Source organism: Vidua macroura, chromosome 6, assembly GCF_024509145.1.
Source record: "Vidua macroura isolate BioBank_ID:100142 chromosome 6, ASM2450914v1, whole genome shotgun sequence".
NCBI classification, from domain to species: Eukaryota; Metazoa; Chordata; class Aves; order Passeriformes; family Viduidae; genus Vidua; species Vidua macroura.
In genome coordinates this window covers 49,027,113-49,144,393 of record NC_071576.1, presented here as the reverse complement: position 1 = coordinate 49,144,393, position 117,281 = coordinate 49,027,113, and the positions used below count along the sequence as shown (strand labels likewise).

General features: G+C 42.1%; 2 protein-coding genes across 7 annotated transcripts; one reads left to right on the top strand and one right to left on the bottom strand.

Annotated features, from left to right (window-relative positions):
- Positions 1–25,206: 25,206 nt before the first annotated feature.
- Positions 25,207–110,801, bottom strand: PTPN5 (protein tyrosine phosphatase non-receptor type 5). 6 transcript variants are annotated; one of them, XM_053980957.1, is made up of 16 exons: positions 110,720–110,773; positions 100,063–100,147; positions 99,164–99,281; positions 79,587–79,697; positions 58,280–58,461; positions 57,266–57,385; positions 55,336–55,419; positions 51,480–51,718; positions 48,630–48,819; positions 45,629–45,713; positions 43,219–43,298; positions 42,598–42,735; positions 39,178–39,288; positions 33,468–33,628; positions 30,693–30,806; positions 25,207–27,034 (listed from the first exon to the last, which is right to left on the bottom strand). In XM_053980957.1, the coding sequence occupies exons 4-16, from the start codon at positions 79,684–79,686 to the stop codon at positions 26,941–26,943; spliced, it is 1,698 nt and encodes a 565-aa protein (XP_053836932.1). In that variant the 5' UTR covers positions 79,687–79,697; positions 99,164–99,281; positions 100,063–100,147; positions 110,720–110,773; the 3' UTR covers positions 25,207–26,940. The 6 variants fall into 6 exon arrangements, with proteins under 6 accessions (XP_053836932.1, XP_053836931.1, XP_053836935.1 ...); XM_053980956.1 differs by lacking the exon at positions 99,164–99,281; XM_053980960.1 differs by lacking the exon at positions 99,164–99,281 and having other exon boundaries at positions 58,280–58,446.
- Positions 110,802–114,456: 3,655 nt separating this feature from the next.
- LOC128809202 (pre-mRNA-splicing factor SPF27-like) lies at positions 114,457–115,244 on the top strand. Its single transcript, XM_053980982.1, is given in 2 exon segments — positions 114,457–114,556; positions 114,559–115,244. Coding segments are annotated over 2 exon segments (642 nt in total). The 3' UTR covers positions 115,101–115,244.
- Positions 115,245–117,281: the final 2,037 nt, after the last annotated feature.

The window sequence follows — 117,281 nt, the reverse complement described above, 5'->3', positions numbered from 1 at the left end:
AGATCTCATTCTCAGAAAAGAGCTTATCTCCTCATTCTCCTTCAGAGGTTTTCTACCATCCCTCAGGTTTATGCAAATAACACTTGTGACTTGCCTTGTAACACTTGTCACTTGTCTTCATTTATAATGAAGACTAGGAAATCAGTTCACATCTGTGTCCTGGTGGTCCTGCCTGAGGACAGGTAGGCTGTTATCAAAGGAATGTAGTGCAAAGCACAGCCAACCTAACTTTCCTCCATTTGCAACTCTCCTACACTTGCCTACATGCACAGAAGTTACTGAAGTCGTTTCTGTAGAATCCAGGTCTAGAGCACTTCCACAGAAGAACACAACAACTGCAGCCACATAACTGGAAGTGATTTTTCTCAGCTGCACATGTAGCCAAAGTAACATACCTATAGTCTAATCCATCAGGAAAGGCTGATTGGTAAATACAAATACACACTTTATACCTCATTACTCCTTTTAGTGTACCACTCATTCTGTCAATTTAATGTGTTGCCTATTACTCTTAATGGGATTACAAGACTCATAGCAGCATATGGATAGGCTTGTGAAGAAATAGACGCCTAATCTAGTAATATGTATTAATTTATAATTTTTTATATTACTATATTGTTTATTGCACCAGGCACAGGCCAATCAAAAAAAAAATTGTCTTTGATCTCACCATTTAGAGTCCTTGCATTCTGCAATTCCCCAGACTGGGCAGAAGGATCACTTACCATTTTGCCTTGATAGCTGGGCCATGTTCAGTAATGTATGGGAGCTCTGCTGATTAGACATCCATGTTATCATTAGGCATGTGTAGGGAGCAACTGAACAAAGAAGGCGGCATTTACCTGACAGGATGACCTCTAAATGTTTAATTTAATGTGCTCTCAGGGACTTCTGGTCCAGAAAGACTTCACACAGTCTCCTACGTGTCACAGATTTCTTTGTTTCTCATTTAGGGAACAGATCCCAGTCAGACTGAAAATGTGCTACAAGAAAAATGACCTGTAACACCAGTCTTCTGTTATGTCAAGACATGATAATATCACCCTCTGAGCACACAGATGTCCTGAATTTTAATTTAAGCAGCATGTGTATGAAGTGCTATGTAATGGGCTACATACGCATCTAGTGAAAGGAAGCCTGGTCCTGAAGAGATTGCCAACAAATGGAAGGGATAGAAGAGGAGGTATTCTTGTATCTAATCCCCAGGTGAGATACAATACCTGAGGCACAAAGCAGGTTAGCGACATACCAAGGCCACAGAGGGAGCCTGAGCTTAACCCCGAGTCTTGTGCTTACCTCTGTGCCAGGAGATGTTCCATTGCTCCTGTGAATCCAGAGGGTCAGTGTCCCCACTGTCATTGCAGACAGTGACTCAGAGGAAGTATTTCCTCCCTAGGAGCAGGCCTGTGACAGGATATTTATTGCTGTAGACCTTCTCTGTGCCTGTGAACCACATGTCAGTACTGACATCACATTGCAGGACACCATAATACATCTCCTAGTTGTCTTCTGCATCTGAGCTGTGGTTTAGGGTCAGGGTGTCTGGGGCTCCTTCAGCCAGCTACAGATTACTGGGTGGTCAGAGAAAGCTAAGAATTAATGAGCCATTTAAGCACTAGTTTATTCTGTTTGGCTCCCTCCCTCTGTCCTTTTCTGGGGCAAAAATATTTCCCTTCCAAAGTCATTGTATTTCTAGAAAAGTACTTCCTTCCTTGATTTCTTCTACCCTGAGCAACCCAAGAGCCAATTTGTAGTGTAATTACCTTCTGATGAAAAAATAAGGCCGTTACTTTTGAAAAGCATTCTCTGAAAGGAAGACAAGTGCATAGGTCTGTAACCCCAGCAGATCATTACAATAATGGGAGTCTCTCTAAGGACCCAAGCCAGCCTGCCTCCACTTGGCTGGCACAGACCCACTGGCAGTGGAAATGATGTCACCAGACTGCTGAGGGGATACTGTTGTGTCAGTGCTGTTACAGAGATTTGCCTGTTGAAATAATGACATGAAAAAGAAGGTAGTATTGGGAGTGTCTGGAGCAGTAACTGCTTCATGCTTTCCCTCCACATTGAACAGAGTAAACAAAGCCCCAGCAGTACCATTCTTATTCTTTGGCTCTGAGCCATGCTACTTCTAGGCTTGGTTCAGCTAATGTGAAGGAGGGAGTTGGGAAACACAATGAAGGAGTGGGAAAGTCTTTTCTGACCAGGGAGTCTTGCTCCGCTTCAGTGGAAATATTTTGGATTGCTCCCATGGCCTTTTTTTGGATACAGGGTTGTATCATTGGAAGCATCTGTTTTTTTTTTTTTTTTTTTTTTTTTTTTTTTTTTTTTTTTAAAGAAAGAAACCCCAACCTTCCTAATCCTAGTACTGATGCAGAAATCGTGTGTAATTTCCATCAGCAGAAGAGTACCTCTTGTCTGTGCCCCAATGTGATGGCATTTTCTCTATACTGTACCTGCAGCCTGCATGTTAATGTTGTAAAGGACATCTCTGCAACTCCTTTTGAGGATAACGTGCAAACGGGTCAGAAACAAATCACTTGGTGCTGTGGATCAGGACTGGGAATGGTTCTTGTGCTCCCTCATTTTGCCACACCACTGGTGGTGGTGGTGGGGAGCACTGGCCAAGACAACTGCAACTATGAAGTTCTGCTTCCTGGCTTGGGCAGCAACAGAAACAATCCTCACCTCTGAGCACAACAGGGATGTCTGTGGCTATAGGAGCTACTTGTATGGAATCAGCCTGATAGAAAAACATTTCAAGGACACCAGTGCAGGTGATTTCTTCAGTCTGCAAAGGCAATGGCAGGCTTTGTCCCCAGCAAAGTGCACTGAGCTGGTGTGGTCTGTGAGTTTCCACATAACCTCACGCTACAGTTCATTAGTTTGATCATCTCCCCAGCAAAGTGCACTGAGCTGGTGTGGTCTGTGAGTTTCCACACAACCTCACACTACAGTTCATTAGTTTGATCATCTCGGGAGCTGAGAGAAAACAGCTGGTGCAATACAGATCAACTTGTACAATGTAAACTGAGAGGTACCTTCTTACACTGGGGCTTATTTTGCCAGGTCCTGTGGAGCCTGAGCTCATGTAGTATTCTAGGATTAAAAATAAAACAAAGGAAAGCATATAAATTGCTGATGGCATCTATAGAAATGAGCTCAACATCCACATCAATATAAATTGCACCTCAGACAGGACAGTGTTGAGACCTCAAACATTGTCTTTACAGCCCTAGGTCACTAAAGGTTTAATCTAGAATGATTTCTCTTCACCAAACATGAACTGTAGTTGCATGCTTGAAAATTCTGCTTCTCATGGTGAATCACAAAGCCCCCCACAATGTTTTATGGTTTGTTGAGCACTGATGCTCCACCTGTGAAGGGCTGGGTTGTGCAGCTGATAAACCTGTGTGCACAGAAGTCCCTCTATCACCACAGGGAGGCCTATAAAAAGGCTTGCCATAAAAACAGTGAGCAGTTATGCAGGACTTTGTGAACCTGAAGCTCTGCATGACTTTTCTCTAATAGTCAACTTTGAAACCAAAGTGACAGCTTGTGATAAAAGCTAAAGGACAGCTCCAGGCTCCCAAACCCTGCAGCTGTATTTCACCAGATGCCCAAGAAAACACTAATTGCAGGATTCCTGCTCTGACAGGACACAATACAGGTGCTTACAGATAAGACGTGAAAGGCATAGTGCAGTCCCAGCACAAACCACCATTAGAGCTGTGAGGCTCTTCAGCTTCACAGTCAGATCAAACCTAGGCCAGCAGGAATAAAAGAAAACACAGAGAGAAAAAAAATTAAAAAATAAGAGAGTGAGAGATTGCACAGAAAGATAAAGCCATTCTTCAGCCTGTTGAGTCACATCAGAGACTATAAGAACCACCCTTCAGACTGTTACAGCAGAAGGCACTCTATGTAAGGGTTAAAATGTTGTCAGCTCTTCTTTCAATAGTTATGCAACCACAAGAAAAACATCAATGTAATCAACTGCTTTCTGATGAGCAGCTGCTCAGGACAATTTCAGGTGAGGTGGGTGGAACAGAAATATTTTAAAATAATGTAAAAAATGTGCCAAAAAAGTGTAGCTTACATGTAATACATGAATGAGAACAAAAGAAAGGAAAAGGCAGCTTTAATGCCCCATTTGATGATTTTACTGTCCAAATTCTGCCACAAGCAGTTTTGTGTAATGTCTGTTTCTTACAGGACTTCCCACAGTCTTCAGCACAGTACTTCATGTTGCCATGCCACACCAGAGAAGTTTGCCTGGAGCCTACAGTCTCTCTGGGATTTTTTTATGTTTATTTGATGATACAGTAACAAAGCCATCCTGCATGGATGGGTTGTGTAGTTCCAAAGTGGAGACTGAGAAAATAAATGACCGTTTTCCATGTTGGCCACCTGGATGTTGCCATCTGAAACTTCCTCAGTGAAACCTGAAAGTCCTTCTGCTCTACTCATGAATCACATATTCCTGCTGGCCTCACTGCTACTGAGGACAGCCAGCACCATGCTTGGTCACATGGGAGTATCTTGGACAAAAAGCCTGAATTTTCTAATTAATAATTAAGCAAACAAGTTCTAAACAATAAAGATTTAGATGGTTTGCTCCCTCAATTAGTAAGGTAGCTAGGGATTTCATGGCAGGTCATTCTCTTTCATATCTTCATTCTCAAGACATAATTAGTGTACAAGAAGCATGACCTCTGCTAATAGTTACTTCAGCTTTTGGTGCCAGAAGGCTGAGTGCTCACTGAGAGCCTGAAAGGTTTATAATCCTGTCTCAGTAACACCACATATTTACAGCAACTGACTGTTTCAAACATGATGGTTTGTTTACTGTAGCATCAACTCTCCTAACCCATACTCAGACTACTGAATCCATGTCAGGAATCAGAGAATCTTCCAACAGTGACCTCTGTAACCATATGTGAGGTGTGATGTGAAGTCGTGGAGGAAAAAAACAACTATTACACCATTATACCAGACACACTCATTCAGGGGGCAGCTTAGCAAGAAGGATGGCAGAATTATTTAAATTTGGCTCAAGGATTGCACAACTTTGTGCTGCTCTCCATCTCCTCTCAGAACTTCTGAAAAGTGAACAAAACACAGCCAAGCTGTGATGATAAATGCTTTTTTTGGGTGGAAGATTAATCTGATAAAGCTTTACAAAATGTGAAATATGTTAAAAACAAAAGAAAGTAACAGCTTACAGATAGGAGTTCCAGCTAGATGGATACTGCAGGTCTTACCTGAAGGTGACATTGCTAGAACTCCTTCCTCTAACAATGCTGCTTCTCCCATACCAGCTTCACTTATGGCTTGGGTTCAGAAGTAGTATTTGTCTGTAAGTTGTACTAGAGATAGGGATCTTGGTGCATTTTTTCTGCTTTTTGGTGTCTTCAACTCATGTCTCTAATGTGTATCCTGCAGAGCATCTCCATGGTCTGGTTCCCTGCCAGGCTAAGCCAAGGCTGGAGTTGAAAAATCCACCACCTTCAGCAGCTCTGAAGGCTCTGTGACAGCAGGAGAGTCCACAGCTTGCAGATGTGAATACAGAGCTGGTCTCATTTCAGGATGTCAAACCTGCAGGGTTTCCCTTAAGAAACACAGAGCAAATTCTGTCCAGCAAAGCAATGTGGTTCCTAACATGGCACATAATGGAGACACTGTTTCAAGGTTGGTTAAGAAAAAAACTCAAACATTCTGGAACAGAATCATCTGGAATTTGCCGTGAACACTGCCCACCACTCATTTTCCACATGTGCTTAGAAGAGGTGTTTAGCATTAAAAGTTTGCTTCTGTCTCTTCCTAGCTGGCTGGTGAGCTCTGCAGTACATTTCCTACAACCTGTTTTCTATGACTCTGAGTCCCTTGTGTCCCTTCCTGTTTAATAAATCCCTCCTACAGTCCTGTGGGAAGTAGTCAGGTGCTAGGTGGACTGGGATTAGGGAATGTACTTACTGACTTGCAAGATCCTATTAATGTTATTCAAGTTTATTTGCCAAAGATTACAGTGCCCCTGATTATTAGTCATTTTAAAAAATACAGATCTTGCTTTTTGCTCTTTAGCCCACTTTGCAGCAGCCTCCATTATATATGAGAAGAGCAAAAGATGGACTATTAAAAAAAGCTGTATGTTTTCAATCAAAAGAATAGGGAGTTGTGTATCCGAATCCAAATCCTGCTCTGAAATTCTCAGCTAAAATGCAACAACCTTCCCCCTGGCACCAATAAAGTCATCCAGTGCAGCATGACATAACAATCTTGATGCTAATGGCTTTTATACAGGCTCTCACTTGAGCACAGGGGTCATAAGGAATACAGTGCATATGGACAGAGATTATTCTACTCTCCTAGGCCTAATGTGAGATAATGCAAGTCTTGAAATAGGAAAGGAATCATAGCTCCACGCTTTAAATTGGTTTTGTGTTGTCTTCTGATGTAAAGGAGCCTGAATGCTTTCCCATCTGAGTAACTATTTAACCTCAAGGCTTTCATCTACTACATAGAATTCTCAGGTTTTTTAGCTATGCTGGCTTCCACACTTGGTCATTTTTGTTCTGATTTAGGTGCAGCTACTAAGGTCCACTTCAGTATCTGTTACAGGATTCCATCAATAGTTTAGGCTATTTATTGATGGCATCTGACAGTCTTTTTTTTTTTTTTTTTTGCAAAATGCTTTAGTCATATAGAGAAAGAAGTCTCCATAACTGGCACAAAATAAAATCTGCCAATTTCAGCATTTCTGAGGCTACTGTAATCCTTTGGAGTTTGTCTGTGGTCTTGATTATTTCAGAACTAGGCACAGATTCTTTGCTACTAAAAATCCAGTATTAAAATAAAAGAATGCAAGCAACTTTCATGAATCTCACAGGAGTTTTCTCCTCTTTTAAAAGGGTTGATGGGGGGCTGACGAGCATAGTAACATGTATGACAAATTATATTCTTTATCATGCATTAGGGCATTTGGCAACATCTGTGTGAATCTTAAGTACCAAAGCTACCTACACCTCAGAACACCTTCACCATATTGACCTCTGCTGTTTGCAGATACTTAATTCTCTCCAGCTGGGAATCTATGTGTCCATTTTTTAATAGTTACATAGGAATCACTAATTTAATTTGTTATTGCTTCTGGACTGAGATAAGCCAAGAAGAGGAAAAGGAGAGAGAGAGACAGAGAAATAAGACCCAAGAGAGGGCTACAGTTACTTATCATCTTCTGACTGAGATTCAGCCTGTCCCTGAGCAGTGACTGGCAGCCCCCAGCCAATTCTCCCCAGTTTATATACTGAGCATGATAGTCTATAATATAAGAATATCCCTCTGGTCAGGTTGGGCCAGCTGTCCTGGCCATGCTCCCTCCCAGCTTCTTGTGCACCTGCTCACTGGCAGAGCATGGGAACCTGAGTAGTCCTTTAGTAAGAGAAAATACTACTTAGCTACAAATCCAAAACAGTGTTGTACTAGCTACTAAGAATAATATGAGCTTTATCCCAGCGGAAACCAGGAAAATACCATGAGTGATTTAATTAATGTGAATTAATTTAATTAATGTGAAATCCCAACATTTTGAATGAGACAGAGGAAATAATCCAAGAAAGAACCAAAATATTAACAGAAAAAGAAGAGCAACAGTCTCGTTAGTCAGATGCTGCTGCTGATAGGAGCACTCCCATGTGTTGCACAAGCTGTCTTAAGCATGGATCATATGGTTGCTATCTGATGGATACAACAAAATCAGCCACTTGTTCAAGTCAGTTCTGGTCTAATTAAGGAAAAACCCAAACCCATAGGTGTGACTTTCAGAGGTGCTGAATGGTTTGGCCTCTCAAGGTTGCTTGTAGGTAACAAGCCATTCAAGCAGCTTTTGTGAGACACCTCTCTCAGACGTTCTACACAGAGAAAAATCAAACTAGCACAGAACAATCACAATTTATTGACTCCAAATTGTGTGCATGTGTTATATTTGTATGTATAAAGAAATATATGTATGTATGGCAGGAAGTCAAGGAGGGGTAACTTATATGTTTAGATTTACTCATGATCACAATGCTTTTCTAAAGACAATTTCTTTGCCACCTACTTCTCTTGGTCACTTCAAATGTTTAAACATTTGAATTATTGCACTTATTCTGAAAATGAGCTCTTTCTGCAGTGCATTACAGAGTAGCTCAGAAATGTCTTCCCTAATCCATAGGAAGTTTGGACAAAAATGCAAAGCTTTAGGTGAAAAATTATATATATTGCTTGAAGTTGGTGATTTTCTTTCTTAAATGTTTCAGCCCAGACTTGCTGTTTGCCTTGTATTTCCTGTGATGCACTCTGGCCTTATGAATGGGGACTAGAAAATTGCTGTCATTGGGAATCAAAAATAGGAATAAGAGGTCTCACAGGATAGTTTGAGCTGGGACTTTTAAAGCTCATCTAGTTCAATCCCCCTGCAATAAGCAGGGACAGCTTCAACTAGATCAGGTACCTGAACTGTAACTCCCAGAAGCTAGTTCAGCAGTGTTTTCTAACTAAATTAGTTTTTCACAGAATGGTTTTGGTTGGAAGAAACCTTAAAGATCCTCTGCCATGAGCAGGGACATCTTCCACTAGACCAGGTTGCTCAGAGCCCCATCCAGCCTGTTCTGGAACACTCCCTGGAATGGAGCATCCACAGCTTCTCTGGACAACCTGTTCCAGTACCTCACAACCCTCACAGTATGGAATTTCTTCCTAATGTTAATCCAAAGGTACCCTTGAAGCCATTGCCCCTTTTCCTATCACTACATTCCTCTGCAAACACAGTGATTTTTCAGATTCAGCACAATGGCTCTGCTGTCTTTTCTCACCGAGGTTTTGGTTGTAATGCAGTCACCAGCTTTCTCCAACACCATGTTTTCTTCTTCTGTCTCCTCCATATTGTCCTTGATGTGACTTTGGGCCTTGGTTTTGCCAAGGGGACCTTGATGCTTGCAGTGTGCTTGGTTCTTCACTGTGTGTAGCAAAAATCTTGAGGACAAGTTCTTCAATATTGGAGAATCTGGAAAGAACAGAAGGCATTTGAAGGCTGCAGCTGCAAATATAACTTGACACCTATCCTGTACCTGCAAGTTCCCAGAAAAAATGGTCCAAAACTAGTCCCCTTCAGTCTTCAGGGACACTCAAAATTTTCTCTTATGCTTTGACTGATCATGGTTTTGATTCAGCTGATTTAGTTCTGTTTCTTATACAGTGAGTCACCTGTCCTCTTTTAGTTGTTCATCTCAGCAGAAAAAGAGGAAGCTCTGGGAAGTCGCAAATCCCAAAGCCCCTCACTTCCCCAGGACCTGGAGATTTGATTCCAGGCAGTTTCTTGGTTTTGTAAAGCATCTTTCTGCTGTTCTTCCCTAAAATCCCATGAGGATATATACCTAACATCATGATAAAAATAATAGAGCCAAAGTTAGTACAGAAAACGCTCCCTTATTTGCAGCAGAGTAACATGGGGCATGATAAGGATGTCTTGCACATGATAATAAAACCCAAAACAAAACCGACATGTTTCCAGTATCTGAAGGGAGCCTACAAGATAGATGGGAGAAATTATTTACTAGGGTGTGTAGTGTTAGGACAAGGGATAAAGGGTTCAAACTGAAAGAGAGTAGATTTAGATTAGGTATTATTGAGAAATTCTTTACTGGGAGGGTGGTGAGGCACTGGCACAGGTTGCCCAGACAAGCTGTGGATGTCCCATCCCTGACAGTGTTCAAGGCCACAGGAAGGATGGGGTTCTGAGCAACCTGGTCTAGTGAAAGACTGGAACTAGATGATTTTTAAGGTCCCTTCCAACCTGAGCCATTCTATGACTCTAAATATTTTTGTTGTTTTTTCTTCCTTTATTTATTTTCCCCACACAACGTGTAGTTTTAGAAATCAGGATTGTCTGCTGGTACTCAGGAAAACCAACTCTTCCTGTACCAAACCTTTGCTGTGGATGTATTTTCACTGCAGCACAGGTCTGATAACCATTCAGTGTGGCAGACACAGCACCCGTACTCCTGTTTGCCCTGCCAGTGGTTTTATCCGGGCGGCAGAAGAGGCTTTTTGCCCTGATCCAGGCGGCAGAAGAGGCTTTTTGCCACGCTGAGCGCACATCTGGCGCCATCTGCCTGCCGAGAGCCGAGCGATACTCAGAGTTTCCTTCTATTCATCATTTCAGAAAAGGTGCTTTGCCTGTTGCTCATGACATCAACGTTTGAAGCAAAAGCTCAGGCCGAAATTCTTGACTTAGCCACTTAAAAGCAGCACTGAAAAGACTTCCATTTTCTCCCCCTGGGGAACAAAGAAGCAGCAGGAAGAGGTTTTGCTTGTGCACACAGATAAGCCTGTAAAATGCTACTGGCCCAGGTGAGGAGACCTGGTGAAGCACTGATTCTGCAGGTGTTTGTGTACACCTGGTAAAGAATACGTCTGCCCCCCTGCTCCTCTTCCACCTGGTCAGTGATGAGTTTGTGGGTGGTTCCCTGCTTCACTATCCAAACCGTTTTCAAGCCCATCACCCAACAAAAAGACTGAGGCAGGAAACAACACAGACTGCAATGAACAGAATTTCCAGCTGTGTCCCTGAATCCTATGATCAGAGTTTCCTGCCCTAAGATGTCTAAGCTGTCAGGATTTCTGGCTCCTACTCAGGTAAAATGATGTGCAGACAAAATGAATTCAGTATTACGTGGATCTGTGCATCTGCCTAGATAAGCCACATGGTATGTGCTGAAGGGTGTGCATTCACATGCAGAGGATATATTTACTGATTACTCTGAAAATCAGAGACCAGAAGAGGGAGAAAGGTGGGTGGTGAGAAGCCAACCTTGTGGGAAAGAGTGTGAGCCTGCAGGCTGAGAAAATGGGTTAGCAATTGTGAAAGCATCTTCACAGGAGACTGCAATGGAAAAGTTTGACAAAGCCAAGATCCAAAGCCAAAACTTAGTAAGCCTGAAACAATAGTAGTGTGGGAAGGATATGATCTGTTCTCGTCTGATCTGTCCATCTGTTTGTCCTCAGTTAGAAGCTGAGGACACCATGCCAACACTTTATCAACACCATGCCAAGTCCCATTAGGGTTTTGCAGCTTTTCATTATACTGATCATCTCATGGGCATTTTACCTATTTGCCATCTTGAGCCACATTCCTCCCACCTTTGCATCATTCAGGACAACACAGCTTGTCAGGATCCCCAATTAAAAGTAGGAGCATCACACACTTTATGGTTGCAAATGTCAGAATCATAGAATAGCTCAAGTTGAAAGGGACCTATAAGGATCATCAATTTCAGTTATCTGCTCCTTGCAGGACCGCCCAAAAACTAAACCATATGACTAAACATCAACCAGACACTCCTTAAACTCTGATAGGTTTGGTACTGTGTCTCTGGAAAAAATAACAGTGGAAGCAAATGAATAAAAAACTGTTCAGAATTGTCAACTGAACACTTCAAACACCAAGAAAGTTTTGAACAGCAGGGAGAACTCCTAACAAAATGGGCAGATCACAGGATGAAAGTGGTTTAGTAAATTGGAAGAAATCCTGTGAAGAAAGGGGGATGGAAAAAGGTTGTTCCTAAGTAGATTTTCCTCTCCTTTCTGTGTGTTCACTGAAGGGAATGCAGCTATAGGAATCCATAAGCAGAAGCAGAAGAGTGCCCCTTGGCACTGCTCCATTCTCATAGCTGGTACAGAGGAGCTGACACACCATCCAAACACTCCCTCTACTGCCTACACAATATTTGTATCTGAACTCTGATGGGCAAAGATGAATCAGTAACTAAGACACCAGACTACAATTCCAGCATGCACAGGAGTCAGAGGCAGCTCAGACACAACTTCCAGGTTAGCTGTGCCACAGAAGTGGTTTCTGTCACACAGGAATGACCAGGGATGGCCCCCAACCTGCACTGTCCCTTCAGACCACCCTGACCATGGCCCACAGAAGGCACTCAGACACCAGGCCTGGTACCCATCCTGCAGGAGCCTGACACAGAAAATGCAGGACCAGCCTCACAGAGATATGTCAGGGGTGGCCACTAGGGCAGATCCATCCTCCATGTGAGAAAATCTGCCTGCCCTCACAGCTGAGCTTCTTTTGGCCCCTGAAGTTTCCTTCCTACCATACCACCAAGAGAATGTTCAGCAGTTACTAATCTTGTGAAGGATGCACTGCTATAATTTTATCCTCCTCCTATGTAGGTAGTTTCAAAATGGTCTTAAAATGCTTTTAATAGAAAGCATAGTTCAAAGCTGGTCCACTTCTAGCAGAAGTCATCTCAAAGACTAACAGCCAGTAAAATCCATAGCCTAACTTTGAAATTCTCCTCCAGCCTATGCTGAAAAAAATGAAGCTAAACTTTCCAACTTTTCTTCCTGGTTTTCTTAACAGCCGTGTGTATTACTGTAAAGATCATAGACTAAAATATACAGCATCAATAATGCTACTGCAAAATTAATTCACAAAACAAATGTGATATTAAACATTTACCAGCCTCCTATTGTGCTGCTGGTCCTCGGCAGACTGCAGTCAAGTCCAAGTCTCATGGGTCACTTTAAAGAATCAGGATAAGAATTCATCAGGGCAATCCTGACTAAAATAAAACATACAATACATTTTACTAGTCTGGTTTAGGTGAGAAGTGTAAAGACTTAAATGAAAGATTTACTGTTTTATGCTTCTACCACTTCATTCAGCAAAAATTCCTTCATTATTACCTTCATACTACCAACAGAAGGTACAGACTAACAGCTTATTCCATGTTAAACAATAAAAAGACTGCAGATCAGTGTTATTTTACAAGTTTCCTAAGTGTTCCAGCAAAGCAGCACTGCTCCATTGGAGAGTTTCACACTGAAAAACAGTGTAAAGACTAAATATTCCTCCTCCTCTTCCTCCCTTGAGTCATCCCCACTTACCTCCCATAGCTACACTGGCACTGCTGTACTGCTCATTAGGGTCACTGTCTCGTGTACCCTGTGACCACTGTGATCACAGTACTCAGCCCAGCTGCATGAAATGGTAAGCTTCTTCCCTTCTTGCCTCCTGGTGTACTTGGGAGACCTCTCTATCACTCATCCATTTTTCATCCCCTTCAGGGTGCCACCTTCAGGAGTTAGCACACACTCCAGGCAGGCTTTTCCTTTCCTCTTCACTTGGGTGTGCGGCTTTGCTTTGTTTTTCCCCGGTCCTGGGGGCTCTGGAGAGCCTGGCTAGGGCACTGCTTCTTGGCAGGACCGGGGCTGCTGCTATTCCCAGGCGCTTCTGCTTTCCATGCACCGGGGTGGGGCTGGCCACTTCTGCTGCCGTGCGTGAGGGGCGAGACAAAGAGGCGAAGGAATTGTCCGCTCGGTCCGCGTGGTCTGCTGGAGAGCTTTTATTGTTGCATAGAGCTGCAACGGAGAGACACGACTCGCTCCCAGCGCCACGTGGACAAAATGGTACCGGGACTGGGGGGGGGCGTGGGATTTTATGGGGGCGGGACGAGGAGGGCAGAAGCCCTCCCGCCCAATGGGGACAGGCACCGTGGTAGTGACATGGACCACGGCGACCAACGGGAATGCGACAGGGGCGGATATGGGGCTCTGGGATGAATGGGGATGTGGGGATGGGGTAACTGACAAGGAAGTTTCAGGAAGGAACAGAGGGTTGTTACTGGAGTGATGTGGGGAAGCTCCAATGGCAGGCAGCCTGGAGTGAACCATCGCGGAGGGAACAGCAGTGTACAAAGGGGTACACAGAACCAGCTAATTAACACATATCAGAACCCCTAATCTGAACGCAACATAGGATGCAACAGGTGTTTTTGAGATTGCTGACAAACTGAATTGGAATCCCTGGGAAATGGGAAGGGATGGGCAAGAAAAATACCAGCAAGTACATTATAAATCAAAACAGGTGTCATTGTCTTTGCAGGATATAACATGGGCTCCTGTGCAAGAGAGATTCCAGACTTGGGACTTTACTTCCAATGTGAAAAAGAGGTCTTGATTCTCCTCTGCTTGCCTGCCACACTAGCTTTACAAGACTGTGGATTCCAATTTTGTCAGCCCAAGGTCTGGGGTTTTGTGTTTCTGCTTTATGAATTTTGCAGCTCAAACCTTGCTGTCTCACATGTGATCCACCCACTGTGTAAAGATATTTACTTTCCATCACTTATGATCAATGAAGAACAGAGTGTTCTGTACTAGACCTCCAGTCTTAACACCCAAGCCTTTTAAATAACTGGGCTGAACACCCTTCATTTTCACAGTGTGGGCCAGTCCATCATCAATTGAATCATCATTCATACTTATCATCCCACTTTGACTCTTTCTCATTGAGCTTCTAAGTGAAGCTTTGCACTTTCTTTACCAGCGAGATCCCAAGCACTGCTCTCTGTTGTTCACTTTTAGTGGTTCCAGTTCTGTCAGGAGTTAGGGAGCACACCTGTTAAAATAACAAAAAGACAAACATTCAAAAAGACAAAAGACAGTCTTATTTTTTGTTCTTGATATCCAATTTCTTACACTAAACAGCAAAATGTCAGTGAATTACTTTTGATTTCTCGATTGGTAGCAGAATGATAAATTTCCCCCTTCCACTTCAGTAGAAATTAAGCTAATTATAGCTCATAATGCTCACTAAAAGTTGCACATAATCCTATAAAGCTGTTTACTAACAGGCACACTGCTTTTCTGTTCAGTTCTTCTGTCCCAGATCTGCTCTTTTTTCTCTCCTTGTCATTGTAAAGTAAATGGTTTCAGGCAACTGCAGATGACATCTACAAACATACCTGGAACCATTTCACAAGTTGAAGGATGACTGCCATATTACTGCTTTGCCTGCCAAGAATGCTGCAGTGCCTGGCACAGGATCACTATTCGTTTAAGTAAGGTAATCTACCACAGTACCAAACAGCCTGTGCCCAACCCTGCCTAGGACTTAATCAAAAAGATAAATATACTGAAAAGATGATGCTAATGGCAAAGCTCATCTTGAAGAGATGGTCCTGCTGCAATAAAAGGTAAGGCAGGCAGGCAGCATCACTGTTACTCAGCACTGATTAAAAGCTAGTTTGCTGCATAAAATGTGGTTGGTTTTCTTTAAAAAAGCAGGCACACATTTGTTTGGTGATATGAAACACATGCAGATGAAAAAAAAATATTATTCTCATTATGCCCAGGCCCATCCACTCATTCCAAAGTGCTGCAACAGTGTTTGGGCAAATTTCATTTGCACTAGAAGGACAGTGCCAAGGTGCATTTTATCATTCCCATCTTCTTGGCTAAAACTGGTCCAAATTCAGTGGTGACTCACTCCCCTTCCACACTGACGTCAGTGAAGAAGTTTGGCTTATTATGTGTAATAACCAGGCTTCAAACTGAAATCTGCTCTCTCTTGAAAGGTGTTTTCATATGGGTGTTGTGGTAATTGTAGGTTGGTTTATGACTTGTACAAGTTAGATTTCTGTTCAAGCCTAAAAAGACTAGTGAATCATGAATGTTGTGGTAACATGCAAGAAAAGATAGTTACAGTTTGGTCCACCAATTCTGACCTTCAAATGTTTGTTGCAGTTGATGTTGACATTGTACAAAGAACCTTGTGGGTCTGAGAGCAAACATTACCTATCACTCTGCACAACAGAGTTTCCTGTCAGCCAGAGAAGACTGTAGGTGCCTGGGTCTGCCCCATTCCCACTAGAGATGCACGGTGTATATTTCAAACCTATACGCTTTGTGTTATTTTTTTTCAGGGAACACAAAGGCTCTCCTCCATAATAAGCACAATGTTTGCACCTGTGAAAACACATTCTTCCTTTTGTGCAGTGGGCTCAGAGGGCAAGAGCCATAGAGCTCAAAGCCAGCAGGGGATAGATTCTTCCATCCTGCTTCACCTCCCTCTACTTGCAGCAAATCTGCCCTTTGCCTAACTTCAAAACTCTTACAAACTTGGCTGTTAGTGACTGGCCTAGCAATGCTGAAGCCAGACCTCTAGAGCTTATCTTTAGTCACGATCAAGGATGTTGTGCAGATGGCATCAGTGTAGGCACAGAATACTGCAGACTTGTAGTTATCTCTGTCATCTCAGGAGCAGCATTCAGATTGGAAAGAGAAAAAACCATAGAGAAACAGTAAGCAGAACCTCTCAGGCTGGGGTGGCAGGGAGTGTGTATGACAAATGTATTAGTGAACTCCTCTTTTTATTTGCCTTTATATCAGTGGGTTTTTTTTTTTTTTAATCACTAAAGAAATTGACCTGTTGAAAATCCAGAGTCTCCAAGGGCAGAAATTTTGAGGCCAAATCCAATTTTCCCTCACTCCCTCACCTTCCTAACACCCCAGAAACAGACAGAAATCTTTCCACTGCTAGTGATGTATTTTGGATCAGGTGCATTCTTTGGCCTATGGCAGAAAAATGGAAGCCAGTCTTCTTCTCAGAGACATCCTTTTATTCTGATGCTCTGCACTGGCAGTGAGTATTCCCCCTGCACTGCATGAGGAATACAGAGACCAGAGAAGGGGAATGGAAGCTATTGGATTTAAGACTCTGAAGTACTGTAGGAAGAGTTTGACTTGGCTTGGCAGATTTGCAAAGGACTGTCTGAGAGAAGAGGTGAATTAGGGTGAACTAAGAATTAAGGAAAGAGGAGAGAGAGGGACAGAACAAGGGAAGGAAAAGAACAGAGGAAGGGAAGTACTTTTGCAACCATGGGACATCACAAATTAAACAGGAATGAACTGGGATATATGTCCTGAATAATACTCTGTATTACTAAGATTTAACACTGGTTTTGCCTGAATGGCACTTGAAGGAAGGACATTTACCTGTTGAAGCAAGTTCAGAGAAGGCCACCAAGTTAATTAGAGGGATGGAGCACCTCTCCTGTGAGGAAAAGCTGAGAGAATTGGGATTGTTCAGCCTGGAGAAGGCTTTGGAGTGACCTAATTGTGGCCTTCCAGTACCTGAAGGAAGCCTACAAGAAAGATGAGGCAAGACTATTTACAAGGGCAGTAATATAGCAACACCACAAAGGGAATTGGCTTCACACTGAAAGAAAGCAGGTTTAGATCAGGTATTAGGGAAAAATCTTTACTGTAAGGTTGGTGAGGCACTGCTACAGGTTGCCTAGAGAAGTTGTGCATGCTCCATCCCTGGCAGTGTTCAGAGGCAGGTTGGATGGGGCTCTGAGCAGCCTGCTCTAGTGCAAGCTGTCCCTGCTCATGGCAGGGGGTTGGAACTGGATGATCTTTCATGTCCCTTCCAACCCAGGCCATTCTGTGATTCTATGACACACAAGAGGCATTAGGGCCTCACTATTCTAAAAAAAATAGGGTTTTTTTGGGGGGTTTTTTTGGGTTTTTTTTGTTACTTAGTTTTGTTACTTACAAAACTTAGTAACAAAAATAACCCACTCTCTCTTTCCTATGTTTCATTAGGGCTTGGTTTGCTTTTAAGTTTAGGTCAGAAAATTGCTTTGTCTCTTAAACTTCAAGAAGAAACATTGGAATTACGGAATGAATGAGTGAAATGGAATTGTGGCCTGTTACTTACTTTCTGTGCTTGAGTTTATTTGAAATCACAGGGGTTTGTTCCTGTCTACTTTATGGAAGAGATTGGATTAACCTTGCTTTATTTTACTTACTGTACTTCTTACAACTTTACATCCATCACAGATACTACTCTGGAATGAAATTCTTTCATTAGCAGCTCTCTGCACAGTGGCAGGAATGATTTGTGACTTTCTGTGATAATATGTCTCAAAAAATAAAGACTCATACAATCTTTCTGTCATGTTAGACAGTCACAGATCTGTCATATGGGAGAGATTATACATGATGGAAAGGCTTATTTACTTATGCATTAAAGGTCACATTCTTCCTAGCCAAATCACTCTATCATAGTTCTGCATAGCAAGAACTGCTGCATTTAAATCAATAAGGACAAGTTTCCAGCAGCTTTCCCACTGATCTGACTGAACCATGAAAAATCTCCAAAAACAGTGAGAATGGATATAGTTAACTGCAGTTTGCACCTCTTTTTGTTTACCTCTCTTCTGGTTATGGAAGATGACAGGCTGTATTTACTTGCATGGGGTAAGTGAATATACCTGAGAGCACCTGGAAATACAGTCAGTTATTAGCATATACTAGCTAAAGGTCTTCCAGAAAAAAATATTTTTTACTCACCCTTGTGGTTTTTTTTTTCCAGTGGACAAGGTTTTCCCACAAATTCAGGAAGGCTTTCTCCAGCAAGGATCTCAAAGGAGCACATCAGCATGCTACAAGGATCCAACAAGGCAGAAGACTTCCTGGAAAACACTTTTTTGGTTGGGGAAAAAGTATGTGAATTAAGTGAACAGCAAGGTACTGTTTGCAGGATTTATTTACCAGGAATGGCAAAGAGTGGATACAACAAGAAGCCCCAAAACACAAAGCTACATAGAGAACTGCTCATCACCTAAAACTCCTGAGAGAGAAAGGTTTGCACAGCAGGAAGAATTCTAGTTGTCTGTGGAGGCTGCTGATTATCTCTTGATTCTTTCCTGATTTTCTGCAGGATTCTGGACAAGTAATTTGCTCTCTCTGCAGATATCTTGTCACCTAGACAATGAGAAAATGTGGCTGCCTTGCTGTGCAGGAGTGCTGTAAGGTGCTCAATGTCAGATGCCATTCAAGAAGGCTTCACAGCTGGATGTATCAAAAAGGCCATTAGAACTTGGTTCAGCACAAGTTGCATTAGTCTCTTCAATGCTGCTCATGCCCTATGTCTAGGTAAATGCCCATAATTTAGGACAAATCCTTCTGCTTTGAACTGCTTAATTGCAGAGAGCTTCTAAGAGCTACATTTTTCTGTCAGAATGAAGCCATTTGGTTTATTTTAGTATTTACTAGTTGTTAAGTTCAAGTAAAACTGGTTTGGATTTTTCCCCAAAAACTGACCAGTAAGGAGCTGTCCTTGAAGACTAATTTCTAAAGCTCCCTGAGAACACCACTCTGAAGCAGAATTATTTTTCTGTGGTTAGCAGCAAAATGTCTCTATTTTACACCAGGAATATCAAAAGAAACTTGACTACCAGCTTGAGTTATTCCATCTTATTCATTTAGACTATTTCATTGCACTTCTTTCTAATCAAGGACCTCCCCAGCTCCAATCACATCCAGAGGGATTTGTGAATTCCACAAGAGCATGTGCACTACCTGCTCCCAGTGGATGTGGCTGGGAGCTGTGTCATTGTCCTCACTGCAGTGACAAGACAGTAAGAAGGCTGCTTTAAGCCAAGATAATCCAAGATTGGTCCATGTGTGAAGGGCAGTTTGGGGAAACTGGGCTATTTGATTGTTGTCCTTGAGGGGTGAGTATTAGTCATCTACAAACTGCAACTCTCTAGTTTTAAAAATTGTTCTGTGACAAGACAGATGCAGTAAGGAATTGTAACCTCTGACACAGTTGCTTATGCTGCTGAAATATCTTGGGGCAGAAGAAAATTAACCCAAAAGCCTTCCCAAAATTTGGGGGCAGAAATGATAAAGTTAGGATTATGCATGGCAACCTAAAAGATACAGCCCACAGGAAAGACAATGTTAAGACCATATGACCTTGAGAGTTTGCTTTGTTGCCAGCAGGAATTACAGAGTGCTCTGTTTTGGGCATCCCCCCCAAAGTGATCCTTTTCCTTAACAGAATATATATCTCCTGATCTCCATGCTGAGCTGGCTTTTGCCTCCAGGCTACCTGTATGATCCACAAGTGCTCTGTTTCCTTATGCCTGAAGGTGGTCTGCCCAAAGGTGTTCCCATCCCCTCTTCCTCCCTCTCTCACCCCTTCACTCCTGTGTACGTACCAGTGGTCATGGGTGTTGGTGACAGCACTGATTTGGGCTGGTTAGGAAGAGACAAGATATTACCCTACACCCAGAGGCCCTTGAAAAGAATGCTGTGGATTTGCCCCTCACCCATTGTGAGCCAAATCCACAGCAGCATCACCCAATGCTAAAATGAGAAGGTTTATAGGATGCTGCTTGGCTTACTGGTCCACTGCTCTGCATGCCTTCAGATTTGGATTTTCAAATCCTACAAAAGCTACAGTGACATGGCTTAAAAGTTATCCAATCACCTTTACAGTTCCTCCTTTCACCTCAAAAACGCAATTCCCTTTACTTAAATTTCTATTGCCTTTTATCCTTGGCCACAGATTTTTTTGAAGGTGAAAATTGGTTACACCTTGGAGTGATACTATACAAAGTTTCTTTCTTTGTAAGGGAAGGAAAAACAAAGCAGATATGAGTCTAAAGGTATTGGACTTACACAGCTAATTTTCACCCTGCCTGACCACAGCCACAGAACACAAAGAATTATGACATTCTTGAGAATATATGTAAATATATGTTTAATGTAATGTAAATTTTACCTTTTTATCCCAGCTGATAAGGTCCTCATCATTCATACCACATGAATTTTCATGACCATTACTAACCTTTCTGTGTCCCTCAGCTCACATGAGGTTGTGTAGCTTGTTGCATTCCTAGGAAGATGCCTGGGTCCTTTTACACTGGACAAATACAGCTCTGAATAGTTCAAAACTTAAATACATACTGGCTAATGGGCTGTGTTGTTACTTCCTTTACACTGGCTTCAGCACTTTCTCATTTTTGGAATAACAGGGTGATAAAACTTTAAGTATGATGCTAACAGGAATAAACCTTCTGTAGGTCAAAAAAAAAAACAACAAACCTTTTTAGTTAAAAATAAACATTACCTCCCCAATCCCAGATTTTCTTATGATTGATTTTGACACCATTTCAAAACTTTGATCAAAGGCAGTCTAATTTAAAATAATTTAACAAGGTTTTTTTTTCATGCTAAAACAAAAATATGTGAGTGCAGTTTTCAAATAGTTAAACATTCAAAAAATCCTTCTTTGATGTTTAAGTTGTTCCCCAGTGCAGCTTTCACACCTCCAGGTTTTGGCTTTGTTTATTTTAAAATGATATATGTAGCACTTTCTCTCATTTCCAAGTCCAGCCAGTTCATTCAGTTACTCGAGCAGGGACTCTGTGCTTTAGAAAATCAGTTCACAACTTCAACTTGGAGACCATTCTTTAATCACCTTTCATCTATTCTTTAATAAATCTAAGATTCTGACACACTTCTTCATATGGAGGACTGCATTCTCAATGGGAAGGGTACTTTATTTACACAGCTCAGTGTATTCAGCTTTTTTAAACTTCACTTGTGTTGACCACAGCATTGCTGACATAGTGCAGGAGATGGATAAGGTTTTAGGTGGATAAGACAAATCCATTCTGCAGGACACAACCTACCTATATCTTGCTTGCAACAAAAGCTTAACAAGGTATAGTGGCAATAAACTCCTTAATTGACCTCAATTGATTTCTGTTTGGAACAGAATTGTTGTCTTCTCCATATTTACGTTAAATTCAGTTTAAAAGGGAGTCTAGTGCAGGAGGCACTTGGGTTATGCTCTGCAAAACACAGGAGCTGAGAAAACCAAAGAACATAAAAATCTAGCCAACTTCCACAGGCTGATGGGAATAAATCTACAGGTAAACTCAGGAAAAAGCAATGGACACCCCAGCCTCCCATCCCCCTCCAGGAATATACCACTTTTTCCTGATGGTTTTTAGGTGATTTCTGCTAGTCTAGGAAAGAAAGAGGAAGGTTAAACAAAAACCAAGAAAAAACAGTGCAGAGGCTGAAACACTGTCAGCTTTTCCAGTGAGCAAAAAATACCACATTCAGACAGCCAAAACAAACATATGCTGGTTTACAGGCTAAAGAAGGAATCCAGCAAGGCAGACACTCTGTGCTCACTTGTCTGGAAGCTCGTGTTCTGTTAACACAGATCAAAATAGAAGTGTGTGGAAATGGGACTGACCACGTCATGAAGTAGATAAGGTGCTATTTATTGCTTGTTTAATAAATGAATGAAGAAACCAACCTTCACTTATGTCTTCAGTATTCTACTTCAGGAACAAGAGCCCAACTTAGCCACAGAGAAACCTGCTTTCTGAACTGAAAGTTGTGTTTTCCCCAACAAAAACCATAATACTGCCAACACAATCCAATTCCTTCCACCTATCCAAACTGACATCCTGGCCTTTGTGCTGCCTAAGTGTTTGCTTTCTGTATTCCTCACAAAATCCTAAAAACTGAGAAGACAATAGTGGATGTGGTTAAAACCAATTACACATGGCTTTCCTTCTTTTGAGATAGGAGGAGTCAAAGCTAATTTACAAGAGAAGGTTCCATTGTGCATTACCTGTTTTGACTTAATTCCTGACATGCTTCCTTGTGTCCATTTCAGAGGCAAACAAGCTAAACATGCAAAGGAGATCTATGCAGGATTTTCCCCATATGACTGATGGAAATGCTGCCTTTGGCTTTTCAGAGGAAAGTTGCACCTGGTACTGGAAATAGGGGAGTTAAGGTCAGACTAATAAGAAGCTTTAACTCAGGCAAACACAACCTTTTTCCTCAGTGGAGAAATGCCATTAGTAAGATGCACATAACTGCAGATTTATACCCCTAAAATTCTGGGATGAAGATCTATGCAGAAGAGGTTGAGCCCTCTGAACAGTGTCTAGTAAGACAGGCTCCAAGGAAAGAGATGATTTCTGGAAAACACTAGCTATCAACATAATGGATTAACAGTAGTGCAATAAAGTGACTTATTTAATTATATTTAAAGCATAAGCAGCAACAGGCAGATAAGAACCAAGAGGGAACACAAGTTGAGTAGCATGGTCCAGCAGAAAGGCCCAGGAATTGCAATACCCAAGTCTTTTGCCAGACTGTTTAAGCTTTATGTTCTCAAATGTTCAGAGCCGTATTGCCAGCATTGGTGCCAATATGGCTTTTAATTCTGAGTAATTCAGTCTCCCTCTTCATTCAGCTTTGCTATCATCTGAGTAAACCTGACACTGCTGCCCTGCTGGGTATTACATGGCCCAAAAGCTTGGGCAGGTCTAATCATAACCCCTTCTGTGATTTTCACACCATGCCACAAGAGTGTAGCATCATTTGTATTCAGGTGCTGGAGCCTGATCTCTATCAGTGCTCAAATGAGATTGGATTCTTCTCTTTCCTTGCATGTAATCAAAGAAATTAACTTCTTTGTGAATATGTGAAATTCATGTTGAGGCACTAGAAATCAATGCTTGTGCTGCCTGCAGATCTTTGACTGCCTGTACCTTATGCACAAAGCTGCAAATGCTGCTTTCATTCACATGTTTCTTCAGTGCTTTTGAATGGAGACTTGTTTTTTTTAACTTGCAGGGAAAAAAGCTTCTCTGAGCTGCCCTACTTTATCCTAAGGTGACAGTCACTCTTCCAGACACCAGGAAATACTCCTTTACAGACCTGGCAGAAGAAAAAAGGTTTTCTCCAGGGACTCCAGAAGAAGTGTTTGTTTTTTTCTCCACAGCAATTCTACAAGGCATGACCATCTATGTGCAAGCTGCATGATTCCTCTACTGAAGAGACAGCAGGAAAGTGACAGGAAATAAGGCCCTCTTTTGTCCTGTCTTCTTTCTCAAGTCCATTTTGCAACTGCAAATTCACATGTTAGGATTTTTCCATTGTAGACTAATTATAGAAGAAAAGTCCAGAATAAATAGATACTTTTGAAAGTCTTGGAAGAAATGCAGTTCTCTTCCCTACATGACTACTAGGTAGTTGACATTTAAGAATAATTTGACCAAGTCATCTTTATCTTGATCCTTCAGAGAGCGAGTTGTGCTTTATCTGGGGACAGCCCTTACACTTAAGTGCAATCTTAGTTTCTGTGCAATCTTCAGCATCTGCTGATCTCAGACTACCTGCATGAGAACAGAATGTGCCATTAGTCTGTTACTGTGACAGATAGAGAAACAGGATAAAACTGCTTAAGCGTGGTGACCAAATGACCATCAAACAACCAAGGCACTGAGCTAGGCTCTGCCCTGTTCAAAGTGTGAAAAAAGCTTATCAAACAGAAGATACTAGAGTTGGTTCTAAATAAAATAATCTCATGTTTGTTATATTCTTACCCACCTGGAGAGAGGAATTCAGTCCTCTAGGAAACAACTGTGTTGTAGGTACTAATGCTGTGGTCTCTGGTACAAAGAGTCCTGGGCACTGAGCAGGAGAGAGTGGATAAAGTATGCTTGGAATCTTCATTTAATAGAGAAAGAGTAAAAAGACTAGCCAGAGACATAGCTTAGCTTAGCTCCTATTGTCAGCTCAGTTTCAAACACACTGATTACAGAAGCAGCAGTCCCATTCATCTCAAGTGCTTGCACATGGCCAGAGCTCCTTTCTGCTAATCTTAAGCACTTCTTAAGACTACCTCTGCTGCCAGGAGAGATCAGAACAGCTGATAAAAGGTCCTTCAGATCTTAAATTCTATAAAAAAAAAGTAAAGGAGAAAAGAGACATAAATATGTTAATTATGATAAGGCTAGAGAGTAAATAGGAGGATTAGCTCCAAATCTGTTAGACAAAATGACACTTTAAGAGGCATTTGAATATTTTGATCCTGACCAAATGGTATTGCTCTTGCCTGGTATGAGGTGGCAGCAGCGCAGCCCTCATCACCAGATCATGCAATGAGGCTGATATGTGCTTTGTAGCAGTGAATTGATGCCAAACGACCTGATTTTATCAACAACCACACTCTCAGGACATTCCAATACACATGTAGAATAAAGAGTGGACAGCAGGCCAGATTTCCTTCATTGTTGTAAATCATTCACTTCTAGTCAAGTCAGTGAAGCACTGCCAACTAACACCTGCTAAGGATCTGTGCAAAGACCTCAAGGTCAGTATCTTAGAGCCCTTTTTACCTTGCTTGCCATAAAGTTATTCTCCTTGAGAAAATCTACTTGTGCAGGAGGCAACTTGTATGTTGATCTTACCTCCTATATGCACACTGCCCTCCAACCAACAAGCATTCTTTTGCAGATGCATGGGAAGCTGATGACAGAGCAAGTAGTTTTATTCATTGAGTCAGTTTTGACACAGAAGGGCACTGAAAAGCTGAAAAATATTTATAGGGAGTTCCATTTTCAATATTAACCAAAATATCAGTGGTTATTTTGTTATTTTTAAGGAGTGCTTAGATGGAATAGTGTTACCCCTTCGAAGAAGTTGGTAGCACAGAATATAGCTATCAAGATTTACATAAAACTAACAGTCATGTTATGCTTAAAAGCTTAAGTTTATTGCTCTCTTTAATGACTATCACCAGTATTTTAAAAAAGAGTGCCAGTTCTTTTTGCTAGCTTCTCACTGAAGGAAATATTTTAAATACAGCAATAAAATCAAGTGGTTTAAAGATAACACATTTTGCCACACATTCATGCAAACCCTGCAGAAAGGATTTTTACAGGTTCATGGATACAGAATAAACACAAAGATGTGTACTGAAATATTGGGAAACTTTTTCCCCACAGTGATGAAGTTGTAGGCATAACATTTCAGGCCTTACCCTGCACCTGCTGATGTCAATGGCAAAACATCAGTGGGAGCAGGATCACCTCTTATTGTTCTGAGAGCTGCTTTACCTTCTCCTGATTAGGAAGTACAGTTAATTCCCAGAATCTTCTGCACTAACAGAAGCAGTGGGTTTTGGTTACTGTTACAAATAAAGAAAAGCAAATCTATTTTTAGTAGGTCATCAGAGCTTCCAGTCACAAACCACTCATCTTTCATGTTAAGGATCCTGCATACCTCCATTTTTCTCTGCTCAGTGAAGCACTAAAATGTGTGCTCACCTCACAATCTTCCCAGCCTGATTGAAGTCTAAACCAAAAAGCACAGGCAGCAGTCTGTATTATTGGAAAGGAAACACTGCTGCCTGGACCAGTGGTAAGAATGGGCTAATTATTGTCTTAATTTGGTTTTAGGGCAAATTTATCACAAAACAGCAAACAAGTTCACACTGATTTTTTTTTAAGCTGCCTTTAGGATTTGCATTAATTTTAATAGGCAGTGGACACACAGTTACCCTCAAAGCTTTGAAACAAGCATAAATTCATAGAATAAAAGTGATTTTTATTACTAAATTTTTAATAAAGATTAACTAAAAAAAATCCTCACCTGATTTTGAATCTCAGATTTCAGGAGAAATTCTGTTCTATGTAAAAATAGAAACTATTTGCAGAAATACAATCTGTTTGCCAGATGCCCAAATATTGACAAAGAAAAGGTAAAGCAAGAAGCATTTATGTTCAGATTAATGTCTACTCAGATTCACCCCATTATGATGATACTGGGGTACACTGCTGGTAAGAATTCGAGGCAAGAATTTGACTCATGTCATTCAAATCTTGTTTCCCCCTTAGTTCTGATAACACTGGTAGTGGACTGCTTTAGAAAAAATAAACAAATAAACATGATGTGTGATACATCATTTCAAATGTAAATCTACTTGAGTCTTTCAATGCAGAGGCTCAGAAGGTTTACAATACACACAGTATTCGGTAATTTTATATGTAAAAACAATCAGAAAGAGGCAAAATTTACTTTCAAGCTTAGTCAACATACAGCACATTTCAGCATGACAATTCAAAAAGTTTCACAATGTATTCGGATATATTAGCAATGACCTTTTAAAAAAGAACAAACCGAAGACAGTGAATTTTTTTCTGGATTTTTTTCTTGCTTTTGTAACAAATGAAGCTACTGTTATTATTTACAGTATAAATAAGCCTTTTTTGGTGAAGATTACATCCTGTCACATAAGTTTAAGACAAGGCGTACCTTAGCTCTTTAATGTCAATGCAAACAAGAGCATAAAAGCAATATCAAAGTAAAATAATATCTTTCCAGCTAAGACAGCCAGGTTACCATGTGTCTCTTATCAGATCTGAAATATATCTGAGTGCAGTCAGAAGTTCTTCTGGCTTTAGCCTTTAAGAATATCATGAACACTTATTCTTCTGCTGCTCTAGAAAGCTGCTTTCCGTACAAGCTCATGACATGATGCACAAATTGATACTGTTCACAAGTCTGGATCATTCCTCCCCTGAAAGGCAAGAAGAAAAGGGGAGGGAAACAGCCATCTTATTACTTGCAAACACATGAGGAAATAGCACAGCTAACATTAATCTTGTGCTTCACACCAAAGGTCCATTCCAAAGCTTTCTGAAATGAGTGAGAGGTGCCCTTTGATTGTAATCAGCTTCAAGTCTGACCTCGAGTTCCATTTTGAAAGTGTCTGCTGAGCAAGGAACAGAAGGTAGTAAGACCAGGAACAGGTTTTACATTCATTTTCCTTGGCAGAGGCTCTCCTCCAGCATCACCATCATAATTTACTCTTATCTTACCTGAGCACCTGTATTCCAAAAACCCTTCTGTGAAAAGTAATTCCCACCCCAAAGCCCTAGAGAGATAGATGGGAGCAGGGGAATAAAGAGGGGAAGCAGTTTATCCAAGACTTCACAGCTGCACTAGGGACTGAATTTGGGACCAAAGAGGGCCAGGCCAGGCCAAGCCACACCAGCCCAGACAACTGATGCAATTTTCCCATTCTGCAATGAGGATTCTTTCCTCTGTGCCACTCCACATCAAGCTTTTGGCAAGTTAGCCAGAGAACTAGGGATGGCCATCAGGATTTTGGAGCACACAATGTTACTTTAGAAAGGACAACTCAGATTTGTAACTGAGTTGACTGCTATGCACACCCTGATAGCAAAATATCCCTCAGCACAGTAACCTGTTTTGGTTCAGCTTATTTTTCAGCTTTTACAGTTCTCTTTAAAACTGAAAACCTGAAAGGAAATGCAAGCAGAAGTAAAAGTAGTTTGATTTTCCATGTGTGTGTATTTCTGCAAGTAGCATATTAACCAACATATAAGCACTACAGGGGAAGATAGAAATGAACAAAACCAATCAGAATGAAGTTGCTCTTTTTAAGCAGATTCTACTAACATTTGAAATTTTGCTAAGAGTACTCCATCAAAAGTGATATGATCTCTTGACAATCCATTATGAAGACAATTAGAACTTGTGTCTGAAGCTCACAGAAAGTGTATGCAGAATTGTCCCAGCACTGATGCTGGTGCATGGATCCCGTCAGCGCGGTGCCAAAAGGAGGCTGAAATGACGAGTTGAGGAACATGGGAACCCACAGGTGAATGGAGCCAACCAAACTGTGTCAGTCTAAGGAAGAGCACATGTGGTGCATTCCCTTAGAAACCTCACCAGAGTACATTAATGAAAAGTTGCTTCCTCTAAGTCAAATGGGTAGCAGACTTCTAGCACTCTCCTTGGAGACAGCCCTTTTCTATGGGGTCCAACTTAACCATTATGGGTCACACAGCAGCCATACCAGTAAGGAGGAGATGAACAGGAAAGACAACCTTGTCCTTCAGCCCCTTACACTTATTTTGTCAAGCAGCTGCTTGAAATAACATTGAACAATGAGCAGGGATGGGCAGGGACCATAGATGATGACCTCTTATCATCTAGCAAAGGTGAGAAATACACACTGTGTTTCTAAAAAAAATACTTCCTAGCTGAGCATCTCCTCCCCATCTGCTCTCCTTAATACAAGCTCACAGTTGATTTGTTTCTGAGTCCCTCTGTGCTCCACACAGCACTGAAATATATCCATGTCAGACTGTGACACACAAGGAACATTAGTCATATCTGACAATTTCTCCCCAAGAAGTTCCATTAACAGTGGGGTTACACACTGAAGTTGTAGCAGCAGAAGCACCAGGGTGTCCATTGAGATTCAGACCACAGGAAATTATTTTTCTTTTTATCCAGTTTCCTGCTATGTGGTGGCTTCCTCCCTTGCCACACATATGCACACCATGACATGTGCTTGTTGTCCAGGCTCTGGCACAGAATTATGTTTTCACCCCTATTTGCCACAGAAACCTTTGAAATCCAAATTGCATTGTGGGCAATGGCAGCAAATGTCTCTCAGCACTGTGGGAAGGATGCAGGAATGATTACTTACTCTCCTTAGTCATACTAGGTTATTTTAGGACCATCTGTTGGCCATTGATGCAAAGCCCTGTGCACAGAACTTTTCCAAGGGATTTGTGAGGGAATGAAGGGAAAAAACCCTTTGTTCTCTCAAAGGTGGTTCTCAGGGCTAATGCCAACCTTTCTACTGTGTAAAGCAGAGAGGTGCATTCCTTCAGACATCTACTCTGGCCTGCATTCAGCCTTCTTTCCCTAAGTCCCTGGTGACTCCTTACCATCCTAGACAGAAATCATCAGGCAAGAGGAGGAGACACAGCCTTCCTTCTTATAGCTGCTTGGACACTGTCTCAACCTCTCATGCTACTTTTGAAGTCTCCTGGAGATTTTGGGGGGAGTTAGTGAAAATGAGAGTGGGTGGCAGCATGACTTCGAAGAGACTACAAGCCCTATTTTTCAGTCCTTGAAGAAATCATGCTTTTCTGTAGGAAGGATGGTGATCTGCTTTCCATTCTGAGTATTTTACCACATGACATTTAAATGGCTTTTATCTATTCCATCCCACTCCTGAGAGCTATGTGGCAGCTACAGAAGCTCCTGCAGTCTTCCTTTTCCCCTATGGTGTCCTTTAAGTATGATTTTCCCTCTTCAGAGTCTTAAAGAGACTGCCAGTTCCCCTCTCCCTTCAAAGCTAGTATTTGCAATTGGCCTGTTGTATCACATACATTTGTAAGCAGAAGCCTTCAGCCTGCATTTTTTGTGGCAATTTTCCTGTGTAACATTAGTCACAGAGACAAGATATTTCACATCCAGACAGATATTTAACTGGACCATGGATAATCAGCACTCACTATTCATAATCTGGTTTTCTTTTGCTCAAGAAGCCTTCCCTTGTCTGGGCTAAAATCCACTGAAACAGCCAAATCTCTAAGCCCCTGCAGGTCCCTGTCTATCAGAGCCTCAGCAGGGCAGCAAGCATTTAATTTTTTGCCTCCCACTGAGCATAATTTCTTCTCTGAAATAAAGTTCAGCGTGGGGTTGACGTTCTTTTTTTTTTCCCTCAGAAAAATCTTTGGTATGTTTTTCATGACATCTCTTCCCCCAACAACATTTATCATTATCATTAGAGAGAGCACTGAGACATATTTTGATGGCACTTGAAACCAGTGGGAGAGGAAAAATAACATCTCTGGTACAAAATTCAAGTCTGTTTACTTCATAATCAAACTCAAGGTAGTGTGTTAAGAAATGCTTAACTGAAAACCATTGAATTTGTGGAGATTTTCACAGCTCCTTTCATATATCTGCAAACACTCCAGGTTGTGCACTCTCCTTCCCCAGGCAATGTCTCTCTCACCATGGCTCACAGCTCTGGTATATGAGATAAATTTTCATTACTCCTTCTGGGAAGAGAGTGATGATCTGTGGCTCTGAACTTGAGTAGATCTTTGAGCCTTTGCATCTGTATGAACACATGGGGCCAACTCCTCAGCTGGTAGAAGGTCGCCCCTTGCTTCATGGAGATGGACAGCTGTGCAGACTTTGATGCCAGCTGTGAACTTAAATCAGCTCTAGGGCTGTTCATTAAGGTTTACTGCTCAGGCAAAGATTACAAGTCGGAGGAACGTTCTCTCTTGGCCTCCGCTTAGGTTTGTTCTTCCCCTCTCTTTATTTGCTTCTCCTTAAATAAGGGGAACTATTACCATTTTTGCTTTTTACTTTTCTCGAAAGGAAGCAGGCTTTCTTACCTGTCTAACCGTAACTGGCAGGCTGTTCGCAAAATGTCAACTATGCCCTCGTTCTTCAGCTGTTTACAGCAGACACTTGTGGCAATAAAGCAGCCAGTCCTCCCAATGCCTGCACTAAGGAAGGGAAGAGCAGAAAGAGGCAGTGGAGATGTCAGAAGGATTTTGGAACTTTCCCGTCAAACAACTGCCGCTAAACCAGCACAGACCCCATCATCCCTTTTGTCCCTCTGACCTTTGCCAGCTGGGTACTTCCAGATGGAAAGCCATAACTAGGAGAAGATACCAGCTTCACTGGATGACATGATTAAGTGTGAGACACTTACAGCAAAAGGGTGAACATTGCAGATACAGTGCTAAAAATGGACTATTGGAGACTCATTGACCGAATATGTTGTTGAACCTCTCACCGAACCATTGTAAAAAAGCTTCTGCATTTCTTAGTAAGATTTGGTTCGACAGCAAGCCTTGATTTGAAGGCAAACTTAATTTTGAAATTCTCAATTTTAACAGCTTCTTTGAAGCTATTTTCATTCACAGTAAAAAAAACCCAACTCTTGCTTAAATAATTAGAGCTAACAGCAGTATAGTAAGTGTGATGCCATTTTCTGATCAGATCTGCAATCTAGTAATTTGAATTAGAGCAGAATACAACAAATTCACTATCAAAAATTTTCTTTAAATTTTCCTGGACTCTTTTGTATCTGATACAGTCCTTAGTTAATGACCAGAACTGAGTTTATTTTCAAAGGCACAGTGCTATAGAAGCTGTGAATTCTTATCATCACCTAACAAACTACCAGCAAATGCTGGAAGCGCTTCTTATGCATGAAATAATTAAATGAGCATACTTAGGAATAATTACTTGACACAACTACAGGAAATCCTGCTTTCATTTCCATTGTGAGAAAATCGTAATGCAAAACCAGTGGCAAGAAACATTCAAGCAATACAGGAGTTCATGGCTCACAGCTTTGTCCTTTGTCTTCTGCTTGACCATAACCAAACAGACCACAGCACACAGCTCCTGATACTCTTGACTGTCCAGTCACTGCAGTGTTTTGCAAAGGGAGGGAAAAACACCCATTTTTAGATAAAGGAAGCAGCCCTTGTCCCAGGACAAGCTGCAGGTCTCTCAGTGGCTGAGACAGCATTGGGTGGCACATTATCCACATAGAACATGTCATATCCTTTCTCCTTGTCTCTTACTATTTTTTTTTTCCAAATAAAACCACCCAATTTCTCCCCAGATTATTACAGTGTCATGGGGATGACACCATACAAGCGGACAGAACAAATATGCAAGGCAAGAGTGGCATGGTAACCAGCAGCAGATACTATAGTTCTTCAAGGAGCTCTTAGAGAGTCACAAAATTCCATGGACAAAGAGGACCTCCTTACAAACCATTTCTTATTTTCATCTGAACTGTCCCAAATTCTTCCACATCTGTTTTAAAACACAGGCAGAAAAACTGGACATGTAGTATCACATGAGCCTTTTAATAGCGATTACTCCATATTAGCTTACAGTCGGATCTGTGATGACACCAGGCTACCAACCATTTCTGCCAAGAGGCTCTTTAAAAACATTCTCATTGTATAATACCCATTTACTATGGCTTTTGGAGAGCAACCATCTGCTGTTTCCTAGAAAACATTATGCAAAATTAAGCAACATCCTATACAGAAATAAATTTGGCAAAATGTATGTTATTGAAACGATGGAAGATTACCCTGGCAAGAAAGCCAAGCAGGCTTTCTGCTATTTACCTGGAACAACTGTTTTGAGAACAGACTGTAGTTTTCAAGTAATCACATTTAACCTTCCTAAACACTGGCAAAACAGGGCTTCCTTTTAGACCTCTGGAACTTCTCTGATTTTCCAAGAAGTGTAATTCATCTATACTAAACTTCAATGGTTTAGAGTGCATGAACCAACTTTTTAAAAACACTCTTGGATAAAAATCAACTAGCATATCTAATTTAGTAGTGGTTGCTGATGTTTAACATGCTCCCTAGATAGCAGTGCAAAAGAAAATAGTTATCACATCTACAAATGATAAGTACATCATCCCACTTCTTTCTGAGGACAGAAGAGAAGTATCTATCCTCATCTATTTTTATTCTGCTCTGATTGATAATTACAGTTTTTTCATCAGGCATTAAATCACTGTAAAGATTTTGCTCCTTCCATATAAGAAGTTTTCATCTTTGCCAGAGATTCTTAGTGATATTTCAGTTTTACTATAATTTGCATACATTTCCTGACTATTGATTAGTACTTGCTGTAACCAGCTTTGTCACTCTTTCATTGATGTGTTATATTTAAATTATTGTCTTTGGTCTAATAATGATTTATTAAAAAAAAAGCAAAGAAGGAATCTACAAAACAGGGGGGTTTGATGCTTAAAATTTAATGCTGTTACTTGTGTGCTTGCATATATTTTCCTACTCAATTTCACCTAACGCATGCTAATCTTTGCTAACCTGGCCCTTCAAAGATAATTAAAGGCATATATTACTGGTAAGGCAAATTAAAGGAAATTATTCTTACAAGGAACTGAGCTACTGCCAGCTTCTATGTTCAACCCAGCCTGTATCTTAATGCAACATTTGGTAATAGAAAACCATTGTCATTAAAGCTTTGAAGTTCCAAGCACATTTCAGAAGCAGTTGGGCAACATTTCACACATGTGACTTGATGGCCTTGTAGCAGTCTCTGCACTGTGTCACTGTATGTGAAGAAGCCCTTAGAATTCAGACACAACATTTATGTACCTGCAGTGAACAATCACAGGGGCATTCTTCTCCTCTGCACTCTGCATGGCCTCTTCCACTTCCAGTACTAGCTGTAACAGAGGAGGGGCCTGGTCTGGTGTCTTCTGGTCTGGCCAAGACGTGTACCAGTAATGTTTCAGGTTTCTGACTTCTTTTCCTTTCTGCAATCCAGTTAAGACAAACACCACAAAAGTTTTACAAGAACTTCTCATTGTAAAATTGATGCTGAAACATGCCCTTCCGTTTAAGACTGAGAAGATTAAATCAATCTGCTGGAAACACAAGATGTCTGGGCACACACAGTCCAGGAGACTGCTGCAGAGCACTGATGAGATCTTTTTGACACAGGTGTTGGAGGAGCTAACGAGAAGAGGTGACCTTGTAATAAGTACATAGTTGGGCATGTGAAGGGTGGGGGCAGCCTTGTCTGCAGTGACCAAGTGATGGTGGAGGATCCTACATGGAAGGAGCAAGGGCAGTAATTAGAATTACAAGCCTGAACTTTGGAAGACATAACTTTGAGTCCTTCAAGGACTTATTTGCAGGAATTCTTTGAGTTAGGGCCCTAGAAGACAGGGAATCCAAGACGGATTGTTAATATTCAAGCATCACTTCCTCTAAGCTCAATTTCAGTACATCCCTGTGGGTAAGAAATCATGCAAAGAAGGCAGGAGCCATGCATGGATGAGCAAGAAGCTTCTGGCAAAAAAAAAAAAAAAAAAAACCAAAAAAAAAAAAAAAACCACAAAAAATCAAAGAACAACACAAGAAGGAAATTTATGGAACATGGAAAAAGGGACATGGCACTTGGGAGGATTATAGGAATGTTGTCAAAGTATGCAGAGATGTGACAAGAAAGGTGAAGGCCCATTTGGAATTAAATCTGGCAAGGGATGTCAAGGACAACAAGAAGGTTTCTTCAGTTGCATCAGTAGCAAAAGGAAGAGCAGGGAAAATGTAGGCCCACTGCTGAATGAGGTAGGAGCCCTAGTTGTTAGATAGAGAGGATATCCTAGAGGATACAGAGAAGGCAGAGTTAGTGAATGCCTTCTTTGTTTCAGTCTTCATTGCCAGTGCTGGCCCTCAGGAATCCCAGACCTTGAAGGCAAGAAATTCTGGAGAAAAAGACAACTTTCCTTTGGTTGATGAGCACTGGGTTAGAAAGCATTTAGGTAAACCTGAAACCCAGAAATCCATGGGCCCCAATGGGATCTACCAATGAGTGCTGAGGGAGCAGGCAGATGTTACTGCTAAGTCACACTCCATCATCTTGGAAAGATCATGGAGAAAAGGAGAGGTGCCTGAAGACGGAAGGAAAGCCAACACCACTCCAGACTTCAAAAAGACGGCAAGAGGGAGGACCCAGAGGGCTACACACCAGTCAGCCTCAGTTCCATCCCTAAAAAGGCAATTAAATAGTTCACCCTGCATATCACCTCTAAACATGTGGAGGAAAATAAGGTTATCTGGAGTATTCGACATGGATTTTCCAGGGGTAAATCATGTTTGACCAATCTGAAAAGTTCCTGTGAAGGTGTGACTGGCTGGGTGGATGATGGGAGAGCAGGAATATTGTCTATCTTATCTTCAGCAGAGCTTTTGACCCTGTCTCCCATAAACTCCTCATGAGGTAAGCTCAGGAAGCATAGGTTAGATGAGTGGACAGTGATATGTATTGAGAACTGGCTGAATGGGTTCAAAGGGCTGTGATCTGCAGCAAAGAGTCCAGTTGAATGCCCATAGCCAGTGGCCTTCCCCTGAGATCAGTACTGGGTTCAGCACTGTTCTATTTACTCATCAATGACCTGAACGAAGAGTCAGAGCACTTCAGCACTTTTCTTGATGATGATACAAAACTAGGAGGAGTGTCTGACACACCAGAAAGCTGTGCTGCCCTTCCATGAGACCTGGGCACGCTGGAGAGCTGGACAGAGAGGAACTGATCAAGTTCAACACAGGCAAGTGCAGAGTCCTGCATGTGGAGAAGAATAACCCCAGGCACCAGTACAGTGTGGGGGCTGACAGCTGGAAAGCAGCCTTGTGGAGAAGGACCTGGTTGCTGGCTGCCCATGAGCCAGCAGTACCCTTGTGGCCAAAGAGGCCAAAGGTATCCCGTGGTGCATTAAGAAAAGCAGAGTCGTCAGGTTGCAAGCAGTGATCCTGCCTCTCTACTCAGCCCTAGAGAGCTCACCTGGAGTGCTGTGTCCAGTTCTGGACTCCTCAGCTCAAGAGAGACAAAGCACTACTGGAGAGGGTCCAGTGGAGAACCATGAAGATGATTAGGGCACTGGAGCACCTCACTTAGAGGGAGCAGGGCCTGTTTAGCTTGGAGGAGAGACAATTGAGAGGGGACCTTATCAAAATCTGTAAGTATCTGAAGGGCGGGTGTCAAGGCTCTTTTCAGTAGTGCTTGGCTACAGGACAAGGGGCACAAACTGAAACACAAAGTTCCATCTGAATACGAGGAAACATTTTTTGAGGGTGACAGAGCACTGAAACAGGCTGCCTAGAGAATTTGTGGAGTCTTTTTCTCTGGGATATTCAAGACTCACCTAGACACAAGCACATGCAACCTGCTTTAGGGGAACTTGCTGTAGCAGGCATCTAGTTGGACTAGATGATCTCCACTGGTCCCTTCAACCCCAACCATTATGTGAATGCTATACGGAACAGAAATCCAAATAGGAAGCCACACAACACAGAAATCTGGACTTCAAATATCATGACTGCACTTTAGTAAACTGCCTTACCAAAAAAAAAAAAACAAAACACAAAAAACCCAAAAAAAACACCCCCAAAAAACCCCCCAAAAAACCAACAAAAACAAACAAACACCAACAAAAACTTCCTCCCCCCACAAAGTATTCTGCTCTTTTAGTGCCAAGAGCTGTGTGCAAAACACTCCAGGCGGTCTGTTCCCTCTTGACAGATTCATTCAGCAAAGCCAGAGCTGTGCTTGTGATGTAATTGCTTTCATAATGTATTTGACAGAGAGAGAGCCAGGAGCCTTATCTCTGTCTCTGATAGCTAGATAAATAGATGAGAGAGAGAGATGGGAGCTTATTTTTCTGTCTCTTCTGACAGACTTATATCGGTCTCCTGTCAATTTTATTCTTCTCTTAGACATGGTGAGAAATTCAGAGGCAGTATGGGAGGTGGGAATTGTATCTAGCTGCAGTCCAGGTCTTTTTGAGAGACACAAATTCTGATTCTCTGTCTCAGCATGGTTATGAATATAGCAAATGTGCTGTTTCCTTTTTGGAGTGCCAAGTAGCACTGTGAGCTTCTGATTTTGTGTGTTCAAAGTGATATCTTTCTGTCTGATTTCTAAAGGGGCAAAATAGTAACATGGTACCCAGGGAACTGGCCTTACCCTTGCAGCCATTGCACAAGCCAGCTGGCACAGGGCAAAGTAAATGCTTCCAAAAGGTCCAAGAACAGAAGTGTTAGCTTCCACAACCCTCCCTTCAACCCATGGCTGGCTGAGTTGAAGAGAGAAAAAAAAAAAAAAAGACAAATATAACTCTTTCTGAAGAGCAAGGCACAAAAATCTGAAATGTCATGTATACTCCCAAGTCCCTCCCTATGCTTGGCAGTTACTGATGCTAAGAGTGCTCTGTGGCTGTGCATTTTCTACCCTTCTCTTTGGACGACAGAGCTTTTGCACAGCTTCACAGTGAACTAGATTGGAAAACCAATCACGTTAAATCGTTTTCCTTTCTTGAGATGGATTAATTTTCAGCTGAATCAATTAGTTTCTCCCTTTGGTGTGAGGGCACACAGGAGGGTTGGAACAAGAGAGCTGGACAAAGGGAGGCTCAGCTTAATTGAGATGTTGTTCCATCTTACACTGGGTTTAAGGGGCTCACTGAAGCATAGCCATAGGATCCTTAAGGCTGTGTCTAGCTCACTTCAGGAACGGAGAGTCTTACTATCAGAGCACAGAGTCTGGCTTTAGGTTATTTATCCTAGGGAGAAAATACTTTGTTTAAGAGAGCATAACTAGTTATCATGAATAACACTCAAGCTCACTACAGTAAGTATGTTCAACACTGCTCTGAAACACAGTTGCTTTTGAATGTGTGACTATGTGTGAGTCATAGAAGTTATGAACACCCAATTCCTAACTCAGTTGTGAAAAAAATGTAATAAAAATGTTGTCAATAACACTGAGAGAAAAGTAAAAGTCATCTGAAGAAAAACATGAATCAGTACATAAATCATTTAGCTGATAGCAACAGAAAACAAAGTTTTAGGGATGAACTCTGGATGCCTTTAGTTTTGTCTGCTGCATTTAAAGTTTTATGCTTCTGCTTGGAGCACCCTGACTTCTGTGGTTCTGTACACTTCTGCTTTGACTTGAACAAAATATTCTCTATTGATGGTTCCTTGAGACTGAGAAGACTTGGGAAGCTAGGAGGAAGCAGGTTTAACTGATGGTTTGAAGTCTACCATTGCGTATTCTGTAGCTGAAATCATGACTCCGTGGCTAGACACTGGCAGCTTTCTCTGAGAATGGAAAACAAGCCTTGCCTATAGCCGGAGCTTTTTCTGAATACCCAAAACCTGACAAATCTTGTCCCCTATACAGAAAGAAAAATGACAGTCCACTCTGTAAAGCATGCAGTAATCATGTATTTCTGAACACTCCTGTTTAAGGGCAAACTGAAGTCAATTCATGGCTTTTCCAGTTTTCACTACCAAGTCACTTAATCTATGCATGGTTCAGATCTGCTGCTCCACTATTGCCATTAAATGGCAAATGTACAGCTCTAGGGAAAGGTAACTTAAATGGAATCTTTATTTCAGCTCTAGAACTCAGCAGTTCACATCCTGACATTTAGGGATGGAGGGAAGAGACATTGACCCACTAGTACTGAAAACAAAACCATTGTCTAACTGAAAAGCAAAACCAGATGAGCTGCAAGTCTGCAACATGTAGATATTCTTCACTTCCCACTTGTCAGGGAGTGTGATTTTTTCGTTGCTGCCTTTGCCAAAAGCATGAGTGACAGACTTTCTACACTCTGAATCCAGACATGGGATGTTATATGCTGGCTTTTGCTCATTAGCATATGGCTGAAGAGACTTGAAACTGGTTGGATAAAAGGAGAGTTTTTCCAGCTTGGAAAGAAATTGTCATGTTATACGGAGGCTGGGGTAGATCTGCCAGATGAAAGATGTATGAAGTTTATGTAAACAGACTGTTACTAAAACATGTAGTTTGATATTCTAGAACCTAGCAATGAAAAGAGTTGTAAAATAGGACTCTGGTACTTTAGATTAAGTAGTATCTAAGTACCTAAAAAATTAAACTAAATTGCTAAAACTTTCTATCCACAAGATGATAAAATTACACTTGCCAAGTAAGAAGCTCTCTGTGAGCTGACATTTCATTCTAAATGATCAATGAATCTGGAGGACAAAGGCACAGAATGAGTCACTGGTTTCTCACCCAGTTAACCCCATACTACTGCAACTGGCCTGGTGGCTTTCAGACTGTACAGAGGCAGCCTAAACCTCTGACTGCTTATTTTCCTGTAACCTTCATGCTGGTGAACTGGGCAAAGCTACAATGTGACTTCAGTAATGAAAAGTGGTATTTGTCCAGCACTACACTGTGCAGAAGCTTTCTGCACAACTCCCCCTGAACATCTGCATTTATAGGTTTAGACAGCTACGCTACTGTCAGTACATTGGAATGATTTACCTTTAGGGTGATGAGCCTCAAACGGTAATCGTCTGCTTGTATGACTCTGTTAACTGTGATTTCTATTCCTTCATAAGTGACCTGTTCCTCTGGCCAATATTCTGTGCATTTCTGTGTGCAATATAAAACAAATCCAGTTAAGCAGATATCAAGGGAGGCTTGGTTTTTTTTCTGCTCTAAAATCAAACATAGCACATGCATAGATGAATATGAATAAATTTCATTTCTATAATAAGTACAAGCTTTCACTTACTAAATAGGGATCACATTTCAGATGATTTTTGCTGCATCCATAATAGCCTGATTGCTTGATTAAAAATGCACAAATCAAGTAACTTCTAGCCAATGCTTTTAAATACACACATCCTTATTTATCTTTATGCAACTGATATGCATTCTGAAGGTTCATTAGAGAGGCTGGTGGCAATGTGCTTGTGTTTTTAGATTAATCTTTTTCTTGAGATAATAATGATTAGTATAATATACACTAGTTACCAATATATCTGTGCTGCATATATACTGATGTAGAAACACAAAATACAACTTGTCTATTTTTTATAATGGCTCAATACTCTCTGACTATAAAATGATCATTTGCATACGTTTTTGCACAAAATAACATGACTGGGGATGCTTGGGAAAATAGATTATGTACCAAAATCCACTTAAAATTGTCAGTGAGAATCTTTCAAAGATGGGGAACTAAAAGGCAGCAGTAGCTGTAAGAGAGATTGGACTACTACATTTGATTTTGCCAAAAACCAGTAAGAGATGCAGCCAGCACAACCTGACACTTCAAAACACAGAAACTATAGTCCATTTGCAGGTCTGCTTTGTGATACTGATACAATAGAAATGAGGCAGTGCAAATTTGTAGGTGCTCTGATCCTGGAAGGAGGGCTAAAAAAGACTGTGGTTTTGTATTCAGTTTATCTAAATTAATCAATATGCAAAGGCAGAGACTGGCATTTCAATATAGTGCACAAATTAGTTCATGGACAAGGAATGACATGAATCAGACAGAGTCTGAGAAAAAGGCTCCCTTGTGATAATGCAAGAAGCTATTTCATTATCAGAGGGGAACAGGTATTTGCTATTCAACAAATCTCAGTAAAGATGATGCTTGTAAGATTCCTCTTTTACACAGCTGTACACAATCTTGAAGGAAACAAGTTGAATCATTTTTCTCTCCCCCGCCAAACGTAATTCCACTTGAGGAGAAAGACTAATAACAGCAAAGTACATTGCAAAGTTACTGAAACAAAATTTTTGTGTGGGAGAATCAGTGTTGTTCCATCTGCATAGTACATCAGTTAATAACCCACTGGGAGTGTGGCCCACTGTGTCTCTGTAAAGTTATTTATGCAGATTGTGTTTTTTCTTCCTCTACTCATAAACTGCAGAATCCACTGCAAGAATTGTCGAGAGCACTACCAGCTATCAATAGCACAGACATTGCTCTGCTTAAAGGAGTGGAGTAAGATTGCGCACTCATTTCTGGGGGCTATCAATTTAGATTAGAAATGACAGAGGGCTGAGGTGCAGAGCTTTTAATTCTCACTTTACTGAACCCATTGCACTGAGGAAGAACACAAAATCTCTCTTACGAGCATCATTGCCGAACAAAACTTTTGGGTTTGAATCTATGTACTTTGAGTCCTGTAATTCATCTATTAATATAAGTGTTGCAGATAAATGGAGTGAGTATGGAAGACTTTTACATGAAAGGATCCTGTATTTATGGCTGAGATTGCTGACACCGATACATTTTTGACACCAAATGTATCAGGAAAGACTCAACAGCTCTATAGTGATCTACAGGCTGCAGCAAGCTACAGTTCTGTAGTGCATCAGCACTGCAGTGCACTGCTTCCCAACACTGATAAGAGGGGTGAAATACTTGGTCAGTGCAGGTAAGAGGCAGCCCAGACATAAAGGTTATTTTGCCTTCCTGTTGTACAATCTTGTTATGAAAACTATAGTGGAAGAACATTTCAGATATGTCATTCAGGACCAGCATTTCCTCTGCATCTTCTTGAAACCTCAAAGTCCGCAAAAGATTTTGGTGCACTGATTATGTCATGACATTTTAATGTCGCACGTGCCAGAAAATGGCAACTTTGATTAATGAGCAAGTTATTGCTTCAGTGCTGCTGCTCAGATACAGGCAGGTGCAAGTTTACAACATGAGTGAAAACAAAGCATTCAGATCAGCAACATAATCTGCTGTGCATCAGCAATCCTTGACAGGACGTTTCCAATGAGCCAGCTGTAATAACTACTGTTTTAAACTTGCAAAACATCATAATTCTGTGTCATGTCTTTTTTTAAATGAAGTTGAAGGTTAAATTTATTTACTTTGTATCTCTGAAAAGCTAAAGGTTTGGGCACATGCATGATTATGGGCACTAAGCTTCCATCTAGCAGATAAGCCATTACAACTGTGTCTGTATGCTGGATGTATGCCCATATTCTTTGTCTTCGAAGCATCTAAAGCTTCTTCTCCTAACAAAGATCTCTAACCTAAATTACTAATCTGTTCTCAAAGACAAGCCTGACATACAATGATGCTGCAGCTTAAGAAACAACATTTGGATATCTCCACCCAGCCTTGCTGCTTAGTGGTGGGGGAGGATGCAGAGCCCAACACATGCCCAGACCATTTTCTCACATCTTACACTGCCAGTAAAGGCAGATGTGAGCTCAGCTACCTGTATGTGAGCTGAAGCCCAGGCACAAAGTTCTTGCAACTCTGCTATGGGGGAAAGATTTCAGCAGGTAAGTAATGAACAGCAGAAGGACTGCAGTATTATAAACTGCAAAAAAAAGAATTCACTTTAGGTGGATTAGCACCTAAATTTAATTTAATCAGTTTAATTTATGGAAGTAGGCAGCAAATAGAAAATTTCAGCATCTTAATTTCAGTATTTCATAAGCATTCCCTAGATGCATTCAGGGGAAGGTCCTCAATATCCAAGTCAGTTCTAGTTGTTGATTATCATACAGAAATCAGGTACTTCCTCAATGAAACATGCATGTAGACATCAAATCTTAACAAATGCAAGATAAAGCAGCAACAACTCTACTGATTAAAGATATTCAGCCTTAGCAGTTATGGGGTACTATTGCTTTTGATTCCTTCAAAGGTTGCCTGCAAATAAAGCTGGGTTAGGAGGGGTTTCAGGTCAACTGGGAGAGGAAAATGGCAAAACCAACAGTAGAACAAGTCAGACAGCAAAACAGGACTCACAGTAAAATGAACTGAAAGAGAAGCCCACGTCTTCTCTGAGCCTGAAGAATTTAATGCTGGCTCTGATTGCACAGGCCACTGAACTAACTTCTGTTCGCTGGCTTAGTGTCTATGCTGAAAATAACTGCTGGAATAGAGATAAAAATATAGACTGGATGTAACAGCATTACCTCATTCATCTCTTCTATATTGGTAATCATGACAATGATGGGAGAACGCTCCTGCCATACCATTCTCCAGAAGTCAGTGACAGTATTAACTATCGGTCCCTGAGTAGCAATATATACCTTTTCCTCTCCTCCATAGCCCTGCCAACAAAAGAACATGAGATCAGTTTAACAGGGATGTCTACCATAACCTTGAAGGTTCACTCTTAAAAAAACAGAGAGCTATCCTGGATGAAATGCTGACTCCATGGCACCAGCTCTCCTCTCCATCTCTCTCCTGCACACATGTACATGGAGCAAAGGCACAGTACAGACTCACATAATTCCAGCAAAGAGCGTCCAATAGCCTTGAGGTGCCTCTGGCTAGGTCATGAGCCTTATTCAGGCTGATTATCCAGTGCCTTGGTTAGGCTAGTTGACAAGGAATTTTGCATCAAGAACTGCAGAAGTATGTTTCTGTCTGGTCTGAATATGTACAGGTGCACTTTGAGATTTGGGTTTCAGCTAATGTAAGCAGGAGAGAAGAGCAATCAGATCAGCTAGGATGCCTTTAAAAGCCAGTGCGTGTTGCAATTCTGTTTATATTAACAGTGGCTGATAGAGACTGAGCTATGGAGCTCTTACCCTGATGTAGTTAGCATTGATGTAAGAGCTGAGGGAGTCATCCTGATCAGCTGAGGTAAGGCACACTCTGCTGTGAGGATCTGAAAGGTGTAAGAAGATAAGGAATAGTTTATCAGAGGAAGGAGACACACAAAATTATTTAGCAGAGCAAGACATTTACACACATTCATGGCCATCACAGCAGATGTAAGTGGCCTTAGAAAACCCCCTTGTTAAGACCATTAAAAAAGGGAAAGGATGGTTGCGGTCATTTGCAGCCTTCTGAGAGTTTCACCTACTCTCTGAAGCCTGCCTTAATTGGTCCTGAGTCAGTGTCTCAGCATGACTCTGGAAAAGCAGTTTTCTGCTACAGGAAATTATTTCTCAATCTGTTAGGTCAACAAACTCATTCTGGCTTCAAAGACATTAGAATATTGTTTGTGAAATGATAGCAAAGAGCTTTTCTACCAAAACATGAACATGCATTTCTTGCATCCAGGCAAGCCAGACGACAATAACTCCTTCCCAATTCATCTTGCAATGAACCACACTCCAAGATGTGCTATTAACAAATATAATGGTTATAGAGAAATTAAAGAATATTAACAGTCTCTTGCATTTTAAGTCTCTTCAGTACTTGAGTCTCCTTCACTGAGGCTGTTTATGAAGCATTATTCTTGTTCAAATAAAATGACAAGAGAAAACATTATTCCACTTAAGAAGTTCAGTCCAATTCCTACTGAAGTCAATGGCTGTTTCACTGATTTTAATGGGACATGACACAGGCCCACATTCATCCACTTTGACCAGTGCTACCCAGTTTGTTAACATTACAAGAAACATCCTCCTGACAGAGGCCTCAGCAAACAGCAACAGTGTATATAACCAAGATAATATTCAAAACAAACCACAGGTGCCTTTTTCATAAAAATCTTCAGCTGCCTTAGAAAGCAGAATAAAATAAAATTTATGCAAAAATTGTGCTTTACCCAATATCATATTAAGGACAAAGTACACCTTAATTTTTACAGTGCTACAAACACAGAGTCAGCATGAAATGCTGTCCTCACACAGACCAGATTCATGTTTCCTGGGATCTTTGGCTTTGAAGCATAAAGAGAATGCTTCGGTGTCCTTTCTATCCCTCTTTACTGCCAGCACCAAGCCCTGTGAAATGGAGGCAGTGGGATAAATGTGAGCACTCAGCCCTCTCCTTTCCTCAGCAATATCAAGCCATCCTGTGGCCACAGTCAGGGACAAAGTTGCTAAAAGTTCATTTGGGAAAAAAAAAAGCTCAGATCATAATAAGGCCAGAATAAAGTTGTTAACCTTTAGAGAGATGGCTGGGGAAAAGCAGTTATCTGAGATGAACAGGTCAAAGTGACAACAGTGGCTGCTGGCAGACACCCATATGGCTGAGATGAAGAGATACCAAATTCAGAATATACAGATTACTGGCACCTCGGGCATCTGAAATCAATATCCACTTTTGCAATGTTCCCACTGCAGCAAAATCAGTGAATTAATACTTGAACGAATCACCTCAACCATTAGCACAGCAACAGTGAAAGGCTGTTAAATGCTTTTGCACTTCTGGTCTGAGGTAGAGTACAAAGTCATCAAAAGAATTTCACACATCAGGCTGCAGTTGCTGGAGTTTGAAGACACTAAAATAACCTTTTTAAAAATCATTTGATTCATTGACTGTTAGGTATAGTTGACAACATTTTTTACTTTACTGCACTTATATTTATTAACTTGACATTGAACCTTTTGGATTTTGCAGAAGACTACTGTAGTGATGGTACCATCTTCCAAAAACAGCTTAGAGGAGAAAAAAAAAAAGGCATGGCATCCAATCGTATCACTTTTCAAAGTATCTTAAAGCATGAGAGAGGGGAAATGATAACGCTTGTAAAAATTTGTACAAAAATGTTTCTGAAAACTCCTACCCGTGCCTACAAGTAAAACTAGTGTAATAGAAAAGAAAAATACTTTTCTGTGTCATCTTAATGCCACCAGGCCAGTTCCCAATATTCCCAGTCTGCATTTGAAAAAAACATCAGTCAGGAAAATAACGCTGCTAGAATTTGGTCTTTCAAAAGAAATTTAATCAAAGGAATCACTAAGTAACATCTTAGTAAACCAAGTTCTTGGGTACAACTTTTAATCAGCACCAAATGATGCAATTCTAATAACAAAAAAAACTACATTTCCCTAAGGATCAGCAGCATTTTGGTTCTTCATGCTCTGTATCTCTTTGGAAATATGATTTATGCTTTGAAGTCATGCTGCTGCTCCATAAACATGGCTTTTGGACAATACATTGTGGTGACAGTACACTTCCTCCACTATGGAAAGGAAAATGCAAAGCCCTCCAGCATGTGGAATAAACCACCCTGCCTCAGCAACTTAAAAAGCAGAAACTTACTTGGGAGAATTGTTTTGTAGCGGTTCTTACGCACTAAGCCTGGAATATCATATTCCTTTGGATCAACAAAGTTCATTGGAATTTCCTGTTAAAAAAAAGAGAAGAACAAAAAATCCACGAAAACATAAGAGACAGTCTGTAGTATTATTAGATTCACAGGAGGCATAAAAACCCCAAGTCCATTATGTCCTGCCTGCGAGGGAGGCAAAGTGATGAAGTCAGCTGGGACACATTGTACAGTACCTCTAGCAACGTACCATCAAAGTATGAATGATGTTTCCTTTTTCTGTCACTGGCTTTCTTTTCTGAAATCTTTCATGTGAAAACGCTCCTAGTGACTAATTCATTGAGTAACATGCATGACATATTCACTCCTAATATTATTAGAACTGAATTGCAAGTGTAGGCACAGAGCAATGCAAGAGGTGGAATGCAAGACACTGCTCCAAGAGGATGGACCATCCTTTCTGACTCATATTGCTTCCTCACAGAGGGTGGAAGTTAGTAATTTGCTGGGGACTTGCACCAGCAACAAAGTATGACACACATGATGACAGGCTGGTGTGCTGACCTGACTCCATGGGGCTGCAGGAGAGTCACTGCTTAGCTCGTTGTGCTGCCAAGCTCCATGGAAAAGGACAGCAAAGGGGTATTTGGGAATTGCCTGCGCTCTCTATCTTTGCTGATGCAAAGAACTCATGAAGATGGAGAGGCTTCCTCTTCCCCACTGCTCATCCCCTGCAACAAGGGGCTAACGCCAGGTGGGAACAAACAGGAACCTTCCAGCAGCTGGAGTAGGAAGGCAGGTGAAGAGAAGGGGTATGTTAACCAGGCTCAGCAGAGATATGGGAGGCTAACAGGAACTGGGAGGCAGAGCTGGTCATCCCAGCTGCTGCACATTGGATTTGAGAGACCACTACAGGACAGACTGGAAACAGGAATCAGGGCTGAGTAAGGCAAGTAAGGGAAATATTTAAGATGAGCAGAGCTATGGACTACAGAAAAAATAGAAATAGAAAAATAGAATTATTAAGGCCTAGCACCTCCATGTTTACTGCTAAGCCATGTCCTTAAGTGCCACATCCACATGTTTACAAACACTTTCATGGATGGTGATTCTACCACTTCCTCAGGCAGCCTGTTCCAGTGCTTCATCCTTTCAGTGAATAATTTTTTCCTAATATCCAATCTAAACCTGCCCTGGAACAACTTGAGGTCAGTTCTGGAACATTAGAAGATTATCTGCACTCCACCTCTTACAAAGCACTGAGCACACTGCTGGCTTTAACCAGAGGCAAATAAGGACAAAAATGTTTTGTTGAAGTAATTTCCTATCAATTTTGAGAACTGCATAGGAACAAAATCTTCATATTTTTTTCCATTGTTCCTTGGTATTTAGTCAACCCAAACTCTTCCTGAGCCAAGCTCCATGAGCTGTTTTTGGATCTTAAGTCATTCACTGCACAAGCAAATTCTTGGCTTGTGAAATCAACAGGACTGCTGTCTGAGTAAAAACTCTAAATCTTGTATGAATTTCAGGACTTAGCCCTATTATTGTCCTCCCTGACTTTTCTTGCAAAATGAAACAACTGCTTGCTTCATCTGGGATCTGGACTTTGAAAACCAAGTAGGTTAGACAGAATGAAAAGACACGAAGAGCTAGCTGGTGGTAACTGTTTCATAAAAAAAGAACTAGTTCACAATTTTTAATTACAGAAATGATGTTTTGATTGCACAGCATTTTGTGCTTTTTCAGTTTTCATTAAAGAATTAAAATAGCTTGGGATGGCTTGGCTGCTGGATAATTCTATGAACACCAGGAAAACTAATTCAACATCTCTCAGACAAATGAAGTGTATTTTTTCCTATATCAAACATTATTTTCTTTGCTTGAAAGCTACAGAGTAGCTCAAAGACTGGTGAAACTGTATGTGGACTAGTCCAGCAGTCAGTTCAGTCACCAAGTGAACATTCCTTCCCTAAAAGAGCAATAAATACTTTACTTAAAAGAATCAAGGCTTTCCCTACACAAAAGTTGCTTTCCTTCAACTTGTACAGCACTAAAGGAATTAAGGTCCACAGATACCTTGTGTTCTATTTTAAAATAGAAGGCCCAAGTTCTCATAAAAGGAAAAAAAAACCTGAAACTGTGCAAGGAGGGAGGACAGCAAGTGATAATCAGAGTGGACTTTCCCTTTCAGACACTTAGAGGTCACGAAGAAGACAAGCTGAAAGGGCTGTAATGTTGCAAAACATGATCTTCCTCCTGCTCTGCTGAGATTTCATGCTAAAGATAATATTTGACATGGCAGTATTAACTTCAGTAGTTTACAACTAGTAAATTATTTTTGTGCAGAGAAAACCCCAGTAATGCATACTTTCTATAGTTCCTGCTGAATGACAGAGCCACACTGTGTTTCAGGTAACCAGAGAACATTTAGATTTGGGAAGTAGCTCCACATTAAGCATTCAACAGCAAAGAGGGTGGATTAGGACTAATTTCATCACTAGGGCAGCTCCAGACACCTTTCAAGAAGTTATGCTGATAGCAAATGTAGCTTTTCTTTTGAACTCTAGTGATTTTTTTCATTGCTGTTGTTAAAAAGGTAATATACATCAGCAAAAAAAACCCCCAAAAACAAAAAAAAACCCTACCCAACCCCCCCCAAAAAACCAAAAAAAAACCCCACCCAAAAAAAAAAACCAAAACCAAAAAAAACCCCCAAAATACAAAAAACACCAAAACAAACCAAAATCTTGTGAAACAAAGACTTCTTATTGCTGTTGTTGGTTTTGCCAGAATAAATTCTCTAGTTTTTAAGTGACAATAGTGTGAAAGCTTTCACACATTGTAATTTAAAGGAATGATAAATTTGGGAATTGCATTAAATGTTTCACTGACAGAAGTGGAGTTTGCATGTACTACTTTTAGACTGTCTTCTATGGAGAGACACCATCCCATTTTTATTGATGCTCCTAGAAGAGAGAGGCCAGAACTCACAAAGAACTCTGCCTGGAGTATGAAAGGATCCAGTGCCTTCTTGTGCAGTTCCTCTTCAGTCAGGATGTTTGATGCCGTCTGGAGGTATTCTCGGGCTGACTGTTCCCGTGGGGACATGACATAGCCAAAGCCTTGCTCAGAGCAGCCTGGGGTGCACATATCCAGGGTGAGTGAAACATTTGAACCTCTCCTGCAAAACAGATCAGTCGAAGTTTGCTCACAACAGACTCATCACTGCCAGCAATGACACATGAACAACTTCAGGAAATCACCCAGTTGGTGCTGGTGGGGACATTTCGGTCACTAACTGTAAGAAAATGAGTGATGCTTCTTGTGTGGACAAGACCAGAAGACAATTTTGTACACTGAAACATTATTGGGGTAATGTCCTACCAGTTCAACTTTACTACTTTAATAGAGACATAAAAAGCCTACCAACTGCAGTGAATAATTTTTCTATCTGAAAAATGTTCTTTCCACAACTGTACATCATAAGAAGGGTAAAATGAAGGTCCCAACACTTTAACAGTCACATTATAAACAGATACTGTTAAGTGTAGAATTTTTTGTGCTAGTTAGCCACACAACAAACCAAGGAAGTCAAAATGCCTACTATAAATAAAGTTTTAAAGCACTTCTGAGCTTCTGTTAGTCTCACATATGATAGACAAAAGTAAGATTCAAAAGCCGTCAGCGAATCTGTAAATATCTTTAACATAATAATAAAACCACATAATATGATGATTACTAGGTAAAGGTTCTAAACATTTACACAGTAAACCTATTTTTGATGAATCTCGACTCAAAAAATTTAGTTAGAGGGTGTGTGCAGGAGTGTGCAGGATCTATTAAAAACCATGTAGGCATGCAGGCATGACCAACTCACAGAGAGGACAGAAGTCATCACTTGGATCACAGGCCTTTCCTGGACTCAAGATTTTGCCCAAAAGAATTTGCAGCCAGCCTCCTGCTATGATTCACAGCCATGGGGAAATGCCACTAGTGGCAGACATGGAATCTTTAGTGACACCTTTCAGAGGATTTCACCTCACCCTCCTGTGTGCTGTTAGACAGCTACCACATTTCTCCCCCAAAACAGATGCATTCGAAAAGGATTGCTTTTGGTTCTTTCAAGGTAGAAGAGGCTACCTACATTAATAGTTCTTCAACATGAGGAAATAAGATGATTATTTCTTCTTCAGCAACATTCAATGGTGTTTGAATTTAGCTGCTGACCACCCTTTTAATTGCACAGGTGGTTAAAGAATGAGAGGGAAGGAAGATAAAAGCAGAACGGATGCCAAAGAGGCACAGGTAGGTAATTTAACACAATACCAAACAAAGGAAAAGTGACCAACGTGTAATGTAAATGAAGTTTGTCAGGGCACAGCTCAAACCTGAAATGATGTCTGTCTTCTCAAGGATGTGTATGTTGAAAACAAGTTTATATCTTAAGTGTTCACACTGTACCTAGTTTGAGAACTTCAAGCAATTGCTTCCATTGTCCCACTTCTAGTTATTTGACAGGTTTTTCACTGTAATTCATTACTTTAACCAATTGATTATTCTCCAAGCAATACTCCCCAATTCTCTTGATACAGTGAGTGTCTTTCATGTAGGCTAGCAGTCACCTGAGGAGAAATGTCATCTCTTTAAAGTGACAGAAATGGAATGAAATAGGGACAGTGATGAACACAAATGTTCGACTCACATATTTCAAGCCCAATTTTGCCTATAATTAAAAACCAACAAAGCAGCAGCTTCAGGGACAAGCCTCAGAGGTTACTGTGATCACATATAAAGGTAGAATAAAACAATAAAAGGTATAAAATTTTAGGACAATGTTATAACAAACCATAAAGCAATAAAAACATTCTAAACCCACAAGAGTACAAATTGAAAGCCTCTTCTGTAACACTCCTTTTTACTGTGTCCTGAGGAGCTTTGGAAAATTAGCATTGTATTCTTAAAATCTAAGTTCTGGCCTTTGTTTTAAGCTTTACAGATGGAAATTAACTAAGGTTAGCACTCTAATTAAGCTTGAAAACTGAGAAATAAAGAAAGGTAATACTTTGCTATGCTGGGCCCCCCAGTAACTTCATTCTTATTCATAACATCGTCACTTTAGCAGAATTTCTTCACAGGAATTCTATCATCAAGACCTTTGTTCTGTTTCACTAAGACAACTGAAAGGACACAAAACAGAAAAATATTTTCCTTTAATCTTGAAACTGCCCTTTCCCAGCTGTGAACTTCTCTGAGAAGCTCCTCACTTGCCCAAGAAACTCCTCTTTTCAAGTTGCCCTTAAGGTTCAGGCAGTGAACACCAGCTCACCTCGAAGTTTCATTACTGGGTTCATTTGAATAATTTATTTCCTTCTGGATTAACTCATTTATATAATGAATGCTAAAGACTATCCCTTTTTCTATAGTTTGCTTTTGAAGAAAAAACTAGTCCTCCAATATGAGTGACAGGGGAAAAAAAATATCAATGAGACCCCCCTCTTTCAAAGGTAAAAGCTTTTACTGCTCTATAGGGGATTTCATGCAATGCAATTGCTGTCTTGATGAATGGTGAAAGACTGATCAAACACAAATAGATGTATTCAATGGAAAGAAATTATGCTTTAGAACAGCACTTGTTGACAGCTATCCAGAAACTGTGTGCTGTTTAACTAACATGCTTGTACTTATGACTGGACTGAAAACAGGACAGGAAGTAAAGCAGACTTCACAACCACATTTGAAAGTGACATTCACAAAGGCAATAAAGCTTCCTACCAGGCACAGAACTCCTAAACCCACAAAATCTGGGAGCAGACTTTTCCCTATTAGTGACATCTACCCTACCTTTCTTGCAAGCCCATGGATTTAACCGTCAGAGTAGCTGGGTCTGTCTCTGGTTTAATGTCCATTACGCAGTCAAACACTGGAGTCTCTGGTACGGGATCCAGATCTAGGAAGTCATCTTCATTTTTATCCTCTGTCCACTCTGAGTATGTGAAGGAAGGCTGCCGGCTCACAGACTGGCGTCTGTCCTCTTGCAGCAGGAAGGGAGGGTCTGGTGGGGCTCTGAGGAGGTGCCAAAACTGGAAGAAACAAACATTTAAACAAGTTTCTGCTTGTAGCCAGCCCTTCCACATAGCCTAGGGCATGGGTCTTTAGGGCAGCATTCCAGCTGTCTGTATTAGAACTGGGGAGTACTGAAGAGAACAGGAATGTTCCATGCAGGAGCGGCTTTGTGGTGTGTGTTGCAAGGATTCACATCTACCCATTCAAACCTGCTTTCAGCCACAGAGGTGTCCACTGAGCTAGCCAGGCTTAACTCAGGGATACAGGGAAGTGGAATGTGCTTGTGACCATCATATGCAAGCCAACATGATACCACTGTCCTTTTGTTCAGTTTCTTACCCTTCCCAGGCTTGTTTACAAAACAAAAATCCACTATAGTATTCTACAAATTATACCTCTCCTTATTTTATGGCTTTCCATCTGAAATTTGCATACAGCTATCTTAAGTTAATATAATTGAGCTGAACATCTTTAATAACCAGGCACTGTACCCTGAATTTATACATAAACGCATCATTTTTTGAAGAAGCCTCAATTTTGATGTACCTGATCCTGGGTCTCAAAATGCCCATATGGATTATTGCCCAGAGCACAGACTGTGTTATAATCTAATTATCTGATTTGCATATGGTATAAACATTGAATAATGAATCCTGTGAAGTTTTAAGACACAACTGCAATATGAAAGTTTATATTATAAATTAACAAAAGGTTTGAAATTGCATGAATCTTAAAAATTTCCACATCATATCAGTTTGCACAGATGCTGTGATAGACTAGATGATTTGGAAATCACATCAGTAGACTTCAAATTCTCCACACAGATTTTAGTAAAAATTTCAAGCCCACCTCTGAATTCCAGGATCTGGAACCTTACACCAACTTCATCCATCTAGCATAGAACTAGGAGTAGCATCACTCAGGCTAATGCCATATAAACTATACTGAATTGTCATGCATCCTTTTGAGAATAAGAACACATTTTCCACAGTAAAAGCCTCTTCTGCCCTTTTCTTACATGGCTTTTAAATGACCAGTTGAATTTTTAAAACTGTCACTAAAAAGGTCAGATTTCTCTTCCTAGGCTACTAAAGTACATTAGGATGTCATGTAGGACAGTGTCAATTTTAACACTGGGAAAGAAGGGCTTGGTCATAAAGGCACTTCTTAAAGGAAAAAATTCCTTCAAGGTCTCTTCTAGGCAGCATGTGGCTCAAAATCAATTTTAAGTAGAGAGGGAGAGAGAGTCTCAACCAGCTGAAAAAAAGGGGAAAATAAAGAAAATTGTTTTCATGCAACAATCTGTTGTCCACCAGGCTGGGATTCTAGAAACCCTGCCTGGTTCAATCACCATTTTCAATATTCTGTCAGGGTCTATGTTATACCTTATTCTACAAATACTGATAAAAGCAGATATTTTCAAATCTGTACATTGCAAAGCAGCATGACCTCAGACATCTCAGAGGAAGGAAGGTGACAGGTAGGCAGGGAGGGACAAGGCTCATGTGCTCTCTCTAAACAGTCTCTCCTTCCTAATGTCCATGTTAGACGCAACATACTGGGCAAGATGGACCATAGGTCAGAACTCACAGGACACTTATACTCTGCAGCCCAGCAATTTATCTAGAGAGCATGGTGACACAGAGTGACATTTGTGCCTCTACTCTAGCTAGAAAAGTCTTAGCACAGACCACAGGAATACAAACCAGTGCAAACTCACCAACATGGAAACTGTTCAAAAATGTTTTTCTATACACAAATTTTAACCAACATAAAAATGGGCCAAGTATACTTTAATCTACAGCGGTATTCATGTTCACTTGCAAGGAGTTTACATTCAAAACTGTCAAAAGAGAGAGCAGAATTTTTGGTCATGGAGAGCTTTCACTTAACTTTATCTTCTGTGCTAAGAATGGGTCAGCAAGAAATGTTTTCATCCACCGAGAAATAGCTGAATATCCAAAAAATCACACTTCCGCTACTCAGACTTTCAGCCCAGAATGTTTTGCTGCAAATTTATCTGGAATTCATACAGTTCTTGACAATTCTTAGTTGACTTTTTTTTTAATATTTGCAATTACAGAATTACCAAAAGTTTATTTTTGATGACAAAATTAATCTGGATAAGGTACAGCAGCATCAAAAACCCAGAAAATTGCATAAATCTCACTAAGTTCCTTGCCTACATCAATGATCAGAATAACGGAGGCATTAACTATAATTTCTTTGCCTTGTGAATGGTTTTTAGAAAGTCCATTTTCCTGACACATTAAAAAGAAGATTTTGCCACTGTGCTGCCTCTGAGTGAACTTAAGCATGGCATATAATATGACATTACTTCCTAGCAGGGAGTGTGGCCAGCAAATCAAAGGAGGCATTCCCCTCTCCTTGACACTGAGGGAGCTGCACCTTCAATACTGTCTACAAATTTAGTTCCCCCAGTTTAAGACAGATATGGAAAAATTGGAGTCGTCCCAGCAGATGGTTTCAAAGGAGGTCAAGGGTCTAGAGTGCAGTAAAAAGGTGGAGGGAATTGGGCTTGTTCAGCCTGGCAAAGAGGAGGCTGGGGTGATCTAACAGTGACCTGCAACTACTTGAAGGGCAGCTCCAGAAATGCAGCCAGATATTTCTTGGTAGTATCAGCTGATCCCACAAGGAACAATGGCCACAAGCCTGCAGAAATTCAGCCTAGACATTTATGTTTGTGAAATTCAGGTGAGACATGAGGAAACATCTCTTCCCCAAAAGTGCTACATGGCTGTGGCACAGGCACACAGAGAGATGATAAACCTTCCTCTACTGAATGTTTTCAAAACCTGAGTGGAAAATTTCATGGCTGACTTTACCAGGTGCTGGCAACAGCCTGGCTCCAAGCAGGATGTTAGGTTAGCAGTCTCTGCCCACCTACAGTCCCATGATTCTGGGATGTATTTCATTATGCTGTCCATCACTCAAACAGCATGTACACAGCACAGCTTTGACTTCCTGAGCTACCTGGGGTGCACCTCTGGAAGGACAGGAGGTGATGGTCTGCCTGCACGTTCAGTAGCTGCATTCCCACTCTAAGAGAACAGCACAGAGGGGTTTGGAAAGCCACATTCAGTTAGAGCTCCCTGACAACACAGAGTCCTCTGTAGCTCTCCCATCTAGCACACAACTTTGTGCCAGTTACACAATCCATGGAGAAACACAACACACTGCTGCTCCCCAACAGCTGACAGCTAACTAGATTAATTGTAGTCGTGCCACTTCATCTTGTTCTGCAGCTGGGGCCTTGGCCTACATCTAACAGGACTTCAGAAGAACAGTGGCACTCTAGAACAGCTCCTTCTGCCATTGAAATCAATAGATGATGGTCCTGTTAATGGACACATCCCTTCTACTTCAGTGGAAATATATATATTATATACCATTATATACCATTCTACTTCAGTGCAATCCCCAATTCATGAAGAAATTGAGTAAGGCTAATTCCTCTACATAAAGCAAGCAGATAATTATACAGAAACAGCCCCAAAAATGATGCTTTACAACCAACTTGGGCATAACATCAACAACTTTTGTTAAATAAGACATCTTATAAAAACTCCCTGAAAAAGGGCATGAATATAGTTTGTGCTGTATTGTAACTTACCAGAGATCCTACAAATAGCAGTCCTAGAGAAGCCAAAGACAGCAGGATGTATGATACCACAACACTCTCAACTGTAGTCAGGTTCTGTGGAACAACAGAATAGACAATGATTCATTAAGAATTTAGGGGCACAGTACAGTGTCTGCATGCATGTTCTTGGCCAAGCATGTAGTATTTCCCATGAAGATTTACTGATATCATACTCACCTGTGGAAAAGCTGCCATCAGCACCAAAAAAAATGCCAGGCTTTGGAGAAGACTGAAACTGAAACCATCTCTAAGCTCCAGTATCTCAGAAGGTCTAAACCCCAGATTTCACTGTGAAGGCAAACAGGAGTTCTGCTTCCTATCCTCACACTTTGCCAAAGTTGAGATCTGAATCCACAATTCAATTTTGCAGACTGGACCAATACTTCATTGCTACAGTCAGGGTGATTTTTATACTGTGGTAAAGGGCTTTAAACAAAATTTAGTACTGTTCCTGGATTTGGGGATCCTTAAATAGAATCCAACCACAGAGGAGTTTGCTGTGCTTTCTACTCATTCAGTGAAACACCATCAGATTAACTCTTACCACTGGCAGTGGAACTAATTCTGATGTCTTAGTAATTTTATAGTAGTCTATAGTTCAGCCTGTTCTCTGTAGTAGGTGCAAAATTCAGTTCTAATGGGCTTCAGTGAGCAAGGAATTTTATTCTGTTTTTTCTCCTACTAGTACAGCTAATGAGAAATTTGGAGTTAAGAGCTTCCATTTGCTTATTTTAACATCAGAAAATTTATTTGCCTATACTGTTTTCAAGTGTAAATCTGCACAATACATAATGCTACAATAAACAGTCCTCAAACATATGCATGAACATCTGTACAGAGTCATACTTGGGATGTTCTTGTGGTGCATTCTAGGAATCACTTTCCTCTGTGAAGGACAATTATTGCAAGTCAAAATTATACAAATCAGTGTTTTTCTGTAAGGAGCAACAATTTGTTGTTGATTAAGCCCCTGCAAATAAGACCCAGGCAACAGTCTGCGAAGAGCTCTGTGTATAATAAAGCCAACTGCAAAAGAAAAAGTGCTTCTTTCAAAAAACCCAAAAGAGCAGGTGACATGCAGCTCATAATCACTGAGAAAACAGAAAACAGTCTCCACTGTACTTCAATCACAAGAAGCACTGAATCTGATTTTCTATTAGCACTGCAAAGCCTCTGCCTCAAAGATTATGTACAATGGATCTAAGCATTCTGAAAGCAAATATATTTAATCAGATTTTTGAAAGTAGCTGTTCACCACTTAATTAAGGTTCTGTCCACACTAGAAAAATCTGCACTGGCTATAATTACCAGTAATTTATCAGATGAATCATTCTGGTATACATGTCATCATATCATGGTGAGAAGCTAGGCAATTTTACTGGGGTAGCTCTGTAGATAGAATTGAATCTGTGCACTTAGTACACTTGAAATACATTTCCTGCACACAGATATGTTCTAAACATTCAACCAAAACAAAAAAAAACCAAAAAAAAACCAAAAAAAAAACCAAAAAAATTGAGACTATGGTGTGATTTGCACCTTTTATATGGGTTGATCCATTCTTCCAGAATTTAAGCTTCTATTCATCCTAAGAAATGAAGTTCCAGCTCTCCCTTTACTGTGGGCTTAACCTTAATGAGATGACTTCTTATTGCTTTGTTTCATTTGCAATAATTTGCACATAATGAAAAATCTGCTGTGCTGACCTAACATCATAGTCAAAAAATTCTGCCCAATATCTCAAAGATAAAATATTCATCTGCTTTCAGCAAACTCTTCTACCATTTCAGGATGTACACATGAAATACCCACATATTATACTTATCAGAAGAGCTGTTAGAAGCACCACCCAAGGCAATTGAAATCAACTATATAACCATAGAGGAGCACAGGGACTTACCTCCTCTTTATCTGAAAAAACCTGTTTAAATGGGGTGAGAAAGTAAGAGAGCAGGTCGAAGGCATTCTGAGCTGCTGGGGTGGTTCCGTAAGTGCTGTACCACAGCATCATGCAGAGAAGCTGTGCAATCAATCAGAAAAGACGTAATTAGCATCTCTCATTATACACACAATCATTTTAATTTCAAGACTGCATAATTAACTAATTTAGTTAGCATTGATTTAATGTTGATTATCACTTTTGCTTTAAGAAGTCAGGTATTTTCTAGGCTGTAGCTTAACAGAAATAAAAAGACTGAAGGCTCCAAGCTCAGCCACTATTAACTAGATGTGCATCACTGAGTTACACAGGCTCCCTCCAACCCTCACTAGCAAAAGGGCTGCCAGAAACACCAAGTAGAGCAACACTGAAAGAGCAACAGGTTCCTCTGGCTTCTAAACTTTCAGGATTAGTACTTTTAGATCAAAACTAGTAATTCCATGAACTTAGGATCTTATTGAAAGACTCTTAAGGCCTCTCTCAAAGCTCTCACAAACAGACATGTTTCACATAGGCATCACTATAAATACACATGTGGAAACATTTCATTTGAACTATTCAGGGTGCTGCACATGCCACAGTTAACATAAACTACAAAAGCAATGACTTTATATTTAACACACTCACAGAGAGATATAACCTCATCCCACACCAGAGCTTTAAAGAACTCACTTCCTGCTCCACTCGTTAACAACATGGGTCTTTACCCCCATACATATCAGCTACAGAAAATGGATTTGGTGAGATGTTGGTCATTTGGCAAAGGAGGCATTTACAGAGTGGCAGGAAACGGGATGGGATCTGAGACATCAAAAGGCAGGAGCGGCTCTCAAGGCAAAGCCATGAGAGGTGGCTGTAGAAATAAAGACTGCACCTATTCTCACTGCTACATCTACAGTGAATGAGGAAGCCTCCCAAGCCAGCACAGCCTAAAATAAGGGTCCCAGCATTCCAAAGCTATGCAAGCTGCCTTACCAGTATCTGTGAGAGGACAAACAGATACATGCTGTCGCCGGGTATTAATCCATTCCATGGGGGAGGCCAACCGAGCACTGCTGTTTTCTGGGAGGCTTTCAGGGACTGTTCCTTCCTGCTCAGCTCTCCTTGCCGTCCTTCATCTTCATCCACTGGCTCCATAACAGCTGGATGGGAACAACCTTCACGTAAAAACGACATGTGCAGGGGATGAATGGGATGTGACCCTGCAGGCACTGTGGGGGCTGCAGGGCTATTGTTTTCCTGCAGACGACAGTTACCTTTCAGGTCTGCCTCAGCAAGCACAGCTCATGATTGTGAGCGTCACACTCTATTAGTGCAGCTTTATTCACCTACTTTCATCAGGAAAAAGTTAGTGTGGGTGGATAAATCATTTTCCCTTTCTTTCCGGAGGTGCAGATTCTGGGCTTTGTTGTTAACAAATTCTCATTTACATTGCTGCACTTTTTCATTTTTACTTTTTAAAAAAAGCTACCTGTGTTATTGCCTAGCTACACACTTCCCAGCTACATGATGGCAGAGAACCCATTTTTGCCCCTTTCCGTCTCAATGTCTCCCTTTTATTTGTCTGCTTTGTCTAATCCAATTATAGATTTCTGAGGTAGAGACTGTTCCATGTTATGTGTCTAAATAGTATTCAGGGACCCTGGGTTTTGGCTAATCGTCCTAAGGCTCTAATAAAATAGACTTTATTTGAATAACCTACTTCTTGGATGAATTCATACTCAAGAGCTATTTAATAATGTTGCAATGCTGTTCTGTTCAGTGGAAATAACCACTGGTGTGCTATTCCCTCATTAACACTATTTTGAATAGAGTCTGTGTAGATATAAATTCATTTACAAGTGAGAAGGAGTGAAAGATCAGAATCATTGGGTCTAAGTATTACTGACTTACATCTTTGGACATGAGGAATGCCCCCAGGCTGCCTTGTGTACAACACTGTAAGCCTAAACTAGACTCCTGTGTCCCAGGGAAAGGCCACACCATTGGCCCTTACATGGTTTGTTGAGGCCAGGTTTGTACAAAACCTTCCTTTCCGCAAATGTTTCTCTAAATTTCTCACACTTGTAACTCTAAGTCAGATAAGCAACCATTAACTAGCCACAGCTCTAATCAGGCAAATGAAATATATCTTTGTATCAGCTGAGGATCTGGCCATAGTAAAAATTCATCTTTTAATGCTGTGTTGTTTTGTTGTTGTTGGATTTTTTTTGTTTGGTTGGGTTTTTTTTTAATGCTAGATATCACAGGAAGTCTACCTCTCAGTCCTTAAAGTTGAAAAGAAGTTTCAAGCTTCTAAACTGCTTCACATCATACTAGATTCAAACAAGAATTGAGAGGAAAATATTTGTTAATGATTGCAAATTTTTCCTGCTATTTTTGTGGGACATTTATGTTCTGTGTTTTGGAACAGGAATTTGAAATTTAGCAGGAACATAATCTTTGTGTCAAAAACTATTTTTGTTACCTTTGGAGAGAGACATGCACCTGTGGCTGAGATCTAAAGCTTCAAAAATATCTACTTTCTTATAGTTTATTATTGTTTGCTCCTAAAGTCTCTAACCTTCCATTTTCACTAAACATAGTTTAAGTTCTACTTTTCCTTTATCTTCATTAAATAATGCATCTCTGTCCCTTAGAAGGATTAATGAACATATTTACTGTTTTTCAAGTTCCTATGATTTCCTGTCTTGCACACTCCTCCCCAAATCTCAAGATAAAATATACACAGTGCAAAACTAAAACAACATTGGGAAGACAACCAGACCAAGCAATGCAAGGGGCCAAGGAATGCAGATTTCACACTCAGCTTTCAGCTGGTTTTTATAAGTCATAATATTTCATAGTTCAGAACTTTTTTTTTTTTAAACTGACCAAAGGTGCTATTTTTATGTAGCAGGTAAACAGCACTTTTTTTTTTTCTTTTTTTTTCATACTTGTAACAGCCTGAGATTTTACAAGGTCATTTCTGGTTGGAAACAAACCTCTGACTATAATACATTGATGTGAAGGCCACTTAACTGCATCTTCTGGAACAAAGATGTCAAAGTTAGGGCACTGCTCTGTAACCATGAGGATCTGTGCTTCTCCACAGCCTAGAAGTACAATTCCAGTGTTTTCTAATAACACCTGTACAACTGTAGGGGTCACATTCTCCTTCATACAACTACCCTATATGAAGGACAACAGACCACTCTTACTTTCAATTATTTTCACTGCATAAGGTAGAGAGAGACCTGGCCTGTGGACCTGGGAGCCCAAGACTCCAGCTCTGCTGAACTGACACTGTTATCAAGAGGTATTTTCACTGGCACAACAGAAGGCAAAAGGTGTAAGAACTACAATAATGCAGAACTGGTTGAATCCATACATACAAATAAAGAGGTACATGTCTTGGATATACACAGAGAAGGTCTAGTATTAACTAAAGTCCACTCAATTTTCTCCTGCAAATCCCAAAAGATTAGGTTCTAACAAATGTCCATCTTGGGTTTTGTATTGATTTAACTATGCCAGCTTTAAAGAATACTTCAATTAGCACTCACACATCATCTTGCAATCCTATATTGCTGTATTGTTTGCCCTAACAGGCCCAGGATTCTCTCAGTTGCAGATGAGGTAATGAGTGAAACACCAGTGAAGCTTTCTTGTGTCAAGGTGAATGTAAAGGTCTTGAGAGAGCTGGCAAGGATCACTGCCTGCAGGAATGAACAGAGCCTCTCCCCTGCTCATGGTTTGACTGACAGTGAAATGTAGCACCCATGTGATAGCTTCCTCATTTCCTGCATCACGGAGATGGGGATTCAAGTTCCATGAGTACTTCTGCTTTGGCAGAAGACTACACTTGCTAGGGAAAAAAAAGCCTTTGGCAGAAGAATTAAAAGGTCTCTGACATCTGTAGCAGCCATATGGCTTGTGAAAACAAGTTGAAATTTCAAAACAGTACCATAAACTTAAACTCATCCTTGCTGTTCAGGGAAAAAGCACTTTCTGGATCATGCCAGGGATCCATTCATCCTGTATTCTTTCCTTAAACAGTGCCACCAAAACAAGCTGCCAAAAATGCAAGGCACGTTATCATATTATGGAATAATATATATATAGGGAAACATCTTCCTTCACTCAGGACGTAAAAGCTGGCTTCTGTAACTCTGGCAATGCCCATTTTAACCCCTCTGTATCGCTCTTTTTTTTTTCTGACTTCATACATAACAGGCAGAAGAATGAAAAAATACCTATATAAACTCCCAGAAAAACAAGTGCTTAGAGCACTAGTCTTAGCTGAAATACTAAAAGGCACTGTAGCAAAAATAAGCAAGTCAACAAAGCCTTACAGTAACAAACATGCCAGGATCCCATCAAACCCTGCTGTGGGTGAAGCATTAGCAGCTCTGTAACTCGACTGATTCATACTTAAAGCCTTCAGAGAAAAGCAAAACAAAAAACAACCCCTCAGAACCTCACATCCTGGCTGTATTTCCTGATGAAGTTAACATTTTAAAAGGAACTTGTACATGGGTGCTAATGCTCAAGGAATTGGCACCACTCCATTGGCAGACTTAATATAACAATGTATTTTTGAAAGAAAGACTTGTTTCTCAACAAACCTGTTTTTATAACAGAAAGAAAATGCACCCCAGCAATGAAAAGACAGTACTCATACAGTTATTAGACATTTATGTACATCCATCACACTGTCCCTGTGGGAATTATGTTTCTGGGTTGGATAGTGCTGCCTCTTCACTAGGAAATACAAATTTTGTTAATGGTGAATTGTGGATTTTACCTTCCAGACATACAAGACAGGAGGGCAAAAGGGGCCTCACCTGTTCTGCCAAGTCTCAAGCTGCAGCAGCCAACACACCAACAGCAGGGGTGTGCTGACCCTAATTGTTTTAGGTGTATTGAGGTACATTTCCCTCTGAACCTGTCCACATCTTCATCATGGCCATGTGTGGTGAGAATTTGCAGGAATGGACCACAGAGTGGAAACACAACAAAGTATGAGGTATGCCAGCAATACTTCACATCCATCAAGATTACCAGCATTTCAGACCAAATTCATAAGTCCATTTATGGCTTCTGCAGCTTCAGATGTCCAAATGCAACTGCCTTCTGAAATCTCTGCCTCTAATTTCCATCTAACTGCTAGGGAGAACTGCTGTTGATGAAAGAACAGTAGATGAAAGTATGCTATTGAGATGGGTCTCAGTCCAATTCTGAAAACAATTTTAACATGCACCTCAACTGCACACACAGGACACAGCCCTTGGCACCATAGTTCACAGATCTGGTCAAGACCTTGTTAAATACACACATCATAAGACATCCTGATTGCAGGCAAGTCCAGGTGCTGGAAAGACACATCAAACCTGAATGAGCTACCTCAGAGTGCACATGAACAAGAGGCAGCTTGTGCTGGAGGGTAAAAACCTGTCTATCCAAAGAATGGAGCTTTAGGAGAAAGGTATTGGCTAAGAACAATCTCTTTTTTGGTTGCCACTGCAGCATGATAAAGATGGAAACTAATAATTAGCTCTCTTTTCCACTGCAGTGGTATGGGAAGAAGTGGTTAAGAGGAAGGGGACCTCTCATACTTGCATGGCAAACACAACTTGTGTACTTATGTTCTTTACTCTACAGGAAACCATCTAGGGGGTCACTATTTTTTAACTCTGAAACTCCTACTGAACTTCTTTATGAACAGCAACCTAATTTATTAAGTAGTAAACATGACAGAAGCTGCATCATTACTGTTTACAGACAGATAAAATTCACCACCAAGGAAAGTCTGTTTCTTCTTGATTCTGTTTGCACCCCTGACTCATCTGATAAGTTATGTTGAAAATTTGTGTTATGGTTTGACACTGGCGCAATGCTGGCGCCTCTATGAAAATACACTTTCTTAAATAAATGCTGTGAGATGTTATCAGGAACACAGCACAGCAGGCCCAAGCTTAATAACAAAGGAAAAAACTTTATTAAACTACTGCTACTATAAAAGACACACACACCAAATCTAGGATGAAGACCCTCTAAAACACCCTCTCTTTTCCCAATTTCTAAAATAACCACTATGAAACATCACCCAGGATTCTTGATTAAGTTGTCACCCTTTAGATGATCAATACTTAGTCTATCAAGGGAGAGAGGAGTCTCTCTTGTGCCATAGACCCCCTCCCCTAGGAAATACAGTTGCTACCTCTTGTGTTTCTATGTCACACATGCCAATCACCTGGAGAAAATTTGCTAGTGTGACACTCCCCTTTTTATGTCACAGTGCTCTCACCACCATGCATGGACAGACTGCTTAAAGGGCTCTTTTAAGGATGCTTTGCCATGGATCAAAAGAAACAGTTTAGCTTCTCATCTTGGGACCACAGTCCCTCTCATTTTTCCCTGGGGCCAAGGGTCCAGGAACAGAGATTATCTTCTTCTTGAAGACAGAGGGCATCACCATTCCCTCCTCAGTTTTTCTCTGTTCTTGCCATTCCTGTGCTGGTGGTTGCTGAAGCCGGTTTCCCTGGGTCACCACTGCACCCCCCTAAAATGCAGTCTCTATTGCAGGAGGATTTGGTTCAGTTTATGGCTAACAAGAAAAGTCCAGCTAAAGGCTACTCCATCATCTCTTCCCACCTAAAAATTTTTTCTTCTAACATCTCAGGTCCCGGACTGTCTTTCTTCCACTATAAATCAAGGAGGAGTAATATTTTACAAAGCTTTCATTTCTTAGGAAAGGGTGAAAAGTTCAGACTCCCTGGACAGCTGAAATCTCTGCTCAGAACTCTCAACTCCCACACTGGGCATCATCCCTCCCCCCCCCCCCCTTTTTCCTTCTCCTCTGCCAGCAAATTCTAGGCGCTGTCAGGCTCTCTGTCTCTTTCCCTCGGGGGGGGTGGGGGGGGGGGGGATAAAGGCATCTCTGTTTCTCTCCATCCTTCTGTCTGCAGGAGCTAGCTCGGTTCTAGACTTTCAGCCCCCTCGGCCTACCTGGACCAGGCTACGAGGCTTCCCCTCCCCCACCCAGCCCAATGCTGGGCAGGGGAGAGTCTGCACTCTCTGACGACCACAACTAAAGAGACAGTTCTCCTGGGAGTTCTTGCTTTTAACCCCCTGTGTTCTCAGAGGCATGTCTATGCCTTCAGTGGTCACTCCAGGTGCCAATATCCAAACTTGACTACTGATTGGTTTGACTCAACGTCCTGAAAAAAATTCACTTCCATGTCAAACCACGACAATTTGCACTAAAGATATAATAATCTGTGTTGAAAACTGGGGATGCTAGCTGGTGGAGTCTGGCTGCTGCTTATGACAAACTCTGATTACCAAAAGGGAAAGAGAGAGAGAGAAAGAAAGAAGGAAAGTTGTGCAGAAAATCTAAGAGCGAGTCATGCAGATAACCGAGGTCTAAATACTTTCAGCCTGATGCTTCTCCCCTTTCACTAGCAACATTTCTAACAAACTTGAAGAAGAAACTTTCCTCTCTACTTGAGATAAGTTCTGCTGAATACGCAGACACTTTGCCATGCTGGGGGAACTGCACATCTCCATCCATAAAGAGCCTCTTCTCAACCCTGAGGGAACAGCAACCTGATGCCAGAGTGTGCAAGGAGAATAGTTGCCTTTCCCCTCAGCAGCTCTCTGCTGAACTGCTGAGTCACAGGTTTTCTCTGCACTGAATTCGTATTGCTCCCACTCAGTCCACCTGCCACTTCATCTGGGATGGGTGGGAGGAGAGAAAGAGAGGTGAAGACAAAAAATGTTCATGTTCACCCAGGACAATTATTATGATACTGCGAGGTCACATATAAAAGCAAGCCTGCAAGCTGCTAGAGAGAGAAGGAGAAGAGAAATATCAGACTGCAAGAAAAACTGCCTCCCCCTCTTCTTCAACAGGAGGAGACTGGCCATTAAACAAGCTGCAAGCCTCATTTGATTCCAAATCAGTCACCCATGTTATGTGCTTGCTGATAAGTTCTGTGAATTTCAGGGTATGGACAAGGCTGTTTGCTGTGATTTAGAAGAGCTTTCAAGTTGCTGTGATTTTTTTCAACAGTCCAACAGCTACTGTGTCATAATTGTCTGGCTGCCATAGGGAAGTGCCACAATGATAAGTGAAAATACCATCTGGATAGATTCCAGTTCCTAAGGGCATCTTCAGCTGAGTTGCTGCAGTGGAAATGCCCAGCAGCTCCAACTTTCATCATCAAATAAGATGAAGAGAAAATCCTAACCATTGTATTGCAGGCTCTATAAAACTCAAGTGGAAGAGGAGCAAACTTTGCCTGGTACCTGATAAATTCTTGTACAGAAAAGAGCCTCTACTAGCAATGCTGGGAAACATGTTTATCATGACTACAGAGGGTCCAGATTACCCTTAGGTTGAGTTGTACATATGGAAATAAACATTTAATTAAATTACCAAGGCAGTTTTTTTATCTGATTAGAATTCTGGACATGATATAAGTCATGAAAAAAGAAAATACCCAGAAATTTCCAAACTTATAAATCCATTTCTGAAAAACCACTTCTGAAACTAACTTTCAGACTACAAGGACAACTGTGATTAATTTTCAGACTAATGGTCAAGCCACTGCTTCTGTTAGCAAAGAAACTGAGGTAAATAAAGGTTTTGTTTTATTTAACAGAATTAATGATTCTGAATAAGGTTAGTAAGCCTGTTTTTCCTTGTGAGAAAGAATCTGTTCTTAGTTAATGTTCAGTCATACTTTTTAGTGATTCTAGTGTAAATCTCTGCAAATGTGCTTGTGCTCTACAGATCTGAAATGCAAAGACAAAATCCAGTCTCAGAGAGTGAAGTGACATAGCAGTTAAATGCCTGTCTATATCAACTTCCACTGCCCATCCCACAGAGTAGTGTTGCTCAAGAAATAGTTAATGAAAAAATGATAACTGCAGAGGAAAAGAAATATAAGAAAGAGAAAAGTAAAACTCACGATCCTCTCCAAGTCCCCTGCTCCCATACAGTCATTTTTGTTCCAAATAATCAAAAGAATTTGCAAAACACAATTTTAAAAGACAGGATGCTGGCCTATGAAGTCATCCCTGGAGGGGGAAGGATGCAGCCTGACACTAAAGAATTTGTTTTACTAAAGGTTGAGTCTGGGGGACTTCATTTGATCTGTCACCAAATCCTTCCTTTCTGGAAGAAACCAAATGTTCCAGATATCACTCCTCATACCTGGAGTTGTACACACTGGTACTGACTGCTTTATAATACACCTAACCCACTTAGTAATAGAGAAGGTAATTTACCTAATCCTCTCACAAAGTCTCTAGTCCGTAACAGCTCATATGAAACAGAGCTCCAAGGAAAAAGCAGCTCAGGATACCTCAGCTGACACCACTCTGAATTAGGTGTGAGCCTCACTTAGATGGGAGCAAGAAGAAAAAAAATCCTTGGGCTTTCTGCTCTGGAAAGACAGCAAAGAGGAATTGCTAGGAGCCACAAGAAGCAGTAAAGGACTGTCAGATAAAGCAACCATATGGGAAGTATATGGGAGCTACTGTACCCTCTGTAGGGCCTGTACCATCTGCCAGGGGCCTACACTCATTACAAACTGCTATGTGCCTACTAATAATGGGGAAGTTGCTCTTAACTCCCAATGCAAGACTAGTTATGCCCTTGTCCACATCTAAATCATACTCCCACTACTAAGTCAAATACACAAGTGGTTTATTCTTAATGGCTCTCCTAATGCTCACAGGCCTTAACCACAAGATGTGTTGTTAGGTGGTGTTCTTTTTGCTTTTGTCCTGTGAAACATCAAGTTAAAAGATATGCCATTTCTCAAGGCAGCCAGGTCCCTTAGAGCAGTGTTTGCTTCAAAACAAAATATTACATATGGTGTGAAATTACAGCTCTTAAGTGAATGCAGGTGCTCAGAGGCAGAGACACTGAATATTAACTTGTAATTCACCTACACATAATTAGCAATTGCCATCTTTTAATCAGGGTTCAATTCAAAGCTTCTTAGGTTTGATTTTGTCTTTTCTCCTTTTCTCTTAACCCTCTTACAGAAGGTCCATCTGATTAGCACTGAATATTGGATACAATTAATTTTTTTTTTAAATAAAGGATAGATTTCTTTGTCATGCTGTTTTCTTCACTGAACATTTTCAAGTGCCTAGTGACAATTTTGGAGCTGCCTTGAGCTTTTGTAAACAGACTACAAGTTGACTTTCAATGGAGTTGGTTGTCCCAAATTAATCCCAGGGTGCAAGCTCCCTTTAACACTGAAAATGGAAACCCACAAAGCAGCTCTGTAATTCTACAGTTAAAGAGATAAAGGCTTAGATTGCTCATGAATCAGCCTTACACAAGCAACAGGGGCAGGGAGAACTGTCAATGGTGCAGTGATGCAGATCAAAATGTACAGGCTTGAACTCTGAAACAGGATAACCAATTGTCCCCTTTCAAACCCTAATTAAAATTTTTGTGCCTTTACACTTGAACTACAGGATATACTTAAATGTGCTTGAATGCATAATCAAACACTAGCAATAATTTAAGAACCAGACAAACATCCTCTTCAATAAAAGAGTGACTCTGACAATTAAAAGAAATAAGCATATTATGGTACCACACACTTTTGAAAGTATTTGCTATTCATATCACTATAATCTGAATTGGTGTTGCCACACTGCTATTGTTAAAAAAAAAAAAAAAGGATTTTTCTTAAATTAATAAATTCTAGAGTACTTCTACAGTCATTATGCTAAAACCACTGTGTGTTTCTAATGTCTCCTCACTGACTGGCCTGGCATTCTGTAGATATTAGATCTGCTTTCTACTCTGGTGAATGAGAGGGTTTGCACCTTGAAGCAGAGGGGTGATTTGCTGGCTTCCTGCCAGGTTCAAATGGGAAAGTTTTGATGTCATTCATATGGGGATAGCCTGCTTTACTAAGTGACTCAATCTTATGCCCTAGAGCCTTCACAAAAAAATCATTTAGGAAAGCCACTATCACATTCATTTCAAAGACATTCTCTTTCCTGAGCAAAGTAAATTATATCAAGACCAGTCTCAACAATCACCTTCAGCCACAAACCTGATACATGCCCCAAGGGTATTATGCCAAGTATAAGCATTTTGCTTTCTTTCATGAATTTAAAAAGGCTATACTTGCACTGCTTGGCTTCCTCAGAAAGCAACAGTATCACTCAGACCCTCTAATTAAGACTTGAAATAAATACTTTTAGAGATAAGGGTGTGGACATCCACAAACAGGACCAATTTTGTCTCTATATTAGAGACCTATTTCCATTCAGGGCTGCACCATTATGGGCCCTAATGGAAACTCGGGACAATTAAATATCATTGTTTCCAGTTCAGTACTCTGCTACCTCTGTAACTGCATGGTACAGGCATGCTTAGATTACTAAAATGCCACAAGAGCAACAGTTTCAAGCTCTCCTTCTCCCTAGCTATCCACGGGAGCACAAAAAGTGAATAATGAGGGTAGAAAGACTAGACCCAGGACTATTAACGCTGTCTGGGTTCCTATACTGTACTCATCAACACAGATACACAGCCTTAAATAGTAAACTAAAAAGATGCAACAGCTTGCCTTCTCATCCTCTTCCCAGGGAGGAAACATGCACTGAGCAATGTTTTATAAGCAGACATGCACAAGTTGTTACAGCTCTCTGTTGGAGAAGGTGACACGAAAAAAGCACATGCTGGTGATGAGCTTTGCAATTCTTCCGGGAGGATTTTGCACCACTTGTCTGCAATCATGAGCTGCATTCTACAAAACAACCCAGAGAAACACACCTCTCATGGACTCATGTTTCCCAAAGCTCCACTGCACCTCACATCACACAGCCTCATGCTGAGTTACTGTAGCAAGAGCTGACATTAATCAACAGGTCATCAAGCTGGCAAGCGAACACCATTTTGGGTCATGCATAAGCAGAACATTTCTACTTCTGCCTCCAGACTGGGATCACAGATAGCCTAGGGATCTTCATTCTGTATTCCAGCAAATGCTGCAGAAATGATGATGATCTGAGGTTGCATGGAAGCAGGTGGCAGGTACGCTGCATGTGTGGGAGGCACACCTGACAAGGAGGCACACTTAAAACCTCCCCTTGCTTCAGGTATAAAAGCCATCATAGTGTGTCCTATTCTGAGGATGAAAAGACAGGAATTTACCTCCTCAACTATGCAACACAAATCAGGACTATTAAAAACATTGTTTTGTCAGGTCTTGATTAGAGCATTTCTTTCTTTTCAGAAGTTCCTGATTTCATAACATTTATAATTCAGGTCACCACAAAGGCATCAAAACATATTCCTATGGACTCCTAGTTGTCCCACAGTTTTGTCTCCATGTTGAAATGTGTTGTGTATATTACATATTTCAGAATTTGAGTAGTCAATTGCTTCCCTTAGGATGCTCTTTCTGAAGTATGGGTGACAGTGTGTCAATGGGAAGCAGGATTTCATCCACAGAGCTGTATTTCTGCTATGCTATCCAGAACACTTCATCTGCACAAACAGGAGATGCCAAACACCTCATACCAAGTCTCCTCCCACACTTGACTTCAATATGAAGAATAAAGTACTGAGTAATCTTGTAAATCTCATTCATAGCTTCCAAAGACCAGTGCAGCATTTCCAAACCATCCCACCTCTGTCTTTCTCCACATTATTTCAAGATTCTACTAAAATTTTTTTTGTTTACATCTCACACCTCCCAGTGCCAATTACATACAACAAAACTGCTTGGTCCTTTCCTGAAGGGTTTGTGTAGCAATGTTTTGGTAGCAGGGTGTGGGGGGCTACAAGGATGGCTTTTTTGAGAAGCTTTCCCATGTCTGACAGCTCTAATGCAAGCCAGCTGGCCATGGCCAAGCACATCAGATGGTAGGAATGCTGCTGGGATAATCTGTTTAAGGAGAATAAAGTTATGGCACAGAAGTGCAACCATGGAAGAAAGGAGTAAGAATATATGAGAGGAACAGCCCTGCAGACACCCGGGTGAGTGCAGGAGGTGCCAGACCTGGGATTCCCCTGCAGCCCATGGAGGAGCAGAGATCCATATGCAGCCCATGGAGGAGCCCACAGCAGAGCAAGTAGATGCCCAAAAGAAGGTTGTGACTCCATGGTAAGCCCATACTGTAGCAGGATCCTGGCAGGGGGACCTGCAGACTCAGGGAGAGAGGAGCCCATGCTGGAGCACCCTGTTCCTGAGGGACCATAGCCATTGGCAGGAACCCACACTGGAGCAGCTCATGAAGGACTGCAGCCCATGGGAAGGACTTGCATTGGAGAAATTAATGGAGGACTGCCTCCCATGGGAGGAAGGGATCACATGCTGGAGAAGGGGAAGAACTCTTTTTCCTGAGGAGGAAGCAGAGGCAGAAACAATACATGATGAACTGAATGATAACCCCCATTCTCCATCTCCCTGAACCCCTAAGGGAGAGGAGATAGAGAATCAGGAATGAAGTTAAGACCAAGGAGGGAGGGGGAGGAGGAATGTGTTTTAAAGACTTGTTTTACTTCTCATTATCCCACTCTGATTTTGATTGGCAATAAATTCAACTAATTTCCCTGAGTTTTGCCTGTGACAAGTGGGGAGTGATCTCTCCCAGTCGTTATCTCAACTCATCAGCCACTTGCTATATTTTCTCTCCCTTATAAAGTTCAGAGGGGGGGGTGACAGAGTGCCTTTAGTGGGTACCTGGCCTCCAGCACAGGTCAAATCACCACAATAGCATTAATTATGCTAGAAAGATCATAAAAAGAATGGGCAACAGCAACATTTTATCCACGGCCCAGGTAGAAGCCCTGTGATCTATTTGAGATACGTTGAGCAGAGGCACAGAAGACAAAAGAGTAAGCAGGGCAGTATCAAGTCCTATTTTTGAGGGATAACTGTAATGTCATAGTTCATCCTTTCATCTCCACAGATCTTGAAATGATCTTATCAGCTGAACAGACAATAGCATCCCTAAATCCGTATGTGCCTCTAATAGGAGTAGCACTTCAGTAGTGTGTAAAAAAACCTCAAGAATAAAGGAAGCTTCACCTTAGAGCTGTTGCAAAAGCATTTTTCTGTACAGAAAAATAACACAGACTCTTCAATGTGCTGGCAAAGAACATTCAGAATCTATCAGTACCAGTGAGCACACAAGAAGCTAAAAGGGGCCATTTTGAGAACGCCTGCACAAACCTGACAGACAAAAATAACCTATTCTGAAAAACAGGTCTGTATTTATCTTTGTCTCCCACAGAAGGCATACAAAATGGAAGACATTTAGTGTCTTTCAGGAGTGCCATCCCTCTTATCAAAAGGCTGCAAAATTGGTCAGATGAAACTTTTACCTGTTTCAGTAGGAATGTTGCCTGTGCAAGGAAGTTGGGACCAAGTCTTACAGGTTCTCTTCAATTTCTCTAAGAGATCTTTTTGACATACACAGAGGGAAGGTAAAAGCATTCAAACTGCTAAAGACTGTGCAAAGCTGCAGCTTTGGACCGTCATTTGAAGGTCAGTCTTCAACACAGAGTATTTATTTTCCTATTGTCAAACAACCCGAGTAGAAAGGACTTTTAATAGGTTAGTTAATTGTATCTGGAACATTAACAGGTTTTTCATAACACTGTAGTATTTTTTCTATGAAAAGCAATGAAAAAATAGTTCTATTTAAAAGTGGTAATAGCTGTAGTTTTTGAACATATGCTTAATGAATAAATCTGTTAGGAAAAAGCCTTGTGTGTATTGGAGGGAGGTAGTATATTTGTTCTCACTTAAAGTGTGCCATGATGGCAGTCATCAAAAGCAAATGGCATCTGTTGTTGGGACTAAAAAAAATTTCATTTGGCCATTTACTTTCAGGTGAAATTACTCTTTTAAATAACACATTATTTTAGCTAAACAGCTGAGTTGAAAATAAAGCAATAGAAGATCCATGTCATTAAGGACAACTTTTAAACTCTTTGGTAGGTGCATAGAACCACAACATAGTAATATCCAGGCAGCTTGCTGCCACAGCATGGGGTGCAGCACACAGAAAGCCTATAGCCCACAGGGAAGAGGTATTCAGATCCCATGGGGAGAACAGCCTAACAACCCAGTGCTACCACATACTGCAGCAGTGGGTGCAATCCCAAGGCTGATATAATATAGGAAACAGCAAAACACAGAACCTGAGCAGAATAGACTTTGTAAAGCTTAAATGACAACAAAAAAAACTGTGATAAAAAACACATGAGAACAAACTCAGCCTACTGTATTGCCATTTGCATGAGCAGGTGGATGAATCTAATAAGCTGGTAGATATATTTGTGAAATTAAAATGCCAATTCCATACACTGGGAAGTGTGAAAAATATCCACAGTCAAGCCAGAGGTGGCTGGGTATTTTTAAAGGAAGTTTGACAGATGTTGTGAAAATGTACTGCAAAAGAGTCAAACCTGTTGGCATTTACTCAACTCTTCTGTTGAAGAACTCCATGTTCCTCTTGTGGAGTCCCTGAACCTCTCCTTTCTCCACTTAAGCTGAGAGTTTAAGCTCCTCAGTTCCACTCTGAATGCTCCAAAGGAAGCTTCACAGAGGCAGACTCCCCTTCCCGTTCTATTTTTCAATAACATGCTTGTCTATGACTCCCTTTCTGCAACACAGCCAGATCTCAGTTGGAAGGTTCATTTTGTGGTGAAATAGCCAAGGGGAGTTACTCCCAAGTTGCATTCAATCAAATCTCCTGGTGCAACACACTGCAGTTGGAAGCCTAACAAATCTAATGGGTGAGACCATACCATGATCACCTCTTTGACAACTCTTCTCAGGTAGCAGGGTTGGGAGACTGCTTCAACCAAGCATGAGCCAATGCCTGCTCTCCATCAGTGTTTTTAACTTGTCAATCCTTGCAGTCCCTCCTCTCTCATTTTAGAGTTTTCCTTGTGAAGATGCAGAGATGGCCCAGATGCTAACAAAGATCAGAGACCACGTGTAGGTAGAAAGAGATAAGATTCACAAACAAAGCAAGTCTTAGGTTCCCAAGATTTCTTTTCCAAGACAGAACAGTGATACGATGAAGAAAACATTCCACCATTAAAACCCCTAATTCTTGAGTTTGGTACTCCACAACTGCTCACCTCTTTATCCTATCCTTACTGAAAGTACTTTGTTTGTTGAGGCTTCTTTAATTTCCCCATGGTGATGTCAGCAGCAGGTATAAGGAAGCATGAAACCTCAGTCAACAAACTACTAAGGCAGAGGTGAAAAAACCATGATTTCAGGTTTGAGATATGGTGACAACATTAGACTTCCAAAGGGTGTCAAATTTATTTTCTGTGACAGTCCCTGTTGCTGAGGAACAAGTTTAAAAAATAAGTTTACAAAACTGTTGCATATAGACCACATGACACATCAACAAAGTTCTATTCTCAAAAATGACTAGTTGTTTTACCAGGCTGATTTTCAGCTTATTTCAGCTATGATATTGGTTTGTCCATTCAGTTAGTCCATCAAACCAAACCAGTGCCCATGAGGCATGCATATAATTTAGTATGTAACAACATGTGGAATTCAAAATACTGCATTGTTTTGGATCTCACATCCCTGAAACAGGGATACTCTGCAGTATTTTTGACTTACAAAATGTGTGTTCTATGGCATTAAATGGGGTCCCACAAAATCACTCTCCTCAGTTAAAGTAGACAATGGACTAACAGCAACAAGCAGAAAAAGGAGAAGATAAAATACAGATGGTAAAAGAAGGTGTATGTTTGGGAATAATGGAAAAGAGAATATCTGATAAGAGAGGAAAGAAGGAAAATAAATACAAGGCCATAGAAGAGAAGCCCACAGGAGGAGGAATGTGAAAAGCCTGACAGAAGGACTGAGTGGAGACTTAAAAACAGCATCTGGCAGTAGCTCAAATCAAACAAGGTAGTATATGCAAGAAGTACGGCATACTGAAAACTTCCTTCCTCTTGGGTATTAAATAGCCTCAGAATTAAGACAGAGAGTCTTCCTTCCCTCTTCTCTGAAATATCTTGCTCTAAACTCTGAAACAGAAAAAAAAATATGGTTAAACTTTTTGGTGATTGCCATTTCCCAATTACAACTGTGAGCTCTTACTGAAAATTTTCAGAGAAAGCCACAGAAATCAGGCATTTATTTTGATTCATTTTTCTAGTGGAAACCATGATAGTGGGTATCCCACACAAACAGAGCAATAAGAGGCCAGATTTTGGAAGGCCTAGGAAAATTTTCAAAAGCTCCAATGCCCCTAGATAAAGCCCTATTTCTGCTGAAACAATAATTGTTTTTCAAAAGATAGGCCTAAAAAAGTTTCATTTTCAAAAGCAGCTTAAAAATATGGATTACATTTCACACTGACAGTGAGAGAACACCACACAGTTGTTTTTGAAACTGAGACTGACATGGTTTTCAAACTGCTGCCTACTGCATGCTTTTGCTTCCTTTAATTGTGTCTGTGAATACAAACACAAATGTGTCTGCTGTCACTCACAATTAAGAAAACAGGTACAGTTGCGAGAACATCAAATACTACAAACTGGGCAGTGTGAGGATAGCCCAGCATTTCCAATCTTACACTGCAAGCAATGTTTATGATATCTGCACCCGCACAAAAGCTGAGAAAGTTCCACATGAGGAAGAGTTACAGTGCTGGCCAGGGACTAACAGAACTTCAGTTCTGTCAGCTCTCACAGGGGTGGAACATGGCCTTACAGGCAGACATGCCAAGGCAAGCAATTCAACTTCAGGGAATATCCCCCCATGTCCCACCTCTTTTCTGTCATGATGCACAGGACACCACATCTACATCTAATTGCACAGCAGGAACAAACTACAACCACAATCCTTCACCCCGTGACCATCTGGAGCAGGGCTGTAACTGGAGTTTGCTGTTGCTGTCCTCATATCCACATGCCCATATTTCCTTTACCAGAACACAGGAAAGCAAAAAACAAAAAGTAGATACCACCCAAACCTCACTCTAACAAAGCGCACCCGGTCAAATTTATATTCTGTGACAGTCTCTATTGCCAAAGAACAAGCTTAAAAAGTAGAACCTGCACACAGAGGCATGAGCAACGACAGGAGAACTGTCCTAATATGAATGATGAAAGGAGGATTGGCAGAACAGCCCTGAATAATCCTTGGAGGGGAGCGAAGGCCCAGAGATACTATTTTGCTGCCTGTGTAGCAGTGGAGACACAGTAGAATGTATCTTCACCTTGGATTTAGGATGCCAATCTCCATAGGGACTGACAGAAACAGTTTTAAAAACCCCAGACTCTGTGATCTACCTTTGAAATACAGCTGCCCGCCTGCTAGAGGTCCTGGATCTTACCATATTAAGTATGCCCCAATGTTCTGTCAGTATATGCTCATATATTCTCTGTACACTGTAAACCTTTTCAAATTACATTCTTATATTAAGGTTTGAAGAGTGAAACCCAGGAACATATCAGCAAATGATTCTGTTGTGTTTTCATGCAGTATGCCTGCATGAAAGGTATCAAAAAATTCCAGCTTTCACTGGAACTCCTCCAGAAAGCAAATAATCAGTTCCTGTAAATGGCATATGAAATCTCAGTGTGAATAACAAAGTAATACCCTGGGTATTCAACAGTAAGATATCCTTGATATTGTGACTGCTGTGCTGGGCTAATGGAGCTGGCAGAGGAGTAAACATACATCAGGGAACACCATCAACAGGGTCAAGCCTTTAAATTACAAAGGTCAGTTCACCAATTACCTTTACTTAGTGTGAAACAATATAATTTTATGCAGAGCACAGAAGGAGAAAGAAGATAATTAAATCAACTCACCACCTGTCTAGCTTGAGAAAGGATCAAGTGTAAGAAGGATTAACAGAAACAGAAACCCAAAACAGCAAGAACTTATGCAGCCCTTTTAATAAAGATATGATAATACTGAAAAAAGGGTATTAAAACTGTTCTAAATAATTAGAACTATCTAAATCAATATGACCATAGAACTAAAACTGGTACATGATAATTTATGATGCTTGTCAAAAACAATGGACTGACAAACAGACGCTTGTCATAAAGGATCGACTGATTTTTAATTTAACTCTTTATTGAAATCAGGGTCCCTGACCTGTAGGTAGTGTAACTTGGCACTGCAAACTGCCTCATCCTCATCATCTCTCTGATTCTTAAATACCATTAAGAGATGAACTGAGATTTTAATTGGCTTAATTTTCTACAGTGTTTTGTGTACACACTGCAGAATAAACTTGCTTTAATAAAGATTTGACTGAAAGGCTTCAAATTCAAACTGTCAACCCAAGGGCACACTCCTTCAGAAATAACATGTTAATTTTCCTCATCCCCACAGACTCATGTGATCTCTTTTATCTGTATCCTGTTTCCCACTCGCACAAGAGCAGCTCGTGGCTCTGTTGTGCAGCTACAGCAAAACATTTCAAGCCTCCAGAAACACCATCCAGTTTCATTTCACACACTCTGTTTTTTGCTTCATGCACTGTGCTGGAAGTGAGCATGTGAACATGAGGCAGTTCTGTGAAATAAGTAGACTTATAATTACTTAAAATGATCATTTTTCAATCTAGTCCATAATTTCCTGGTTTCACCATCTGTATTTACTGGCTGGCACAAACATATTCTAACAGTTTCCGAAGGAATCTTTCAGAATTTTAATTTGCCCTCCAACCTACCCTAATCAAGCCATGCCTTAGAAGTTTCTCATTAGCTCCTATGCCCTGCAATGCAAGCAGTATTTTCTTTGTATGCATGTAATTAATTGCTCAACTTAAGCACTACAACATTGAAGACCTTTGGCCACATTCGGCATCGTATTTTACGCAATACTGAAGTTTATTATTGTGTTTCTGACAGCTGAACAGAATGATACCCTTTTCTTTGCCAAATTTGAAACAAGGGCCAGTCTACAGTCTTATGACAATGCCTGGAGAATGATTTCTACTTCAAATATTCATTGGAGCATCTTCCATTAGATTAAAGACATGGATTTGAATTTTATACACATGAGCCTTTCCTGAAATTAGTATCACTGATACTTTCTAAGTGTCTTTGCCTCTTGTGCCAAAAGCAGTCTGTTCAGGCACCTCAGACTGAGGCCTTTCCAGGGTACTTTTCATCAAGCACACTTGCCAGGGGTAGCCTACAGACACAGAATTCCTTCCATGGTACTTTAGCAATGCTTCCATGCTGTCTCTATCAAGTTAACGTGAACAGAAGTGCACGGCCTTCAGCTCACATTCAGTTGGGAAGTTTCAGCACCGTTTCTTTGTTGGAACTATTCCACTTTGATGTCACATGATAAATGATTGTCAATCTTTTCTTTCTCCCCTCCCACACCAGGTTTTTCCAGGCTAAGCTTTTCTGCAAGGCAGAACTACCCACACCTTATTCTGCAATAAAAACAAAACTGCTTGAAAAACTTCCCTTTGTATTGCCCACATATAAAGTGTAAGCCAGTAATCACTGCTGGATTAAAGATCTTTTCAATGAACAACCTGCAGGCTTGGTGCATGAACACTGGGTATTTTGGCCTGGAGATGAAAGAAGAGCAGTGTCAAAGCCTAAGCAAAGACACAAGGGGAGGAAGTGAAGACCCTTATAAACCAGGAGGGGAAAAAGTAATAAAAATTAAATAAACAATTGGTGCTATTCTACCAGAACCATTCACACATTTTCCCCCAAAAGCAGTCATATTGGTGGACAGGAAATAGAAAATGAAACATAAAAGAGCTCTGAACATACTCAGTAGCCCTAAGAATCATATATGGGATTTATAGCTGGTATATTTATACTGGTGGATGGAACAAATTTACCTTAACTCCATACTTTTAACTACATTTTACTACAAATTTCAGTAAGGGGATAAATTTGATAAACACAGTGAAATGATTTCTGAATTCATTTTTTTTAATACCAGCAGAATGGTGCTTATGTCTTGCTTTTAAATCAATATAATCTATAAGTGTCACATAACAAACTATCATGCTTTTACTTATGCTATCAAGAATAAGTGCTTTGAGGCAAAATGTGTGTTTGTCATTTATTGTATGTTTGTACATGTCCTAACAAAATGAGACTTGCAATTATTTTGCACAATTACCCACCATCTCATTGATGTTTCATGGCCTTGGTTTAACCCTGGCCTCAGATGATCTGGACAAGGTTGTAAAAAACATCAAAATGTGTAACACTAACATGACTCTCTGAACTTACAGAAAAGACAGCACCTCCTTTTTGCCATCAAATGAGTGGCAGGCATTGATTTTCAGTTGTCCAAATCTGACCCCTTATATCTAAATTTGTAAAAAAGACAGAAATGCCCAGGAAAAATACCTGTAAGTTACCTGAAGTTTTTCAGGGTTCTTACATAAGATTACAGCTCATAAAGCGTTTTTTAGCAGCAAATTATATAGAAAGAACTCATTCCCTCACAGCTTATTTGCATAGAGAGTATGCTTTTGCCCCTCAAAAATCCTCTAATAAAGGTTTTCAGCATCCTCTTTCCACAAGCTGGGTCTGCTTTGCAGTGGGGAGTTGATACCAAGGGCCCACCCAAATCAGATGCATTCGCTCCTCCAGCATAAAAACTACCAGAAACTGCAGCAGTCTGCAAGGAGGTACCAAAGGCCAGTCCAAATGCAACCAGTAAATAAATCAGATAACCAACCAATAAAACAAAAAAAGGTTTATCTACACTGGATACAGGATTCAAAGCCCTAGTTGCTCTAAGAACCCTCACTATGCAGAAAGGAAACACTTTCCTGTAAGAGACAGAATATGTTTAGAAACAAGTCCAGAAGGGCTTGAAAACACCTACTTCCTTGATGATTAAACAAAATTAATCTATTCACAGTTTACCATGAATCAATGGTAAACTGTAAATATGGACTAGATTTAAAAGGACTTCCTAAGGAGCTTTTAAAAAGCTATCCTAAGGAGCTTTTAAAAAACAAAGATTCAATTCTTTAGGCTTCCTTAGAAATGCAAGCTAGAAAGAATTGCATAGACATCAAGTAGGCAATGGAGGTAAAACTGCCTGGACCCTGAATTATGTGAGAACCACAACTAGGTTAAAATATATAATCCACCATGAAAAGATCTAGCAAAAATTACCTTCCATGCTAACTGGGCTTTGCAAAACACTTAAAACCTGAAAATTATGATCAGTTCTGAAGAATTGTATGGAGGTGTTTTTCATCTGTACTGAAGTGACAGCATGCTAACTCTCATCTTCTTTGTCTTACTTACCATCTGACTTGCACTCAGTCCTTTCAGTCACATAATAACTTGGTTCCAATGCCTGCTCCAGGACACATGGTCCTCTGGGATTATCATTTATGTCCTTCATGCACTAGAATCCTGAAAAATAAAGGAAAAATCTAAGCTTTAACACTATCAGATGTCTAAGAACCATTCAGGGCTTTTACACACAATTCTTCTTGACAATAAATTCTAAAAGACCGTGACAAGCTGTTCATCCATAAAGAAAGAGTCAACCCACTAATGTGTGGGGTGAGGTGAAACATGCAAAGGAGATGAAGTATATTGGCATATTATTATTGATGAACATGCTTTTGCTTACTGCCTGCATAAAGGAACCGCAATCTACCAGAACCAAAGGGTATGTACCATAAAATGTTTTAATATTTAACAAAAAGGAGGCAATCCATAAACTAAGCTCTCCTAGGAGCCATCTGCACCATATGGAAAAAGCCTTCAGCTGAAATCACCACTCCCCCATTTCACTAAAATCTCCAAGAGGGTTTAAAGACCTGAATACAAGACAAAAGCCCTTATTTGTGAAGGACTGTTGAATGTGTCATACCTATCACAGTGGGGCTAAGTGAACGCATAATCTGGGAACAGTCCATCATAACCTCAGAGACCATGTGCCCAAAATGCTACTAAAACCATGGCAAAATCATAGGCAAAGAGGGTCATGCAGGTGGGTGGAAAGAAATTCACCCCTAACAAACTGCAAGGACCTTTTCCTCCTTCACACATTCAGCTAAAGGAGAGGCCAGAGATGCCTTTTTTTGTCCATATTATAAAATGCTCTGCCTTTGAGGCTTATGTGATTTGCCATCTACTTCTAAAGGACCTTGCATTGTGAACATCAGGCCAGTTCATTCAGTCTCTTCCAAAGTCCACAGAGATAAACAGAAATCCTCGTATTGATGCCAGTACACTCTGCATCACAAACCCAATCAAGAAGTCTCCTAAGAACATGAGTTTAAAGGGCTAAATTCTGAAAGTATCCTCTCCTACAGAGGTAATGTTGAAATCCCTTGACTAGAAACTGATTTTTCTGGTTCTGAACAGGCTAATAAATCCAAGCTTATTTAGATATGCACAATTTATCTCTGACACTGGGACATGAGGTGCTCACTGCATATAGAGCAGCACACTTGTATGTTAAAGAAGAACATATTTAAAAGTAAGTCACAACCTTAAAAGACACCAGTGTACAAGAAGACAGCATCTAGGCAAAACCAAAACAGCAGAGTAATGTGTGAATCACTCCTCAAAAAATCACCTGATGCAATATAGCACATCTTAGCACTAAGCTATCCTCTGCTACCCAGGACAAGGCATTACTAAGGGATGAAACTGGCTGTAAAGGCCTGGATACATGCTCTCTCTTTCACTTGTAGTAATACAAACATAGTATGTAAGTCCAAGAATAAGAATTACTATCTGTGTACCCAGTGTGCCTTCAAACATAATCCAAAAGTTATTCCTAAAACCAGAAAAAAAAAAAAAAAAGAATACATCATACAGATGGTATTTATACTTTTATAGCCACTTAGAAACACCCCTCCCTCCTTCCCAGGAAAATATGACAACTGATTGTTTTCAGCTAGATGTTTTTGTTAAGTTAGTTTTCTGATGTGATTTCTTCTGTCCAAGCTCAAATCAGAAAAGATGTCTTGCAGGCAAATCCCAAAGTCAACCTTCTTTTAGAGAGCAGGTACTACTAAAAACAGCTTAAAAGCACCATGAAAAGAGGACGTGGACAGTTCTGAGTCTACCATCAGCACCCCCACTGCCCCTCAAACTTGTCAATGACATAATTGCCAGTTGTGTGCAACAGCTCCTGAGAAACAGCCTTTGCAATGCACTCATGTTCCCTCCAGCAGAACTGCCTGAGGTGCAGAACCAAGGAGTAACTGGATTTTATAAGGGACTTTGTATCTTTTGGCTTACTACTGAAGGCCAAATTACATGCTTAAACTGCACCTTTTTAGTGATCTAATAAAGGATGTTATACTCTCTACACAGCACTTCTTGTCTTGACAAAAAGGGCTCTGGTATCTGAACAGGTTGCCCCAGCAAGCAAAGGTTATTACTTCTGCTAAGTGGAAATGTAATCAACTCTGCTTGCCCTCAGTCCAATGCAAGCAGAAGACAAGAGCTAAAATTCAAGCCAGAAGTGGTTTGTGGTTTTGAAAAAGTAGAGTAAGAATGTTTACATTTAGTTACTGTGGTTCAGCTGACACAAGGTAACCTGATCACACCTAGTTTTTAGCATAGAGCTGTTTACAATGACAGTAGCCCCAAATGCTTTCTTTGACCTCCCTTAGTGCCTGCAGTTCATCACAATATTCAGATACTGATATAAAACTGTTTTCTTTGCACACTTGTGGGAGTGGTCCCCGCTCTCCCTTGGGAGGCGGCTTCGGTATAGAGAAGTTGTCAATCACTTGTTGCTCCTCTCCCCAGTTGAACTGCCCATCAAAGTTTAACACATTCCCCAGTTCTGGAAAGTTCCCCTGTTCTGTTACCCCCATTGGACCCTGTTGGAATGCCACTCCTCTCCTGTATCCCAATTGGTTCATTGTATGTCACCCCATCCTGTCTCCTCCCCTCTACCCGTCACCCATTGGTTAACCTGTACCCTAGCCACCCCTATCCCTCTGCCCTTATATGCTCTGTCCCGCCTTTGTTCTGGGCTCCTGGAGTCAGTGCCCTCCGAGAGAGTTTGTGTTCCCTGCTTCCTCTTCCCGCTCCTTTGCTTATCCAGCAATAAAACCTCTCGGATTCTACTGCTCTGGAGACGTCTCGTCAATCTCTGGTGGAGTTATCCGGGTTTCACCTACCCCTCCCTGCGGACCGGTCAGCCGTGGATCACTCCCCGGACTGGCTGGGAACCCAGGGAGCCCCCGGAGCAACTTTTTATTACAGTTGGCGCCCCGAACACGGTGATTGCTGCCCCGGTCCCCGAAGAGCGTCTCCTCGCCGCGTCTGGATCTGTGACCCTGCGCTGCAGGATTGCAAGCGCTGTTCGCCGCCAATTCCAGGAGCAGCTGTTCTTCTGTTTTAAGAAGACTCCTTTCTCCTGGACCTGCTGACAAGTCATGGATATCCAACCCTGCAGCTTCGGGGGAAGCTCTGGATTCCACGACACCAGCAGAGCTCCACCACCCCACCTCAGCTTTTCCTTTCGCCGCGTCCCGGTTTCGGTGAGTCTCGCTGATCCAGTACAGCAGCCGACGCAGGCCCTTCTCTTTTTCTTTTCTCCTTTGCTTTGGTGGGGATTCTCTTCTGCAGCGCGGAGATGGGCAACTGCCTCTCCCCTGCAAGATGAGACTTTTACACCCAAGTTAAAGCTACCCTGCGGTTGGGGAATGTTTCTTTCAATAAAAGGGTTCTTAAGTCTTTCATTAATTTCATTTTTTATCATTTTCCCGACGCCTCTACTGAGGACGTCTTTTCGATTTCTTTCTGGGAAAAAGTTGGGCGTTATATTTATGACCTTCAAGTTGCGGGTACTTTTAAAGTCGGGAGATTCTTTCCTATTTATGATGTTATTTTTAATTTAGTTAAACAAAACCGGGAAAGTTCGGGCCCCAGTTTTCCTACCCCTCATTCCGCCCCCCTCGTTCCAAATCCCACTTCCCCTAAGGGTGGATCGGGAGGCAGATCCTGCCAAAATGAGGCACAGGGTTGCTACCGTCTCCCTGCTGCTTCCCGTTCCACCCTGTCCTTCTCTTGTGCTGGGACTGGCCACCCCAGCACGAGCCCTATCCATTTCCCTCAATCCGCATGTCCCCAACCCCAGTTTTACTCCCAGTTCCAGTTCTGTTTTAACATCACCTCAAAATGGCAGCGGCCTCGTGGCTGATCGCCCTGAAACACAAAATGGCGCCTCCTCCTCCTCCTCACACCCTCCGGTTCCCGCCACTTTACCATCTCCGCCCCCTCCGTCGAGTGCTGCCCCTGCGTCGGGTCGCGCCTCCCTAACTGCGTCGATCTCGGTGACGTCGGGACCCTCCCATCCTGCCTCCCTGGCTACACCCCTGGGCGGGCCCCTGGTGGGTGGGACAGGCCTACCGGAAGGCCACGCCCCAGTGGGTGGGTCAGGCCACGCCCCCTCTCCTACCAGTTCTGGTTCCCATGCTACCGGAACCGGAAGTAGGCCTTGCTGGACGCAGGCCATATTGGCCTGCAGGGTCTCCCGTTAACCAGGACCCACCGGCAAGGGAGAGGCTCTGCGCCCTAGCCCATCCTGCCTCATCCTCGGAAGAGGATGAGGACAGTGACGACCCCCGGCCAACAACCAAGCCAGGGGAGGGCTGGGCCCGGATAAGGGCCAAGGCCACCAGGGATGGGGACCTAGATCTCGCCAGGGATCTAGGCCCAATCGCGGCACTGGTCAAGCTCAAGAGGGGGAAGGAACCGCGATGGGAACAACTGCCGTACGCAGAGGTGAAGGAGTTGAGGAAGGCAGCCAAAGACTATGGGAGAAATTCCCCTTTCTTCAAAAACGTGCTAGACCTAACTTTCACCGGACATACCCTGGTACAGCACGACCTTCACTACATAGCGAAGGCTCTGCTGTCTCCCACAGAGTTTCTTCCGTGGGAGATACATTGGAAAAAGTTAATAAAGCCTATCCTAACAAAATACGACCTAAAGGAAGTGTTAGGAGAAGGCGCCGAGGGCCTGGAGGCACTGGCAGGGGAAGGGGAGTTTAGTAGGCCAGAAGACCAGATCCTCCTTCCCGATAACTTGTTAGCCAACATCTGAGATGCCGGGAAGGAGGCCCTACTAAAAATCCCCGATGGAACCACCCCCCTCCAGAACTTTTCGTCCATCCTCCAAGGCCCTGACGAGACTTTCATTAAGTTTGTAGACAGGCTAAAGGAGGCTATAGACAGGCAGATCGAGAATGTCGAGGCCCGAGAAGAACTGCTGCGGAAGATGGCCTTGACCAACGCCAACCCGGAGACGAAGAAAATCCTGCGAGCTCTAACCTAGGACCCGGAACCGACCATCACTAAGATGGTCGAGGCGTGCACCAAAGCGGCATCAATGGAGCAGACTGTGGCGTTCGCAGTGAGCAAGGGAGTGGGGGAGGCGATGGTGGACCTAATGAACACGCATTGCTTCGGTTGCGGTCAGTTGGGCCACATACAAGCCAACTGCCCACACTGGCCGCCAGAAAGGCCCTACCATGCGTACAACCCCTCCCCGAGGCCGCCATATTGGAATCCCTGTTTTCATCGGCCGGGAAACGGGAGGCGGAGCGCGCTGAGGGGCCGTGCTATGACAACAAATGGCCCGTCCCAGCGCCCTGTGCTGCCATCGCTCCCGGAAAACCACCGCCCCAGCGGCACATTTCTCCAGATGTCCGCAGCCAGGAGGACGGGCTCCGGCTCCTCAGACGGACTAAACAACTGAACAGCGCCTGCCGCCAGGTCCTCCGGAGTTCCATCCACATCATGTTTCCGGATGAGGACCTGCTCAGTGTCCCGGTAGGATTCCTGCCGCCACCCTATTGTGAACATCCAGTCACCGTCCTCTTCGTGGGAGACTCCATCAGCACGCCGGACGACCTCACCATCATCCCGGAGGCTGTCTACTTCGAGCCGGGGGCAGAACTCAACGTCTCCGTGGTGTGCCATCATCCTCCATTCTCTCTGCCGAGAGGGTCTCCTTTAGCCCTGTGCTACATCCTACACAGTCACATCGAAGACACCAACTACGACATCTCACCGGACTTTCCTACGGATAAGGACATTTCTGCCTTTTTCATACAAAATGTCAGTAAACAAAGACCCATTATTAAGACCACTTTTATTTTACAGGGGAAGACGATCTCACTGGACCTGATGGCAGACACCGGCGCGGACGTTACCATCGTCCCTCAGGCAGAGTGGCCGCGCGACTGGGAGTTAGTGTCCCCTTGTGGCACAATCTCTGGCGTGGGAGGAGCCGTCAATTCCCGTCGCAGTAAGCGCCTCATGTGTGTAGAGGGGCCAGAGGGCCAGATTGCCACAATTTGGCCTTTTGTAGTTACATCCAACATCAAATTATTAGGCAGGGATGTTTTGTCCCAGTGGGGTGCCCATCTCGACATCCCTAGCCCTGCGTGGGATTTTTAGTCTGGGCCACTGTGGAGCGCACCTCCCCACCGCTCAATTGGAAAACTGATGTACCGGTGTGGGTGGACCAGTGGCCCTTGCCAATCGAAAAACTTAAGGCGCTCAACGAACTTGTTAGAGGAGCAGGTGCGCCTGGGGCATTTAATACCTTCCACCAGCCCCTGGAACACACCTGTCTTTGTTATAAAAAAACCCGGCAAAGACAGGTGGCGCCTGCTCCAAGACCTACGCAGGGTTAACAATGTTATTGAGGATATGGGCCCCTTGCAACCAGGCCTTCCCTCTCCCTCTATGCTGCCCCGGGATTGGCAACTCGCAATCCTTGATATCAAGGATTGTTTTTTCAACATCCCTTTATACCCCGGAGATGCTCCCAGGTTCGTGTTCTCGGTTCCCTCTATCAACCGAGGTGAGCCATATAAGCGATACCAATGGACCACTCTGCCTCAGGGAATGAAAAATTCCCCGGTGCTCTGCCAGACCTTTGTGGTGCAGGTCCTTTCCCCAATTCGCCGCCTCTTTCCGGAGGCCATTATTCTACACTATATGGACGACATTTTAATTTGTGCTGCCAGTACTAACTACCTACAAGCAGCCTTGGACAGGACAATGAAAGCTATAAAGAATGCGGGCTTCCAGATCGCGGAGGACAAGATCCAGCTGTCGTCCCCCTGGAAGTACTTGGGCTTCCTGATTACGGGAAGGACCGTTGCGCCCCAGTCTCTTGTCATCAAAGACGACCCATGGACCCTGCGAGATTTGCAGCAGCTCTGCAGTACCATCACCTGGATCCGACCTCTCCTGGGACTCACCACGGAGCAGCTGTCGCCACTATTCCATCTCCTGAAAGGCGACGGCGACCTGGCATCCCCACGCCATCTCACTCCGGATGCCCGTGAGGCCTTGGAGAGAGTCGCAGCTGCTATCAAGTCTCGCCAGGCGCATCGGGTCGCGCAGTCCCTCCCAGTCAAGTGTGCCATCCTTGGTAAGTCTCCAAACTTACACGCCCTGTTATTCCAGTGGGACGACAGCGAGAGGGACCCACTCCTTGTCATCGAGTGGTTGTTCCTCCCCCACCAGCCCACCAAGACAGTAACAACATACCCTGAACTAATGTCAAAACTGATCATTAAGGCCCACCAGCGCCTCCGGACCCTCGCAGGGTGTGACCCAACATGCATTTATTTACCGCTAAACTTGGACCAATTAGACTTCCTTTTGCAAACAAATGAATACTTACAGATCGCACTAGATAGCTATCCTGGCCAGATTCTCATACACTATCCTAAACACAAATTATTCAAAGACACCTTGTATTTGGCTCCAAAAATTTTCAAAAGTAAAACACCACTGAAAGGCACTCTCACAGTGTTCACTGATGGGTCGGGTAGATCCCACAAATCAGTGATCACCTGGAAGGACCCAGACAGTCAGAAGTGGGAGTCTGACGTCCAAATAGTTCAGGGTTCCCCCCAGATCGCTGAACTTGCAGTAGTGGTGAGAGCCTTCAAAAAATTTCAACAACCGTTCAACCTGGTAACTGATTCGGCGTATGTAGCCGGGATAGCAGAGCGGGCCGAATGTGCCCTGCTCAAAGAAATTCAGAATAAAATACTCTATAACTTGCTCTCAGAACTGATTTGGCTGATCTCCCACCGAGAGCAACCTTATCATATCTTGCATGTTAGGTCACACACAGACCTGCCAGGAGATATCACCGAGGGCAACCGGAGAGCGGACACTCTGGCAATGTTAGCTCACACCAACATCGCAAACCCAGCAGCCTTGACACCTACCCTGCCAGATGTTCACATGCAGGCTAAGATGAGCCACGCCTTTTACCATCAGAATGCTCCGGTGTTGTGTCGCCAGTTCAAGATCTCCAAGGAGCAGGCGTGAGCCGTCTTAGCCACCTGCCCCAACTGCCAGTCCCATGCATTACCATCGTTAGCAACGGGGGTTAACCCCCGGGGACTGGGGGCACTGGACATCTGGCAGACAGATGTCACCCATTTCCCCTCTTTTGGCCGGCTCAAGTATATCCACGTGTTGGTGGACACGTTCTCAGGGGCAGTGTTCGCTTCCACCCATACGGGGGAAAAAACCAAAGACATTATCAAACACTTATACATGGCTTTCTCCACTCTGGGTGTCCCAAAAACCATCAAAACTGATAATAGACCAGGGTTCACGTCCAAACAGTTTGTGGAGTTTGTGCAACTATGGGGCATTGACCATGTCACTGGAATTCCACACAACCCTACAGGGCAGTCAATCGTGGAGCGAAAACACCAGGAAATTAAGAAATTGTTAGAACAACAGAATGATTCGGCCCTTACCACGAGCCCTGTAGAAAGGTTGTGCAAGGCTCTGTACGTTCTCAATTTCATGAACTGTTCGGACCGCGAGCCAAATCCCCCCATCCTGCGCCATTTCCATAATAACACCAGGGCGCAGTTGAAGGAGAGACCTCCTGTGCTCGTGAAGGACCCTGAGTCCAAAGTCATCAAAGGTCCATACCCTCTAATAACGTGGGGGAGAGGGTATGGATGTGTCTCAACAGAACAGGGCCCCAGGTGAATCCCCGGCAAATTCATCAAGCCGTACAGAGAAGACATCGTTGCGGAGAGCCAACCCCCGGAACACTCCCCTGAGACGCCAGCACCAGCAAAAACCACCGTCGCGTGGAGCCGGAGAAAAAGGAAGAGGACTACACCTGTTAATGCTGCCGTCAGAACCCTCATAACAAACAGACATTTCCCACTAGCTTGGACTGTTTACCCTCTAACTCCATCCCCTCCCATCCCTTACCCTTTCCCATCCTACCACTTTCCTCACCCCCTTTTCCCTCATACCTGACCCGATTTTATCCTCCTGTTTGTTACAATTTTGATTTAAACAGGGGAGGATGGGGAGTCAAAGGGGCCATTGTCCTCATTTCTTTTATATGTCTATTTATCAGACTTCGGCCCACCCAGAATGGCAGTCACAGCAGCCAGAGCACCCCACAGTGACCGGCTTCCTGCAGCAGCACTCTTCACCATCTTGTGGCTTCATCTGTCAGGAAGCTGGATCGTACCACAGCCCAAAGAGAATGTCTGGGTCACACTGGCAAAGTCCATCGGTCAGGAGCAATTTTGCATGGCCATGGGAGGTGTAGACAACCCGTTGTCTACATGCCTGGCGGGAGTCCCCCTGTCCGAAAACGACTTTCCTTTCACAGAGATCAAACACAACCCGGCGGACTCCTGGATGGGTTGGATGAGGACACTGCCACAGGCACCACAGGAACCCCAGGAATTGGATCTACTGGGGTCCACAAGGGCTCACTTCTGTATTAGATTCTATACTAAAGCCCCTCAAGGAAAAACAAATTATAACATCAAGGAAATAACACCAGCTAATAAAAAATACATCAACGAGTGGTGCAACTACACGAGCCCAGTACTGTCCAAGTCCTACCCATATCCTAAGGAGCTCCCTCGGGGTGTGTTTTTGATCTGTGGGGACAGGGTGTGGGCTGGGATCCCATCTAAGATCAAAGGGGGTTCCTGTAGCCTTGACAAGCTTACTACACTAACTCCCAACAAGACACAAATTCTGGATTGGAAAAAGGAAAGTCAATCGGCATGCCAAAAGAGATCCTATGGTGAATTCGACCCAAATTGTGACTCGGAAATTTATGATTGGGGCAAAGGAAAGAGGGTCGCCGCATCCATCTTTCTACCGTGGTATGCGGCAGCAAAGGCCCTCGGTGAGATTTCTCACTTAGGGTGTTGGGTGAGTAAGCAGGCCAATGCTACCTCCGCCGCCTTATCAGATCTTTTAGCGGAAGAAGAGACCACCAGGCACGCCACTCTACAAAACAGAGTGGCCATCGACTTCCTGCTGCTCGCCCATGGCCACAGTTGCGAGGACTTTGAAAGGATGTGCTGCTTCAACCTGACCTCGAAGAGCACATCCATCCAAGCCAGCATCCAGCGGATCCAGGCGTTAGTGACGGATTTAAAGACTGAAACTAAGGCTGTGGATGCAACAAACAAGATCTTTTCCCAGTGGGGTGTTCCTGGGTGGGCCATTCCCATCGTTAAAGGTTTAATTTGGGTTCTGATTATAATATTTCTGATTTCTATCGCCTTAGCCATTTTTAAGAAGATGTTGTACAGAGCTGCAGGGAATGTATTTTTAATAAACCAAAAAGGGGGAGTTGTGGGAGGGGTCCCCGCTCTCCCTTGGGAGGCGGCTTCGGTATAGAGAAGTTGTCAATCACTTGTTGCTCCTCTCCCCAGTTGAACTGCCCATCAAAGTTTAACACATTCCCCAGTTCTGGAAAGTTCCCCTGTTCTGTTACCCCCATTGGACCCTGTTGGAATGCCACTCCTCTCCTGTATCCCAATTGGTTCATTGTATGTCACCCCATCCTGTCTCCTCCCCTCTACCCGTCACCCATTGGTTAACCTGTACCCTAGCCACCCCTATCCCTCTGCCCTTATATGCTCTGTCCCGCCTTTGTTCTGGGCTCCTGGAGTCAGTGCCCTCCGAGAGAGTTTGTGTTCCCTGCTTCCTCTTCCCGCTCCTTTGCTTATCCAGCAATAAAACCTCTCGGATTCTACTGCTCTGGAGACGTCTCGTCAATCTCTGGTGGAGTTATCCAGGTTTCACCTACCCCTCCCTGCGGACCGGTCAGCCGTGGATCACTCCCCGGACTGGCTGGGAACCCAGGGAGCCCCCGGAGCAACTTTTTATTACACACACTGTGTACAAAGAACTTGGTATCACATTTCCAGAGAGGCCAAACGAATAAGAATTAATGTTGAAGCTCTGTACTTTTCTACAAAGAGAGTGTTGCCTCTTCTTAAACTATATTCTACTGTTGTATTCTGCATTCAGTGCAAGTGCCTTGCCAGAATCCACACTTAATTCCATTCTTTATACTGCCTCCAAACTCAAGCATTCCTCCTCTGCTTCCGCTTTCCCCATAATTTAATTTAGGGACAGGTGTGGTTTTACACTGGTGAAAGAAATACCCATCCATTGCCAAATATGTCCTGTGTTTCTGTCTCTCCAACAGCATGTGAACGATCAAAGGAAAATACCACTAAAGCAAGACAGGAATTACTCCTGCCTCTAAAAATGCATTAAGGCTTATTTTCAATTAACTTACACCTTGCAGTTATTATCAGTGCAAAATTGATGTGAAAACAATGCTGAGATCTGGCAGCATTTTACACCTACTACACATGATGTAGAAGACATAATTCCATCTGCTCTTGACTACAAGGAAAACCTTCAAGGCTAAGTAGTTTCACAGAAAGCAACTCACATTAAACAATAAAGGCAATACAACTGCATTACCTTCCTTTTGAAACTCTGGTATGTCCTTTGCTATTCTGACACAAGCAGCTACAACAAGTCACAGGAGCACTCATTCACATGCAAAAGTGCCAGCAAAATCAGGCTCCAAATTAAAAGAAGATTTCAGCACCTAATTTTGAGCGGTGAAAGCCCTAGAGGATGTGTCAGAGAGGACTGAGAAGCAATTGCCAAATTCCTGGTAGCAAATACCCAGAAGCACATTCAGACTACATGGAACCAAGAGTGACTTTAGCTTGTGCTATGTATGAGGAAAATCCTAAGCTTTTAAGCTACCAAGTTAATTCTTGCTGAAAACAATGACATGGTCTGCCCAAGTAAAAATTGTACACACAATTATCTGTATACATAGCCTGGCACTGACAGAGTAACAAAGCAGGTTAAATTGCAGGAGCGTCATCACAGAACAGTAATGGAATTGCAGAGGATGCAACACAGAATGATAAAATAGTTTATTGCTATTGCTCAATTTTTCCCTCTTTGGGAAGGATATAGCACCTATTCCAAAGGGCACATCATTCAGACAATCCATAGTGATGTTGTAAGATGTTCCCTCACTTAATCTACAACCCCCAGACAAGACTATTTGCCCAGAATGAGCATGGAGCCACACACTCTCCTTTTGTCCTTACATTCCCTTTTCTCCCTCTTGAGAATGGACAAACCAGAAGATAGGGCTAAGACTCCTGGGGAAAAGGAACAGAAAAACTTTATTAAAATGAAGTGTGCATATAAGTGGTTTCTGTCTTGGGATCTGAAGAGTAAGTTTAATTAACCACCTGGGTGGAAAGAACAGCTTATATAATGCAGACTGACTGAGGACTGCCATCCCAGGTATTCCGCACAACCCCTTCTAACTGCTAGTCCACGTAAGAGCAATTTTTACTGGCAAAACCAACATAAGAGGGATGAGGGATCAGGATGTCAACTTTAGAGACCAATACACATTGCACAGGCTACTGAATAGCTCTGTAAAGGAAACAGGGCTTTGTTCCTTCTTAAACTCAAAAATTAATTTGTCCTCAGATAGTTACTCAGTGCTCAATAGATACTGACAGATTCTGCCACTGTCAATGAAAGCATGTCCTGGAAAACATCTGAGAACTTCAGTTCTTCTCTACCTGTACTCTGTGAGTCTGCTTTGCACAATACTGTATCCACATGAGATGTCAGCAAAAAACATGACAAACTTGAAGAAATTCTAACTCTGGGAATGAGAGAGGTTTGTTCATTGAACACTGGATCATCTGGTTGTGAGGCCACAGCTCTGTATTTCAGTGATTTGAGAGTCTGTCTTTGGTTTCCTGCTTCTCCATTTTCTTCAGATTCAGTTCAAGAGACTGCCCACCATTCTGTGGTTGTAGAGCTCTTAGCTCAGAGGGTCCTTAATATTTCTTGAGGAATTTGTATGAGTCCACCATCCAAATCACCAACACTTGAGGTTCACTTTGTGTTGCATTTAGCATGACGTAACCTTTCACTCTGCAGAGAGGGGTTTGTTTCACCCTGTTCAGTTTCCACTACCGCATCCTATCCCCCTGTCTTAGCTATCCATGCAGCAACAAGGCTGCTTCAGCTTGCAGAACTGACAGAAAATTAATTAACTAGGTGGGATGTGGATTAGCCCTCACTGGGGGAAAGAAAAGGGGACCCTCTTCAGAAGAAGCTCACTGCTAGATTAAATGCTGAGGTGAACTGCACTCTGCTTACAGGCATTTACAGGACTTCCCTGGGGGTTCAGCTCATTGTACATCCACATGTATATAGTAAAAATAAGGTTAAGCAAGTAGCAAATGAAATTCAACTCCTTTGTTACAGCATAATGATTTTTGTGAACATCTCCCACCAATTTTACCCAAAAAAGAGTGATCAAAATTCAATCAGGGCAAAAGTATTAATAAAACAATTAAATAGGAAACCAAACATTAAATACAAACCTTTAAAACAATATTCCCACTGGGAAAAAAAAAATCTCACTTTCTTAAAAAAGCTATTTTCTAAATAGCTAAATAAAGTAAACTCAGAAAATTAGACATGATATGCAAAGCCATCCTAGAGAGCATTTATAGCAGTTACTTGAAATTCTGATGTCACTCACAACAGATACATCAGCTGGTCGCTCTAAAAACTTGATCATATATTAAAAGCTATGACCAATATTGTTTTCTGTGCATAGAGATAAACATCCTGCTCAAAGATCTGAACTCCTATTTAAAAACAAAACCAAACATTAAGAATAAAAAGCACCCAGTGTCGTTCTGAGACACATATGTGGCTGCATTTCATATTCCCTGCCTACACTGGCAGTGTGGGAGCTGTTAGTCATCTAATGTGCAGATCTGCTTGGCACCATGCCTTCACTTTGGCATGCAGGCAGGGAAGATGAGCACCCATTTGTTGTACTCTTACATCTTCACTGCAGGTTCATCAGGCAGCGTGACCAGGCCCTCCCAACTCAAACTGCAGGCTGCTGGGAGGTAGACCAGTTCAAAGTGAAGCCCAAGGTCTGGGATGTTCTTAAGCACATTTGTAAAGGAAAGGCAACTTTTAAATTTATACTGTTTAGACACATTCTCTGTTGGGACCTAACAACATGTTTATTTAAGAATAAGGACTTTTTATTGAATAGAGGCCTAATTTAGTTTTGCGGTCAACCTTGGCACAGATCCTTTCACTGTTTTCAACAGTATGAGAGGTTCTCAAGCTGGTTTGCTTTAACTATCCTGCTCTGCCTCTGTTCTGGAGGGGCCTGGAACAGAACCTAAATTTAGTTTTCAAGTAAGTCTGCCATAAAACTTCATTTCCCAGACTACAGCAGGATCAGACACCCCATAATTTGGGATCCTAATTTCATTTGAGCCATACAAAACACATACAAGAAAGGTGTGCTTTTTTAGTGCCATGCTGATGGTGAAATCTGAAGAGTAAGAGTGCCTCAATGTTGTCAGACTTTGAAGGAATAGCTCTGGCCATTTCCCTCCCAGTGTTTTGAATACTATGAACTGGTATTTTACATGAGATACTTCACTTTACAACCTCCTTTGTATAGAATTAACAAAGCACCAAAGCATCTGCTGTCTGACATGCAGGGAAAGAAGTGTTTGAGTGCAGGTATCTCATGCCATTGCTTGGATATCTCAGTGCTGAAACCACTTCACACTGATTGCTGCACTTACATCAAGGACAAGTTTCACACTGCTCCACCACTCCACTGTAGAAACTGGCAAGGCCAGCCTTCAAGGGTAATCTGGAACTACCTTACAGGATCTCTCTAAATTCCTTGCTTATTCTAACTGCCTTCAGCAATATGGGCTGCCATGTCCCTACAGGTTTTGACCCAAATGTGCACAAGTTTAGATTCCTCAGGACTACAGTGCACTGCAGTTACTTCCTTGGTGTAATGCCTGCTGACTGCGCTCAGTGTTCATATCTCACTGAAGGGAACAGCTTTTGACAAGCAGGAGTTCAGAACAGGTAAGATCTGGTCTGATCTAGTGGAGCTCTGTCTTTAAATTTGATGACAGTAAGAAGAAATATGTGGGAAGCATCCACAATAATCAACCATCTCAAGTTAATTAGCAATTAATTTAGTGAGCTACTAAAGTCTAGTGAAGAGGAATCCTGGGAGATTCTGGTCACAGTTTCCCTGATGTAAATCTAGATTAACTCCTAGAGAGAACATCAATCTACATGACAGTTACTTCAGATTTACACCCAGCTACTCTGAATTTGTGCACTTGTTTTCACAGCCATGTGGAAAACCTGTCTCAACAAAAATCAGCTCTGCTCTCATGCAGATTCTGCAAGACACACAGAGTTACAGTTCTGTAAAAACCCAGCCTCGGTGAAAAGGGGAAATTAAATTCTCCACTGATGAAACCTAAGCCTCCCACATAACAGACAAAAACTCTGCTACAGAGCCTGCCACTACAGGCAGTGGTCACAATAGCTTCCTTAGTTCTCAGTCTTCATGCAGTAAGGATAATTCCCTTTCAATGGATTTCACAAAGTACAACAGCAAGTATCAAAATTACTACATTCCTCTGCCTAGGACTCCTAAGAGTATTAAGAATAGCAGATCTACAGAGTCAGTTTTGAGTCCAGTCTTACAACCCCAGCAAAATCCACACAATCGTTCAAGGTCATCTCTCTAAAGGCTACAGAGAGAGCAAACACCTTCTGGCCATTAGCACTGACACTTGTGATGCAGAGAGCAGCTGCATTAGAGAAATTTGATATGAAAACCAGAGATGTTGTCCAGCTACATGGCCTGTCACCCTTTTACCAGTTTTACTCAGTTCTGTATCCACTTCTCTGCACAGCCACAATTTTTCCCTTTCTTTATCCATTAGTTAACCACTGATATAGTGCTGCTTCCCACCCACATGAATCTCAATCCTAGTGGTGCAGCCCTGGTCATGAAATTCTGAGCTGATTCAGAGAAGGTGTATGCCTGCCTGTGTGCTTCCAGGCTAGCCAGAGTACAGGTCACAAAAGTAACAAATAGCAGAGTGACTGGAAAGTATTTTACAAGAAACAAGCCAAAAACAGAAGAGTAATGGTAATTTTTAAGGGGGGGGGGTTGATCTTATAGAAGATTGTATTTTCTCTAAGCAGTTCAACACAGAAGAATTTCGTCTACACAGGCCACTTTGTGTCTTAAAGCTGGAGTTCTCCAAAACTATGTAATATTTATGACTTTGTCTACAGATACAAGTTATATCACAGTATAAAAGGATGAGTATTTAAACAATAACTATTCCAGAATTACTATGCCCAAAAATGAAGTTATTTAGAAAATTATTGCACAAAAAAGCTGTATGGACATTGTGTAAGTACTGCAGAGTATTGCAGCATGCCAAAATAAAAACAACAACAGTTTAATGTGATGAAGCAAAATAATCTCCCCTTCAGATGTACCAGTAAATCCCACAGCACCCTATAGTTCTTATCTCAACCCCCATAAAATTACTGGAAAGAAATAAAGCTACAATTACATACAAGCTTCAGGTGCCTTTTCTGAACTTAACTGAGCTTCACCAACAGGTGAGATAGGAACTCAACTGGTTACTGATGGCTAGGCATAAATAACTTGCTTAATTTCTAGAAGAGTAAGTGGACTCAAAGAAATCTTTCTTTGTACTATTTCTCAAAGATCGCACCAGCTGACTCATCCTCCTGCCTAAAGTACATCATGAAAGGAAAGCAAAGTAAAACATAATATCTCAAATTATCAGAACCAAAATTGCTTCCTATACTAGCAGGAGATAGACTAAAAACAAAATTGGATGCCAATTCACAAACTGCCATTACATTTCCAGGAAACCAATCCACCAAGGAACATACTGCACTCTAGAGAGTCCTTAATGAATAGCGACCCATTTGCAATAGGCTAGTTGAGGCTTTGCCAGCATTTAGGTTTTAAATCCCTCACATGTAAGCAAAATAAACCTGGAACTTACTGAAACATTACATAAAGGGTTCCAGTCCAGGAAGAGAGACTCTGGGAGGGAGGTGGGGGGAAGTGTTAGTGCCACAGTAGATAGGATTTAGTGTTTTAATTTTAAAAATAAAAAATAAATTAAAATTTGAGAAAAAAAAAAAAAAGGAGAAGCTTTGAACCATTACAAGTTCCAAAGGTAGTAAACATTTTGGCAGGCATTTAAGGCTGAATCCTGCAGGTAGTAAAGTACGCTTGAGTCTAATCTCAGTGAGACAAGAGTTGCTAGTATCCCCTCAAAGAATGAGGGATCCCCAGTGTCTGAGTACACATTTACATGCATGGGTCTCAAAGCATGAAGCTGTTTCTGTAGTCTGGATCACTGTCCATCTATACTTCCTCTGTTATTCTTGCACTAAAGAGCTTGATCTTTCTTCCATCACAGGGCCGATGATGTTTACAGTCCAGGGCCCAGAAGATAAGCACTATAAACTTGCAAGCATGATGAAATATACAGTACATATAAGAGCTTTACACACTGAATATAATTTGCATTAGATGGAGCATTACTTTCCCCTTGATGTTTATATATAGAGTATTTCATGGTCTCTTGGCACTGGTTTTTTTAACTAGAAGCTATATAGCTTCTAATTTGGAGCTCCTACAGTTTCCAGCCCCATCAGCTGGAACAGACTGCACGCTTCTGACTTCCAGTTCTTGGAAATAGATTGCAATAGTGCAGAGAGGAAGCAGCATTACACATTGTTAAGAGAATGGACAGGGCAGACAGAGGCATTTCATGACCATCCACATCTGCATTAAATCATCTCAGTACTCAAGTAAGGCCAGGAGGGTTAAAAGTAAGGATGGTAAGCTCAAAGTAAAGCCACTAAATGCTTTCAGTACCAAATGGAGGTCCATCAGTTGACTGCCTCCATCCTTCACTGTCCTAAGTGCCTCCTGTATCCTTCAATACTCCTGCTACCATCACAGCTGTGGAGGTGTACCCAAGAACTGCCCACAGAATGCCTCAGGCCTTGGCTGCAGCCAGGGCTGTCCCACTCATGAACCCCAGCCCCAGTAGTGGGTCCCCATTCTGTCCTGCCCAGTGCACTTTGACTGTGTAACAACAGGTATTGAGGCTCCAGGCCCATGCCACAGCCTCCTCTGCTTGTTTATTGCAGCCCAGCACTGATTACTGCCCCTTTAAAGCACCTACCCATTTTGAAAAGCCACAAGTTTCTCATCAAGTCCAGGCTGTGCCTCAGAAGGCAGTGGCAGTCTGCTATGTCTTTCGAAGAAAGGAAGTTGGGTACAACAACTCAGTTCCTAGATCAGGACTCAGGAGTTCCTCACCATGCCCAATATAAGACTTCCCACAGTAGGCCAGTATTGTCTTAATTTTACTTGATTTTATTAAGTATTTGGACATTGAGCCATATATACACGTACCTGAAACATGACCACATTTAACATATCCAGGTATGAAAAGCTTATCCATTCACAACATTATGACCCTGTAAATCAACAATCAACACTCATCCTGACTAGCAATTACTGAGGAGAAATCAATGTAACTCAGAACCTTGTCTTTCACACATTATTGTCTCCCCAGCATAAACCAGTCAAGAGCCTGACCTTCTTTCATTAACCCTTTTTCTACAAACAGGTGGAGTTTAGCAGCAGGGTAAATGAATCTTAAGAGGATTCAGAGAGCAGACAATTCTCTAAAAAGAACCGTTTTCTTGTTTCCATTATTATGCCAAATGGCATCTTCCTGTTTCCTAAAGAGCTGCCTTCTCAGGTTAGACTGACCCAGTGATCTTGGAATGCCACACAATCTCCACAGGAAGAAGTGTTTATCCCAAAAGGATGAATGCACTATCTAAAACCATCAGGGTATCACTACTGTATCCATTTAGCCTATTGCTGCCACAGCCTTAAAAATTAATGAGTTCTCCAGGGAATAGACAGGCATAATGCTCAAAGCAAATGAAGCTGCTACCAACACTGTTTTCCTCTTCCCTAGAAACCACTTCAAACCAAAACAGAAGAGCAACTTTTTCCCCTCAGCTAAGTATCAGAATTCTTTCAGACAGGGAAAAAAACAAAAACAAAAACCAAACCTATGCCTGTGTGGACAGACCTTGAAATTTCCCCTCTTACCACCCAATACCACATAGCCTGACCTTGTTCCCTCTGTCATCCAAGTTCAACATGAAGAAAAACCAAGCTTCATTTTGGGGTAATGTCTGAAGTGATCTTGGTTCAAGTTTTGTGAAGATGCTAAACCTTGCTTAGAAATGGTGACCTGCATACAACTAAAAGGGATGATTACTTTCTCCAGCCCTAAAACGGATTTGATTTCTCACTTTTCCTTTTCTGTGCAGTAGTTAACAACACATCCACAGATATCACATATACATATGTATATGTGATATCAACATATAACATATACACAGAAACACAGGTCAGCAAAGGCATTTATGCAAGACCCCCTTCTTTGAGGAGCTATCTCACATAAAAAGCAACATCAGCAGAATGGAGTTCTGCTTCTGTATCACACTCTTCAAAGGTGAAAACCTGGAAGGTGCAGAGGGGGATAGGAACAATCACTATCTCACCCTTTCCAGCTCTTGCTTTTCATGGCACCACTGCACACAAAAGAGAAGCAGCTTCTTCTGCCTTCCAATCCCTATGCTTCCGCAAAACCACTCCCCACATCATCCAGTGTCTCTGAGCCTCCCAGGAAAAGGTTTAGAAATCCTCAAGCAAAATACATTAAGCATCCCAAATGATCATCAATTAACAGCTCCAAAACAATGCAATGAGGGATTAGCTCAGCAGAGGAGTCCTAAAATTTACACTGATCTAAGATCTGAGACCTGTTCTCAAACAACAGGAAATGCTTCTCTAGGGCAAACGACCAATACCATGCAAAGCACTATGACAAGCAAGCAAGGCTTTGTCTAGGCTGACATGTTAGCAGGATCTCAGATTTCTGCTCATCTCTACCTCTAGTAATTTATGAAGCATTAGCTGCTAAAATCATACAGCAACCAAGGAAGAAAATTAGCAATAACAACCAGGTAAGTGCAATGCTTGAGTTCAGTATTGCAGGAAAAGGCCTAAAAATGGCTGGCTGGATTAATGAGGCATTTTCCAGAACATGAGGATGAGGTTTCCAAATAATTGCTGTGTTCCCAGAATCAGAACGATGTCCATAGCAATCAGTTGCAGAAGAGGAATGGAAAAACTAGAGGCAAATTACTTTCATGTATCCTGTGTTGGTGGCCATCAGCTTATTTCAGCCCATGATGAAGTCCCTTACAACCAGGGAATTTCACAGCTCCTGGGGAAGAGCTGCTTTTTTCATACTTGTCAATATCACTATCAATCAGAAGCTGCTAATCTGACAGGATGTAGTGGACAAAGAGAGCAGTATTTGTATTTCCCTGGTCTGAAACCTTTGTGGCAGAAGGCTACTCAGCTCTTTCTGAGAAGAAGAGAAATACAGACCTACAGGAGCTGACACTTGGGCTGGAGAGGTGGCAGACACAGATGGACAGGGTGGAAGCCATGCACAGAGCAGCAGAGATTGGTATCAGCTGGGAAAAAAAAGGAAGAAAAGCATGTAGACACAGATGGGAAACTCTCTATTCCAAACTAGAATAAACATCCGGTTTCAAGGACAGACAATAAATTAGCTTAGAGACCTATTCTCAATTTCTGTTCCACATCAACAACTAAGGGAGTAAGCCAGATGCCTTAATAAAGCAAATTCCCAGATGACAGCAGACACTATTCCAGCTAGCTTTGGACTGCCTTCTCTTCCCAGTGTAATCAGCAATCTCATAGGCACAGCTTTACAAATCCCAGGCCATTAGACTGTGACAGAACACAGTGAAGCCAGAGTTAGCATTAGCAGGACTTTGAAGCAAGCTTGCCAAGCAAATGAAAATCTTTTTCTAAATCCTGGATACATAGACAATAAGCTCTTCTGTCTAAACACTGGAATCGGCATCATGCCTACATCAGGATCTTGCATCTGCCACCACCTTTTTGGATTTAAAAACTGCCTTTAATAGAGTTAGTAAGTTTAACATTAAAGTCATGCCCAGGGCTAACACAAAACAACACTTCTCGGTTTAAACTAATATAATGTAATCTAATCTACGCATGGATAACAGACTGAAGATTGATGTTCTGAGCTGCACAGACTACACTGCAGATAAAACATTGTTGCTTAATTGCTGGTTCATTTTTTAGCATCACTACATAACTTTAGAGCACTGAATCTCCATTGATGATCTACTGCCCACTGGCACCACACAGACCTGTGACAATGGCCAGAACTACACTTAAGATCTACAGCACTTCCAGTCAGGAGTCTGAGGGGTTACAGTGCTAGAGAGCTCATAGGAAATTCAAAGGGATGATGGTTTTCCCCAAAAATTCAAACACTCTTGTACATGATGCAAAAAAGTTTAAGAGGGATAAAAGAGCAAATGTCAGTGCCTGCTCTGGGGACAATATACATAATGTAGAAATTTGGGATGTTAGAAAATGTACATAGCATGGAGAACATTGGACATACTTGCAATAATTTACCACAAAGAACAGAACACCATCTGAAAACATGGTTTAAAGCAATAACTAAAAGGCTGAAATACAGACAGTATTTGGGCACTCAGCTCCTTGTGTCTGTTGGTGCAAGTCAGGCATCATGCAAGTATGAGAGAAGTCTTCTTCTGATTTAAAAGAAAATAGCAACTACTTTAATTATGTGACAATTCCAAATAGCCTCTGAAGTGCAAAAGCAATCATCAGCGCAATAAAATAGCCATTAAATACTTTTTAGTCACAGGATTTGTAACAATAATTCTTTAAGTTCCCAGCAGTTTCATAAGAAAGTAGTCACATCTGCAGTTTCACAGAAATTACCATGTCTGTGCCAGCATTTCATCTTACGAATGTTTGCAGGCTCCGATTTCCATGTTTAGAAGAGGAATGAAACAAGGCAACTACTTAAATTATTCCACCTCTCTGGCTTGCTATTCTGAGACTTAAGGAGCAGAAGCTTCAGTCAGGGTAATGGAATGGTGGCAGTGATCTCCACTGGCAAGGGAGGCTCTGCTCCTGAAGCAGACAGCTTCAGCCAAGCCCCAGTCTGGTAATGTACACTGTTACTGACACTGAAAATGAGGGAACAGATGTTGCTGGAGTACCAAATGGAATGCATTCTGCAAAAGAAAATAAACAAACCTAGCCATACTCAACCAGTCAAGGTACAGGAAGGAAGCAGCAAGTGTCTGCTCCTAAAAGTAAAAAGGACTCTCCAGAACCACCAGAAGAAAATGCACTGCCTAATGAATAAAATTAATTCCCTTCCCAAGAATCTCTGGATGATGCTAAGAAAAAGCATATTAACCACACATTATTTACCTGCATTAAAACACAAAACCAAACAACAACAACAAAAAAACCACAAGCCAAAAAGAAAAAAAACCCCACCAAACAACACACAACACCCCCCCCCAAAAAAAAAAAAAACAAACCAAAAAAACAAAACAAAAAAAAAACCACCCAGGAAAGTGTAATTCAGTGAACTAACAGTAAATTCAAAAGTGGTATCACATACCCAAGAATGCTTCAAATAACATCTCTGGTAAAACAAGTACTCTCTTAGGGAAGATGAATCAAGATGCCTAGCTTACTTCTCAGTGTCCTGACCTGAACATTATGACCTACATCTTGCAAGAGTAGAGAAAAATGAAACCTCAAGCCCATGTGGATTCTCACTGCCATTAGCAGGCCTGCAATGATCTGCTTTCCTTACCATTTTATGGGAGTATACGCCTGTATTTTAATTATCCCAAAATTTTGGTCAATTCCAAGACACCAGAATGAGCTGCAAAATATAAAATATGAAACACATCCAGGGAGATCCACTAGCCTGCCTTTTGGGTAGGTAGCTAATCAACAGGTAATTGTAAGAACTGGTCTCCAGAATGTGGGAAAGCTTCTGCTGTTTGAGTTGTCACCACAACTGCGTGTGACAACTGCCAACCTACAGCCTGTGGACTGCTTGTGGCAACCCAAATTTCAGAGGCCAGCTGGGGCCAGTGAGCAGGTCCAATAGGCTGTTCTGCTCTCTCAACCAAAGAAGAAACTTCTCAAGTGTTATTCTCTCCACCCCTTTAATGTTCACTTGACAACTCTCATTACACACAAGTAAAGTAAAGCTGTGGTCCAGGCAAGCTGTTGGGAGGCAGGAATGGAGCTACAAAACCCAAGGTAATTGTTGGCTTAGCCTTTTAAATCCTGCAGTGCCAAAGGACACAAAGCTTCCTATACCCCAGTGGAGCCTTCTCCTTATCTTGCAACCATGAAGTGGTCACATCCATCTAAAAATGCCTGCAATGCTGTTGGCTGCTAAAAATATCCTGCCATTGAAACAGGAAGAGAAATAAGGTAATAATTGGAATGACCTGCTTTTACAGACTGCAAGTCATCTATTATGAAAATGGTTATTATTTATAGCAACTAAGAGATAAAATTCAGAACAAATACCCTCACTGTGTAAAATTTTGAGCTTCCCCCCCCCCATGGTTTTGTTTATTCAACAATATCCAGAGGAGTTCTTTACCAAATGCGTGCATTTGTATTTTCTAACACACTCTAAAATACCATTAGAGGTTATATCACTGGTGTTATGAACAGAAAATGGTTTGCCAGTGAAGGGGAGTAGCAATTATCTAGAGTGAAAAATGAAATGTTTATCTCAGGGTGGAAACCACAAGGATTGCTATTCCCTGGACTGTGGAATTAGGGGGAAAAATACAACCTCATCTAGAAAATTATGTGTACACTGATCCAAATGAAGTCATCACCTAAATTTATCTAAGCCACCATCACTAAGAGGTGAAATCAGAAGGGAATTAAGTTAAGAGGGGAAATCAGAAGGGAACTACACTATTTATGAAACAGTAACTTAAGTAGTATGCTATAGTTTCAATAATGAAGGAAGCTGTGCATAAACCTCATATTAGTAAATACAAATGGTCCTGTTCAGTCTGTAAAAATGTGAAAGTTTCAAGTCTCTACTTATAAGAAAATCAGAAACAATACAGATAAGTCGTTTAAAAAATTAAAATTTAAATAACTGAAGGTAAACAAAGCATCCTAAATTATATTTTCTCAATAAAACCCTTGTTTAGAAAAGTTCTTCAATTTAAATTCATTCACAATTTGAAACCATATTTTCTCACAACCAGACCTAATTTGTTGTAATATGTGTTTTGACTATCTTTTGCAATGAGTTCATCAGTTGATGTGGTCCCACAGAGCAAATACTCCACTGTCAATTATTTCAGAGTGTGACATGAGAAACATAACTTAAACCTTGTGCACTATAAAGAAAATCTAAACTGCTTACTGATATTTAACAAATAATTCACCTTTTTTGAAAGATCAATTTCCTTCAAGCATCCTGTTTGTTCCTTTGCATCAATAGCTCCCACTATCAGGTGTCTACTCTTCCTTTGCCATTTATTTAACACAATTTTATATTTACAGACTAGTGCTATTCATATGCCAATTCTTCACATCTTAATAGCACTTAATATGAGTTATCTTTATCTGTACCCCTTGCATTTGAATAAAGACATCTCCAGACACACAGAATCCATGGGATCTAGGAACATGGGGATTTCTAGGCATAACTGTGATTTCAGTAAACATGTATTTCAAGAAGTAACAAATATTTATCACAGAATATTCTGAGTTGGAATGTTGGCATTTGTGCTTGGTACCAATCGATGCTGGATGGGAACTGACTGTCACCGTTAGTTTATCATCCTACTGTAAGACTTTCATACCTTCTCTCTGTGAGTTCTAATGGGCAGCTCCTCGCAGCACTGATTCCTTTTCTCTTTCTTCCCACACCGGGTGACTTCTTCCTGTCCCTAGCAGCACATACTAACCCTTACTGTCCCTATCATGAACACCTGACCCTTTCAATCCCTTAGTAGCACATAATAACCCTTTCGGTCCCTAACACGAACACCCGACCCTTTCTGTCCCTAGTAGGGCATACTAACCCTTACTGTCCCTATCATAACTGCGCGACCCTTTCTGTCCCTAGCACAACCACCTGACCCTTGCTCCTCACAGCAGCACAGCCAACTGACTCCAACTCTCCTCTCAACTAGCTGACCAACTCTTTTATAACACCCATCCTTATTGGACCATCCTTATTGGACACAGCTGTGACCTATTAAGGGCAAGGCTGTTCCTAGTCTTTGGTAATTAGTACAGCAGCTGCAACTCCTCAGGGGCAAGATTGCCTTCAGCACTATCTCTATTCTCCTACAATCCATCCTCCCATATTGGAAGGTATCCACAAGTGCCAGAGTCACTTTGCTGCACTAGTAACACAAGATACATCATTACCTGAAGAAACACCTGCAGCTGTAAATACAACGTATTCCTCTAAATTGAAAATATTCTGTTCAAACAGAATATTCTTTTCTCAGCATATACAGAACAAAGGAGTGGATATCTAAGAGGATTTTTAACCTTAACTTCTCATATTGGGTTCACAGATGAAAATGTGTATCTTTGCCAAAGTACATGTACCTCAAAGATCTTTGTGCTCTTACTACATCTCTACTTGCACTGTTAAATGGCTCCTTTCATTGTTTTATTCTCCTTTAGGTTTAAATTTGATTTCACCAACTGCTGCAATACTAATTCAAATCTAAGAGTCTGTCTACACAGGGCTAACACAGCAGAAGAGGCATTCCAAATATTCAGGCATATACATTTCCAGTTCACAGTCTGATTGCATAAGGGCCATGTGTGCATGGAAAATAAGCTTGGTATGCTAATGTTTGTGAATTTCCATATGTAGATTAGCCCTCAATTTCCCAATTAAAGAAATCCATCTCCCACATCTCTTGGGGTCACATAGGAATAAGAGACAGCATTTGATAATTGCCTACTAACAAATAGAATCATATTTTGCAAGATTCCTTCTGCATTTATTGTTTTTTATAAGAACTGTATAATGAAGATGAAAGGAAATATTAGGCAGAGATAAAATTCTTCCACTTTTTGAAATGGAAATATCTAAGTCCACTGGACTTGCCCACTAAAATACTTAGTGATTTTTTTTTTTTCCCAGAGCAGTGATCAATCATTTATTTGCCAAGAATTGTGTTGGGTTTCTATTTAACATTGTGGTTACAACTGTAGAAAGTATTTCAGGACATGACATGCAGCATTACTGTCCTGGCCTCTCAACTTTCAACCTGTTCCCTACTGACAGGAGCCTGCACTGCAAAAGGGCTCAGTGATTAAAAAAAAGTTCTGCAAGGGTATGCAAATCATTCATATGAGATTTTTGCATATTTAATTACATCAAGGACTTCATGACCTTTGTGAACTGCAGGTTTCAAAGAGCCTTCTGCCAGTGAACCAACAGCTTTGGAACACACAGCTTCCAAGCAGAGACTCCTTTGGAACCAGTTATGTTATACAGATTACACCATCCATTTCCTCGATTTCCAAGCCATTCTGGAAACAAAGTCATTCAGAACTGATAGGTGCAGATCACAGGTCCATCAGGATAAATTAAATGTCTTCCTCTAATGTCGAGTGCTTCAATTCACACTCACTTGTAGGAAAAAAAACCCTAATTGCTCCATAGTTGTAATAATGCAACTGACCAGAAACAAACATATCTACACAGCTCCTGAAAGCAGTTTCTAACCCACTATTAAGTTTCTTCAGTACAAAAACTTCTTGCAAAGTCAAGGGCATCCAATTGTCCTTCAGACATACAGTTTCAGACTAGACTACAGTCACATCTTATGCTGTCAATGTCTGCTAGGAACTCTAGCCTCCATCAGCTTCTTTAAGGAACATTCTTATCTTGCACAAAACTGCTGCCTTCAGAGTCCTGGGTGCTCATCAGCACTTCCAATGAAACCTGATCTGTAGATAATCAAGGGGCAGAACGATTCTAGCAGTACACAGACTACAACATTGGAATGATTTTTAAAAAGCAGTGTAATTAAGACTAGCTGTGTCATAGCTTATGCAGTTTGATGAAGCAGTGTATCTACACAGACATCAGTTTAGATGGTGACATGTTAGCTGTGGGTGTGGCAGTGGACAACACTAGCAAGGTGCAGGCTCTGCACACTGCAGTGACTGGTAACTTCTCAATGAAGCTTTCAAAACCTGCCTGAAGCTCTGGCCTATATAGAGGTAACAAGTTTGCATACACAAGATTACAAAGACAGTCATCAACCTAAACAAATACATGTACATAAAACATATTACATGTAGTTTTCACTCTTGCTGGCACTCACTGCTGTTTGAGCCTGGCCTCGCATATTTAATTATTTTCTAAAGATGATCTAAGTGGCTTTATTATATACTGCAATAACAAAAGTTATTTATCTGATGATAGATAAGGCAGGTCACAATCTCCCTGTAACTTAAGCAAGTTGCTTATACTCGAAGGGCGAGTTTGTGTCAAAAATGATTTCCTGTTAGCACATGCACTTGTGTCCACAGGACAGAATTGGTATAAAAATACAGAAAGTTGCACTGTCTAGCTGTTACATCCCTACACACAGAAGTAAAACACAGAATGAAACAAAATATGATACTGAATTTGAAAACAAACAAGAAATAAAATTTTTATGCTAGACATCCAGCTCCTGCAAATACTAAATATTTTTGGCAGCTACTCATGACCTTAAACCAGGGTTACCAGAGGGATACTTTCTATTACATCCATCTCCTAGAGCTGCAAACAAGGATCTGAGCCCTACTGAAACAAGTTAGGAAAGACTGCTCCTGCCCCAAAGAGGTTAGGAGTCAGGTTACATGCAGTGAGTCACTAAACAAGGAAGGACTAAGTAAAAAAGACACAAACCAATAACTTACGACTTACTGGCTGGTCACAGATCAGGACTCTTACAACACAGGAGCTTGGATCTGATTTCTAATATGTGAATTATTACCATACTAGCTCTTTAAAGTTGCTCAAAATCACAGGACAGTCTGGTTCTGGGTAGAATCAAGGCAGTTTTAATTCTGGGTAGAATTAAGAGAGGAGTCTGAAAATAACATGAGCTCCATCATGAAATAAAAAATACTGTGATGTTCCAGAGATGTTCAAAACCTTTGCCTTTCTTGACTACCATATAGCTTGCTCTCTCTGTGGTAGCATGGATACATGCAGCACACAAATACTCTGCATCTTTGCTGGCCTTACTCTGCTAAAGATGCTTTAGTGCAAATCAGTCCTTCAGTTCTTAAATTTCATTTGCATGTTCTCTTTGCAAGGAAGTCTCAAATATTCTTTAAAGTAGAAACACATAATCTCTGGAATTTCAAGATAAACTCTCTAAGCATCAGTTTAAACCAAGAAGATGGCCCTATCATAGGTTGAATCTTGGGTCACACCACTCACATGCTCCTGTGGCCTACACAGTTTTTACACAGGGTAAGCAGGAAACTGAAAATGAACTGTGAGAGCAAAGTTCTCAGTTATGGGCTTCTGTTGTGCACCTTTTGAAAATCTACAAGTCAGAAAGACTCTTCTGCAAAAGCCTACACACCTCTAGTCTCCACTGCCTCTTCTGCCTTTGGACTCAACATTCCACAGGAGAGATCAACCAGCCAAATCTAGCCAAACTCCCTGCCTTTCAGAAAGGGCTGGCTTACGGGCAATTGTGAGGGAAAGCCAAGCAAGTGAAATTCTTCAGTGCAGTTGGTTAGGCAAATCTACTCATTTTATTCATGAAACAGAAATTTCCTAATTGTACATTACTTCACTCTCTTTGTTGAACAAATTTAACTTCCCTGTCTCATCTCTTTTGTTGACAAGCTCAAACCATGGCTGACCTTTTTAGACAGAGGCAGAGAGAAGATTTTTTTTTTTTTAATTGTGCTGCAAATCAGTATAATTGCTCCTGCTGCAGCAACATCTGCCTTTCCAGATACAGAGAAAGCAGAAACTGGAAAGCATCCTGCTACATAAGGGAATTCTGAGATCCAGAAAACAAAAGAAATACTTGTAAAAAGTTCCCTGATCTTTCCCCCACCCCATGTTTGTTTTTAAAGTATAAACCATGTAACAGGAAAAAAAAAACCACATAACAGAAAACAGCTCTTCCATTTCAAACCAGTTTAGGCACTTAAAAGCTGTATGTGTTTATTTGCAATTTGTGCTTTATACTTAATCAATATTAATACCAAAAGATGCATGCTATAATTGTTCAGATTTGCATTCTTTTTGTGCATTCTGCCATTTATCACACTAAATCATAACAAAATTGATGGTTTTGCTATTTAAAGGCTCTTGTTCTAGTTTTACATATCTGACATCCAGTTGGCAACTATTTCTGCAGTGGAGTGACAAACATTTTAAAACCCTTAAACCATAATACTGCTAAATAAGAAGTAAAAAAACCTAACAAACCAAGGACACAATCCTACAAAGAATAATGCCTGCTCAATTATAACAAAAGGAATAAAACAACCAAACATGATGTGCTTACCTTTCTGCACATATCTACTGAGAACGTTTGGACTCATTATATGCAAATGTAGAGTAAGAGTTCTCCAGTCCATTTCATCCACATTCAAGTCAATTGGCTGAATCTTCTCTCTCAATGGGCAGATATTGAGCCCCTGAACTATCATTGGCTTCAAATGTACAACATTAACTCAAATATATCAATGACAACATCACTACATTCAAAATCAGTACATTCTACTACTCCAAAGGAATAAACTGGAAGTAGAGCAAGCAGCGAGAAAATTTACTTCGGCTATCCCACACAGTAAAATTCAGCACCCTTGTCATGCACCATACAACTTGTGCTAAAATCAACATGAGCTCTGGATCTGTCTGAGATTTGAACTTGAACTGCACAATTTATGCAACAAGGAAGTTATCTCAAACTGACTAATAAAACATTGTGATCAAATTAAAAATTGCTTCCTCAGTATATGCAACGTTTTGGAAGAAAAAAAAAAAAAAGAGGGTAATGGAGCCACATTTCTTCTGAATCTGTGATTTGTTGCTCTAACACAAATACATATCCTGACCACCAGCTGTAAATCGTTGCCAATCAGGTGGCAGCCAGCGGAGCTGGATCCGAACCTCGGCAACTTTGTAAATAACACTACCTTTTGCAATACAAAAGGTTTAGCCTACTAAATTAGTTTTTCCTTTCTCACGTAACAATCCCAGTCTCACCAAAATGTAATTGCACAACAAGATAACCGTATGTGAAGTTTGAAGGAAAAAAAATATCTTAACTGCAAAAAAGCTCACAGGGCACACGTGAATGCTGTTCCGTTCCACCCATAACTCTACCAAAATCCAGCTGCACAGGACTCCAGGTTCCCACCACTTTATTGCCTACACAGACAGCTGTCCTGCTCTCAGCACTGCCATCTAGGAGAGAGATGGCCCGTACCGCGGGCCGCCTGGAACATCAGCTCCCAGGCAGCAGCATTCCCGGAAAGCATCGCAAAGCTGTTGCTGCTGCTGCTAAAATTTTAACTGCAGCCGACAGTTAACAACCGGCTGTGCCAGTTCGAAAGCAGCCTTCCCCAAATCCCCCAGCCCTTCCCAAGCGAGGTCCGCTAGGCACATACACTGGCATCTGCTCCGCGTATCTCGGCGTTCTGTGGCGGAGGAAAAGCCCAGCCTTGTGCGCGCCGCCGCCGTGCCCGCGCCCTGCGGGCGCGGAGCGGACGCCCCGGGGGTGCGAGCGGCGCCGGAGGAGCCGGGCTGCGGCCGCCTCAGCGCTCCGCGGGCGGCTGCGCGGACACCGCGGGAGCGGCAAGGCACCGCCGGCTGCTCCCCTCGGCCCCAGACCCTCGCCCGGCAGCCTCACCGCGCACCGGCAGGGCTGATGCCACCCGCCGACCTCCAAGCCCCGTCCTTGCCCAGGGGACCAGGCTGCCGCTGTTGCATCTCTCTGCGTGCAGCAGGACGAAACGGGAAACGGCTGCAAGAAAAGCCAAGCAAGGGATGTGTCCTGCCCGCCGCCTCCGCCACCGGCCGGAGGCACAGCCCCCGGCGTGTAGCCGCCCCCCCGCAGCCCCGGGAGCGGCCACCGCAGCACGGCACAGCCTCGCCTTACCTCTCCGCCCCGGCTCCGGGGATGCGCCGCAGCTGCTGCCGTGCCCTCCTCCACCTGCGCCGTCCCTCCCAGCGGCGCTCAGGTGCGGAGGGAGCACAGAGGCAGCTCTGCGGCACGGTGGGGGTAGCGGGCTCTCCCCCGCCGAGCCCCCGGCCCCGCTGCACCAGAGCCCCACTCCCGCCGTCGGCAGCCGCCCGCTCCCCTCCCCTGCCGGTACCGAACGCCAGCCCACCTCAGCCCGCTGCGGGGCCGCCCCCCCGCCCGAAAGCGTGCAACTTGCCCTGAGCCTCCCCTCGAAAGCCTCCTCGCGCTGCGCTTGGTGCCGGCACTACGGAGCGCCCCTCAGCCTGAGAAAGTTCCCCGGTCCTGCGGAGAGCCGAGGGGACACGCTGCCCCACGTACTCCCCACCATTGACATCCCCCGGGCTCGCCTCCCTCCGCTGCCCCGGCAGACACGTACAGGCAGCCCCCACAGCGCCGGGGATACGGACCCTAGGCCCAGCGCTCGCCAGACAAGGCAGCCGCCGCCCCCCTCCCCGTCGCCTCTGGGTGCGTGTGTGGGGAGGGGGGGAACAGGTGACGAGCGACAGGAAAGAGCCGCTTACCCCCCCCACCCCCCCCCCTCAGCGGGAAGGTCTGTGATCCAACACCGTTCCCGCCTTCCCCCCACCCCGTCTCTGCAGATGCCCCCGGGAAGGGCTGCGAGGCTGGCAGCCGACAACAGCCGCCCCCTCCCCCGGAAAAGCTGTTCTGCCTCCTTCTCCCTCGCTCGCCTTCTTTTCAGCTCGGCCGCTTGACTGACAGAGAGCCTTCCAGCGGCCGCCCACGCGCGCTCCCGTTTCCCCTCAGTCGGAGAGGGAGATGGCGAAGGAGAACGCATGAATGAAACAGCCAGGCAGCGAGCGGGAGCAGCCGGCCCGGCCCCCGAGAGCGCCGGGGCCGCTGCCGCAGTGATGCCTGGGGGCGGCGGGCTCGGCTGGCCGGCTTAGGTGGGCTGTGGGCAGCCCCCGGCCCCGCTGTGGGCTCCTGAGAAGAGGGGAGCTGGCGGCTGCTGACTGCCAGCGGCATCCCCGGCATCTCTGCTCAGAGGGGGCTGAAAGGCCGCTTGAAGACGCTGCGATGCCTCTGCTGGGTTTGTTCCCACAGGGCAGAAGGTGTAAGGTTGATGTCCTCTTGAGCTAGAGACAAGACGGTAGCCTTAGAGATGCCTCAGCAACTGGTTAGTTCCTCATTTATAAACCCACTTTGCTCCACCAAAGGCAACTCATTTTGTACTCATAAAAACACAGCACCTAATACCTGAATTAGGACTACTGTCCAGAAGTAATAGGAGGGAGGAAACAATCTCAAAATTCATTTAAAGCCCACTTGGTTTTCCCAGTGATTAGTTGGTACTGTGGGGTAGCCTTGTAATCCTTTTTTCCCTCAGATCAATTGTCCCAAAAATGCTTGTGACTTGTTAAACACACACTTCACAATCTCTGGCTGGAGAGTAGAGGTTGTCCCAGTGCTTTGGCTGTGACTATTGTTAACTTTGTTTTGTGGTGTTAGTTTTAGTAGCCTTACTGCACAAATGATTAAATGTTCAGGTAGTGGGGACCTACAAAGTAAGTGGTTACCTCACTATCCATTCACTGAAAATTAGTAATTCCTTTAACTAATATTTTATGTATTTTCTTGATTTTATTCACTGAAATTCTTGATTTGAACATCCAAAAATATTTATTTCTTTACATCTCATACAATTTAAATTTAAAGGAACATTTTCTACTTCTGAATATGCATGGAAAATTTTATTATATGCTGGTATATACATTGCATGCTGCACTCGAGACATATCTGCATTTGCAGTTACATAATCATAAACATGGGGCTTCATCCCATTAATCTAGAATCACATTCTGAGCTGTTTTAAACCAATATGCCTCCACAAATTTAATGCTTGCCATAAAATTTATATCAGCTAAAATTTTAGCTTCTGAATTAAAAAAAAAAAAGCTGATTTGATTTCTGTGGAGAGAAGTGTCTAAGGAACTTAATTTTTAAAATTTTGTGTTCCTGAAAACTGAGTGGACAATAAAGCACTGTCAAATCTTTTGTTATAGAACAATGAATGTATCATTATAAGATAAGGCAGTGCAATCCTTCATGTATTTGGTCTAAGGGATGCATAAGTAGCTAGAGAACAAAAAGGAAGAATCCTGAAATGACACATGTATTGTAAAATGCAGGTGAACCCAATGGGAAGAATGATGATGTCCGACTCCATTTCAGAAGGCTGAATGATTTCTTTATTATAACTATGCTAAAATACATTAATATACTATATAAAGGAGGATATTAAAACTACATGCTACTTTCTCTAACTACCATATCTAACCACTAACAACTCGTGACCCTGTTCGCCAGAGTCCAGACACAGGTGGATCCAATTGGCCACCAGACTCAAACAATTCTCACCAGAATCCAATCAAGCAATCACCCCAGGTAAGCAATTCTCCAAGTACATTCCACATGAGAAAAACAAGGAGCCAAAATAGAAATTGTTTTCTCTTTCTTTCTCTCTGTGCACCTTTATGAAAAATCCTGAGAGAGAGATAGAAATGTGCTGCCACACACATGTCTTCTAGATAATTACACAAAGAGATGTTAAAGCATATAAGAAGCTGGCTATAAATACAGTAATAACATATTATGAATAATGCCTAGTATAAAATCAGTAAATTCACATCATGTAATCAATATACCAGTGGTTACCATCTTAGGAATTTAGATCACACCTTTCTAAACAGCCATGTACCTGTGACAGCAAAATAAAACAAAGGAAAACTCTAAACCAGCTTACAATCAGTAACAGGTATAATGTAGAATCATCACTGACTCTTCTGTGTTATCTATGGAAGATAAAACAAGCACAGATTGTAAGGAGTAATAAAATCTTTGACAAAATCAAGAGTGAATACACTGTATCTTCTTTACCCACAAACAGGTGTTTGTCAGTGTTTCATCACAGCTGTTTTAGTCAGAGTCATCTCTTAAAATAAAACAACTATATATTTTACAATGTAGAAAAGTAATATTTAATTGTCTTAGATTGCAATGCAAGATGTAACCAGAAGTACGTATTTTATCATCAGCTGTTAAAACCAGGTGGGGCAGTGTTCTTTATCTCCTCGACAACTCATCCTCTGACCAGCAGATATCTTCTGTTAATGGGCCATTGAGTCTCACTGCATGGCTGATAAAATTACATCATCCCATTGTGAGATGCTCCACCCAGGGGTAGGAGCCAAGCATTCCTACCTGGATATAATCTGGGGTTTGGAACACCAGCGAGCTTTTTTTCACTGGATTCCCAGAGGAAGACCAGACCCTTCTATGCCATCACTGGACCTTCAGAGAAAAACTACACCCTTCTACAGGATCACTGCTTCAATAGAACCACATTTATCACTCCAGGAGAATTGCAGCCACCATTTATTCAGACTGCTACCTGTGGGTCAGGGTGTTAGGTTGTATTCTGACTTTGTCTGCTTCAGCAGTAAAATTTTTTTTCATGAGCTAATTATTTCTAAACTTTAAAGAACTGCTGCAGATAAAATTTAAGTCTTAGTTAAGTACTTAAATTAATTGCTGCAAATAATCTTGGGAGAAGAGGAAAGCTGCAGGCACGCGGGGGAGTGGAGCCGTGTGCGGTCCTGCTGGGCGAGATGTGAGTGCGTGCAGCCGTGGCCAAGATGTTGGGCCTGGGGCTGGTGGCCAGGGATGTGGCGGTGGATGTGCTGCCCTACTTTGACCAGGGATACAAGGCACTGGTGGAGGAGGAGACATGGCAGACTGGCCGACCAAGAACTACCTCAGCTACCTGCCCATGCATGACTATAGTGTCTTCGAGACCAAGATCATGCAGACTGAGTTTGAGCGCCTGGTGGCCCGGCAGCCCCTGGAACTACTCAGTATGAAGAGGTACGAGCTGCCCGCCCCGTCCTCTGGGCAGAAGAACGACATCACGGCATGGCAGGAGTGTGTGAACAATTCCATGGCACAGCTGGAGCACCAGGCTGTGCGTATCAAGAACCTGGAGCTCATGTCCCAGCATGACTGCAACGTCTGGACGTTGTACAATGAGCATCTAGTTCATATGATAGAACAAGCCCAGAAAGAGCTTCAGAAATTGAAGAAAAAGAGTCAAGACCTGAACTGTCAGGGGAAGAACATGCAGCTCACAGCTGGGGCTAAGCTGCGTGAGATGGAATCCACGTGGGTCTCTCTTGTCAGTAAAAATAATGAGATTGAAGGAACTATTGTGCAGTTGGAAAATGAAATTTCAAAAAATCAAGCAGTAGCATGGGGAAGCAAAAAAGGAGAAGACTTTCAGTAACTTAATCCTGACTCATCTTAGTGCAGCATGTGATAAAAACTACAAACCAGACACTTTGGAGATGCTATGTCTGTAGACACCTCTAGCTGGACTTGTGTGAGGTGGTAAAAGGGTATTTCTGTAGTTTCTTTTCTTTGTGTTAAATTCGTGTAGATCGCATCTTCGGGGTCACCACATGTTGGAATAAATCTGCCGAGAATCCATTTTCTTCATGCAGAAAGCCAATTCTTTATTCACAAAGCTCATAATATTTGTAGGAAATATCAGAAGGCACTGTGTTAAACCTAATTGGTCAACAATATGGTGAAACTCAGTTCATTGGTCAGTAAGTGCTATTGTATATGTGTCGTGGTTTGACATGGAAGTGAATTTTTTCAGGAAGTTTGTAGTCAAACCAATCAGTGGTCAGGTTTGGATATTGGCATTTGGACTGACCACTGAAGGCATGGACACGCCTCTGAGAACACAGCGGGTTAAAAGCAAGAACTCCCAGGAGAACTGTCTCTTTGGTTCCGGTCAGAGTGCAGTGCCGACCTCCCCTGTCGGGCCACAGGCTGGGTGGGGGAGGGGAAGCCATGCAGCCTGGGAGAGGTAGGCCGGAGCCCCAGAGGGAGAAGGGGGTAGGGGGTGAAGGGAAGGGAACCAGGCCGGCTCCCACCCCCTCACAGGACCAAAGGGTGGAGCAACACTGAGATGTCCCAGGCAGCCCCCCCAGAGAGGAAGAGACAGAGAGCCTGCAGGCACCTGGAAATCACTGCAGAGAAGACAGAGGTGCGGGGGGAGACAAGTGCCCAGACTTGGAGTGTGGGAGTTCGGCAGCCTGCTGTGAGATCTCAGCCATCCTGGTCCTGGGAGCCTGAGACTTTTAACCCTTTCCTGGGAAAGGAAGGCTTTGCAAAACACTATTCCTTTTCAATGTGGAAGGAGACAGTCTGGGACTGAGATGTCAGAAGAAGATGGGGAAAAGAATTCTAGGTGGGAGGAGATGATGGAGTGGCTTTTGGCTGGACTTTTCTTGTATATCCATAGACTGAACCAATCTCTCTTGCAACAGAGACTGCATTTTTAGGGAGATGCAATGGTTGGAGCCAAGAAAGTGTGAAAGTGGCAGTGACCTGTTTCAACAGCTGCAAGTGCAGGAGTGGAGAAGAAGATCTCTGTTCTTGAGACCCTTGGCCCCAGGGGAGGGAAAAATGGGGGGAGGGGGCTGTTGTCCCAAAACAAGAAACTGAACTGTTGTTCTTTGGTTCTTGGCAAAGCATCCTTAAAGGAGCCCTATGGGCAGTCTGTCCATGCACGGTGGTGAGAGCGCTGTGACATGGAAAGGAGATTGTTACACTGGCAGATTTTCTCCGGGCGGTTGCCATGTGTGACATGGAAACACAGGAGGTGGCACCTGTGTTTCCTGGGGGGTCTATGGCACAGGAGAGGCTCCTCTCTCCCTTGATGGACTGAGTATTGATTAACTGAAGGGTGGGAACCTGAGTGAGGGTCCAAGTTGTATCTCACTGTGGTTTTGTTGGAATGGGGGGGGGAGGAGGAATGTTTTGGAAGGTTTTCATCCTGGATTTAGTGTGTGTGGTTTTTATAGTAGTAGTAGTTTAATAAAGTTTTTTTTTCCCTTTGTTATTAAGCTTGGGCCTGCTCTGCTCTGTTCCTGATCACATCTCACAGCATTTCTACTGGGAAGGTGTATTTTCATGGGGGCCCTGGCATTGCACCAGTGTCAAACCATGACAATATGTCTATCAAATTTTCTCTCTCTAGATACATTTACATTTTTCCTTTTGCCTTCTCATGGGACAAATTTTATTGTTTACACAGGTGCATTTGTTTTTCCCCCTCAGAATAGATTGTTGTGGTAAATGAACTTCTCATTCTCAAATAGCTTCATATGGGAACTTGCAAATTTCTTGTTAGGTGCACTTAGACAAAATGACAGGCCAGCTTTGGCAATTTTAGCAGAGAAAGGCCTGATTTCATAAGGCCTTTCTTTTATAATCCTTCTATCTGTCTACGACAGTTCAACATGACTCACCTGCAGTACGTATCACTGTCAAAGCTGTTGTAAACCTTCTTCTGAGTCAGAGAATGACTTTATGACCCAGAATTCTGGTAGTGAGTACTATCCTAGTGATTTTCCCAATTAAGAGAGAATTGTGAGCTGGTATCAGAGCAGGG

Bases quoted from the DNA above. Each gene is read 5' to 3' on its own strand.
- PTPN5 (XM_053980958.1), bottom strand. From the start codon at position 79,686: ATGAAGGACATAAATGATAATCCCAGAGGACCATGTGTCCTGGAGCAG. The intron at 58,462-79,586 runs GTAAGTAAGACA...TTTTACGTGAAG, and splicing joins GACTGAGTGCAAGTCAGATG to GTTGTTCCCATCCAGCTGTT. The intron at 51,719-55,335 runs GTAAGTTACAAT...TGTTTCTTCCAG, and splicing joins TGCTATTTGTAGGATCTCTG to TTTTGGCACCTCCTCAGAGC.